The sequence below is a fragment of the Salmo salar genome, chromosome ssa06 (assembly GCF_905237065.1).
Source record: "Salmo salar chromosome ssa06, Ssal_v3.1, whole genome shotgun sequence".
Taxonomy (NCBI): domain Eukaryota; kingdom Metazoa; phylum Chordata; class Actinopteri; order Salmoniformes; family Salmonidae; genus Salmo; species Salmo salar.
Window position 1 is genome coordinate 41,992,145 of NC_059447.1, and position 123,201 is coordinate 42,115,345.

General features: G+C 45.0%; 6 protein-coding genes across 14 annotated transcripts; 5 read left to right on the forward strand and 1 right to left on the reverse strand.

The window, feature by feature from the left end:
• The first annotated feature begins 11,748 nt into the window (after positions 1–11,748).
• LOC106607262 (synaptic vesicle membrane protein VAT-1 homolog) lies at positions 11,749–51,866 on the forward strand. Its single transcript, XM_014204055.2, has 6 exons — positions 11,749–12,508; positions 19,505–19,712; positions 39,421–39,591; positions 41,036–41,125; positions 42,435–42,676; positions 45,875–51,866. Exons 1-6 carry the CDS (start codon positions 12,089–12,091, stop codon positions 46,148–46,150), a joined length of 1,407 nt encoding a protein of 468 aa, XP_014059530.1. The 5' UTR covers positions 11,749–12,088; the 3' UTR covers positions 46,151–51,866.
• Positions 51,529–58,461, reverse strand: LOC106607261 (uncharacterized). Of its 4 annotated transcripts, none has more exons than XM_014204054.2 (6): positions 58,233–58,461; positions 57,405–57,588; positions 56,844–56,947; positions 53,942–56,749; positions 52,812–53,020; positions 51,529–52,525 (listed from the first exon to the last, which is right to left on the reverse strand). In XM_014204054.2, exons 2-6 carry the CDS (start codon positions 57,586–57,588, stop codon positions 52,420–52,422), a joined length of 3,411 nt encoding a protein of 1,136 aa, XP_014059529.2. In that variant the 5' UTR covers positions 58,233–58,461; the 3' UTR covers positions 51,529–52,419. The 4 variants fall into 4 exon arrangements, with proteins under 4 accessions (XP_014059529.2, XP_014059528.2, XP_045576553.1 ...); XM_014204053.2 differs by having other exon boundaries at positions 58,238–58,351; XM_045720597.1 differs by having other exon boundaries at positions 57,405–57,609; positions 58,238–58,295.
• A 3,866-nt stretch (positions 58,462–62,327) lies between these two features.
• Positions 62,328–66,044, forward strand: LOC106607260 (prohibitin). Of its 2 annotated transcripts, none has more exons than XM_014204051.2 (7): positions 62,328–62,454; positions 63,050–63,144; positions 63,505–63,666; positions 63,851–63,993; positions 64,177–64,293; positions 64,516–64,611; positions 64,801–66,044. In XM_014204051.2, exons 2-7 carry the CDS (start codon positions 63,060–63,062, stop codon positions 65,011–65,013), a joined length of 816 nt encoding a protein of 271 aa, XP_014059526.1. In that variant the 5' UTR covers positions 62,328–62,454; positions 63,050–63,059; the 3' UTR covers positions 65,014–66,044. The 2 variants fall into 2 exon arrangements, with proteins under 2 accessions (XP_014059526.1, XP_014059527.1); XM_014204052.2 differs by having other exon boundaries at positions 62,332–62,450.
• Positions 66,045–66,968: 924 nt separating this feature from the next.
• LOC106607259 (zinc finger protein 652) lies at positions 66,969–91,108 on the forward strand. The gene is made up of 6 exons (XM_014204050.2): positions 66,969–67,328; positions 73,539–75,041; positions 75,577–75,724; positions 77,222–77,337; positions 85,605–85,749; positions 86,992–91,108. Exons 2-6 carry the CDS (start codon positions 73,848–73,850, stop codon positions 87,585–87,587), a joined length of 2,199 nt encoding a protein of 732 aa, XP_014059525.2. The 5' UTR covers positions 66,969–67,328; positions 73,539–73,847; the 3' UTR covers positions 87,588–91,108.
• Positions 91,109–96,436: 5,328 nt separating this feature from the next.
• LOC106607258 (probable phosphatase phospho1) lies at positions 96,437–102,363 on the forward strand. Of its 4 annotated transcripts, none has more exons than XM_045720599.1 (3): positions 96,437–97,016; positions 97,427–97,487; positions 98,423–102,363. In XM_045720599.1, the coding sequence occupies exon 3, from the start codon at positions 98,464–98,466 to the stop codon at positions 99,232–99,234; it is 771 nt and encodes a 256-aa protein (XP_045576555.1). In that variant the 5' UTR covers positions 96,437–97,016; positions 97,427–97,487; positions 98,423–98,463; the 3' UTR covers positions 99,235–102,363. The 4 variants fall into 4 exon arrangements, with proteins under 4 accessions (XP_045576555.1, XP_014059524.1, XP_014059523.1 ...); XM_014204049.2 differs by having other exon boundaries at positions 96,438–97,016; positions 97,397–97,487; XM_014204048.2 differs by having other exon boundaries at positions 96,445–97,016; positions 98,280–102,363.
• Positions 102,364–104,963: 2,600 nt separating this feature from the next.
• On the forward strand, positions 104,964–120,404 carry LOC106607257 (116 kDa U5 small nuclear ribonucleoprotein component). 2 transcript variants are annotated; one of them, XM_014204045.2, is made up of 26 exons: positions 104,975–105,116; positions 105,647–105,759; positions 105,892–106,054; positions 107,641–107,719; positions 107,835–107,910; positions 108,025–108,090; positions 108,246–108,281; positions 108,381–108,471; positions 108,692–108,774; positions 108,981–109,147; positions 109,405–109,529; positions 109,700–109,763; positions 109,845–109,935; positions 110,467–110,602; positions 110,935–111,062; positions 111,451–111,644; positions 112,259–112,613; positions 112,778–112,860; positions 113,152–113,238; positions 113,667–113,793; positions 114,325–114,412; positions 117,422–117,540; positions 117,895–117,989; positions 118,189–118,342; positions 119,476–119,583; positions 119,707–120,404. In XM_014204045.2, the coding sequence occupies exons 2-26, from the start codon at positions 105,658–105,660 to the stop codon at positions 119,800–119,802; spliced, it is 2,913 nt and encodes a 970-aa protein (XP_014059520.1). In that variant the 5' UTR covers positions 104,975–105,116; positions 105,647–105,657; the 3' UTR covers positions 119,803–120,404. The 2 variants fall into 2 exon arrangements, with proteins under 2 accessions (XP_045576556.1, XP_014059520.1); XM_045720600.1 differs by lacking the exon at positions 108,246–108,281 and having other exon boundaries at positions 104,964–105,116; positions 108,324–108,471.
• The last annotated feature ends 2,797 nt before the right edge of the window (positions 120,405–123,201 follow it).

Consider the following 123,201-nt stretch of genomic DNA (forward strand, 5'->3'; position numbering starts at 1 on the left):
TTTTAATAAGCATTTCTCTACGGCTGGCCATGCTTTCCTCCTGGCTACCCCAACCCCGGCCAACAGCTCCGCACCCCTCGTAGCTACTTGCCCGAGCCTCCCCAGCTTCTCCTTCACCCAAATCCAGATCACAGATGTTCTGAAAGAGCTGCAAGACCTGGACCCGTACAAATCAGCTGGGCTAGACAATCTGGACCCTCTCTTTCTAAATTTATCCGCCGCCATTGTTGAAACCCCTATTACCAGTCTGTTCAACCTCTCTTTTGTTTTGTCCAAGATCCCTAAAGATTGGAAAGCTGCCGCGGTCATCCCCCTCTTCAAAGGGGGTGACACTCCAGATCCAAACTGTTACAGACCTATATCCATCCTGCCCTGCCTTTCTAAAGTCTTTGAAAGCCAAGTTAATAAACAGATCACTGACCATTTCGAATCCTACCGTACCTTCTCCGCTGTGCAATCCGGTTTCCGAGCCGGTCACGGGTGCACCTCAGCCACGCTCAAGGTACTAAACGATATCATAACCGCCATCGATTAAATACAGTACTGTGCAGCCGTCTTCATCGACCTGGCCAAGGCTTTCGACTCTGTCAATCACCATATTCTTATCGGCAGACTCAATAGCCCTGGTTTCTCAAATGACTGCCTCGCCTGGTTCACCAACTACTTCGCAGACAGAGTTCAGTGTGTCAAATTGGAGGGCCTGTTGTCCGGACGTCTGGCAGTCTCTATGGGGGTACCACAGGGTTTAATTCTCAGACCGACTCTTTTCTCTGTATATATCAACGATGTCGCTCTTGCTGCGGGTGAGTCCCTGATCCACCTCTACGCAGACGACACCATTCTGTATACATCTGGCCCTTCTTTGGACACTGCTTCTGTGGCCTCCAACTGCTCTTAAACCCTAGCAAAACCAAATGCATGCTTTTCAACTGTTCGCTGCCCGCACCCGCCCGCCCGACTAGCATCACTACTCTGGACGGTTCTGACCTAGAATACGTGGACAACTACAAATACCTAGATGTCTGGCTAGACTGTAAACTCTCCTTCCAGACTCATATCAAACATCTCCAATCCAAAATCAAATCTAGAATCGGCTTTCTATTTCGCAACAAAGCATCATTCACTTACGCCGCCAAACTTACCCTAGTAAAACTGACTATCCTACCGATCCTCTACTTCGGCGATGTCATTTACAAAATAGCTTCCAACACTCTACTCAGCAAATTGGATGCAGTCTATCACAGTGCCATCCGTTTTGTTACCAAAGCGCCTTATACCACCCACCACTGCGACCTGTATGCTCTAGTTGGCTGGCCCTCGCTACATATTTGTCGCCAGACCCACTGGCTCCAGGTCATCTATAAGTCTATGTTAGGTATATCTCAGTCTTATCTCAGCTCACTGGTCACAATAACAACACCCACCAGTAGCACACGCTCCAGCAGGTATATCTCACTGGTCATCCCCAAATCTAACACCTCCTTTGGTCACCTTTCCTTCCAGTTCTCTGCTGCCAGTGACTGGAACGAGTTGCAAAAATCGCTGAAGCTGGAGACTTACATTTCCCTCACTAACTTTAAACATCAGCTATCTGAGCAGCTAACCGATCGCTGTACATAGTCCATCTGTAAATAGCCCACCCAATCTACCTACCTCATCCCCATGTTGTTTCTATTTACTTTGCTGCTCTTTTGCACACCAGTATCACTACTTACACACCCTCATCTGCTCATCATCATCTGCTCATCTATCACTCCAGTGTTAATCTGCTAAATTGTAATTACTTTGCTACTATGGCCTATTTATTGCCTTACCTCCTCATGCCATTTGCACACACTGTATATAGCCTTTTTTATTTGTGTAATTTTTTTCTATTGCGTTATTGACTGTACGCTTGTTTATTCCATGTCACGTCCTGACCATAGAAAGCTGTTATTTTCTATGGTAGAGTAGGTCAGGGCGTGACAGGGGGGTTTTCTATTTTAGTTTTTCTATGTTGTTATGTTCTAGTTTTGTATTTCTGTTGGGTTTTGTTTGGGATGATCTCCAATTAGAGGCAGCTGGTCATCGTTGTCTCTAATTGGAGATCATACTTAAGTAGGTGTTTTTCCCACCTGGGTTTGTGGGAGATTGTTTTTGAGTTAGTGTATGTTTAACCTCTGCGTCACGGTTTGTTGTTTTTTATTCTTTAGTTTGTGTATGTATTGCATAGTTTCACAGTTCAATAAAATATGTGGAACGATAATCACGCTGCATTTTGGTCCGCTTCATCCTACGACAACCGTGACATTCCATGTGTAACTCTGTGTTGTTGTTTCTGTTGCACTGCTTTGCTTTATCTTGGCCAGGTCGCAGTTGTAAATGAGAACTTGTTCTCAACTAGCTTACCTGGATAAATAAAGGTGAAATAAAAAATAAATAAAAATCCTCTGCAGCAGAGGTAACACTGGGTCTTCCTTTCCTGTCCTCATGAGAGCCAGTTTCATCATAGCGCTTGATGGTTTTTGCGACTTGAAATTTTCCGTATTGGCTGACCTTCATGTCTTTTATGTAATGATGGACTGTCATTTCTCTTTGATTATTTGAGCGGTTCTTGCCATAATATGGACTTGGTCTTTTACCAAATAGGGCTAACTTCTGTATACCACCCCTACCTTGTCACTACACAATTGATTGGCTCAAACGCATTAAGAAGGAAAGAAATTCCACAAATTAACTTCTAACAAGGCACACCTGTTAATTTAAATGCATTCCATGTGACTACCTCATGAAGCTGGTTGAGAGAATGCCAAGAGTGTGCAAATCTGTCATCAAGGCAAATGGTGGCAACTTTGTTTAACACTTTCTTGTAACACTTTTTTGGTTACTACATGATTCCATATGTGTTATTTCATAGTTTTGATGTCTTCACTATTATTCTACAATGTAGAAAATAGTAAAAATAAAGAAAAACCATTGATTGAGGTGTGTCCAAACTTTTGACTGGTACTGTAGGTAAAGCAATAGCATCTACTAGACATATGCTGTATACAGTGCATTTTACTAAACACAATTCATCATGTATTACAATAAAGGTCAATTTGACCTTGTGTATTTTAATTGTTTTACCAATGTTTATTCTCTTCTGAATCTCAGTCTCTTTAGCCCAGCTAGTGGGTTTATGAGCTGTTGTAACAAGTGACTCTGTCAATTCTAGTCCCTCTCCTCCCCTCCAGCGGTTGACGTCACCGGTATACTAACCATCGGTCCTGGGATCCATCATTACGCACACCTGGCATCAATCACTATGCCCACCTGCACGTCATCATGAGGCACATCTGGACTCCATTACCTCACGTATTACCTCCCCTATCTGGCGCTCCCTTAGGTTCTTTCCCCAGTCAGTATTGTTCCTGTGTTTATTATGCGTAGACGCTACTGTTATGTTGTCTCATTCCATGTTTGTTGTTTAATTAAAAGTTGCACCTGCTTCTCGACTCTCAGCGTCTCAGTTACATAAGTCTGACTCCAACAATGGAAGCAGCAGGAAAACAGAATATCTCCCAGGCGGTCGACGAGCAGGGATACCTTCTACGTCAACACAATGACCAGCTGGCACAACTGGAGACGGCTATGGAAGAAGTTCTTCGTAGTGTGCAAGGTCTCGAACATACCCAGGAGGTGTTGCCGTCAACTAGCGGAGGATACTCTACAGGCCAATCGACCCAGTGAGCCAGTACAACAGCCCATTCAGCAACCCGCTCAGGTCAGCAATGCCCATTTGACCCTCCTGGATAAATATGACGGCACCCAATCTAAATTCCATGGCTTTCTACTTCAGTGCTCCATCTACTTTACGCACCAGATGGGAGCCCCCATCACCGAGAGGTCCAAGGTTGCCACTGTTATTTCTCTGCTGACTGGGCGGGCGTTGGAATGGGCCAAGGACGCCTGGGAGAGGAGAAGCTAGATTCATATGAGGGGTTCATGGCTCTGTTCAAATGCATATTCGATCATCCCCCAGAGGGCAGAGAGGGGGAAGAGCGCCTACTCCAATTACGGCAAGGGGACCAGACGGCTGCTGAGTACGCTCTCACCTTCCGGAAAGTAGCAGCATCCAGCGAATGGAACGAGCCGGCACCTCGTACGCTATTCAGAAGAGGTCTGCGCGAGGAGGTCCAGACGGAATTGCCTGTCGAAATGACAACCTCTTCTTGGACGCACTCATTGCGAGGGCCATCCGTCTGGATAACCTACTTCGGGAACGTAGGTACTCTCATCGCTTCTCTCCCTCCCTCAGTGAACATTCTAGATTAGAGACTGAACCCATGGAGGTGGGGTCACATGCCTCCCCGCGGCGGAGCGACGGAGACGGAGACAGTTGGGGCTCTGTCTGTGTTGTGGTCATGGAGGGCACAAGCTCCAGCGGTATCCGGCACTTCCTAATCAGGGATCCACAAGAGCAGAGAGACGGTCACGTGATCTTCCACCTCCTGGGGCAGGAGTGAGTATTCTATTTTCATCACTTTCTGCTAAACTATTTTTATGTCTATCACACTAGTTAACTGTCCCTCTTGTACTGTGTCTACAGCGTTAGTGGATTCCGGTGCCGCAGGGAACTTTATTGACCAGAGCCTTGCCTCCTCTCCTAACATCATCTCATACCCGCTCTCCTCTCCTTTCCTGGTTAAAGCCCTCGATAATCGGCCACTAGGATCCGGAACCATCACACACATCGCCCAACCACTCACTCCCACCGTGGAGTCCATTCATCAGGAGAACATCCCCTTCTTCATCACCAGTGCACCAGTTCACAATATCATCCTCAGCCTCCCTTGGCTTCAATGCCATAACCTCACCATCTCGGTCGAGAATGAGAATCGGACTGGTCACCCAATTGCCGGAGGACCTGCTTCCCCATCCCCTGTGGGTGGCTGAAACCCAGGCCATGGACGATTACATCCAAGAGGCGCTCCAACAAGGTTTCATCCGCACGTCCACTTCTCCTGCGTCGGCTGGTTTCTTCTTCATGGTCAAGAAGGATGGAGGGTTACGTCCATGTATTGATTACAGAGGACTCAATGAAATCACCACAAAGTACCGTTAACCTCTCCCGTTGGTGCCGGTAGCCATCGGACAGCTCCGTGGGCCCGGTTCTTTACCAAACTGGACCTGCGGAGTGCATACAATCTCATCCGCATCCGGGAGGGGGATGAATGGAAGACTGCATTTAGCACAATGTCTGGCCACTACGAGTACTTGGTGATGCCATTTGGCTTAGCCAATGGTCCACCAGTGTTCCAGGCATTCGTTAATGAAGTGTTCAGGGACATGCTCGGATGCCAGGTGGTCGTGTATATTGATGACATCCTGGTCTACTCGGCTACCCTGGAGGATCACATCGCTCACGTTCAAGCAGTCCTGGAACGCCTCCTGGCTAACCACCTGTTGATCAAGGCTGAGAAGTGCCAATTTCATCAGAAGGCTGTCTCCTTCTTAGGCTACCAAATCAGCCCGCTGGGAGTGAGGATGCATGACAAGAAAGTAGATGCGGTCAGGTCATGGCCAGTCCCAACCACCAAAAAGGTGTTACAAGGATTTCTGGAGTTTGCCAACTTCTACCTCCGTTTCATCAGGAACTTCAGCTCTGTCACCACCACTCTCACCTCTCTCCTCAAGGGTGATCCCCGTAGGTTGGTGTGGAGCCCAGCAGCCGACGAGGCCTTCCAGTTAGTCAAGGGACGCTTCACCTGCGCCCCAGTGCTCAAACACCCAGATCCCATGATCTCCTTTGTGGTAGATGTGGACACTTCAGAGGTGGGTGTGGGGGCAGTTCTGTCTCAACGACAGAGTAATCCACAGAAATTGTATCCGTGTGCACATTACTCTAACACGGAACCCAAACCGGCTGCGTGTGTGCGCCATCGTGCACCATCGTGCATAAATGTATTTTGTCCCCCTACATCAAACGCGATCACGACACGCAGGTTAAAATATCAAAACAAACTCTGAACCAATGACATTAATTTGGGGACAGGTCGAAAAGCATTAAACATTTATGGCAATTTAGCTTGCACTTGCTGGCTAATTTGTCCTATTTAGCTAGCTTGCTGTTGCTAGCTAATTTGTCCTGGGATATAAACATTAGGTTGTTATTTTACCTGAAATGCACAAGGTAGATGCAACAATTAATCCATACATAAAAACGGTCAACCGAATCGTTTCTAGTCATCTCTCCTCCTTCCAGGCTTTTTCATTGTTTAACTTATATGGTGATTGGCATCTAAACTTTCATAGTATTACCACAACAATCGACAACAGTTCGTCTTTCAATCACTCACGTGGGTATAACCAATGAGGAGATGGCACGTGGGTACCTGTTTCTATAAACCAATGAGGAGATGGGAGAGGCAGGACTTGCAGCGCTATCTGCTTCAGAAATAGGAATGACTTCTATTTTAGCCCTTGGCAACGCAGACGCTTGTTGACGCACGCGAGCAGTGTGGGTGCAATAATTGAATAACAGATTTCTACATTTATTTTGCAATGCTCGCACACGCGTTGCGAGCGGTGTGGTCAGCCTTTTAGAAGCTGTCCCCTGCAGAGAGGTCTTACGATGTCGGTGATTGAGAGTTCCTGGCGGTGAAGTTGGCATTAGAGGAGTGGAGACACAGGCTGGAGGGCGCCAAGGAACCATTCGTCATCCTCACCAACCATCCTAACCTGGAGTACATACGGACAGCAAGGAGACTGAATCCGCGCCAAGAAAGGTTTGACTTCTGTCACAGGCCGGCTCATAGCCTGTGGCAAAAATGAGAGGACATCGACAACTGGTATAGGCCAATTCAAAACGTTCTTTATTATAAAACAAAACTATTAACTATAAACAAAGAAAAAGGAATGAGGTGTGGAAATGTCATAATGTAAGGTGCATGGATGCGTGAATATGTATGTGTAAACATGACTGAGTGGAAACTAAATACATCAACAAAGGAACAAACAAAACCGGATCATACCTGGAGGAGCAGGGAGAAAGAGAGAGCAAGTCCAGCGAGCCAGAAGCTCAGCGAGGAGCCAGACCAGCCAGACCAGCCAGACCCGACAGACCAGCCAGACCAGCCAGACCAGAGAGAGGTTAGTGGAGCAGTTGGTTAAATACCCTGAGCCCAGGTGGCTCCAATCACACCAGCTGCAATCACTAATGACCCTCCTCTGCCTGCAGGGGGAACCACCCCTGCACTGCAGAGGAGGAGCCGTGACACTTCACGCTGACCTATCACCCAGGCTAAAAACACACCAAAGCCGATGACCTGTCCCGTCTCTACGATTCGGGAGAGGGTCCTGTACAGAATGCAGCTATAATCCCATCCTCCTGAGTCGTAGCTCCTGTGGACTGGGACATAGATGTGGACATTCGCCAGGCTCTGGAGAGGTAGCCCGCACCCACTATCTGTCCTCCCGAGTACATCTACGTTCCCAAAGGGATAAGGGATTGGCTGCTGACCTGGGCACACACAGCCATTGTCGCTGGACATCCAGGTATTTCTCGCACTACCCAATCCATCTCTGAGAAGTACTGGTGGCCCACCTTGGCGCAGGATGTCACTCGCTATGTCAACTCCTGTCCGTATGTGCCCAAACCAAATCCCCCCGGAACGCTCCAGCTGGGAAGCTCCTTCCCCTTCCCGTGCCTCAGCGTCCCTGGTCCCATCTACCCATTGACTTTGCTACTGATCTCCCCTCTGACAGTTTCACCACCATTTTCGTGGTTGTGGATAGATTTTCAATATCCTGTTGTTTAATCCCTCTGTCTGGTCTCCCTACTGCTCTCCAGGTTGCTGAAGCACTATTCCAGCAGGTCTTCCGGCATTATGGCCTTCCGGAGGACATTGTCTCTGACCGTGGCCCCCAATTTACATCACGGGTATGGAGAGCCTTTATGGAGAAGCTATGTATCACGGTCAGCCTCACTTCTGGGTATAGGCCTTAGTCCAATGGGTAGGTGGAGAGGATGAACCAAGAGCTGGGGAGGTTCCTGAGGAGTCACTGTTAGGACTGGCAGGGAGGGTGGGCTCGATTCCTCCCATGGCCAGAGTACGTCCAGAATTTGCTACGTCACTCCTCCACTGGGTTGACCCCCTTCCAGTGTTCTAAGTTTTCAGCCGGCCCTGGCTCCGTGGACCCCAGGCCAGACCGAAGCTCCTGCGGTTGATGAGTGGTTCAGGCGCGCAGAAGAAGTGTGGAGCGACGCTCACGTGAGACTCCAGTGCACCGTCCATAGTCAAAAGGAGCAGGCATCCGCCAAAGCAGTGCGACCCCTGTGTACCACCCTTGGGAATGTGTCTGGCTCTCTACCAGGAACTTCCCACTCCGCCTGCCCTACAAGAAGTCGAGCCTCCGGTTTGTGGGGACGTTCAAAGTTCTCTGGAGGGTCAACGAGGTGGCGTATAGGTTATAGTTTCCCAATGACTACCGTATCTCACCTTCTTTTCATGTCTCCCTTCTCAGGCCGGTGGTTCCTGGTCCCATAGCTGATGCTGTCCCTCACGACACACATCCACCCCCCTGGACATCGAGGGAGGTCCGGCCTATGCCGTCAGATCTCTACTGGACTCCCGATGTCATGGGGGTCGGCTCCAGTACCTGGTGGACAGGGAGGGGTATGGCCCAGAGGGGGGGGGTTGTTGGGTTCTGATGGAGGACATTCTGGAACCCGATCATCATCCGCGATTTCCACCTTCGCCGCCCGGACCGGCCCGCTCCTCGTCCTAGGGGCCGTCCCTCTGGTTGGGGGCCGTCCCTCTGTTGGGGCTGTCCTAGGGGCCGTCCCTCTGTTGTCTAGTTCCATGTTTGTTGTTTTATTAAATGTTGCACTTACAGACTCTCATGTTGGATTACATTACATAGCCACTGCCACTGAAGGCTGGAAAGTCCCACCTATATCCCCCTTATTTCATTTGCTGAAAGGCCTGTCACTTCTTGGCAGAAATATACGCGCACGACACTGTCAAACGAAGCCCATCGCTGGAAATCTATCCGCATCCACATAAACTAGTCCCGGCATCGTTCTTTGACGAACACACAAGGTTGAATATTGAATTCAATAGAAGAAAACATAGAGAGAAGGAGACTGCCCGTTCCTTAATGTAGCCATTGGCTGTATTATACAATCAAAACATTAACAAACTGGCAGTCTCTCTCACTCTCTTTCTCTCTGTTTTCTTCTATTGAATTAAATGTAGCCTAATATTTAAACACGAAGCTAAGTCAGTAGGGGGGACACTCGACATGCTCTAATTTAAAATATTGTGTTAGGCTGTCATAAGGTATTCATTCACAACTATGATGGGTAACACTTCATTTTAAGGGTCCATAATAAACCATTTATTACCATTACCATTCTCACAAAAGATGGGCATGCCATTGGTAGACATTCCTGCAGTACCTGGTAAAATAACAAGCACACAACACAGGATGTTTAAGAAAATATATATTCATGTGCGAATAACAACCTTACTAGTATTTATAAGGGGGAAGTCATGATTAATAAATGGTGAGAAAACGTTTTGTTGATGCCTTATCAATGATTTTTTTATGGACTCTTAAAATAAAGTGTTACCCAGCACAGAACAGACAGCTCAGCTGCAGCAGTCAAGTGTAGTGGACATTGGGAGAAAAGAGAGAGAGAGCTGGAGACATGTACTGCCAGTTTATTGATGTTTTCGCTCTATATTATATGCATTATAATTATTCCGAAATGGATGAAATAGTTTTTTTTTTACCTCATCAATCTACACACAATATGCCATAATGACAAAGCAAAACAGGTTTTCAGAAATGTTTGCAAATGTATTAAAAATAAAAATAACTTAAATACGATATTTACATACGTATTGAGACCCTTTACTCAGTACTTTGTTGAAGCACCTTTGGCAATGATTACAGCCTCTTCTTGGGTATGACACTACAAGCTTGGCACACCTGTATTTGGGGTGTTTCCCCCATTCTTCTCTGCATATCCTCTCAAGCTCTGTCAGGTTGGATGGGGAGCGTTGCTACACAGCTATTTTCAGGTCTCTCCAGAGATGTTTGATTGGGTGTTCGACTCCAGCGTTGTCTTGGCTGTGTGCTTAGGGTCGTTGTGCTGTTGGAAGGTAAACGTTCCCCCGCAGTCTGAGGTCCTGAGCCCTCTGGAGCAGGTTTTAATCAAGGATCTCTCTGTACTTTGCTCCATTCATCTTTTCCTGACTAGTTTCCCAGTCCCTGCAGCAGAAAAACATCCCCACAGCATGATGCTGCCACAACCATGCTTCACCGTAGGGATGGTGCCAGGTTTCCTCCAGACGTGACGCTTGGCATTCAGGCCAAAGAGTTCAATCTTGGTTTCATCAGACCACATAATCTTGTTTCTCATGGTCTGAGAGTCATTTAAGTGCCTTTTGGCAAACTCCAAGCGAGTTGTCATGTGCCTTTTACTGAAGAGTGGCTTCTGTTTGGCCACTCTACAATAAAGGTTTGATCAGTGGAGTGCTGCAGAGGTAGTTGTCCATCTGGAAGGCTCTCCCATCACCACAGAGGAACTCTAGAGCTCTGTCAGAGTGACCATTGGGTTTTTGGTCATCTCCCTGACGAAGGCCCTTCTCTTCCGATTGCTCAGTTTTGATGGTTCTTGGGGACCTTCAATGCTGCAGAAATGTTTTGGTACCCTTCCCCAGATCTGCGCCTCAACACAATCCTGTCTCTGAGCTCTACGGACAATTCCTTCGACCTCATGGATAGTTTTCTTCTCTGACATGCACTGTCAACTGTGGGACCTTAGGTGTGTGTGCCCTTCCGAATCAGGTGTGTGCCCTTCCAAATCAAATCAAATCAAATCAAATTTATTTTTATATAGCCCTTCGTACATCAGCTGATATTCTCAAAGTGCTGTACAGAAACCCAGCCTAAAACCCCAAACAGCAAGCAAAGCATGTGAAAGAAGCACGGTGGCTAGGAAAAACTCCCTAGGAAAAACTCCCTAGAAAGGCCAAAAACCTAGGAAGAAACCTAGAGAGGAACCAGGCTATGAGGGGTGGCCAGTCCTCTTCTGGCTGTGCAGGGTGGATATTATAACAGAACATGGTCAAAATGTTAAAATGTTAAAATGTTCATAAATGACCAGCATGGTCAAATAATAATAATCATAGTAGTTGTCGAGGGTGCAACAAGCACGTCCGGTGAACATGTCCAATCAATTGAATTTACCACTGGTGGACTCCAATCAAGTTGTAGAAACATCTCAAGGATGATCAATGGAAACAGGATGCACCTAAGCTCAATTTCAAGTCTCATAGCAAAGGGTCTGAATACTTATGTGAATAAGGTATTAAAAAAAAAATATATATATATATATATATATATATATATATATATATATATATATATATATATATACACATTTGCAAACATTTATAAAAACTTCTTTGTGCTTTGTCATTATGGGTTATGGTGTGTAGATAAATGAGGAAAACAATGTACACAAGGAGAAGCAAAGACAGACAGTGACAACAGAGGAGAACAAGAAGCACATACACAGACAGACAGTAGAGTAAAGGTTGAGAAACGCTGTACTATAGTTGCTTATGTTATTTGACATTAGCAAATACTGCCTGTGGGGTGGGGGTGAAATGCCAGTGCTGAATTTTTGTCCCAGTCCGCCCCTGGCTATGCCGAAATGTGCATAGGCGGACACAGTCAGTTTCTCTATAAAATCCACTTGTCGTTCCACCTCCTCAGTAAATCCGCTCTCCGGGTTTTCTAGCTTGCCTCCTTCTCGTCCAACTCACTTACACTGTCAGAGCGCGGAGTTGACAACCTCTGTCCACTTTAGCCGTTGCGAGGCAGCCTGCTCTTTCCTCAGCTGAAGCTCTCATTGACTCGGGTCTGTGTCCTCAGGCAAGGCTGCTGAAGAAGCTCTGAGAATCCGTTTTTTTCTTCTCTCTTTGCTCCTGAATCACTCAGATCGGACTCATCAACGCTTCATTACAGCAAAGCTCCTAAAGACAAGAGGATAAACAAGAAGTGAACGTTTAATTTCAAGACTTGTCGCTGTCTACTAATACTCTTCACAATGTCTGGCGATGATGCACCTGCTCAGCAGCAAAACGCAGAGGAAAAAAAGCAAGAGAATAAACCCAGCGAGGAGCCGAAAGCTGAGTCCAAGCCGGAGTCACCGCCAGTCAGTTCCACCGAGGCGGCAGCCACACCGGCGGCGACCGAGAAGGTCCCCGAGGAAGAGCAGTTCACCTACCGCTCCCTGGTTCTTTCCGGCTACGGGGGCTATGATAAGGTGAAACTGCAGGTGAAGAAGGGGAAGCCGGCACTCAAGGCCGGAGAAGTCATGGTGCGGGTCAAGGCATGCGGGCTGAACTTTGCCGACCTGCTGGCCCGGCAGGGTCTGTACGACCGGCTGCCGTCCCCGCCTGTCACGCCGGGGATGGAGTGCTCCGGGGAAATCGAGGCTGTGGGAGAAGAGGTGACGGATAGAAAGGTAAGCGCGCCGCATCCTCTCCGCTATCTCCTCTCCATCTCTCTCATTTCACCTGCTTTTGAAGCCACTGTCCTAGAAATGATTTAGCCTACTCGTATGATTGCCTAGTAAACCTGACCATTTGACAATTTCCATGACCAATAATATGTTGTCGGCTACTTTGTTCCAAAGAAAGCACATTTCTAATTTCTTGAGATATTTGGGTTCATATCAGGAAGCTGTTTGATTTAGGGCGTGTCAGTCTTTGCTATTGATTTGAACTGACAATTCCGTCTCACATGTGTTCATGTTAGTCATCTATTACCAGCATCGCCATCATCATCACCACATTCAACACTAAAAGCCCAGACCAATACATTTGAATATTAATGTTGTCTGATTTCAAAATAAGACTGTCTATTTGTCCAAAGTCTCAAAACGACCAGAGAGTTGGAACAATGATAGCTTACAAGAATAATGTAGCCTAATTTCCCTCCTAATGCTTTGGAGGGTTATTGCAAGCCCAGTCACTGGTGCGTAAATGGAGAGCACTAGAGTACTCACTCAATCTTCTGAGTGGAAATTTACAAGCCGAGCAGTGCATTTCAAAAAAAATAAAAAATCTTCCAGCAAAGGACGAAATTGTTTAATTGGCAGTGAGTTCAATGAAGCCAGCGCCCCTCGTCTACCGACAATAAAAATCAGTTGCTTTGCGCACGGGAGATTGACAGCTTGAAATTGGGAGTCGCGCCAGCGGCTAGACAACTACCCTGCTGAATGGCATGTAGCACTCGGTTCTGTGGATTTGGAGAGATTACAATGCTATCTCTACGTTTAGGTGATAGAAACATCAAGGGGGGGGGCGACGCCACGCAGTAGTGATACCGTTGCCTTTGTTACGGAGAGCGACAGTGGCTCACGCACTAAGCGAACTGAAAGGGCGAGGCGCAAGACTATGAGAAGACGAAAATTGAAATGATTACTCGCGATTTTCGTCAACAGACATGTCTTTGGGGAAGTCACAAATCCCCAACCATTCAATCTTGTGATTTTTTTTATCGATTTAAAATTAATACTGCTATATTCTGCATACAACGCCCATTAAACAGCATCTGTTTTTAGGGTATACACGGAGCATACCAAACATTAGGAACAGCTTCCTAATATTGAGTTGCACCCTCCTTTTCCCTCAGCACAGCCTCAATTCGTGGAGGCATAGACAATGCAAGGTGTCGAAAGGGTTCCACAGGGATGCTGGCCCATGTTGACTCCTTTGCTTTCCACAGTTATGTCAAGGTGGCTGAATGTACTTTGGGTGGTGGACCATTCTTGATACACACGGGAAAATGTTGAGCATGAAATACACTGGAGAGTTGCAGTTCTTGACACAAACCAGTGTGCCTGGCCCAGACTATGATACTTTCATAGGCACTTAAATCTTTTGTCTTGCCTATTCACCCTCTGAATGTCACACATACACAATCCATGTCTCAATTGTCTCAAGGCTTAAAAATCCTTCTTTAACATGTCTCCTCCCCTTCATCTACACTGATTGAAGTGGATTTAACAGGTGACATCAATAAGGGATCATAGCTTTCACCTGGTCAGTCTGTGTCATGGAAAGAACAGTTGTTCTTAATGTTTTGTACACTCAGTGTATTTCTGTACTATGAATATTTTGAAAGGACTGTATTATTTTGCTTATCTGCTTATCTATCGTATAGCTTACATTTAAATTTTACATTTTAGTCATTTAGCAGACGCTCTTATCCAGAGTGACTTACAGTAGAGTGCATACATTTTTATTACATTTTTATATATTGGCCCCCCGTGGGAATCGAACCCACAACCCTGGCGTTGCAAGCGCCATGCTCTACCAACTGAGCTACAGTGGGACAGCTTCACAGAAATCCATTGTCATATAATCAGCATTACTTGTATGATAATAACATCGCCTATGCATTGATCATTCCAGGCTACCTCTCCTTGTTTGAATAGTGTGATGAGTCACGTTTCACTGCCAGTTACATTACTGACGGCATGGCAACACCAACCACATCCTTTCAATGGCGCTAATAGCAACATATTGTGCCTAATGACCCTTTAAATCTCTTACATTTATAACAAGATCACAATTTAGACATATAGTAGCCTAGAGATATTGTTGCTATATTATTTGAACCTGAGACCGCACACCATCACAGATAAACTCTATGACAAATCCATAAGGTTCACTAAGCACAAAGACTTGATGCATATGCATTGCTATTTTTACAACACCAATCATATGTTCTGATGTTATAACCCTGTTGTAAACCTTTATTGCTCTTAAACAATTTAGGAACCTTTTGTTACAAAACTCATTGACGCAAAGGCAAATTTACCCAAGTCTAGACTAATTAAAATAAGAACACTCTGCAATTGTTGTATTGGCACCATGTCAACAAGAGCCATTCAAGCACAAAAGAGAAGGTGCCAGATCAGTCTAAGTCTGCATCCCAATGGCACTGTATAATGCCCAGAGGCCCTGGTCAAAAGTAGTGCACTATATAGAGGATAGGGTGTCATTTGGGATCGTACACTAATAAGACCAGTGCACCTCTGTCTCAGCAGGGAGTGGTCGTGTCCCTGACATCCACTGGACCTGAAGATCCGTAGGGATAAGATGAGCATATAGAAGCATCTATATACCAGAGTTATTGGCTCTGTTTCGGTCTTTGACAGCACAGTGGTCCTAGACAGCATAATATAGGATATGACCCATGTTCTATTATATACTTCCCTGGCCTCACTGCACTTTGTTATTCATGCAGATTGGATTAAAAGGTCACACACACACACACACACACACACACACACACACACACACACACACACACGCACACACTGCAGTCCCCATACTGCCCCTACCTTCCCCCAACTCCCTAAATAAAGAGCCAATCTTCCTAATGGATAGAGATCTCTGTGTTTTGGCAGGAGGGAGCTCACAGGGAATGTGCTGACCTTAGTTGCAGTAACTGTTTTTGGGAGGCTTCTGCTCTCTCTCTCTCTCTCTCACACACACACACACACACACACACACACACACACACACACACACACACACACACACACACACACACACACACACACACACACACACACACACACACACACACACACACACACACACACAGACTCACAGACACATGCACACATACACACACTGTCACTGAGTCTGCAGTGACACAGTGACTGGAAGTAGGTTAATGCTACAGTGACATCACCCTGAATAACCGCACGAGCAGTGCAGGGAAAGGGGAAAGAGCGAGTAAGTGACAAAAAGAGGGAAATATCCCAAATTGCACTCTATTACCCATGACTGACAATCCTCAATCAGCACTTTTTGTTCACTAAACCCTTTCCTTTTTTGAGAGTATAAGCTTTAGCTGAGCTCTGGTAGGATCTGACCCATATGTTCTCAATTATCTCCCTCCGGCCCACATTGTCAGTCTGGTATTTCCTCCGTCCCTCCTACCTCGCTCCGTTCCGTCCCTCTTGTCCTCCTTTTCGCTACAGATGGGAAGCACACTCGTAGCATGCGTTTTGCACAGTCTGTCTTGATAGTCGGCCATAAACAGCAAAGAGAGGAGAGAATCAGACGCCTGGAAACTTGGAGACAAACAGACATCGTATTTCTAAGTTGTCGGTCTTGGTCCCTCTCGGTTCTGTTGAGGTTTTTTTGAGTGTGTGTGCTTTCGTCGGTGTTATAATTTAGCAATAAGGCCAGAGGGGGTGTGGTATATGGCCAATATACCACGGCTAAGGGCTGTTCTTCTGCATGAGTGCAGAGTGCCTGGACACAGCCCTTAGCCGTGGTATATTGGCCGTAATCCACAATCCCCCGAGGTGCCTTATTGCTATTATAAACTGGTTACCAGCTCTAATTACGCTGGTAACCAGTTTATAATAGCAATAAGGCACCTTGTCATAAAAAAGCTGGTTTGACATGTTTTGTCATATCCCTGGTACACGGTCTGATATACCACGGCTGTCAGCCAATCAGCATTCAGGGCTCAAACCACCCAGTTTATAACAACTATTATAACCTGGGTGGTTCGAGCCCTGAATGTTGATTGGATGACTGCCGTGGTATATCAGAGCAAAACGTGAATGACAAAACATTTATTTTTACTGCTCTAATTACATTGGTAACCAGTTTATAATAGCATAGCGTTGTGCGTTGCATCGTGCAGAAGAACAGCCCTTAGCCGTGGTATATTGGCCATATACCACACCCCCTCAGGCCTTATTGCATTAATTATAACACTGACGAAAGCACACACACTCAAAAAAAAACTCAACAAAACCGAGAGGGACCAAGACCGACAACTCCGAAATAATGTCTGTTTGTCTCCAAGTTTGTCACGGTGAACAGTTCTAGCCTATCAATAACTAGACTTGCTATTGTCGTACCGTAGTCATGGTAACAGCTGCAACGGTAGAAAGAGCAGGTAGAAAGCACAGATTATAGGTCAAACTCAAGGTAGGTTCGTTCCTTGAACAGGGCGGGGTCGTGATCCTGACACACAAAATGCTCCATGGATGACCCTCTCAGTCTCACGCAGTTCACACATCAGTAGACTAAAGGGCTTATCATAGTCCAAAACGTGTCGGCGTACGCACAGTGGGGTTCTAGAATATTGGACCGTTGGCCTTTCAGACTTTGGAAGTTTCAACACAGCTCAAGCAATTTCTCCAACCGTCGACACATTCAAATGAAAAGAGGAAGCGTGCCGGAGATGCGTTCGCTGGGAATCATGGGCTGTGTGTCAACCGTGGACGGCGGTCTCAGAGCCCTGTAACTATGTCACAATGGGACGCCTATAACATGCGCTTAACAACGTTAGACGACAACACTGCTGACGCAACACAGTAGGATGAATACATTGTCCTTTAATCTAATCTAGGCCCCATGAGAACATTAAGGTGCCATACAGAGTTCACAGCTACTCCTCCGGTTGAGACTAGAATCCATGATCTAACCAATTGCGGGCAAAAGTTGATGAGATCGTCAAACCACATAACCTCCGACTTGTGGCCCACATACCCCCAAACCAGAATCACTAGTTGATAAAGGCCAGTGGTGTATAGCAGCTGACTACAAGGCTCTTTGAGAAGCTTCCCCCTCATACACTGTCTGGTGACTTCATTAGAGGCTGGAGAGTCAAGGGGGGGTCACACAGTTACGAGTGCTGTGATAGACAAGTCACAAGGAGGACTTTGGCCAAGAGTGTGTTTGAGTGGGATTCTGTGTGTCTGTTGTTCTTCTGTTTGCGTGTGTGCATGTGTGTGTGTGTGTGTGTTCTTCTCGTGTGTGTGTGTGCGCATGTGTGTGTGTGTGTGACGGCCACTCACATGCCTTACATGGGCACACAATACTTCCCGATGTAGTTAAATGTGAGGGTTGAGTCATCAGTGTGTTTCCTGCTTGGCTCCAAAGCCTCCGCCTATTGATCCTACCTGCCATACTGGAGCTCCAATTAACAGACTGAGGGCAATGAGTTTCACCACAGACCCAGGGAGATGGAGAGAAGGGGACAGGCAGAGGGAAAGAGAGAGAGAGATTTAAAGATGTAGACTGATAGAAAAGGACCCGAAAGAGAGAAAGAGGAAGGACTCAAAACGCATCAGCTTGAGACGGGGGATATAAAGAGAGGGAGAGTGAATGAGAGGGAAGAGGGAGATCTCTCTAATTGGAGTGGATAGACAGACAGCGAGGCGCATCGCTCCCTCCAGACCATTAGAGAAGCCCGGGTGGGCGGGAGGATGGTGGGGAGGCTGGGGCGGGAGGAGTGGGTTTGTTCCTAGGAGGAGAGAGCTTGTCTTGTGCTCAACCATGGAGAAGAATCTGGCAGGGCCGCTGATGAGTGGAGAGCGGCCAGGGGAGAAGATGGGATCCATTGTCCTGTCTCACTGATGAGGAAGAGGGGAAACGGGCAACTCCTCGCACAGGGCCCATGGAGGGAGGAGGAGAGAGGGAGGGAGATAGAGAAAGGGAGACAGGAGGAGGGAAGGAGAAAAAAGAGGGGGTAGAGGAGATACTGTGCAAGACAGAGGGAGTGAGACAGAGGGTGATGGAGAGAGAGAGAGAGAGAGAGAGACAGAGAGAGAGAGACAATCAGAAGACATACTGAAGGAGTGAGGGACAGACAGCGAGGAAGAGTGACAGGTTGAGGGAAAGGGAGAGGAGTGGAGCGAGGGAAGGAGTCAGATGGATGCAGTGGTGGGGTGGAGGAGGGAGGAGGAAGAAAACAGGAAGAATGTTAGAATGCGGTGGTGGGCTCTGTTTCCTGTGTCCCTGGTGTTTCCCTCCCTGATTGGCCAGTCCCTCGGCAGGGGGGGAAGTTTACAATGGGGCTCTTCCTCCTGGACAGGCAGGAGAGGGTCGGAGGATCCTGCTGCTCTGATAAGCCCGAATGGGGACACGGCGCCCAAAATGACAAGCAGGGGAGAGGAGGGGAGGGGGGGTTGCGGTGATAAGGAGGGAGGAGATAATTGCCAGAGAGAGAGGAGTAGCAGTGGGGGCTAATGCCATATCATGTTATGTTGTTGACTGTTGTCACAGTGTGTGGTCAGAGTGAATGTGCTGACCTATATGACAAACAACTAATGACAAAATAACTAACCTGACCGCCACGTCATTTGCATTGTGAACCTTTGATTTGTAAAATTCCCCCGACACCAAACCACAAAACAGCTGATCCCTTGCTTTCCATAAACATATCCACTTGTAACTTGTGAACTAAATGACATGTCTACAGAAGATATACACTAGTTAGGGTTGCAAAATCCCACTAACTTTACCCACATTCCCAGGTTTTCCCCAAATCCTGTTTGGGTGCAGAATTTCCTGCCTATTCCCTCCTGATTCTGTGAATCTTCCAACCAGGATTCTTGGAAACCTTGGGAATTGTCAGAAATGTACTGGGATTTTGCAACCTTCTAGTAAACCATGACACTTTCCCGTCCATGCAGGTGGGTGACAAGGTGCTGGTGCTGAACCGCTGTGGGCTGTGGCAGGAGGTGGCCGTGGTGCCCGCTACCCACACGTTCCTCATCCCAGAGGGCATGACTTTTGAGGAGGCCGCCGCCCTCCCCGTCAACTACATCACCGCCTACATGATGCTGTTTGACTTTGGCAACCTGAGGCCCAACCAGAGCATCCTCATTCACTCTGCTGCAGGTAGGAACCAATCACCATAGACACCGTGTAGGTAGGAACCAATCGCCATCACTGTTATAGGGACAGAACACAAAACAAGGCACACACCCCATAAAATGTAATCATAAGGGACCTATAGAATTAGAGTAAGTACTATTGTAATTTTAATCCAGTGACACACTCATTTGTTATTATAAACTGGGTGGTTTGAGCCCTGAATTCTGATTGGCTGAAGCCATGGTACATCAGACAAAATGTTTAGTTTTACTGCTCTAATTACATTGGTAAGCAGTTTATAATAGCAGTAAGGCACCTTGGGGGTTTGTGGTATATGGCCAATATACCACACCCCCTCGGGCCTTATGCTTAAATATACACCCGCAGGCCAGCAGGCAGGTCTCTGCCATTCTAAGGAACATAAATGCATACAATGTGAATATGAATACATTCATTGGGAAAACACAGTGATAAGTCTTGAATGGTGTATAGTGCAAAACCCATAGTCCAGTCCATGTCAAGAATGTTGTGAACTATGAACACTAGGAAATGCATCAGTCGGATTGCCAATCAGTATTGTTCCATAGCTCCTGTCTATGATAGTTATAATACACAATGTGAATTATGAGAAGGAGTAGAATTGTAGCTACTATGTAAGAGTATTGTAAATACTACTTAAGATCCAACCCTGTGTGTGTCAGTACTGAGTAGAGCAGAGAAGTGGTGAGAGTTGGGGTTGGAGGAGCACCTGTCACCTGGCTTTGGTCAGAGTGCACCGTGTGGGGGTGGAGGAATGGGGGGAACGGGTGAGTGAGGGGGTGTAAGCACCTGGGTATGGGTGTGTTGAGGTTTTGAGTGTTTTTGAGCGTAAGAGAGTGAGTGTCTCAGTTGTGTGTCAAGGACAAGGCCAGCTGGTCAACATGGAAGGCAGTTTTTTTAAATTCTTCCTGTGTGTACAGTACATGCATGCAGCGTGCATCTGTGTATGTAATGTATGGGAACCAGAGAGGTATCGTGCTGTTTTGGTTGAGGGCTAGTGCATTTTTTTTGTTGAGGTAAGGGAGTGCAAAAAATATATTTAAATGACGTAATAATTTCCTCAATCAATGTTTGTACCGACAGATGTGGCCTATGGGATTTCATTGTACAATAGGCCTATGCATAAAATGCATCCTCCAATTGCAACTTCTGCCTACTGTATGCCCACACATATTGTCTCAAGAAAATGTTCTATTTGTAATATCCTCAAACACCAAGTTAGGCATACCTCATTTCAAAATAGGAATGATAAGGATAATTCTTCAGGTTTTACCTGGTGAAACATCCAAGCTGCATCTGCATCAGTAAAATGCTAATGAATCATCATCTTGCGAGACATTGATTCTGCTTTGATCCAACTTTACAAAACGAGCATCATTGTGAGAAGTGATAATATCTCATTTGTAATAATAACAAGTGATGACCACGACTAATAGACGTAGGCAACATTATCTTGATGAGTGGTATTTTAAGTGATTGGAGAGCCCTTCCTGGTGCGAAAGGACAGCGCCAGAATCGCGCAATGTTGTTAAAGAAGTTGAACCAACTTGTGTTTGCTGAAGGATAGCTCTGTCATTCGGCCAGTTCAGGAACAAACAGCAATCATTTGCAGTATAACCTAATAGGCCTATAACTACGTGGGATAGCTATTTGTAGGCTATAACCTAATCTAAATATAAATACATATAGCTTACTATCATTGCACTGATGGCGAAGAGAGCTTTCGTTGCGAGTAGGCATTTCATTGTATTGTGTATTACATTTACATTTACGTCATTTAGCAGACGCTCTTATCCAGAGCGACTTACAAATTGGTCTAGCGTACACTACGCTATATCATAAATCAACTTTGAATTGATTAGCTTGAACACATGGTTACAGTATACCATATTACAGAATAAAAGAAAACAGAGGTGAACTATCAATTCATGGAATTTATTTGCACAGATTAAACATGCTATCAAGTCAATTGACCAAGTAGTGAACAGAAATCATTAGTACGTGGAAATTCGTTTAAAAACAGCCATAAAAATCAAGCTTTTGGTGTAGTGTATTCATGCATCTCAATAAACTATAACCTAAATGCATTATTACCTCCAACTTGGCCCAATTCACATTTACAATTGCCCACCCTGACATACCAAGCTAGAGCTGCGTCGTTCTCAACCAATAGCCAATATCGTCTAAATATCCCAAGCAGGGCTACAGCAACTTCAAGAGAGAGTCAGGCTCCTTGGGCTTTGCGGTGGCAGCTCTGGTTTGGGTGTCCTCGGCAGAACGGTGTCGCAGACACTGTGAATTTGGAGTGATAAGGTTCATGTGGGTAAACCCTGCTCACACTCCGCCGAGCTGCAGGGAATGAGATATCTAATGTATGTTAAACTGATTGGCCAAAGAGGTCGAGCCAACAGGCACACACGTAGCCTACAGTTCTTCATCATTCTCGCCACCCTCAGAGAGAAGACAGAGAAGAAACACCATTTACCTACTCTATATATACAAAAGTATGTGGACACTCCTTCAAATGAGGGGATTTGGCTATTTCAGCCACACCGGTTGTTGACAGGTGTATAAAATCGAGCACACACCCATGCAATCTCCATAGACAAACATTGTCAGTAGAATGGCCTTACTGTAGAGCTCAGTGACTTTCAACGTAGCACCATCATAAAATGCCACCTTTCCAACAAGTCAGTTCGTCAAATGTCTGCCCTGCTAGAGCTTCCCCAGTCAACTGTAAGTGCTGTTATTGTGAAGTGGAAACGTCTAGGAGCAACAACGGCTCAGCCGCAAAGTGTTAGGCCACACAAGCTCACAGAACTGGACCGCCGAGTGCTGAAGCGCGTTGGGCGTAAAAATTGTCTGTCCTCGGTTGCAACACTTACTACAGAGTTCCAAACTGCCTCTGGAAGCAACGTCAGCACAATAACTGTTAGTCGGGAGCTTCATGAAATGGGATTCCATGGCTGAGCAGTGGCACATAAGCCTAAGATCACCATGAGCAATGTCAAGCATTGGCTGGAGTGGTGTAAAGCTCGCCGCCATTGGACTCTAGAGCAGTGGAAACGTGTTCTCTGGAGTGATGAATCATGTTTCACCATCTGGCTGTCCAACGGACTAATCTGGGTTTGGTGGATGCCAGGAGAACACTACCTGCCCCAATGTAAAGTGCAACCTGTAGAGTTTGGTGGAGGAGGATTAATGGTCTGGGGGCTGTTTTTCATGGTTTGGGCTAGGCCCCTTAATTCCAGTCAAGGGAAATCTTAATGCTACAGTCTACAATTACATTCTAGATGATTCTGTGCTTCCAACTTTGTGGAAACAGTTTGGGGAAGGCCCTTTCCTGTTTCAGCTTTACAATGCCCCCGTGCACAAAACAAGGTCCATATAGAAATGGTTTATCGAGATCGCTGTGGAAGAACTTGACTGCCCTGCACAGAGCTCTGACCTCAACCCCATCAACCAACTTTGGGATGAATTGGTACGCCAACTGCGAGCCAGGCCTAATCACACAACATCCGTGCCCGACCTTGCTAATGCTCTTGTGTCTGAATAGAAACAAATCCCAGCAGCAATGTTCCAACATATAGTGTAAAGCCTTCCCAGATGAGTGGAGGCTGTTATAGCAGCAAAGGGGGGGACCAACTCCATATTAATGCTCATGATTTTGGAATGAGATGTTTGACGAGCAGGTGTCCACATACTTTTGGCCATATACATGTTTACAGTGTTTGATTTGTCATTCCATTGTTATTAATGGCATTTTTGTGGTAATTCAATATAATAGATTTATAATTGATGAGAGTACATTTTATAGAAATAGTGTTACCACCTCCGTGTATTCTCAAATTGAAAAAAAGTGAGGTTGCGCAGCTCTCGCAACTCTCTGATTCAGAGGGGTTGGGTTAAATGCAGAAGACACATTTCGGTTGAATGCATTCAGTTGTGCAACTGACTAGGTATCCCCTTTCCCCTTTCCCTCCCTGTGCTCCAGCATCACTACACCCCTGTGTTTGGGACAGTATGTGGGTAGATATGGCTATGAGAAGCACAAATGAACTATCCATGTGTATGTTAGAGAGGAACCACCTCACTCTACTCTGAGTACCGACAGTCAGTGCAGGTGTGTGTGCCTCTTGACATGGAACACAATCATTACAAGATGGAGTATGAGAGTGATGTATTACTGTAATCTACACAAGTGTGTTTCAGAGCTAGCAGAGGCTAATGAGTCAGGCTAATCACTTAGTGAAAGGTCACCGTGGAATTCACAGGTGTTTGTTTTCATTACTATTATTTAGTTGATGCCATTCATCAACTTGGACCTTGGAGACTTGATGTGGAAGTGGAACTCAGTTGGCCTGGGATTTTGTGCACTGTAAGAGTGTATGGTTTCCGTCTATTGGTTACACAGACTTTTGGGCCTCCCATCCCATTCCCATTCTAACCACCTCATCGCCGGCTTCGTATTCATGTTACCGGATGAAATTGCTGTAAAATATGATCTTGTTGCCCTCTGATGCACATTCAGATGTCATAAATCAGCACTGCAGAGCTCTCCCTGTACTATGCCGTGCCTTGATTGTATTACTGTTGATGATATCTGGAAATGTGCATGTACACCCTGGCCCACCTACTGTTGCTAGCCACAATTCTGACTTGTGCTCTGATCTCTGCTTCAATGATTTCTGCTCTCGTAAAAGCCTGGGTTTTCTGCATGTTAACACTAGAAGCGTATTACCTAAAATGGATCAATTGAAAGTGTGGGTTCACAGCTGCAATCCAGATGTGTTGGTCATTACTGAGACATGGTTAAGGAAGAGTGTTTTGAATACTGACGTTAACCTTTCTGGTTATAACCTTTTTCGGCAAGACAGATCTTCCAAATGTGGGGGAGTGGCAATCTTTACCAAGGATCACCTTCAGTGCTCGGGTTGTCTCCACCAAGTCTGTCCCCAAACAATTTGATTTGCTGGTTTTAAGCATTAAACTTTCAAATAGCTCTTTGTTGACTGTTGCTGGGTGCTATTGTCCTCCATCAGCACCGGCCTGTACCCTACCTGCTCTAAGCTCTCTCCTGGCCCCTTATACTAAGTCTGAATTTGTCCTGCTAGGTGACCTAAACTGGGACATTAACCACCTGACCAAGTCCTAAAGCAATGGGACTTCCTAAATATTTATCAGATTATTACCAATCCCACAAGGTATGACTACAAACATCCAGAAAAGGTTACTCTTCTTGATGTTATCCTCACAAATAATCCTGATAGGTATCAGTCTGGTATTTTCTGTAATGACCTTAGTGATCACTGTTTTACATCCTGTGTTCGTAATGGCTGCTCAGTGAAATGACCTGACCTGATTTGTCATAGACGCTTGCTAAAATGAGCAAGCCTTCCTTCATGACCTGGCCTCTGTAAAATGGTATAGAATCAGCTTGATCCACTCTGTCGAAGATGCTTGGACCTTCTTTTTTTATATTTTCAGTGGTATAACAAAGAAAATGAGAATTAAAACCAGGTTCAGCCCCTGGTTCAACCATGACTCCACCTCAAGAATTCCATTTGGTGAAAGGCTTGGCAGACGCATACTCAGGCTGACTGGCTATCGTTCTGGCAAATTAGAAATAAGTGCACTCAGGCTATCCGGAAGACCCAAGTTAGTTACTTTAAGGAGCAGTTCTCTCTCTGTTGGTCTAACCTCAAGAAGTTCTGGAAAATGGTTAAAGACCTAGAGAATAAACCCTCCTCGTCACAGCTTCCCATGTCCCTTAAAGTTGATGATGTGGTTGTTAGTGACAAGAAGCACATGGCTGAGCTCTTTAATCACCACTTCATTAAGTCAGGATTCCTATTTGACTCAGCCATACCTCCTTGCCCGGCCAACATTTCCTCATCTCCCACCCCTTCTAATGCAACTATCCCCAATGCTTCTCCCTCTTTCTCCCCTGGCCCGCAACAAAGTTTGTTTCTGCAGGCAGTCACTGAGTCCGAGGTGCTAAAGGAGCTCCTGAAACGTGACCCAAAAAAAACATCTGGGTCAGACCCTTTCTTCTTTAAGGTTGCTGCCCCTATCATCGCCAAGCCTATCTCCGACCTTTTTAACCTGTCTCTCCTTTCTGGGGACGTTCCCATTGCTTGGAAGGCAGCCATGGTTCGTCCTTTATTTAACGGGGCAGATCAAGCTGATTCTAACTGTTATAGGTCTATTTCTATTTTGCCCTGCTTATGAAAAGTGTTGAAAAAACTTGTCAGTAATCAACTGACTGGCTTTCTTGATGTCTATAGTATTCTCTCTGGTATGCAATCTGGTTTCTTCTCAGGTTATGGATGTGTCACTGCAACCTTAAAGGTCCTCAATGATGTCATCATTGCACTTGATTCTAAGCAATGTTGTGCTGCTATTTTTATTGACTTGGCCATAGCTTTTGATACGGTAAACCATTCCATTCTTGTGGGCCAGCTTAGGAGTATTGGTGTCTCTGAGGGGTCTTTAGCCTGGTTTGCTAACAACCTCTCTCAAAGAGTGCAGTGTATAAAGTCAGAACATCTGCTGTCTCAGCCACTGCCTGTCACCAAGGGAGTACCCCAAGGCTCAATCCTAGGCCCCACACTCTTCTCAATTTACATCAACAACATAATTCAGGCAGTAGGAAGCTCTCTCATCAGTTTATATGTAAATGATACAGTCTTATACTCAGCTGGCCCCTTCCCAGATTTTGTGTTAAATGCTCTACAACAAAGCTTTCTTAGCATCCAACAAGCTTTCTCTATCCTTAACATTGTTCTGAACACCTCCAAAACAAAGGTCATGTGGTTTGGTAAGAAGAATGCCCTTTCCCCACAGTTGTGATTACTACTTCTGAGGGTTTATAGCTTGAGGTAGTATACCTCATACAAGTACTTGGGAGTATGGCTAGACGGTACACTGTCCTTCTCTCAGCACATATCAAAGCTGCAGGTTAAAGTTAAATCTAGACTTAGTTTCCTCTATCGTAATCACTCCTCATTCACCCCAGTTGCCAAACTAACCCTGATTCACATGACCATCCTACCCATGCTAGATTATGGAGACATCATTTATAGATCGGCAGGTAAGGGTGCTCTCGAGCGGCTAGATGTTCTTTACCATTCGGCCATCAGATTTGCCACCAATGCTCCTTATAGGACACATCATTGCACTCTGTACTCTGTAAACTGGTCATCTCTGTATAACGTCGCAAGACCCACTGGTTGATGCTTATTTATAAAACTCTCTTAGGCCTCACTCCCCCCTATCTGAGATATCTACTGCAGCCCTCAGCCTCCACATACAACACCCGTTCTGCCAGTCACATTCTGTTAAATGTCCCAAAAGCACACACATCCCTGGGTCGCTCGTCTTTTCAGTTCGCTGCAGCTAGCGACTGGAACGATCTGCAACAAACACTCAAACTGGACAGTTTTATCTCAATCTCTTCATTCAAAGACTCAATAATGGACACTCTTACTGACAGTTGTGGGTGCTTTGCGTGATGTATTGTTGTCTCTACCTTCTTGTCCTTTGTGCTGTTGTCTGTGCCCAATAATGTTTGTACCAGGTTTTGTGCTGCTACCATGTTATGTTGCTACCATGCTGTGTTGTCATGTGTTGCTGCCTTGCTATGTTGTTGTCTTAGGTCTCTCTTTATGTAGTGTTGTGTTTTCTCTCTTGTCATGATGTGTGTGTTTTGTCCTATATTTTTTATTTAATTTTTAATCCCAGCCCCCGTCCCCGCAAGAGGCCTTTTGCCTTTTGGTAGGCCGTTATTGTAAATAAGAATTTGTTCTTAACTGACTTGCCTAGATAATTAAAGGTTAAAAAAAAGAGGGGGCGTGCGACACTAAGTGTGGACTAGGTCTGGTAGAGTGTAGTGTTGTCCCAAATGGCACCCTAATCCCTATATAAATCAAATCAAATTGTATTAGTCACATGCGCCGAATACAACAGGTGTCTATAAATGATGTCTCCGTAATCTAGCATGGGTAGGATGGTCATGTGAATCAGGGTTAGTTATAACCTTACAGTGAAATGCTTACTTACGAGCCCCAAACCAACAATGCATTTTTTTTAAAATACGGATAAGAAATAAAAGTAACAAGTAATTAAAGAGCAGCAGTAAAATAACAATAGTGCACTACCCTTGATCAGAGCCTATATAGGGAATTATATTCCATTTCAGACAGAGTCTATTTAGGTCTGGACCTCTGGTTTCTCATGGCTCCCAGCCAGCTAGCCCTTGGCTCTCCAGCTGTCTGAAAGGACGTAAGGATTAGAACAAAGGATTACTGAATCCATAACAGAAACATTTGCCTAACAGCCTCTTTGCCTGAAGCATAATTCTTCTTAGCTCTTTCTTTATTTTTGAAATCTCTCATGATATTACACACACCCACTCAGGGTCATGAAACAATCTATGGATTTATATATTCGTCACTGCTTGTAGAGGCAATTTAGTTGAAAATGCAGTTATTGTGTTTGTAACAGTAGAGGCAGTAGGTACACTAGCTGCAGCAGCAGTGGTACTTTATATGCATTTCTTTTGAGTACACACATTTAGGCCCTATTCCCACTACGAGAGATGAAGGAGAGTCTGAGTGGTGAGATTTCTACTTTTCAATTCCCATCACATCCTTGCCTCACCTTTTGTTGTGGCTGGCAACGCAACATTCTTGGTCCGCAGCTCAAATTGACCGTAAATATCACAGTAGCCACTAGCCAGTAAGCAAAAAGTATTGAACAATCCACCAACTTTTCTTCTAAAACATATTACAATATTGAATAATGCAACCAAACCATATTACGCTCTTGAATAATGCAACAATCCACAAGCATGTGCAGACAATGAAAGGGTTTCATTTGTTGTCCGTATGGAACACAAGGGATATGAACAGGGTCTCCCACGTCTTAGACCTTTAGACCAAGAGGAAATTCCCTCTTGGACCGAGGGCAGACATTGGTTTGGAAGTTTGTCGGTGGGGCGACCTCATCACGGGACCATGCCTGACTCATGTCTGCTACATTTACCCCCCTTTGACCTCCCCTTTGAGAGCCCACCCCACGTTGGGCGCCATTGTGACACGCGGGATATAAACCTGGGTCCGGTATCCAAAAAGAATCTCAGAAAATATCCTAGGTATCCTGATAAAACCAGTTTTAAGTAAAAAAAATATATATAACTCCCAGCACAGTGTTTTAGGAGGATGTTAAGACACTGCTCAGACAAACTTTGAGCCAGGAGTAAAATCAACTCATAAAAGCTTATCTCAGCCGGTAATCACGACAGTTTGAAGAACCGCAAAGGAAAGATAGTGATGACGCTCATTGACATTGTTGCAAATGATGGGGAAGACGTAGTGATGGCGCCAGAGGGTAGGGCTGCCGTCTTATCGGCTCTCAGCCAATCATGCTATTTTGTTCGTTTTTTCGCGTTGTTCGTAACTTTTGTACATAATGTTGCTGCTACCATCTCTTATGACCGAAAATAACTTTTGGACATGAGAACTGGGATTACTCACCTCAAGTTGGACGAGGAGTTCTTCTTCAATGAGTCGGCCGCAAGGGATATACCGCAAATACTCGACCAGGCCCCGATCCCCGTGATTCGCTGGAGAAGGAAACTGAAATTTAGAGGAAAAAGATCCAGGTGCCTTGCGAGGATCAGGCAACGACTGGCTAATCTGCCCTTGCCTTCCATCCTGCTAGCTAATGTTCAATCGCTGGAAAATAAATAAAAAACTGTAATATCTTATGTTTCACCGAGTCGTGGCTAAACGACGACATTAAGAACATACAGCTGGCGGGTTATACACTCTATCAGCAAGACAGAACAGCAGCCTCTGGTAAGACACGGGGCGGGGGCCTATGCATTTATGTAAACAACAGATGGGGCACGATATCTAAGGAAGTCTCAAAGTTTTGCGCGCCTGAGGTAGAGTATCTCATGAGAAGCTGTATACCACACTATCTACCTAGAGAGTTTTCATCTGTATTTTTTTGTAGCTGTCTACATACCACCACAGAGCAAAGTTGCCACTAAAACCACACTCAATGAGCTGTATTCCGCCATAAGCAAACAGGAAAACGCTCACCCAGAGGCGGCGCTCCTGATGGCCGGTGACTTTAATGCAGGGAAACTTAAATCAGTTTTATGGAATTTCTATCAGCATGTTAAATGTGTAAAAAAATTCTAGACCACCTTTACTTCACACACAGGGACACGTACAAAGCTCTCCCTCGCCCTCCGTTTGGAAAATCTGACCATAACTCTATCCTCCTGATTCCTGCTTATAAGCAAAAATTAAAGCAGGAAGCACCAGTGACTCGGTCTATAAAAAAGTGGTCATATGAAGCAGATTCTAAATTACAGGACTGTTTTGCTAGCACAGACTGGAATATGTTCTGGGATTCTTCCGATGGCATTGAGGGGTACACCACATCAGTCACTGGCTTTATCAATAAGTGCATCAAGGACGTCATCCCCACAGTGACTGTATGTACATACCCCAACCAGAAGCCATGGATTACAGGCAACATTCGCACCGAGCTAAAGGGCAGAGCTGCTGCTTTCAATGGAGTGGGACTCTAACCCAAAAGATTATAAGAAATCCCACTATGCCCTCCGACGAACCATCAAAGAGGCAAAGCGTCAATACAGGACTAAGATCGAATCGTACTACACCGGCTCCGACACTCGTTGGATGTGGCAGGGCTTGCAAACTGTTACTGACTACAAAGGGAAGCACAACCGAGAGCTGCCCAGTGACACGAGCCTACCAGACGAGCTAAATAACTTCTATGCTTGCTTCGAGGCAAGTAACACTGAAACATGCATGAAAGCATCAGCTGGTCCAGATGACTGTGTGATCAACCTCTCCGCAGCCGATGTGAGTAAGACCTTTAAACAGGTCAACATTCACAAGGTCGCTGGGCCAGACGGATTGCTAGGACGTGTACTCTGAGCATGCGCTGACCAACTGGCAAGTATTTTCACTGAGATTTTCAACCTCTCCCTGTCTGAGTCTGTAATGCCAACATGTTTCAAGCAGACCACCATAGTGCCTGTGCCCAAGAACACTAAGTTAACCTGCCTAAATTACTACCGACCCGTAGCCTTCACGTCTGTAGCCATGAAGTGCTTTGAAAGGCTGGTCATGGCTCACATCAACACCATCATCCCAGAAACCCTAGACCCACTCCAATTTGCATACCGCCTCAACAGATCCACAGATGATGCAGTCTCTATTGCACTCCACACTGCCCTTTCCCACCTGGACAAAATAAACACATATGTGAGAATGCTATTCATTGACTACAACTCAGCGTTCAACACCATGGTGCCCTCAAAGCGCATCAGTAAGCTATGGACCCTGAGACTAAACACCTCCCTCTGCAACTGGATCCTGGACTTCCTGACGGGCCACCCCCAGGTGGTAAGGGTAGGTAACAACACATCTGCCACGCTGATCCTCAACACAGGGGCCCCTCAGGGGTGCGTGCTCAGCCCCTTCCTGTACTCCCTGTTCACTCATGACTGCACGGCCAGGCACGACTCCAACACCATCATTAAATTTGCTGATGACACAACACTGGTAGGCCTGATCACCGACAACAACGAGACAGCCTATAGGGAGGAGGTCAGAGACCTGGCCGTGTGGTGTCAGGACAACAACCTCTCCCTCAACGTGATCAAGACAAAGGAGATGATTGTGGACTACAGGAAAAAGAGGACCGAGCACGCCCCCATTCTCATCGATGGGGATGCAGTGGAGCAGGTTGAGAGCTTCAAGTTTCTTGGCGTCCACATCACCAACAAACTAACATGGTCCAAGCACACCATGACAGTCGTGAAGCGGGCACGACAAAACCTATTCCCCCTCAGGAGACTGAAAAGATTTGGCATGGGTCCTCAGATCCTCAAAAGGTTCTATAGCTGCACCATGGAGAGCATCCTGACTGGTTGAATCACAGCCTGGTATGGCAACTGCTCGGCCTCCGACCGCAAAGCACTACAGAGGGTAGTGCGAACGGCCCAGTACATCATTGGGGCCAAGCTTCCTGCCATCCAGGACCGCTATACCAGGCAGTGTCAGAGGAAGGCCCTAAAAATTGTCAAAGACTCCAGCCACCCTAGTCATAGACTGTTCTCTCTGCTACCACACGGCAAGCGATACCGGAGCGCCAAGTCTAGGTCCAAGAGGCTTCTAAACAGCTTCTACCCCCAAGCCATAAGACACCTGAACATCTAGTAAAATGGCTACCCAGACTATTTCCATTGCCCCCTCCCCTCTCCACACCACTGCCACTCTCTGTTGTCATCTATGCATAGTCACTTTAATTAACTCTACCTACATGTACATACTACCTCAACTAACCGGTGCCCCAGCACATTGACTCTGTACCGGCACCCCCCTGTATATATTGTTATTTTTTACTGCTGCTCTTTAAATTTGATTTGATTTGTTTAGACCAAGCCTGCAGTCCAAACACGTTCATTTTACCCCCTCAGCTCTTTCGCTAGCCATTTTCCCTCGGGGTAATCCCCGTCGAAACCAGATGCAGTTTGATTGCCATCTTAAGTGGAGGTCCAATGGCCCCCTAGGCCCTCGATTTAGCTTAAGGGAGCGAGTGGAGAACTTTGATCACTTGTGGGATTGATATGACCCACAATTCAATGAAAACTGTATTCATGTTTCAAACTCCGGTGGCCGCGAAATGTAAAATTTTATCAACATGGCTTCAGATATCAAACTGTGTGTGTGTGTGTTTGTGTGTGTGTGTGCACAACTGCAACCACACTAATGGTACGGTACGTGCGTGCTTTTCTATTAGGGTCGTTGTGTGTCAGTGGATGGCTGTCTTGCTCTTGCACCGGCGAGATTAAAAACAGAACCACCTATTTGAATCATATCTCTAACCTACAGTTTTACACGATGCATGTCTTTAATAGTGAACACAGACAGCTTTTTAATAAGATTCCGTGTCTCCGTTTGTACAGCTATAGTATATTAAAACAGTGGGTGGTACTGCATGAGGACACAAGGAGCCATTTCTCATATCCAGTCTCAGGGCATGGCCAGACAGATATTATTTTAATTGTCTGTCATTTTTTTTACTGGCAAAAAATCAATATATAGATCAACAGTCGGCTTCTTATCGTGGCGACCACAGAGTCATTGTTTGATGGTTTCTTGGTTTCTTCCCTCTTATCGGCCTGTGGTGCCGTAGAGCCATGCTGGTGAATGAGAGACTACTAGAGCTCTATGTGGCTCTATGGGGGTGCTGCTTGGCGCTGTCAACAGGCTGCTAACTTGTTGGCTCCCACTGTGAGGACCCAGGCAGAGAGGTGTCTAGCTCATTGCCTGCAGCAGCAGCACCACCCCCCACCCACCTCATGACAAGGAAAGATACTGTATGTCCTCTCCAAAATAATTACCACTGTCAGTGTTTTAGCTCTCTGGGGATTATTACATAGGCCTTCTCTGTCCTTGTACCCAAGAGAAGAGACTTCAGCTAAGGAGACCGAAGTCAAAGGTACACCTCAACCGTACCTCTGTCATAGCGTTTATTACAGGGACTCAGAGAGAGAGAGAGCTCTGTAGAGAGAGAGATAAAGAGGTTCCTCTGGTGTGTCAGTGTCATGGCTGTGTGTGAACCGTGAACCGTTGACTGACCCCAGCTGCCTCTCTCTCTCGTGGGCCTGTGGGCCGGCCGTTCCCGTCCCCTCTCCCCGAACAATGGCATGTTGTTCTACTACCATCCCGCCCTCTCTGTCCGCTGGGCTCGCACATCTGCATCCTCCCGTCCTCCACCTCCCCTCCTCCCCCCTCCACATGACTCCCACCGGGGAGGCTCCTCATGACCATGGCGTATCAGTGCTCGATACCACGTCATCGGAGAGCGTGCATACATTTCCTCCTTTGTTTTCTCCAGAGGGACAGGGCAAGGGAAGGAGTGCAGTGACATTTGGATGTGTTTGGGGGGGTGGGCGTCAACTGTGCCCGGCCAAGAGCCTTTTCCTGCGACCTCTCCCTGAACTGAACCCTGTGTTTATGGATTAGGTCTGGCCAGCAGCCCTGCATGCCACCACGCCCACTAACACACACACATACACACACATACATACACACTTGACTGGGCCTTGGCCTGAGTGGTTTGACTAGCACTACCCTGTATCAACATTAGGGAGAGGAGAGGAGAGGAGAGGAGAGGAGAGGAGAGGAGAGGAGAGGAGAGGAGAGGAGAGGAGAGGAGAGGAGAGGAGAGGAGAGGAGAGGAGAGGAGAGGAGATTGAGTGAAGACGATAATGGAAGAGAAGAGAAAGAGGTGACAGAGTATAGTGAAAAGTACAGAGATGTTGATGTTACCTGCTCACTCTACACTCTTAGAAAAGGGTTCCAAAAGAGTTATTCAGCTCTCCCCACAGGAGAACCCTTTTTGGTTCCAGGTAGAACCCTTTTTGAGTCCAGGTAGAACCCTCTGTGGAAAGGTTTCCACATGGAACCCAAAGGGGCTCTACCTGGAACCAAAATGGTTCTACCTGGAACCAAAAAAGGTTCTTCAAAGGGTTCTCCTATGGGGACAGCCAAAACCTTTTAGGTTCTAGATAGCACCTTTTTTTTCTAAGAATGGAAGATATCGCTCAATATGAGATACATACAGAATATCACTTTGTTAGTTTATCCTACAATTTCAGACAAATCACGTCTCTATTTCAGCATATCCTTTAGCAGTCTACAATGACTCCCCACTGTCTGACTACCCTGTGCTGTAGGTCTTACCCTAGTTCAGTCAATGCTAATAAGGGCTGTGTTGGAGAGGAGTCCTGGTTGTGTTTGTTTTCTGGGCCTAGCTGGCTGGCATCATACCCAGACGCCGATCAGCTGTACTGATAGCACAGGAAAACCAGGGCATGCAGCCTCCCCTCCGCAGCCTCCCCTCCACAGCCTCCCCTCTGCTCCAACCTCCAACCCACCCTCCAATTAGAATACACTCTCACTCACAACCGTTGCCTTATGACCCCATTCAACTTAAGCCCCTCCACCCACCCACCCACACACACACACACACACACACACACACACACACACACACACACACACACACACACAGGTGTGTCTGTCTGTACATTTGAGTTGGTATTTATTTTTCTACATTGTGAGTTTGTGTTAGGAAGAATGTGTTTGTTTGTGCATGGTTATCAGTGGGTTTTATGAGAACATGTCTGTTTGTGTTTGTGTGTACAATGAGTGTATGTGTGTGTTAGTGTCTCTGTGTGCGTTAGCATTGTGTGAATTCTCACTCAGGAAATCGCAGGTTCTGCCTTCTCACACAGGATGTGTTTTGAATTCACTCACCCAGTTCACAAAAAATGTGCATCCTATACGTGGTACAGAGTGGACGGTACCATACGAGAAAGCATATTAAAACACTTATCGAGTTCACAGCTACACAGAGCAAGGGAAAACACTGTGTTACGTAACACAGAGTCCTCTCTCCTTATAGCAGACACAGACACGCACCCGCTGCCGTTTTATGCTCATGGAAGAAGCCTCATGTAAGATTTGCACAATAACAGAGAAAGAAACGTTGCTCAATCATGTCCGACTTGTTAATCTTGTTCGCCGTCCCTTTGGTAACGAAGGATTCTTGGGTTTATGGTTTTATTCCATTCTTTGTGAGCCACAGGCACCACAGGCTAATGATAGGGTGTGGGATATGGTAAGCTTGGAGAGTGGAGACACAGAGAATGACATGGGGCAGACAGCATGGAACCCTGACGTGACATGAGCGGCCTCACATCTCTCCGTGATTAGCATTAGCACGTGTGCTAGCTAGTGTTAGCATTGCTAGCACCATAGGGCCCACACCTATAACCACAACCTAGCCTTTTTAGGTTAGAAGTGACAGTAAGCACGGTCTGAGGTGCGTTAGCTTCTCCGTTTGAGTTATGCTAAGAAACTAGCGCTCGATGAGGAAGTGGCCTAGCAAGCTTACCTCTTAAGCAGCGTTCAGACAGTGGTCAGTGTGTGGATGACTGTGAGAAAGGCCTGTGTGCACTGACTGTACTATGGTATGAGTATGTACAGTAGTAGGAGGTTTGAGTGTTCTCCTTCCCTTTGTGAAATCTCAACAACATTTAGTGGCCCCACCCTCTCCTCACGTTGAACTCTGGGTGTGGACAAACATCATACTGGACTAAATAGTAAAGTGAATTCCACAGTGTTTTGGACAAAATTCCTATTCACTCAAGAAGAGTGTGTTATTGAGACCCCAGAGTGTATTTGGTGCCAAAAAGTGTGTGTGTGTGTGTGTGTGTGTGTGTGTGTGTGTGTGTGTGTGTGTGTGTGCGTGCGGAGATAGACAGGAGTCCACTGTGTATGCTGTTCCTCCCTACACACCCTGGTCAGTAGACGAGAGACAGAGAGAGAAAACAACGCTTTTGACGGCCCGTAATCTTCTCAGTGAAACCAATTCAATTGAATCCCAAGCAGAACGAATGGAATTAGGCGCGGGAATTTGCTTAAGTTGCCATCTTGGCACAGACAATGGTTTAGTGTTCAGGCAATGGGTTAGTGTTTAGGGGACGACCTCACGTCACATTGCCAGGAGAATGAAGGGAAGAAAAAAAAAGGAAGACAAGGAATGGAAAGAGAGACAGATTGCCCTGGTCCACATATACAGCAGATGAGAGAGAGAGATGGAAAGGGGGCACTGACAGGGGAGAGAGGGAGAAGGTTTGCGAGAATCTAGTGAGAAATACCAACAGAACAATGTGAACCAAAACAATGGGTTAACGATGGGTTAACTGTTTAATCTGAGCACATACTTGTGAAGATTAGCAGATATGAACAGACTTTTCATCCAGGCTGTTCCTGTCTGCAGTCTCTCTCCTACCTCAGCTTATCTCTCTCTCTCTCTCTGTGTGTTGGGGGGGGGGGCTCTTGGCAGTGCTGGCCTGGGTCTTGTGATGGGGGATCGGTCACAAGACGGGCAGACAGGCCCTGGATCTCTGGTTCTCAGGGGGTTCCAGCCAGACACAGGTGCCCCCTCCTCCATTTCTAACACAGGTGGAAGAGTGGGACAGAGTGGTCAGAAGATATGGGCAGGCACCAACTCGAAATATCAAAACTCTGTCCTACACCGACAGCCTAAACACTTCATATTGACTATACACATTACTGGTTTGCAATACCAAAGTATATTTGTGAGCAGAAGTCCATGTGGCGAGGAAGCATATAAAAAGCCTCTCCTTTTTTGGCACCCTTCAGGTTAAGCAATTTCTCATCTCTCCACCTTCACACCCGCATACACACTCGTCTACTCTCAGCTGGCTCTAGGTAAGTCGTTATATGGTGATTGGGTGGGTGTTACTGGCTGATCTGTCTCATATTACCCCTGGATGAGCTTCTGATTGCCACCAAATGCCTCCTGTTTTGCCTGGAGGAAAAACAGCCAATGAATCAAAATGGCTCCTCTGCTCAGTCGTCGCCGCCAATTTGGCCTGGGTTTCCCTGGCAACGCAAACTTGGTTTCTCTCTGAGGACAGAACGACAGGGAGAGATAGTTCTAGCTGTTAGGAGGCAGGCTGACTCACTGACACGGCCATCCAACAGAAACACCGTTGCTCTTGTTATTTCATCAAGTTCTTGACTGCGTTCCAAATGATACCCTCTTCCCTACACAGTGCACTACTTTTGACCAAAGCCATGTTGGCCCTGATCAAAATTAGTGCGCTACGTCGGTGTCATTTGGGACGCCGACCTTCTCTCTTTTTCCTCGCCAGGCTTGAATACAGTGAGAAATGTCTATTGAGTTCCCATAGGCTCAAGGTCTCTTCTTTTCTTTGTAAGAGTCAAAGGGGAGAGGAGGTCTGCCTGTGCGACTTAGCAACCAGCGACTACAATAGATTAAAATATAACCTCTCCTTGGTTACCTTTGTCTCTGTCTACTCAAGCTTACGGTGTGTGAGTGAGTGTGACCAAGGCAGTGGACCACAACTCCCATCCCAACATGTTGCTGGTGATAACCACAGTCAACCACAGCAGTTTAAATATGCTTGAGACAGGCGTCTGTTTTGAATGTAAATGTCCATGTTGTGAAATCTCTGTTTGCGTTGCTCTATTGGCTCTGGCCTCAGATAAGTCGCGGCCTTTACTTGGTCAGGCATGAGTGACCTTTATGGACCACGTTCAGTTCACATCCTCCATCCAGTCAGTCTCCTTCTGTCCTCTCTGTTCTGCCCCACTACTGAACAGTAACCTATTGAGACCAGGCTTAAGACACACACAGTGACATACACACACACACATACAGTATGTTCAAAAACAGTGAATCATACACACACACACACCGATACTACATCAAACAGCCATGCTGATGTAAGTTACACCTACAGAAAGCAATGCTCTCACACAACTGCCACTTTGTCTACAAAGGTCATCATTGACAATACATTGTTTGTCGTTTCAAAGATGTATTCCCATATGAGAAGGTTTTGTTTCAACTGGCACAGTTACGAAACAATGTTTTCTTGTTTTCTTGACCCCATGTCACACATTGCTCCCATAGCCAAAACAAATACCCCAAATTACCCTAGATTCTTAGTCAGGTCATCTTGCATAGAGCTAAAGTCAACCATTGTCATTTGACGTACAATGGCTACTTTCTGTAGTTGTGGATGTTTGTGTGTCTCTACGTCTAGTTTTGGGTGTTCCTTTTTGCCCAGGGCGGCGGGTAGGAGGTAACGTGATGTGTGCTTAATGCTCTCCTTGCTTACCCCTGAGCCCCACACACACACACAGCCAGCCTCTTATTGACTGACCCGGCCTGTCCCAGTAAACAAAACAAATCCCATTTCCCTGCAATAGAATGGATGTATATAATGGAATTTATGGGTGCCTCAAGACATTTTTATATCAGCTGAGTTGAATTGAGTTGGAGGTGTCTCCCTGAGTGAGTATCTCTTGAGGTAATGATTGGTGAAGCTTGGATAGAAGTTATTCGGTATTATACTTCCTCCCCATAGTTACCCTGTTTAGAGAAACGACTAGGTAGAAAACTAAGGGATACATACACAAGTCTTAACCACCCGTCTTTGTCTCCCTATCCTCTCTCTCTGCTTTATTGGCATGACTGGGTGGTCGCCAAAGCAATGTATATATTAGTATTACACACTGTATTGCACACTGTATTACACACAATGTATATATTAGTATTACACACTGTATTGCACACTGTATTACACACAATGTGTATATATATTAGTATTACACACTGTATTACACACAATGTATATATTAGTATTACACACTCTATTACACACAATGTATATATTAGTATTACACACAATGTATATATTAGTATTACACACTGTATTACACACAATGTATATATTAGTATTACACACTGTATTACACACAATGTATATATTAGTATTACACACTGTAAATGAACAATATGTTTGAGCAACAATAATAATATATCAACAAAAACAATTCTACATGGAAAATAATACACAGAAAAAGCAACAATTGAGAAATGTAATCTACTAGGGGTTATGTGTATGACATGTTGGGAGCTTTTGTCTCTGTTGTATTATAACATGGCAGGACGTATAACCTGCAACAACATCTACCATCTCTACGTTTTCTCCTAACAACTTCTCTCTCTCCAGGTGGTGTGGGCATCGCGGCCACCCAGCTGTGCCAGACAGTGAAGGACGTGACCGTGTTCGGGACGGCGTCGGCCAGTAAGCACGAGACCATCAGCCAGGGCGGAGTCACGCACTGCATTGACTACCGTACACGGGACTACGTGGAGGAGGTCCGCAAGATCAGCCCCAAAGGTGAGAGGTCAGGGGTCATCTGACCTATCTTACAGCACGGAGATGGGCTGCGTCTCAATTGGAACCCTAATGCCTATATAGTGCACCCTATGGGCCCTAGTCGAAAGTAGTTCACTACATAGGGACTAGGGCGCCATTTGGGACATAAGCATGGTGTGACCCATACTTTCCACAATATGATCCGTGATATAAGTATACTGAGATGGGTAATGGGCCCTGAGTCATGCGACCGTTTGTCCTAAGGAATACTCTGTAGTTGCAGTGTTGTGTTTGTCTTCCATTTGCAGATAACAAACTGCTAGACGTTTCCATTTCGCTGTGTCACGACTCTCAGCCCTGATAGCTGGGGTGCATTTGAGACGGTCGGTGGTGTAATGGGCACTAGACAGAAAAGTGCTTTTCCGCTCAGACAAAGTATTTGAGAAGCCTGTGACTCAGTGTGGATCACATCCCCCAACGTATCCCCAAGGCCAGGGCTCTTAAGATCCCTCCCGCTTTCTGCCTTAGGAGACATTCAATTCATCGCTCATCACCGAAACAGAACGTCCTCCAATTCCTCACTCTTTACTCACTTACCTCTGGTTTCATAGAAGCAGGGTGGAGGATTTTATACCAGGAGCTCATTTGGTAGTACCCCTCGCAGCAGCGAGACAGAGAAAGAGCGAGAGAGACAGAGAGACACAGAGAGGGGGGGGGGATAACTGATATTCTGGACAGAAGAACATGTCAAATTAGCGGCAGGGATCGATGAAGAGTTTGTCGGTCTGTGTGACTGTGGCTCAGTTAGGGCAGGGTCCTCCTGAGAGCCTTGTGAATCAACGGGACTATCAGCTAATGGGGAGAGGAGAGGAGAGGAGAGGAGAGGAGAGGAGAGGAGAGGAGAGGAGAGGAGAGGAGAGGAGAGGAGAGGAGAGGAGAGGAGAGGAGAGGAGAGGAGAGGAGAGGAGAGGAGAGGAGAGGAGAGGAGAGGAGGACTAACCCACTTTAAGGAGACCCACATTCACAGAAAAAAAACCATCATTGGGAAAGATCGAGGCAGCATGAGCAAAGATATATAAAACGTTGCAGAGAAACTGAATGAGCCTGGGTCTCAAGCTTTAGTTTATTATTTATTCTCTCCAAGAAATCACTACCTGGGAATGGAATGGAACTCCAACAGACTAGGATAGGATAATGTTTATTCCTTGTCTTATCAGTGACATTAAAATGAGTAGAATTCCAGCGTTCTCTCCCCTCCCGTCATTTGGCATATGTATGAGCTGTTCTGCAAAAACATAGCAAGGCCTGCCCTCCTCCCTCTACACCACCGGCATTCTAATAGGATACCAACCAAGCAACATTGAGCTGTACTGACTACCTCTCTCTCTTTCCTCCTCTCCTCTCCTCTCCTCTCCTCTCCTCTCCTCTCCTCTCCTCTCCTCTCCTCTCCTCTCCTCTCCTCCAGGGCTGGATATTGTGCTGGATCCTCTGGGAGGCTCAGACACCCACAAGGCTTACAACCTGCTGAAGCCCATGGGCAAGCTCATCACCTACGGTGAGACAGGAAGGACAAAAGACCCCAATCATACTTTGCTTTATTTCAAGACATATCAATACCAGTGGTTTAGAACACAAATAGCACAGTGTGCACAAAACATACACAAAGGGTTGTGAATTATTAGGCACTTCCTGGGTGCACTGCTTCCCTACAGAGGTCCGTGTGTGTGTGTGTGTGTGTGTGTGTGTGTGTGTGTGTGTGTGTGTGTGTGTGTGTGTGTGTGTGTGTGTGTGTGTGTGTGTGTGTGTGTGTGTGTGTGTGTGTGTGTGTGTGTGTGGAAAGGCCTCTGTAGTCTCTCTCTGTGATGATGCCAATTTGCAGCGGGCATGGCATGCATGGGACAGTGGGCTTGGGAGGCATGCCTGGAGAACAGGGCCTTGCCTTCTGCATGTTGCAAAGAAGACTAACCACCCTGATCCTTTCAGCCGCTCAACCCTTCTCTAACCCCCCCACCCCAACACTCCCTCCCCCTCCCTCCCTGCTGCTCCCTTACCAGTTTATCAGAAGTATGCATGGCGGAACAATGGGCGTTCTATCCACACGGAACCTGGAATGTCTGAATTGTAGCAGACTGAATACCTCTCCAGCTCCCTCTCCTCTCTCTAAGCACGCTTTTGTGTCCCATCCACAGGAGAGAGGGAGATGGTGAAAGAGAGAGGATGAGACAGAGCGAGAAAGAGAGAGAGGAGGGCAGAGAGGGTTATGAGAACAGAGATTGAGAGAGAAAAGGGGATGTGTGGAAAGTGAGGCTGGGAGGGAGAAACGAGGACAGAGAGAGGGAACAGGAAAGAGACTGAGAGCATAAAGGAAGAGAGGCAGAACGGGGGAAAGAAAAGAGGAAGAGAGGAGGGGTGAGTGAGTGGGTGGGTGGGTGAGGATTGTAGGCTATGTGGTACCTGCCAGGACCTCAGCCTGGTAATAGAACTGTCCATCGGGAAAATGGCACTGAAATGGGACATACTGAAAAGATAATGTTAAAGAGAGATAAAAGAGGGGGACCTGGCGACAAAAAGTTGAGGGCAGAGAGGGTAAGGCCAGAGCAAGGGAGGTAGAGGGAGAAAGAGGGAGTTGGGGTAGATGAGACTGAAGTGGACTGAAGTGGGCTGAAGTGGACTGGGGAACAATGGCTGATCAGTCAATCAATTATACACAGACCCAAACTGACCCTACACTGAGAATAAAACCGACACCAGGACCCCTGCCCCATTCTCTCACACACACACACACACACACACACACACTATTAGAGGCAACCCGTTTTAACGCATTAACACCCTTTAACCCTTTGCGCTCTCTCCCCTTGCAGGCGCAGCTAACATGCTAGCAGGCCAGAAGAAGAACCTTCTGGCGGTGGCTAAGACCTGGTACCACCAGTTCTCCATCCACACACTCAGCCTGATCCAGAACAACAAGTCAGTGTGTGGCTTCCACCTGGGCTACCTGGACGGAGAGGTGGAGGTCATCCTGCAGGCCATGACCACCATCCTGGACCTCTATAGGCAGGGCAAGATCAAACCACGCATCGACTCCACCTATCACCTCGAACAGGTGTGTGGGTGTGCGTTTGTGTTTATGCGTGTTTGTGTGTGTGCATGTGTGGGTGTATGGTTGGGCGTGGCTCTATGAGACTGGATGGGATTAGGCACATGTGTCTGTGAATAAAAGTCTCTCCCTCCATCAGATGTCTCTTTGAGTGAAAGACAGAATCAGATTGACAGAGAGAGGGATAGAGAGAGGGTGAGAGAAGGGGAGAGAGGGGGAAGAAAGAGGGGACTGATATGTTCATTGGTTAATGCTAGGGCCAGTCAATGGTTAGGCCTGTGATACTGACCAGAGAGAAGTGTTTCTCTCTCTCTCTGTCTCACTCTCTCTCTGTCTCACTCTCTCTCTCTCTGTCTGCCTCTCTCTCTCTCTGTCTCGCGCTCTCTCTGTCTCGCTCTCTCTCTCTCTCTGTCTCTCTGTCTCGCTCTCTCTCTCTCGGTCTCTCTCTCTCTCTCTCTGTCTGTCTGTATCCACAGCTTATTCACTTACTCTCTGAACTCTCTCTTTCTCCGCCTCACACCCTCCCTTTCTCTCTGTGTATCTTTTTCTCATTTTCTCTCCTGTTGCCATGGTAACTCCCCGTTGGTCTGCCAGCGCTTCTGTCTTAGGGAGGGGCCCCGGGTATGACAACGAGAGACAGAATGGGATGAAGGAGTGGAGGATGGAAGAGGGTAGATGAGAGAAGGATAGAGAAATGCGGTGGATAGAGTTCAAGGAAAGATGATTGTAACAGGAAGTGGCATGTAGTAATAGCTGTTACAATTCCTCTTGGTGTGAATTCTATTACATATCATCAGCATAAAACAGCTCTTAAACTTGAATTAATAAGATGGTCTATCGATTAATGTGCCCCGGGGATCCCAGACACCACACCCTGACTCCATCTATCACCCCCCCCCTCTGATCTATCCTGTCCTGCTCCATGTCTGCACTATATTAAACATGTTAACTCATATTGAGCAACTCCGTCAGGGCTTTGTACTGTAGAGCATATCAAATCAAATTATATTAGTCACGTGCGCCGAATACAACAGGTGTAGACCTTACAGTGAAAAGCTTACTTACGAGCCCCTAACCGACAGTGCAGTTGAAAAAAATACGGATGAGAATAAGAGATAAAAGTAACAAGTAATTAAAGAGGAGCAGTAAAAAAAGAACAATATATACAGGGGGGTGCCGGTTCGTCAGCTCTGATGTCTAGAGGGTCTTACCGTTCTCAGACTGACAGACTGACAGACACAGACAGACACACACAGACAGACAGACAGACAGACAGACAGACAGACAGACAGACAGACAGACAGACAGACAGACAGACAGACAGACAGACAGACAGACAGACAGACTGACAGTGCTTCTAGTTGTGATTATTAGTGCATACACTGCAGGGAGGTAGGGAGCCACTCACTGTGAGAACACTCAGTTAGACGGCTGAGGCAGACTTTCAGAGAGAGAGAGAGCGGAGCAGTGAGTGACTGAAGGCTGGATGCTTGAGTACGAACAACAATTACAGTGCTGCTTCAGTAATTGGGCTCGTTGTGGTTTCATTCACACAAGCTACACTTATAAATCCCTGGCGTCCCCGCCCCTGATTACCGCACCTCCAGAGTCTCAGTCCTCTCCTCCTCCACCTCCTCCTCCCCTTCATAGGTTTTTCATTAAAGTGGTGTTCCAGAGCTTTTGTATAATGTCAGCCAGTAATTTTGAAAGTAGTGTTCACAAGTCAAAATGGGTCCCCGGAAATTGTGCACAATTGTGTACTACCATTTATCATGGCATGTTACGTCCTGAAAAATAAAAAATATATTAAAAAATATATATATATTTTTTTATATATAGCATTTTTGGGCAATTCGTATGATATGTTAATAATTCTAATTCATACAATATGTTACAAATTTGTAAGTGCTTAAGATCCCGGACTGCATCTTTAAGCATTCTGTCCATCTGAATATCACCTGAATATCACCTCTCCCTCCTTAACTCCGACATGACTCCCCCTCTTCCATGCCTGTGTGTGTGTGTGTGTGTCTCAGGGCCAAGCTTTGACAAGGCTTTGGGTTGCTAGGAGATGGCCCTCTGTTGCCGTGGCATTGGTCTTTCGGTGGTCTGCCTGCCTGCCTGTGCGGGCTGGCGTGGGTGGGGGGTAGAAGGGAGGGGTGGAGTGCAGAGGAAGCTGGTAGGATGATCTATAAGAGGACGGGCTCATTGTAATGGCTGGAATGGATTAAATGAAACGGTATCAAACACATCAAACATACGGAAACCACGTTTGACTCCGTTCCATGAATTCCATTCCAGCCATTACACAGAGCCCGTCCTCCTATTGCTCCTCCCACCAGCCTCCTCTGATGGAGAGACAGACGCAGACATTAGGCAGAGACGAGCGGGTCGATATAGGGTGGGGCTGGCCTGTCTAGGATCCGCCCCTTTGTCACTATGACTGACAAGTAGGCAAGAAACCTATGGGTCAATCAACCCGGGCTGTGGCACAACCCTGGGGACCGGCCTCTGACGTGACGCTGTGACAGGCACCTAGGAACCTGTCAGTCAATGATGGTAATGTGACATGATCAATAAATTGTCCAGCTCTCAATGAGTCCCCTACGCGTTATCTATCCTGTGGTTTAATGAAACATACGGGGACGACATAGACAGTTTTAAACTGTAGCACTTTCACATGGAAATAAACGTCGAATTTAGCAGTGCATTTGAATTTTTAAACACAGAATACTGATTCATAATCCCACCAGTTTTTCTTTGTTCTTTCTCTCGATCTACATGATTCTCCATCTACAGCTTTTGCCCTTGCTTTCTCTCCGTCAAGCACTGACTCAGGCTCACGTTTACTCCATCCTTCTCCATCTCTCTCAGTTATTAATACATCCTCCCACTAAAGTTTGTACAAACTTCACTCTCCCATGTTCTGATACTTGCCTCTAGTTTGTTTAAGGAGTGATAGACTGGGCAATTTATGCGTGTGGTGCCTGGCCTCATCTCCTTCTAAGGGTTTGGTGAGCAATTTTAGTGTGTGTGTGTGGGGGGGGGGGGGTTTATGTGGCTATGTATGCATATTTGTGTGAAAGACAAACCAGCAGTCCTGGACACATGATGATAGACGGATATCTACTCTCCCTCCCCCTCTCCCACTGTCCATCATTAATTTGTTCATGTCTGTCTCTCTGCCTCTGCTTCTCTATCCAGGTGGGCGATGCCATGCGGAGAATGCAGGAGAGAAACAACATCGGCAAGGTGATCCTCATCACCGAGCCCATGCCAGAGGAGGAGAAGAAAGAGGAGAAGAAGGAGGACAAGAAAAAGGAGGACAAGAAGAAAGACGACAAGAAGAAGGATGACTCCAAGAAGGAGGACAAGAAAGAAGAGAAGAAGGAAGAGCCGAAGAAGGAGGAGAAAAACGAGGAGAAAAACGAGGTGAAGAAAGAGGAGAAGAAGGAGGAGCCCAAGAAAGAGGAGAAGTGAGAGTGAGGGATTGGTGGATGGATGGATAGTCAGGCAGGCAGACCATCGGGGAGCTCTTGTCCTGGGAGCAGGGGTTTGGTTTGGGAGGGGGTGACAGGGCAGGGGAAATGTGGTGGGGGAGGGAAAGGGAGGTGTGGTGTGTGTGGGTTGGACTTGGGAGAGCGGGGGATGGGGGTGGGCTTTATAGACTCATTGCACAGCAGTCAATCTGTCATCCCTACCATCTTCTCTCAGACCCCTCCCCAGTCCACTCTGACAGCGAATGCTCAGGCCTGGGCCTATACCCAGCCCTCCCCCTCTTCCCCTCTCTCTCCTCCCCCACTCAAGCAAGGGTCACTTTATTTCTGAATCCCTCACCCTCCCTCATCCCCAGTGCACCTTAATGATAGCCGGGCTCACAAAACAGTTCCCGCCCTCACCTCGCCACCATGGGAAAATGACCACTACTATATGCTCTCCTATGACTCATGTCATAACAGTCTGAAGGTGTTGCCTGTTGAGACCCCAGAGAGAGAGTCAGAGAGAGAGAGACACAGAGGGACAGTGTGGGTATAATGCCCAGGCCTGGGGCGCATCACTGTTGCCTAGACAATGATAATTCGACCCATTCCAACTCACACAGTGCCCCTCCTCCCTCCATGTCCCTCTCCATGTCAACTCCCACTATGCTAGATTGCCCTGCGCTGACTTCCACCTGCCACCTCTCCTTCCTCTCCCTCTACTGAGTTCCCCCTACCTTCCCCCTCTCCCTGTGGTATAAACCCACAGACAGACAGACAGAACCACACCCACCCACCATCTCACATACGGTCCAGTGTTGTGTTATGTCACTGTGCATGAGTCAGTCAGTGTTTGCTTGTCTGTGATTGGCTATCAGCTCCCCTGGAGATGTTTGCATGGCTGTGTGATGCTTGACTCCAAAGCCAGTGGTTACAGAACTCCCCTGTCAATCCCCACTACCCACTCTTTATTTAAGTATATGAAGAAAGGTTAGTGGCACATCCCTTAAATGCCATGGCACTTCTAGTATCACACAGCTCCACCTCACAGCTGAGCCCACACTACATGTCCCATAATCCTAGAGGTGACACACTAGAGACCAGACAATAGCGTGTGACAGGATGAAGCTCCAGACAGAGAATTAATGAGCCATTTGGTCCAGTACTAAATAGGGAGGGAGAAATCAGGGCTTAGTTTTGGTGCTCTGTACACACACTGATGTTTCTAATGAACCAACTGTTGGCAAGCAGCGCACAGTGCCAATTAGGAGAGAAAATAGTTTCTCTTCAAACAAGGGGCACACACACACACACACACACACACACACACACACACACAGGACGATGTGTTCAAAGAGGCAGTGTTGTGTAGAGACACTAAGACATTTGAATGGAGTAAGATAGAGTGAATGCCGCCCAGTTCCTTGATATCAGACCCTGTTCCTCCCCTGACATTCCACTCCTTTCACAGTGACCGCTCGCCTGTCGTTTGCCCTGATCTGGAACAGGCGGGTTTAGAAGGGTAAAAAACTCCTGCTGGTGTGCATTCTCACCCATCCCTCCCCCTTCTCCTTTCTCTCCATCGCTCTCTCTCTCTCTGGTCGGCATAGCAACAGGCAACAGGCTCGTCAGAGATGGCGCTGTGGTCTATTTCTCAGTCTATCTGAGTGAGCGAGTGAGTGAGTGAGCAGTATTACAGAGCAGTAAAGTGGCTAATGAAACCCCCGGCTTTAGTATTAAAGCTGTAGTACAGAGCAGTAAAATCAGGCTAACATCCTAGTTACTACACTCTGGAAATATTTCTCTTTGTATCACTATATTATGAGGACATTCAAATCCCATATAGTCTGTGTGGGGGTGGCACACCTCGGGCCACAATCAATAGTTGGCCTCTCCCATACGAATGCACTGCTGCCCCTTGTGGACATAATTTAGAACAGCAAGACTGGTTTTCAGAAGTTGATTATAGGGGACCCCTTTGTATCAATGAAGCAGGGTTTTGTTTTCGACCTCCTCTAAATTATATTGAATGAATCTGATACTCGTTCTCACGTCAGAGATGAATTGTCTATAATACAATATGGACGGAAGCTAAACCTGTTATGAGCAGGAGTCCTGCAGTACGGACTTCAAAAACACCCCACTACTCTCCCATTTGGAAAGATGTGAGAATCCATGCCCTTCACACACTTGCCTGTCTGCCTGCCAGTCTGTCTGTGAAGAGTCTCAAATGGTGACTAGTGACTTTGTCAAGAGGTTGTTGTGTTAGCATGAGTGGCCTCCCTCATGTTGTGTGTCAGTCATTGTGTGTGAAGATGTGTGTGTCCTCAGGTCGTTTGTCAGGTTACGAAAAAAGACTCCCACCTGCCCCTCCTCAACCCCATTACAACCTCCCCTTCCTTACACTCTTTATCTTCACAGCTGTCTAGCTCTAATCCTCTCTTTCTCTCGCTCCTCCCCTTCTCTGATGAGGCCAATGTTAACAGGACAGTTGGTATAGGTATTTTGCACTCTGCTCGCTGATCTTAATGCACTTCCAGGCGTGGCAGTCCCACTCCAGTCCCGCTGGCTCTGAATCCGCTCCGTTCTTTCCCCACTCAAAGAGACCATACTGTATCTGCTGAAACTCACTGGAAGTACAGCGGAAGTGACACTTTTGCATGCACGCGAAACACAAGCACACATCTCCTCCTCTACCCTCTGCCAGCTTCTCCTGGGTGGCAGCTCAAGTCATACCATTCATTCATCCGGGGCTGTGAAAGGGACGACCCGGTGTAGCGGGGACAGCAGTGGGCCTGGGACTGAGTGTGAGTGCCATGCCGGTGTGGGGAGTGACTGTGTTCTGTCAGGCTCTGGTTAGTGTTCTTTTCTGATCTGCTGGGCTCCTTCTGTGAACCTGTGGACGGTGTTTCTGTTTTCTGAATGCCATGTGAGAAGCTAATGCTTCAGTAAAAGGATGTTTTACTTAATATGTTCTTTTTTTTTGGTTTGACCTATGTTTTTTTTTGTTTTGTTTTCCAAGGGGTTTAAAGTTCAAAGTTCATACTCTTTACGGTGGGACCTGCCTAACTACATTCCTTTTCAATGTGATGAGCCTTTCTGTTGGGCCTGACCATTTGTGCCAAAACTGTATGTACTCCTCTGTCAATGCCTTGACTACAACGGTGCATTCAATGAAAAGGAGAAGGAAAAAAAATGTTTTGGGGTACTTTTCCTATGACCTTGTAGAAAAACAAAAACAATCTGTGTATGATTTCTGTCGCAAATGCTTATGGGTGCTGATAGAATTTTGCTACAGTTTACAAAAGGTTTTAGTCATTTCTGATTGGTTGGGGTCTTGCTCTCATGACTCGATCCTAACACACACATACACAGACACACAGACACACTACCTTGTTGAGAGGCACCTCCCTCCATATCCAAACTCCTCACAGTCCTCGCTGATCTCAGATCAGTGAAATGTGTCAATAGAGTATTATCAGGCCTCAGACGTCTACAACAACAAACTGACGCCCACATCAGTCGACAGGCCTATGCGTTAACAACCACACCATGTAATCTCCATAACAGGGATGAGTGCATGGACAAGGTGCATGGACGATTAGGCTGCACAGCAAAGCACACAAACTACAATCTTCTTAGAATTGCAACCAAAAAACCCTAAAAAGATAAATAAAACATCCATTCAAAAATATACATAACCAGGTGAATCATGGACCATTTCTTTCATCCACCTCTCTAGTTTAGCTTTGTGAACACCACCATACTTCGGTTTCCTGTTTCTCTTAGCCTGACTCCAAATGGTTTGTATGGGATGAGAGAGAGTGAGGTAGCAGATGTGTAGCGGATGTCATAGCGAGGCCATATTTCACAGCTGCACAGATAGAAACGCAGCTCTAGATCTGTCCCAGACGCAACATATCCGCCCGAAAGCCGATCCCAGTTCACATACAGCCTGTTGGTCTCAGACATTCCACTATCCTCTATTGCACCTCGAGAGCTCTTTGGTTCTAGTCAATTATCAGTTAGCCAAAGCCCCGCCCTCTCCCCTCTCCATACACACACTCATCACACCATACGCACACATCACATTAACATCTGGAATTAAATTGCATGCATCCAATGGCATGTGGTGCAGAGATTATATGTCATTTGATTCAATGTTTTTCTTCCTGTTTGATAAAACCAAAAGGTCTCTTAGATGAACTCAGCTGCAGCACACGGGTGGGTGGGTGGGTGGGTGTAGTGAGTGGCTAGGGCGTGGGGTGTAACTGGGTGTCAGAGAGGACAGGATGAATCTGATGTTGGCTGTGCCTGAGCCCTAACCCACTCCTCCCAACCCCTAGTGCCCGATTGCTTTTCCAGCTTGGTGAATTTACGTTGTGTGTCAGCTTGAATTGCTTTTCCAGCCAGACACACATTCTTATGCAAGAGCTCTAAAACCAGCGATGATCCTTCAAGAAACTAGGGCATTTCATGCATCGGAAAACATCACAGCTCCCAGCTGTATTGTTCTAGATAACAGGGTTCCTTTGATTGGCAGGTCTTAATGTCACTGTTTCACATGGTTTCTCACAGGTCATTCCAAACAGCTTCCCTTACTCTTGATCAGAAATGACTACATTTGAGTACATCTGTTCTTCGTTTTTCTCTCTCTCACACACACTATATCGTCCTCCTTTCCAGTCTTATGTCAATCGCAGTGCTTGGTGGAGTGTATTCCTAGTTAGAAAGAGAATCCCAGTCTGACGGTTGTTACCACATCCAGAGCCGTACAGCCCCCACCCATCCTCCCCACACACACCCCCCCCCCCCTTCCCTAAAAGAAAACCACCCAACCATTTCTGGCTGTCTCTGGCTCTTCATTAGCAATCACTAAAAACTGTTGCCATGTGCCAACTACCAACATATTCCACGACTCTATAGAAATGCTGTGAGTGTCTGGTGCATTTGGCTAGGTTTGTTACGATATGTATAGTACACTAGGATCTGTGTGTAGGTGACCTGGAAAAAAGGCACGTGTGTGTGTATAGTTCATTATTCCTTCCACTGTATAGTTCAGTAGTGGCTCTGTGCAGAGGGAGTCCCTTTCCACCCTCATCATCACGGTGCCAACAGCAGCCAAATCCCTGCACCTATACCTGCTCCCCCCCCCTCTCCTCACTGCACCCACTCCCATTCCCCCTCCTCTTCCCCCATCTGACACTGTCAAGTCAGCCTCATAACGAGATGCACATGAACCCGTCTATGGGAAAGCTTCAGAAAAACAGGTCCATTGTCACTTTCCCGTCCAGACAGCTCAGTTTCCACACACGGTTTACTGTGAGACAGCTATTCTACCTACACGTTGATTTGTTTGCTAGGTTTTCATTCCTTCTCTCTTTCTGTCTATAGTGTTGTTTTCGTTCCTTCTGTCTATAGTGTTGTTTTCGTTCCTTCTGTCTATAGTGTTGTTTTTGTTCCTTCTGTCTATAGTGTTGTTTTCGTTCCTTCTGTCTATAGTGTTCTATTCCTTCTATTAAGTTGTCCCCACTTTGTTTTTTAAACCCTTTGAATTGATGCTGCTTCTGTGCTTGACTGGGTTTTACTGCGTACGTGGTGCCATGCTGTCCACAGTATGGGCTCTAGAGCTTGTAATGCTTCAATGTGTAATGTTACCATATGCCTTACATGTTTTCCAGGACTAATAAAAATGCATAACGGGAAGAAAAAAAAAAGACGACCTGGAGCTGTGGCTTTGTTACTGTGTTATTAGGATGTTACTGTGAGGAAACAATATGGAACTGCAATTCCTTGATATTTCATGGCTCATGTTTTGAGTGTGTTTACATAATGAATGGGAATGCTATCAGCTGTGGGAGTACAGAAAAGATATGGACGGTACGCGGTTACAGTAAGATAAAGACGGGAATGTTCACTGTCAGAAATCTCTGGAGATCCAAAACACGGTACAGCTCAAATAAACAATAGCTGCCAGGACTAATATTGGTCCAATAACAATAGTTGCTCAAACACTTTTGTGTCACTATCATCCATAAAATATCTGTGTAAATCAACTGGTCCTGATTAAGCATGAACAACAGTACAACTATAAAACTCTTAAGAACCAAAAGGACTTCTCTCGTTGGCTTATTACTATACAGACTCACACAAGCGTTCCACATTTCTTGGGAGTCTAGGGACACAGTGCAAAATACATACAGATTCAATTCTTACAACACCGGATAGAAACAAACACCTTGATTAAAAACATGGATAAGACTATCCTTGTCAGGTTTTGTTTTGGTCTTGAGACTTGGCAGGGGCCTCCTCAATCCCATGAGCCCTCAGTACCTCAGACAGTCGACTCAGATAGGTGGAGTCTGGATAACCATTCCTGTGTGGACACAAAATTACATTATAGCGTATATCTCAAATGGCACCCTAATTCTATAGTGCACTGCTTTTGACCAGAGCTCAATAGGGCTTTTCTTACATAGGTTACATCCTAAATGGCACCATACTCCCAAAAGTAGTGACCTATAAAGGGAATAGGGTGGCATTTGGGACACACACTAGGTAATAAAATGACCAGCACATAACACTGACCCCTGACTTTCTGCTCTTTACTGTTGCTATTTCAGTCGAGAGCCACTAATGGGTACTGTGACTCCAGTACTCACCCAGACTTGCCCCCCTGCAGGCTGGTCTTGTGGGGGATGCTGTCCCAGCTGACCCTGGCCCCTGGCTCCCTGCCCGTCACAGTGAAGGTGAGGCCTAGCCTGAAGGCTTTCTCCAGCCGCGGTAGGAGTTTCCTGGTCCTCTCACATAGGGGAAGGTAGGCCTCAAATACTCCCCCCCGAAATGCAGAGCCAGGCGAGGGGTGGCCCCTCTACAACAAGAGAGGGACATGTGGCAGATAGTGGGGTGTGTTCCAGATTGTAAAAGCCACCAGACAGTGTTAGGAGAAACATGACAGAACTTAGAAATGCAAAGCAAGCAATTACTGACAAGGAATACTTAAGACTTAACATTTTGATATACCGTAATTCCGGACTATAAGCCGCAACTTTTTCCCCAGCTTTGAACCTCGCGGCTTAAACAATGACGCGGCTAAAAAAAAACATTCTGTGACGTGCTCAGTTTTTTGGCGGCATGAAGCTTTCATTAGACCAGTGAAATTGCCGAACGGGTTAAGGTCAAACTACTTTTTTGTTTACTGATTAGATTAAATCGAGCGCTCTCAAACTTCCCATCATTCTGATTACGGTAGTCATTTTGTCACCCTCATCATGGCAAAGACACGGAGAAATGCATATGATGCAGCTTTCAAGTTGAAGGCGATTGATCTGGCTGTTGGAAAAGGAAATAGAGCTGCTGCATGGGAGCTTGGTCTTAATGAGTCGATGATAAGACGTTGGAAACAGCAGAGTGAGGAATTGACTCAGTGCAAAAAGACAACTAAAGCTTACTGCAAATTTTTTATTTTTTGTTACAAGCCGTGTTTCGTTAAAGCCTATTTATTTTTGTTACAAGCCGTGTTTCGTTAAAGCCTGTGTAAAGTTCATTTGTTTCAATGTACCGGTAGGCACCTGCGGCTTATAGACATGTGCGGCTTATTTATGTTCAAAATAATATATATTTTTTAAATTCAGTGGGTGCGGCTTATATTCAGGTGCGCTTAATAGTCCGAAAATTACGGTAAGCTGATTTAATAATGCCAAGAGTGCATTTGGACAGTTGACATGACACGTTTAAAATGTCAACTGTAATTGGCTCATCAGATAGCCTGGTAGAGAAGTCTTGCCCTTACCCCCTGAATGCCATCTGGGATGCAGTAGGTGATCTTAACGACAGGGTCTCTGCCATGGCCTGGCAGGGTGAAGGGCATCTCAGAGTAGCTCATGTTACCCTGGACGCCTTGTGGAACTGCCACCTCAGCCTTGGGGCAAACCCTACATTGGACGTGGACTTTGAGAAGGCACTGTGGGCACAGGGTCACCCCACACCCTGTCCTCTTCACTGACGCCCCACTCTCCCCACACACACAGATCTGTGTCCGTGCCCCAGACAGACTAGACCTTCCCGGGCCGTGACGTGTTAGAGCTCCCCCTGATCCTGACCTCTCCTGGTTCTCTGCCCCACTAGACTGTCTGTTGTTGTCCTTCTGGGTCACTCTGGATCTCAGGTTGCTTTCGTTTGGGGGCGTGACCATGTCTTGATTGGTACCGCCGCCATTCACCGCTCCCGGGCTTCCTCCGTTGCCTATCGCTGAATGGCTTAGAAATGTGTCAGTCTTGCGCCCGTCTGCCTCCGTGGTCCCTCCCCTCTCCACTTTCTCCTTTATGACAGGGTCTTTCCTCACTGGTGATTGGCTAACAACTGTGTTCTTGTGTTCTGATTCGCTGTTCCTCGTCCTCTTGGAAGAATCACTCCTCTGGATGTTTTTCTTCTCCCTGTTGGCACCAGGCCCCTCCTCTCCCCCTCTCTGAGTCTCAGACATCCGCTGAGGGCTATTGGTCTGAAACTGTGTGGAGTTCTGGAACCCCTTCATCTGAAATGAACTGGACTGATTCAAAGTGGAGGTAGAGGGGACAGAGAAGTCCTCTTCTCCCCCCCTCTGGCCTGTCTCTCCAGGGAACACCTCCCTCAGTGCTGCCCCCACTTGAGAGCACAGCTGTTTGGGGCCAATCAGAAACACGCTATCTCTCATTGTCTGGATGGAGACCTTCTTGAACCGTTGCCTGACCTCAGCACAGCACACCTCTAACGTCTCATCTGCTGGGTCAGACACGCCTAACTCAGCCAGAGGCAACTCCTGCAAACAGAAGTCTGTCTTCACCATGGCAACCAGTTTCTGCATCTCCAACTGACAGGTGCTCACCACAGATGACTCCGCCCCCATAAGGATAACAGTGATGTCACTGCTTTTGTCTGATTGGCTCTCCCTCATATGCAGGTCAGAGGTTATGTCCTGTATACGGGTGGCGTAGGCCTCCTTCATGTAATTCCATATCACCATGGAAATGGTTAACTCTGCACTGTAGGCATTTCTCCTGTCCAAGCTATTGGACCGCCTGGCTCTGGTTGTAGCCTTCTCAGCCTCACTCTGTCCTGGGTCCTGGACCTTGGACCTGGCCCGACCCGAGAAACTACTGGCCCGCTTTAGGGTGGATCCTGACCCGGATGTTGAGATGGTGGTGGGGATGGTGCTGCCCCCTGACAAGGTGTTCAGAGTTGAGGTGAATGGGGCTGTCTCACCCTGCTGCCCAACGTGTGTTGGTATTGAGCTCAGGAAGAGTCCATTCTCCATAGAGGAGGGGGTGAACAGGGGTTCACCTCTCTTGAACAGTATATCCTCTCCACTACTCTGTGTACCTGGCCTGGAGAGTCCCCCAACACCTGACCCTGCTCTGTCTAAGCCAAACAGGTCATGGCCTAACATGGGTCCAAGGCCCGGTCGTATACTTGGAGATGTGTCCCCTACCGTCACTGTGTCCCTAGGTCTGGTTCCTAGCCCAGCCGGCCCTAATGCCTTGAAGCGGGGGGCAAACTTATACCCTCGGGCACCCTCTGTCCTCCTCTCCGTCTCATATTGCTTTAGCAGCTTATCTACCCTGGCATCCAGGGGTGTTCCTGCTGTGGAGGAGAGAGTGGGTTTGAGTCTCTCCTCTTCCCCTGGCTTGGAGGAACCAGATGTGGATGAGGGAGATCGTAACAAGCTGGCTACATCCTCCACCGCCTCCTCTCTCTCCCCCAGGAGGAGGAACTGTTTAGCTTCGGACACATCGCTGCTGTTGCCAACTATGTAGATGTTCCGATCATCCTCACTGAGCAGCAGCTTGGGCAGCCTGACCCGCAGGACCTCCATGGCCCTGGACAGGCCTCCCCTGGGCGAGAGGACGCTCTTGGGCAGCTGGGCTCGCCGGAGCCTGGCCTCGTTCTCCTGGTAGAGCCGGCTCAGGTCCCCACGAGCCCCCCTCAGACGCTCCAGCTCCTGCCCAATGTCCCCCACCCCGGGGACTCTCTGTAGGAACAGGGTGGTCACCCCCTCTGCGGTCACGTCCACCACCTCTACCCCATGCTGGGTGAGGATCTCCTGGTACTCCTCTCCACACTGCCTCTGCAGGTACTGGAACAAGTCTGCATCCATGATCAGGGAGAGGTCCTCTTCCACCATGGGGGGTTCCTCAGACAGACACAGACCCACAGCACCCACCTCTGCCTGGGATGTCCCCTCCCCCTCCCAGCCCTGACCTCCAGACGTAAAGTCCCTATGTGGGCCTGAGCCTAGATCACTCTGCTCATCACCTCTCCTGTGATAGTCTGTCGCCTCCTGGGTATGAGTCCTCTTCGCTTGGCCCCTAGTGCCTCTAGTAAGGACTCCCAGAACATCATTGGCCCCAGGTGGGGGTGTGTCTGTGGAGGCCAGGGCCACAGGGAGCCCCAGGATTTGGACCAGTGCAGCCAGGACCTGGGAGTAGAGGCCCTGCAAGGTGCAGAGCTGCTCTGGGTTGTTATAGTGGATCTGGACATCATGACTCCTGTCAAGGCTGGTCAATGCTGCCTTTCCTCCAGGTAGCTGGCTGTAGTCCACAGTAACAGACATGCTCAAGATGACCTGAACGGGAGAGGGAGAGGGGGAGAAAGAGGGAGAACATGTAAGTCTAAACAAAACGTGTCGCCTTATTCCAAATATCGTGTCAACAACATACCTTATTTGGGTCCAGGTCTTTGTGAGGTTCACTCAAGGTGAGTTCATACTTCTTCCCGTCCACCTTCAGAATGTGTCGGCCATGTTGAAGCACGCGCCTTGCCACTATGCAGGGTCACCAGAGTACAAGAGCTAAATCAATCTCAGTCAGAGAAACACCCTTACTAAGCACTCCTGCCCCTGGCCTCTCCTTGAAATGTATGCCAACACCCGAGCTCACAGTTAATCGATGGTGACAGGCCATGAAGCATAATACCTTGCATTTCATAGTTCATTTGCAAATGGATGCAAAATGAAGTTTAAAAAGAGTGGCTATGGTCAACGAGCCAGATGGAAATCTACTGCTAAGGAACTTAGCAGTGGCAACGACATACTGTAGTTGTTACTTTATGACTCTACGTTATGGTGAAATAGTCCATTTATCACCATCAAGTCTCCAATCTCCTGATCTCTTCTCTCTACCAATTCATCATTCACATTCTATCCCCGATGCACCTCACCCCTCCCCTCCCTGGAGCCTCAGACACATTATATGCACGTGCACACACACACACCTACTGACCTCCAATGTCCTCAAAGGTGATGAGGGCAGAGCCGGGTGTTGCCTTGACAATGGTGACAGATGCTATTTCCCCTCCTCCATTCCTGGCCCTCAGGAAGTAGATGTACAGCTTGTCTGTCAGCCGGTCCTCCTTTAAATCAGTGGGCAGGCCACTCACCCTCACTGTCCTGCACAGTTCCGCCATCTGCTGGGCAAAACCGGGTTACTGACATACAGGAGGAATACATAGGTGGGTATACCAAGCCAAGTCTCCCTTCAACCAAAACCACTGATCGTAAATTGTCAATACATTTGTCATTGCCATGTAATAGGCCAACATAACCATTTTTTTGTGGGGGTTATCGGGATATTTAATGAAATGACACCCTATACTGGACGTTGCCACGAAACTTCATCAACATAATCAACAGAAACGTTGTTTTATTCAACTGCTGTGTCAACGGAGGTCATTGCTATGGAAACAGCTTGAGATACCGTTGATGTTGATAGTATACTGTAAAGAGAGATGTGCGAACTGACTGCTTGAGGTTCAAGTAGGGTCCACAAAGAGCAATCGAGCAGTAGGCACAGTATGCCTCAAATCACTTTCATCCACTGTTTCAGAAATAAATTCCCTTCCCGCTCTATAAAAGAGACCATCACTTTTACCATCAGATCACAACATCTGTGAAAATCAAAGGAATGGGTAAGTGTGACCACGGAGACTGAGAAAATGAAACTTCAAGGAAGTGCATAAATCCAACTACACAATTTAAAATGACCTCAAAAAGTAGAGCTCTTCAAAGGCATTGCTTTTTTTCACAACGATATCAACGCAAATATCCTTACCTTACCTTTTTAGAAGCCTCTCATGTCTCTCGTTTAGCACCAAAGACGTGGACGTACTTCACTTGCATGTTGTTGAAAACATGGATGGAAAGTGAAACTGTATGACGTAGGAACTTGAGAGTTAAGCTTGTTGTTGTTCTTCATTGCAAACGCCAGGGGGCGAACAGAAGGCCAGGTTCACAGGTCCAAAAATGAATCAATGCATTGGTCAATTGAAAACCTAGATTATAATTGTCTAGTAATGAGATACATTTGTTTTTCAACAAAGTGTGTGTGTGTGTGTGTGTGTGTGTGTGTGTGTGTGTGTGTGTGTGTGTGTGTGTGTGGACATGGACGTGTTTAACTACACTTGTGAGGACCAGAAGTCTCGACAAGAATACTAAATGAACAAACATTTGACCAACTGGGGACATTTTGTTGTTCCCCACAAGGTCAAATGCTATTTCTAGGGGGTTTAGGGCTAAGGTTAGAATTAGTGTTAGAATTAGGTTAAGGGTTAGAGTTAGGAGTTAGGGTTAGTTTTAGGGCTAGGGTTAGGAGCTAGGGTTACGGTTAAGGTTAGGTTTTCGGGTTAAGGCTAGGGTTAGGGCGGCACACAATTGGCCCAGCCTCATCCGGGTTAGGGAAGGGTTTGGCCGGGGTAGGCCATCATTGTAAATAACAATTTGTTCTTAATTTGCTCTTAACTGACTTGCCTAGTTAAATAAAGGTTAAATAAAAAAATAAAAAGGATAAGGGTACAGGTTAGGCTTAGAATTTTAAATAGGACTGAATTATGTGTCCCCACAAGGTTAGTTATACAAATCAAATCAAATTGTATTTGTCACATGCACCGAATGCTTACTTACAAGCCCTTAACCAACAATGCAGTTCAATAAATACTATGTACTAAATAAACTTAAGTAAAACGTTTTTTTTTAAGTAACACAAGAAAATTACATAACAATAATGAGTCTATATACAGGGGATACCGGTACCGAGTCGATATGAAGGGGGTACAGATTAGTCGAGGTCATTTGTAAAGTGACTATGCATAGATAATAAACAGTGAGTAGCAGGAGGGTAAAATCAAAGGGGGGGCTCAATGTAAATAGTCCGGGTGGCCATTTGATTAATTGTTGAGCAGTCTTATGGCTTGAGGGTAGAAGCTGCTAAGGAGCCTTTTGGTCCTAGACTAGCCGCTCCAGTAATGCTTGCCATGCGGTAGCAGAGAGAACAGTCTCGGACTAGGGTGTCTGGAGTCTTTAACTATTGTTTTGGCCTTCCTCTGACACCGCCTAGTATATACAGTTGAAGTTGGAGTTTGGCGTAATTAAAACTCATTTTTCAACCACTACACAAATTTCTTGTTAACAAACTATAGTTTTGGCAAGTCGGTTAGGACATCTACTTTGCGCATGACACAAGTAATGTTTTCAACAATTGTTTACAGACAGATTATTTCACTTATAATTAACTGTATCACAATTCCAGTGGGTCAGAAGTTTACATACACTAAGTTGACTGTGCCTTTTAACAGCTTGGAAAATTCCATAAAATGATGTCATGGCTTTAGAAGCTTCTGATAGGCTAATTGACATCATTTGAGTCAATCGGAGGTGTACCTGTGAATGTATTTCAAGGCCTACCTTTAAACTCAGTGCCTCTTTGCTTGACATCATGGGACAATCAAAAGAAATCAGCCAAAAATTGTAGACCTCCACAAGTCTGGTTCATCCTTGGGAGCAATTTCCAAACGCCTGAAGGTACCACGTTCATCTGTACAAATAATAGTACGCAAGTATTAACACCATGGGACCTTTCAGCCAACATACCACTCAGGAAGGAGACCCGTTCTGTCTCCTAGAGATGAACGTACTTTGGTGTGAAAAGTTCAAATCAATCCCAGAACAACAGCAGAGGACCTTGTAAAGATGCTGGAGGAAACAGGTACAAAAGTTTCTATATCCACAGTAAACGAGTCCTATATCGACATAACCTGAAAGGCCGCTCAGCAAGGAAGAAGCCACTGCTCCAAATCCGCCATAGAAAAGCCAGACTACGGTTTGCAACTGCACATGGGGACAAAGATCATACTTTTTGGAGAAATGTCCTCTGGTCTGATGAAACAAAAATAGAACTGTTTGGCCATAATGACCATCGTTATGTTTGGAGGAAAAAGGGGGAGGCTTGCAAGCCGAAGAACAGTATCCCAACCGTGAAGCACGGGGGTGACAGCGTCATGTTGTGGGAGTGCTTTGCTGCAGGAGGGACAGGTGTACTTCACAAAATAGATGGCATCATGAGGTAGGGAAAATTATGTGGATACATTGAAGCAACATCTCAAGACATCAGTCAGGAAGTTAAAGCTTGGTCGCAAATGGGTCTTCCAAATGGATAATGACCCCAAGCATACTTCCAAAGTTGTGGCAAAATGGCTCAATGACAACAAAGTCAATGTATTGGAGTGGCCATCACAAAGCCCTGACCTCAATCCTATAGAAAATGTGTGGGCAGAACTGACAAAGTGTGTGCGAGCAAGGAGGCCTACAAACCTGACTCAGTTACACCAGCTCTGTCAGGAGGAATGGGCCAAAATTTACCCAACTTATTGTGGGAAGCTTGTGGAAGGCAACCTGAAACGTTTGACCCAAGTTAAACAATTTAAAGGCAATGCAACCAAATACTAATTGAGTGTATGTAAACTTCTGACCCACTGGGAATGTGATAAAATAAATAAAATCTTAAATCATTCTCTCTACTATTATTCTTACATTTCACATTCTTAAAATAAAGTGGTGATCCTAACTGTCCTAAAACAGGGCATTTTTACTAGGATTAAATGTCAGGAATTGTGAAAACTGAGTTTAAATGTATTTGACTGAGGTGTATGTGAAACTTCTGACTTCAACTGTAAATGTAAATGTAACTGTATGTCCTGGATGTCAGAAAGCTTGGCCCCAGTGATGTACTGGGCTGTACGCACTATTCTCTGTAGCGCCTAGATGCTAAGCAGTTGCCAAACCAGGCGGCGATGCAACCGGTCAGGATGACTTTTTGAGGATCTGGGGACCCATGCAAATCTTTTCAGTCTCCTGAGGGGGAAATGGTGTTGTCGTGCCCCCTTCACAAGACTCTGTGTGTGTGTGTGTGAAACCAGCCACTGAACGTTCTGAAATGATACACAGTAAGTTCAACTTTATTTTCATAATATGTCTCACTAACTGAAGAAGAAACAGTCAAACATATGGCATTATTATGGCCTATGCATTATTCTCGCCAAAGAGATGATTAATTCAACCAAAGACAGTACAGTATGAAGATGAAACTGCTGAAACTGCTTCTCCAATATAAATCCCCGATCACACTTGTAGGCGATGTCATGGCGACAATGGCCTACAAGCTCATGCGCAGAAACACGTCATCGCGTCTAACGGGTTGTTTAGCGCTGAACTGCACTTGTGTAGACCGTCAGATCAAAGGCACTCCTTCGATATAATTTTTTTTTGACGAACATAAAAACGTGTCAGTTTGTCAGTTTCACGATGTTGGAGTAATAAGATTTTGGTTCAAATATAGATTGTACCTTTAGATTTTGGGAAAATTAACAACTAACGAAGAATTTTTCACTTCTCCAAACCCAAATCCTTGCCCGGTCTGTATGGTCTATTTCTCAATCGTTCCTGGAAGTCTTTCGATGTTGCACCTCAGTGTTTAGAAACTCTGTGATTCAATCCTTTTCAAATGACAGAAATATCTAATTGTCATTATAAACTGGGTGGTTCGAGCCCTGAATGCTGATTGGATGACGTATACCACGGGTATGACAAAACGTATTTTTACCGCTCTAAATTAAGTTGGTGACCAGTTCATAATAGCAACAAGGCACCTCGGGAGTTTGTGGTATATGGCCAATACAATACGCCTAAGGACTGTATCCAGGCACTCCACGATGCAACTAAGAACGTCCCATAGCCGTGGTATATTGGCTATATACACCACACCCCCTCGTGCATTATTGCTTAATTATATCATAATAGTACTATTATCATAGTTGGTGAACTTCAGCAACCAGAATGCTCAGCGATATACTCACTAGCCAATGAATTGCATCAATAAATATGTCCCGAAGCACTACTTAACCAATCAGAGAGGAGTTTGTTAGAAGTTGATGCCCATGCTGTGTAGAAAAAATAACGTCGGCTCCGGTGGAGGTCATAGACAGAACTGAAAAAAATAGTAGGTGAGTGCTAATTTAATTCGTTCTGACTAGATACATGTAGAAATATATAATTTACAAAGCTCCCTAACAGTCAGATATTGCTATTGTAATGCTGTGTGACTAGTTATGTGGGTAACTATTCAGTAAACCGGGAAGGTAGGCATTGAGTAACATGGACACGAGCGACCGATTTGCAAGTTCATGTCGCTGCGTGAGCATGTAGCTACAGATCGTCATGATAGTGTTTGTTACCTTGATCTAGAGCTATCGCTTGGCATGACATGTCCAGGTGTGACATTCCGTGACAAATGTTTGAATTCACATAACTAGTTAAATGGTGTTAGTCGTTTTTGTTGCAAAGTCTGCTTGCTTGGCTAGCTAGTGTGGCTAATGTAGCTTTGTCACCATTGACAGACCAAGGCCATCGCGTCAGAAGGGACTAAGTCAGAGTTCTGGAAAAACGAACAACACTTTTATTTGGATAGCTTTAGGAGCTACTTACCTACATGTAGATGTATTATACCACCACATTCTCAATTATATAATTAAGATCTAGAGTTATCTGGTGAGCTCCAATAGAAATTATAGTAAATGTATCGCTTTAATATTTTTTCAGGGCTACGGACATGGCGAAACTATTTGAATCCATCGGGAAGTTGGGGCTGGCCCTCGCCGTTGGTGGAGGTGTTGTGAACTCGGCCCTCTTCAATGGTGAGACATTGAGTTCTGTAAATGGATCAGTTGATGTGGAACTTTTTACTTAACTAGGCAAGTCAGTTAAGAAAAAAATCTTATTTACAATGACTGCCTGTCTGTGGGTTAACTGCCTTGTTCAGGGGCAGAACGACAGATTTTTACCTTGTCAGCTCTGGGATTCGATCCAGCAACCTTTTGGTTACCGGCCCAATGCCCTAACCACTAGGCTACCTGCCGCCCAAAGGGGATCTTGGGCGGCAGGTAGCACTTGGATGCAATACTAGAAATTACGAATGACACATCTGAGGCTTTAAAGTTGTGAGTTCCATAACACTATCAACCTGAATTGACCTAATATTTCTTCACATGTCTCAGTTGACGCAGGTCATCGGGCAGTTATATTTGACAGGTTCCGGGGAGTGCAAGACGCCGTAGTTGGCGAGGGAACCCACTTCCTCATTCCGTGGGTACAGAAGCCTATCATCTTTGACTGCCGTTCTCGTCCGCGCAATGTGCCTGTCATCACAGGCAGCAAAGGTAACTAACATGAGTCACGGACCAGCACAATAGCTTTCACACTTCAGTGGCATACTAAAAGCTTTTACCTACCTATCCTTCTGTCGTTTCATTTCAAGCTCTATCCAAGAGTGTTTTCCTTTTTACGTCAACTGTCCTCTTGCAGTTTTATTTTTTTTGTAATGTTTTAATTCTCCCCCCACAGATCTGCAGAATGTGAACATCACACTGCGTATCCTCTTCCGGCCGGTGACTAGCCAGCTCCCACGCATCTTCACCAGCATCGGAGAGGACTACGACGAGAGGGTACTGCCATCCATCACCACAGAGGTCCTCAAGTCCGTGGTGGTGAGTGTTAGACTAATGCCACATTTCCTTTAAGGTTTTACCCTGGTGTTTGGGGTAAAAACAGACTCCACCTCTTAAAAAAAAAAAACTAAGTCTGAGTGGCATTTGGTTGCAGTGAAGTCTACGCTATCCTGTTTTTTCCTTGCGTGGATATTTATATAGGTGTGTTTGTGTACCGCACAGGCCCGGTTTGATGCCGGTGAGCTCATCACCCAGAGGGAGCTGGTGTCTCGGCAGGTCAGTGATGACCTGACAGAAAGAGCCAACACCTTCGGCCTCATCCTGGATGACGTCTCACTGGTAAGCTGTTGTTTAAAGGGATAACACACTCAAAACGACTAATTCCTATGATTTACTATGTTGAATAACGCTACCTTGTGAGAAGAATACTTTTCTGCGCAAATGTTTCATTTCGCCATTTTAATGAGTAAGGAAGCAACAGCGTTTTACTCAGTGGGTCTGGTCATCACTTGTACATGTTCTGTGTTTTTAATTGAAGACATCATGTTCCTTCTTCCTCAGACACACTTGACGTTCGGTAAGGAGTTCACAGAGGCTGTTGAGATGAAACAGGTGGCTCAGCAGGAGGCCGAGAGGGCCAGGTTTGTCGTGGAGAAGGTAAGAAGGAGAAAGGGTTTGTTTGAAACATTGACAGAGATTTATTCTGTAAGGTGATAAGAATGATAAACGTGCATTTTTAATACACTTTAAGCTGGAAGTGACCCTAAACAACAAAGTGATTCTGCCCTTGCACACCTTCATAAAGGATGAATAGAAGTAAACAGTGTTTCTTCTCTACTTTCCCAGGCCGAGCAACAGAAACAGGCAGCCATCATCTCAGCAGAGGGTGACTCCCAGGCTGCCCTGCTCATTGCTAACTCTCTGCAGGAGGCTGGAGATGGCCTGGTAGAGCTGCGTAAGCTGGAGGCTGCCGAGGACATCGCCTTCCAGCTGTCCCGCTCCCGCAACGTCACCTACCTGCCTGCCGGCCAGGGCACACTCCTCCAGCTGCCCCAGTGAGAACCACACACCCTGACCTAACCGCCCCTCCCTGTGACCAGCCAATGCATGGGCCATGGAGGGGATGTGGGGTGAGGGGAATGGGCGTCCACCTTCACACACTCTCCTCCCACCAACTATGGACTGGTGAAATAATTTCAGCTTGGGAGTGTGGTAAAGTTCTGAATTTTGGCCGTGTGTGGGGGAGGAGGGAGGAGCCTGAGGCTTGATCTATGGTAAACTACATATAGTAAGTTCTGTCAAAAATACAAAATTCGTGATGCAGTAAATTATATTGGATTTGTCTAGCAAATTCAGCGCAGTGACCGAGGGGCCTGTGATATGACAAAGTTGTAATTGTGTTAATTTAGGGAAAGAGCTGTTTGGAATGTCATGAGAAAGATGGAACATTTTTAGCCCTATTATAACCACCACAGCAATCACAATACTGGGGATTTATTGATCTGAGAGGACAAGCTATTTAATCAACTGGATTTACATTCATCTTAGCCCATCACAAACTTCCCTGGGTGAATAAGATCCTGCTACTATACACCAAAGCACCCTTGTTTTCCCACTCATAACTTTAAATTACCTCGTACAAACAAATGATCTGAAGTAATCTATCCAGAGCCATATATTCTAAATATGGCTCTGACTCTACCCATCCCTTTGACTGTCTATTGTGTAGAGATGGCCTGTCAAATGTCCTCTCACAGCTAGCTCTCCTAAAATACTCCCAGTTTGATTGCCATGGAGTCCCAGTGCTGGAGTCCCAGTGCTGCACTCCCCTCTACTTGATTGGATCCTCTACAGAATCATCTTTGGTTTACTAGCACGTTGTCCACATCACCTCATCCATGGTCCTCAGTGACATGGCCTTCCTAGCCCAGTGGTATGAAACGTGCCTGTAAGATGGTCACGGGTCGCAACCTTCCCTCGTTCTTTAAAGTATGTCGCTGTGTCTTTATTTTGGAGGGAGGATATGCAAGCCACCGCATTCCACTAAATGTCTCAACTTAACAATAAAATTGTCTTATTTCTACAGCAAAGTGACAGCTCTTTTTTTGTGTGTGTACCAAGTCTGACACGGTTTTCTCATTTATAGCCACAAGAGGGCCCCGTAAATGTATTGTGAGTTTTGCATCCAATTTCTGAATACCTGTACTTGAGTGCATAAATATAAAATGTAGACCAGATTTAACTTCTGTCTGCCATTGTGTCAATTCTGTATAGAGGTTGAAAGTCCTCCCTAAGCATCTGATTTTGAGGTATACATTGAGGCAGAGAACAAACATTGTTAGGCTACCATTGCATAAATACGTACAATGTAGTTTATACACTGATAAAACTAAAGTAGTGGTAGCCAGTTTTAGGTTTATATTTCTGTTTCATATCAGATGTTTTTGTTCTATTGCCTTTCACCTCCTAGCCCAACAGCCTGATATAGGTTGTAGACATTTTAGCACATTTGCATAAAGGAGTTTTTTTTTTTTTTCTGTCTCGTTTACACGATGTAAGTATGATTTCCTGTTCGTTTTACACACAGTCATAGTTATGGGCACTACAGTAAATATTAAAATATAATTAACTTATTTGCATGTCCATAATTGGCATACTTCAAATGACAATTACACATTTCAGTACCTAGGTGAGAGGGGAAAGTTGCTAAATATACAGTTGCACATTAAACATTTCGTTTTAAAAGAGTGGTTACAGACGTGAAGAACAGAGCAGTCAATCTACTGTGTTTGGTTAGTACAGATATCCATCCTTATAGGCTTCTATGTTCAGGAAATGGGCAATGAAAAAAAAAATGTATAAGGTGAAATACTGTCTCCAACAGAGATCTCCAACATCTGGGCATTGACATTTAGCTGTACATTTCATGCAGTAGTTCGTTTTTTCCAGTAACCGATTCCGTGTGAAATCCAGCTCTGGTTTTCTTATAATTTCCCGGCTAAAGATGGGGACAGACGAGTGCGCGCATCGTGCCCTGTCTGGTTTGGAGGGGAGACGAAAAAATTGTGGCGCGCCTACCCAACCCAGACAGCGGCCTGCCTGTCAGTGCCTGGGATGAGCGAGGTCGGTAACGTTAGTGCGCGCGAGACCTTGTCTGGGCCACGTAGCGATTGATCTACAGTAGCACTGCTAACATATCAGTGTCATACATTCTAAAAATGCATTAGTAAACGCATTTGCAATCAAGCATGCAATAGGATTATCAAACAGTGGTGAACCGCAAGAGTAGCTGGCTCTTTTTGTGCGTCTGCAGCACTCAAGAATCCCTGCAACTCTGATTGCACGAAATGAGAAAGAGGGCGCTCTCACCGAAGGTAAGGTATAATTTATCTACAAGTTATTGTAGATTTTTTAATGTATTTACAAACATGACATTTGTCTACAATGCAAAACAAATGAAGGATTTTCTTGTTTTGGTTATTATCAAGCTAGACTGCTGACAATAAACCGTCATTGAGTATGTAACGAGCTGTGCGCTATCATGCTAGGTTTTTCATCGGGAATAGGATTTTCTTAAAAAAAATATTGTAGCTATGATTGTTGAACAATTTTATTAACAAATAATGACATGTTTAACCTTGTATAAGATTTGATACTGCAAGATTGTATACTGGTGTAAAATATCGGTTTAGCCGATTTATATCTGGGAGGTTTTGGGTTAAAAAAAGTGAAAGTCGTCTGTGATTAGCTAGGATTTGCTAGCTAACGTTAGCCGTGTGCCATGGTAATTCACATTTGCGCTAGCTATGTTGGCTAGTATTATTTCTGGTGAAATGGACAGTGCGTAGCGAGCTTGATTAGCTAGGTAGATATAGTCAAATTGTTTCTGTCTTTTGTTAGTATGTCGATTTCCAACCAATGTAAAATGATAGCTACTGTAAGCTGAATCTACCTTGCTAGTTGTTTGTAACCTAATAAATTAGCTAGCCGAACGGCCTTCCGTCCGACGGTCTTGACCAACCAATGTTTCCTTTTTGTTTAACCCTTTCTTTGCACTTATTTTTTTAAGTTGGTTGTTACCAACAAAACTGCATTCAACCGTGTAACAGTTGTTAATATGCGTTGTTTTGGAGTTTGTAGGGTTCAACTAATATAGCCATGCGTATTTTATCAATTGTTAGTATTTGGAAAATATATCGCGGGTTGGTAAAGTTAGCGCCAAATTGACGTAGCTAGCAAGTTAACCTAGCCAGCCAGCTGGCGAAATGGCTAGCTAGGCCAGATTGATTGCAAGCGAAGCCGAGTTAGCATTCGTGATAGATAGTCTGTTATGTTTGAGAAGGGGGCAAAGGATTGCTTTGCAGTGTGTCAGCCGTGATTTAGGCCCAGCTGCAGCCGTGCCAATTCTTGCGAAACAAAATGTCAACTTTTATTACAGCACAATATGTCGGTTGTGCAGACGCTTTTATGAGGCGTCTTTTGCCATGTACACGTTCGCTGTGTTGAATATAGCCTAATTTCTAAAACAACAATTAGCTTCCAGTTCCTTCATATCACATTGTCAGACCCAACTTGATAGATAAATGTGTTTGTCAATAGTAGCTAAATGGCAAGCTCTCACGAATGACGGAGACATGTATTTTAAGAGCTTTCAGTATTAGTGTTTTTACTTTAAGGTTGACAGACTTCTCACCTGTCAAAACTGAGACTCACCATGGACCGTCTCATTAGCCTATGTTGTTGCATTTCATCATCCGATCCTTCCCCCTCTTCCTTTCCTGTGTTGTCACAGAGGGCAGTGGTGGAAAAAGTACAACATTCTCATACTTGAGTAAAAGTAAAAATGTCTTAATAGAAAATTACTCAAGTAAAAGTGGAAGTCAACCAGTAAAATACTACTTGAGTAAAAGTTTTTGGTTTGAAATATACTTAAGTATCAAAAGTAAATGTAATTGCTGAAATATACTTCAAGTAAAAGTGTAAATCATTTCAAATTCCTTATATTAAGCGAACCAGGTTGCATCATTTTCTGGTTTATTTTAATTTACTGATAGCCGGGGGGCACACTCCAACATTCAGACATCATTTACAAACGAAGCATGTGTTTAGTGAGTCCACCAGATCAAAGACATTAGGGATGATAAGTGTGTGAATGTTGATAATTTTCCTGTCCTGCTAAGCATTCAAAAGTACTTTTGGGTATCAGGGAAAATGTATGGAGTAAACAGTATATTGTTTTCTTTAGGGATGTAGTGAATTACAGATACCACAAAAAAAGACTTAAGTAAAAATACTTGAAATAACTACTTAATTACTTTACAGAGCGAAAAAGAAAAGTAGGCCATGCATTTGGATAGAGTTTAGGACAGAGCAGAGGCTTGTGGAGGTTTAAAGCATGATCGCCTACCGCTGCTGCCCTTCTATCTATACATATAGAAAGCTTAGGCACAAATACCTACAAGGGCATGGGGCTCTCCTCCTGTGCGCAACACAGTAAGCTGGTCTTATGAGTTTGGAGTCAGGAATGTGAACCCTCACACATTTGCCTCAAAGAGAAAGCTCATTAAGTCCACAGACAGAGGGAGGGTGGAATTCAATGATGCAGAATAATGCATTGAAACTAAACCTATGCGAAGGATTCACCTGACACACTTTGATGCATACCCTCGACATGTCACTATATACATGCAATTTACCAACATGAAGTTGCGATTACCAACTGCACAGGATTTGAGCCCATCTTGCAGACACTTTAGATCATTTTTTAAAAACAACTAATTGACCAATGTCAGTTCAAATATTTGAATTCCATTTTTTTTTCTGAGAGGTCATTGCAGACATTGCGCAGTTTCTCTAGAGACAAATCAGATCAAGCCCGAACTGTGCGATGTAGTATGGAGTTGTAGTTTCCAACGGGCCTATATTCTACAAAGTGAGGGATAGAGAGCGGTTGCTTTGCAAGGTATCTCTAACTGAAAATACATGATCTAAGTGATTGACAGTTGGTATTCAGCAGTCATAACAGTATGCCGTATTTACTTTGAAGAACTACTGAAATAGTGATTTTTGTCAAACTGCATAGGCAGCAGCTCTATAGAGATGAGATGACTTGGGATGAAATAATAGTCATCAATTAAAACAAATGTAATATACACAACATAAGTATTTGATTAAAGTAATGTGAATAAATTATGGTTAATAAGTGATAAGCAGTAATGGGTAGTCAATACCTCACAGCAGATTGTATTCATTGTTTTATTCTGTGTTACAGCATTCAACTCACATAATACACAGTGCATTTAATGTATAAAGAAATCATCAAGAAAACGGTTTATTTTTAATAATCAAGCTGAAACAGGACCACCCTCAAAAAGCATGAATCGCTCAGCACTACCAAACTGGAAAAAGCGGAGTCATATACGACCGAATTTACACTGAATTTAACCTCGACATCTGACAAGGTAATCGTACAATTACCACTGATATTGTGAAGTCTGCTCTCTTCCTGCTCACCACATCAAAGGGCTGTGCTCTCTCATTGTGAGTGAAACTCTACTGTGACTCATCTAACTAAGGATTTTTACTAAATACGAGTTGCAGAACCTCAGCTGTCCTGTGTGTGGTTGTGGAACGTTTGCACATGCTCTCTTGGCCCCCCTCCACTCTCTGTTTGATCATGTTAATGACCGGAACAGCACTAAGTTTGTGCAAAGTTGTCATAAGTTCTGGTCCAGTAATTTCTTTGCAAATCTTCACTGAGCAGAACGAATCCTCATTCTTCGGTGTAAGGCACGTGTCAAACTCATTCCACGGAGGGTCGAGTGTCTGCGGGTTTTCACTCCACCCTTGTACTTTATTGAATTAAGGTCACTAATTAGTAAGGAAGTCCCCGCACCTGGTTATGTAGGTCTTAATTGAAAGGAAAAACCAAAAACCTGCAGACGCTCGGCCCTCCGAATGAGTTTGAAACCCTTGGTGTAAGGGTAGGCCTACATCTGCCTGCACTACACATCAGGAAAGCCGTGACTCATTTGACACGCACTCCACTCAGAGGGATCATCAATGCACGGGCCTCTTGTCTTCTTGACCCTACTACATTCCTGTGCATAAGCAGCTGTTAAGAGAGTACAGGGCCTATTGAATTGGTTCTGGCAGATCTAACATCACGTCTGCACATGGGGCAGGAGAGCATCTGAGGGAGTTTTTAATGCTCCGGTAGGTGAGATGAGGTGCTGTATGGCGCACAGTGCTCTCCACTCCCTCTTCTTGTGGTTGTAATGCACCTAAAGCGGTCCAATTCTCAGAAAGTCAACATGCACCGGAAGAAAGGTGGTGGGTGGGGGTGTATTGTTTTGCTTTTGTCTAAATGCCTATGCATGTCTGTCCTCTGATTTAAAAAAAATATATATATATAATAATAATAATAATAATAATTTGTCAACACATAGCAGTAGGCATTTTGTTTGAGTGCTTGCATGTGTGTATTTGAGTCGGTCTGTTCCAGAATTGTACTTCTCGCAACGTAAGTGTAGTGGATAGAGGAGGGGGTGGGCCCAGAGAGTTTGGGACTGTGTGGGGAGCTCAGCCTCAGACACAGTCCAGCGGGCTAGAGTCTGCTGTTAAAGGGCCTCCTTGACTTGATCAGAATCACACTCCACATCATCGGAACAGACTGCTTTTAGACCAGGGCTGGGAGTTGCCAGGGACCTGAAGATACCATATTGTCCCGATACTTAGATACCGATATGTATTGGGATTCTCACGATTCAATATGCATTCCGATTCGGTACTGCAAATGTATTTAAAAAAAAAAAAAATCAATTTGATGTTCCAAACATGTTGCTCACTATATGTCTTCTGCAGAGAGACAAGAGAGCAAGAGAAAATTAGTTTTGATCAGTCATGGAAATAGAAGAGCTGAAAACATGTTCGCTCACTGTTTAAAAAGAAGATGGGGGAACAAACTATAGGATGAAAAATACCAGCGTTTTGGCACAGGTTTCTAGGAGTGTGTGTGTGTGTGTATGTATGTGTATAGATATAGATCTCTATCTATCTATCTATCTATCTATCTCTATCTATCTATCTATCTATCTCAAATCATTACTTGGAGTCAAAGTATCAGTAATATAGTGATATGTAACTGTACATTTTTCCCCCCATCACTATTGTAGACTGTCTGTAGCAGAATAGTTATGAAATCATTGCTGGTGTGTTCTCTAATATTACTATCTGTCTTGATTATTGCATTGATTTGAAAGCAGCTGTGGACTCTCCCTGTTTTGAGTTGGAGGGGGGTGGGGTGGGTTTGCTAATACTTGAGGTGGGTTGTGACGGTTAGACTATATTGGGCCGTTGAGCAGGGGATGTTTGTTGTTTATGAGAAAGGAAATGTTTTTTTCTAGTAGCTCTCGAAGTCGTTGCAAGTCAAGAAACCAACTCCAGTGCTGAGTCAGCGTCCGTGCCCAAGGTCATTTGGGGTCAAACGTACATGTGGAAATAACAAAAAGCTTACATTTGTAGCTATGTCTGACTTACTAGTGTCATATCCTCGAGCGCTGTGCCTCGAAGGTCACTGCCATGACAGTGTTATAGGGGCAGGCAGTAAAAGACCCCTCAAAAGCCAAGTAACAAGAATAAATGCAAGAGCTTCGTTTACATTTCCAAACACTGTCATATACACAAAGTATATTTGGTCTTGGATCACATGCGCTGTGCAGGCTCGCTCAATCACTCACTCACACAGAGAAGCTGATGTACAGTTTCCTGTGGTTGAGCTCGTTTACAACTCCCATACTGTGGTTATTTGGTGCTCTGTAACTGCCACAATAGGTGTGTGTGGGGGTGGGTGACATTTATAGGCGTTAAGGTACGAGTGCAAATCATACATGCATTGACGTTTCACACACCTTCATCAGAGTTCAAGGAGCCAATTGAAATGAGCAAATTGCTTACTTTTTTCAATAAGTTTGTGGAAAGATAGGCCTACATAATTGCCAATTATCATTGCTCCGTCATTTAATCGTTATTGTAAAAGAGACTGTGTTCTCAGTGACTTACCTGGTTAAATAAAGGCAAAGTAAATAAAGCAAAATTGTATATTTCATACCAGCTTACGAATATTGTTATATATGGCAGTGTATTAACTGCTATTGAAATGTGAACGCTGAGATTTAAGTATGGTGGAACTGGTGTTTTGAAAGCCGACATGGAAGATGGGGTTTTCTGATTTAAATGTGACGGTATCATTTAAAAAAAAAATGACTTAAGATGGCATATATCAAGTCTGGTTAACAAGATGGTGAGATTGATGAAAGATGATTTTGACCTGAAAGCATAAATAGATTGTGAGGAACAGGAGGAGTGTGTTTTGGGGTTAAGTCCTCTCTCACAGAGCTCTGATGCGTGTGGTTTGGATGTTCACACATGCCAGTGAAACAGTTGCGGTGGAACATGTCTCAGTTCACAACGCCTTCCCCCAGGTTTTAGTTTCACATCAGACACACTCACTCTGAGGCAGCACCGCACGCTTGTCACAAAATTCAGCCTAATCTCTTGTTCTCTGTTTTCGCTTGCTCTCCCAGGCGGCAGATTGCAGATGGCTCCTGAAACGAGGCACAGAAGTTCTGACTGCGGCTCAAAGTCCGGCGTGAAGCTCCCCCTCAAGACGGAAGCTTAAAGACTGAAGCCCTAACACACAATATAACGTTGACAGCCTCGAGTGAAGAGACTAACCTGAGAGGCTTCATCTGCGGAGAGACCGACACCTCAGAGGTTGAAGAGCAGACACCCCCAGCTTCCAGAGAAGCTTTGAGAGTCAAGCTCAACAGAAGCCTATGGAACAAAGCTGTAGCAGAATGGCACTCACGGTCTGTCCTCAGTCTTAAGCATGGATGCCCTGTTTGAATCTGGGTGACGCTTTCTTCCCTTCCTCCTTCCTGTCTCCTCAGTGGCGGGAGGGGTGGGGGATTGCTTCCGTTCCCCCTGCCCCTCCTTACAACATAGCGAGGGTACTCTCACAGTTTAAGAATACCAACACTGCTAACAAATCTCTGGCTGTGCTTCAACTAGCACTACTACAGTCTCCCCCTCCCCCACACATGAAATCCTGCCAGAGCCTGAAGGGAGAGGTGTCCAGCCCAGGTGGGATGTCACAGGAGGGGCGCAGAACGCAGCAGGTGGCCCAGTCCTACTACCACTCCCCCACCCCAGACCTGGACCTAGCGGGCAAGCTGTACAAGCGGGAGGGCGGGGGCAAGCCATACTCTGTGCTAGTGGACAACAAGATGGCAGCCAAGACCCCCATGGGTGACCAGACCCCCAGTCAGATGTCCCCGCAGCATGTCACCTCCTCCCAGCAGCAGTTCTACAGAGAGGGGACAGTAGGGCAGGAGGGAGGCGCGCAGGGGCCCCAGGCAGGCAATGGGGGCACCTCCGAGGACTCTGAGGAAGAAGAGGAGGAGGAGGAGTCCTTCAAGCGGGAGCAGATCATCGTGGAGGTCAACCTGAACAATCAGACACTTAATGTATCAAAGGGGGACAAGTCCGCCCCCCAAACCGATGCCTCAGAGAGACACTGCAGCGAAGAAGAAGAAGAAGAGGAGGAGGAGGAGGAGGAGGAGGAAGAAGAAGAGGAAGAGGAGGAAGATCTGGAGGAAGAGGAAGAGGAGGAAGAAATAGAGAGCCGCAGAACGAGAGCCAAGAGGGCCCGGCGTGGGGTGGCCCCCGCTACCAGCCAGCCCCGGAGGAAGACCCAGTGCACCGCTCTGAGCACCACCGGCATGACCACCAGGGGCCGACGGAAGAAGACCACCCAGCCGCCCAAGAGGACGCGCCGGACTGCCAGGGAGGGCAAGGGGACCCCCTCCTCAGCTGGCTCTGCCACGGGGGATAAAGCGGATGGGGACGAGCGGGAGACGCTGGCGTGTGAAAAGTGCCCACGCGTCTTCAACACCCGCTGGTACCTGGAGAAGCACATGAACGTCACACACAGACGCATGCAAATCTGTGACAAGTGTGGCAAGAAGTTTGTCCTGGAGAGTGAGCTGGCCTTACACCAGCAGACTGACTGTGAAAAGAACATCCAGGTAAGGAGGAGAGCTGGCGTTTGTCCCAAATGACCCCCTATTCCCTATACAGTGTACTACTTTTGACCAGAGCCATGTGGGGGCCCTGGTCAAAAGTAGTGCGCTGTGTAGGGAAAAGGGGGCCATTTGGGACGCAACCCTGGTCTCTGCTTTTTTAATTAGATGTACAATGTGTTTTTGACCTGAGCAATCAAAACGAGTCCATTGATTAGGTACTTTGGCTACAGTTACGTACCAGGTACAGTGAAACTAAAATCTCAGTTTGTCATCAAGGCCAGATTTCTGGGGTTTGAAGGATGTAAGAAACGATTTGTCCAGCAGAGGGAATCGGAGCGTTAGGAACCAGCCTAGACAGATACTGTTACAGCAGTGTGGGAAATACCATCTGCAGCTCCATACACTGGGATTGTCTCAGCTGCTTCCTCCTGTTCTTGGATTCTGTCAGGGTGTATCGGGGTAAATCACTGTCACAAAACAACAACAATCATCACCTGTTTCATAATGCATTATCTGTGTGTGGTGTTCTGCTGCTCAGTGCGTCTCCTGCAACAAGTCTTTCAAGAAGCTGTGGTCGCTGCACGAGCACATCAAGATTGTGCACGGCTACGCAGAGAAGAAGTTTGCCTGTGAGATCTGTGACAAGAAGTTCTACACAATGGCTCATGTCCGCAAGCACATGGTTGGTAGGTGGACTCCAGTTTGTCTGTTCCTGCATTTTGGTAACTCCCAAATGTCCCTAATAGGATATACAGTGCCTTGCAAAAGTATTCATACCCCTTGGATTTCTTCACATTTTATTGTTACAAAGTGGGATTAAAATTGATTTAATTTCAATTTGTCAACAATTTACACAAAATACTCTGTCAAAGTGGAAGAAAATGTGTAATATTTTTTTTTAAACATTTTTATGTATAAGTAAAAAAATATTGTTGTTGCATAAGTATTCAGCTCCCTGAGTCAATACATGTTACAAACACCTTTGGCAGCGATTACAGCTGTGAGTTTTCTTGGCTAAGTCTCTAAGAGCTTTACACACCTTTATTGTGCAATATTAGCCCATTATTCTTCTCATAATTCTTCAAGCTCTGTCAACAGCCATTATCTTGAAAACCAGTATTTGCAGATGTCAAGCATACCCATACCATGATGCAGCCACCACCATGCTTGAAAATAAAGAGGCAGTTACTCAGTGATGTGTTGAATTTGCCCCAAACAAAACAAAGGTTTTGCATTTAGGCCAAAAAGTGTATTCATTTGCAGGATTTCGTTACTGTCCTGTTGCATACAATGGAATATTTGTATTCTTCTTTTCACTGTCATTTAAGTCATTGTTGTGGAGTCACTACAATGTTGTTGAGCCATCTTCAGTTTTCTCCCATCACAGCCATTTTCTCACACCACAGCCATCTCTAACTGTTTTAAAATCACCATGGTAACATCCCTGAGCAGTTTCATTCCTGTCCTGCAGCTCAGTTTAGAAGGACGACTGTATCTGTCTGGGTGGTTTAATACATCATCCACAGCATAATTATTAACTTAGCCATGCTTAAAGAGATATTCAATGTTTGATTTGTTATTGTTACCCATCTACCAATCACTGCCCTTCTTTATGAGGCTTTAGAAAAACTCCCTGGTCTTTGTAGTTGAATCTGTGCTTGAAATGCAAAACTTGACTGAGGGACCTTACATATGTGGTATGTATGGGGGACAGAGGAAGGGTTAGTCATTTTAAAAATCATGTCAACCCCTATTATTTCACACAGAGTGAGTCCATGTAACTTTTATATGATTTTGTTAAGCCACATTTTACTCCTGAACTCATTTAGGCTTGCCTAAACAAAGGGGCTGAATACACGGAATTATTCTTCCACTTTGACATTAGAGTATGTTGAGTCGATTTTTGACAATTAAATCCCACTTTGTAACATTAAAATGTGAAGAAATCCAAGGGGTAGGCATACTTTTGCAGGGCTCTGTACATCATCTCAATTGGAAGTAACTCACTCGCTTGCCTTTCTTGCTCTTTCGTGGAGCTACATTCAGATCTCTCTTTTATTGAGAGAGAAAATAAATACTCTTCGCTTTTGAGCACCATCAAACACTGTTTTAACACCCCAATATCTGTCCCCTGTCCCTCTCTGGTAGTTGTCCTCCTTTAACCTGTTCCTTTCTCTCTGCAGCTCACACTAAGGACATGCCGTTCACCTGTGAGACCTGTGGCAAGTCGTTCAAGCGCAGCATGTCCCTGAAGGTTCACTCGCTGCAGCACTCTGGGGAGAAGCCCTTCCGCTGTGAGGTGAGCTGTTTAGACTTGCAGTCACACTGTCCCTCCCACACTCAAACACAAACAGACTGAAACAGAAGTTTTATTTCACTTTATAGAGTATTGGAAGAGATGGAGACACTGTCAAAAACATAAAGAAAATAAATCCAAAACTGAGGCTTGAAAGCAAAATAAAGATGTTTATTAAAACCATCATGGTGCCCTTCAAAATCATAAATGAAAGGTGACAACAAAACACAAATGTTTCTGCCTCAGGTCATCATTTGGAATCGTCGGCACGCACGTCTGGCTTCTGTTTCAAGAATAATTGCATGTCACATGATCCAGCAAGAAAACACATCAGAACGTCTATGAATCAGTACCTAGTACAATAGAATGCATGATCTAGATTATATACAAAAGCAAACAGAGAAATATCATCAAATATTGATTTTACATATACCACCTGATGATTTCCTCAGAATATATAACACAGGATTGTAATAGAGTAGGGTGCTAGAGAGACCACTAGATGGGGGTAGGAAACACCGATAAGTGACAATATACCAGTTACAGAAACCCTTCAATAACAATTCTTCATTCATGCATGATGGATGGAGAGTTTTTAAATAGAACATCCACCTGCATTCTGTCTGGAGAAGACTAAGTTCAAGATTACTTTATAGAGTGTATACACTTCTTTTTTTTCTCATGAATATTCGTTTTATAAGGACAGTGTTTAACAGAGAATGAATAGTGTTCATGTCCAATGTATTCATATTCGTTTTAGAATCCTTAAATATTGACTTCTAGCTGGTGAGGTTTGAATTGCTAACTCAGACAAATTGGGCAGGATTCAGACAACTATGGGTTGCTTGAACAGAGGAATATGGCCTGCTGTACTGTGACTGCTCCAAAATGGTGATTACTATTGAACCAAGGCACACTTGACTACATATAAACTATCCCTAAATGTTTATGGTCACAGTTGTAGCAACGGCTAGCTGGTGTAAGCAACCAGGTCTAGATGCAACATGTCCATGTCAAACATTAGCAGACCATGAAAACACATGGTGTACAGAATAACTGGAATAAAAATACAGATGGGTGAAGTTGGATTTTTGGACTGTTGACTTTTTTTTGAAGAACCAGTGCAGTCAAAACTGTTTATTCTGTGTTTTGTGCAATATTGTTGAATGACAGCTGATGAAACTAACACTGTAAAAGTGTGAAAACATTTGATAGGTGTTAATTCCTCCGGGTTTTTTTTTTTTCAACCAGCAACTATCTACATAGGACCTTCTAATCAGTGGAGCCCTATACAACAAATCAGGTTTGAGCAGTTAGAGAGGTAACTCTGGTCAACTCTGAGTTCAACTCGGGATAACCAGTACAGCGAGGCTCACCGTTTAGCAAGGCACATTTCTATGGCAAGGAATCCTTCATAACTACCTGCCCCGGGTCAAGTAACTCCATTTATACTGAATGTCTGAGCTGCGAGTTGAGGACCAATAAATTCAGATTCCTTCCCTCTCGCATCATCCCGTTCATGTGAGGAAGATGACTGAATATTCAATTGTAATGTTAAAATACCTATCACATTACACATTTTAGTAACGACAGAATGCATTTGAAACTTCACACGCAGTAAAACTTTTTGTATTACTTAATACAATTATTATAACGTTTGGAGTGGGAGGTGCTTATGCTTTGAAAGGCACAGCAAAGCCGGCATTAAAGATAAAAACAGCACTTTTAAAAGCCCATTTCAGACCATAGTCTGCTAAATTTGCAGTACAACATTTCTTTCAATTAGATTTTGGCACAAATTAAAATGTGGTACCGACTCGCCCATGGATTGATGTTTCAGCATGGTCTCAATGAAGAGTTCGGCATTTACTAGCCATGTGTGACATTTACACGCAGTTATAAGCCTGCTAGAGTTAGTGGCAGGCGGACGAGCAATATCCACCATCATAGTATGGATTAAGCCTGAGCTTGAATGTGAAGCTAACTGAAGCTGGCTAGCCTTAGAAAACCCTGAGTAGATCTAGTTTCCTTCGTAGTATACCCCTCAAGTTTTGCATGGATGGAGTTTTGGTTTGCCTGGTGACATCACTAGGTGGTATAAGTTAATAGACCAATAACAGAGTTCCAACGTTTGCTAATATACAAGATGGCGCCGAGGAACATGGCTGACGTTTTACATTCTCCCAACCAATTGTGCTATTTTGTTAGTTTTTTTGTGTTTTGTGTAACTTATTTTTTAAAGTTGCTGCTACTGTCTCTTATGACGGAAAATAACTTCTGGACATCAGAACAACGATTACTCAACGCGGACTGGAAGAAATGTTTTCCTTTCACGAGTTCTTCGAGAGGGATGTCCTGCATTCACTGGAACAGGCCTTCTGAGAATCCGTAGACGAGCGAGTGGGCTCCCACTGCCATCCGTTCTTCTTGCTAGCGTGCAATCATTGGAGGGTGGAATTGATGACCTACGATTGGGATTGTCCTACCAACGGGACGTCGGGGACAGTGCCATCTTGTGTTTCGCCGAGACGTGGCTGAACAATGATACGGACAATATAGACCTAGCAGGATTTTCCATGCACCTGCAGAACAGAGACGCTACCTCTGATAGACGAGGGGTGGGGGGGTGTCTATTTGTCAATAACAGCTGGTGTGCAATGTCTAATATTAAAGAAGTCTCGAGGTATTGCTCGCCTGAGGTAGAGTACCTTACGATAAGCTGTAGACCACACTATCTACCAAGAGAGTTCTCATCTATATTATTCGTAGCCGTCTATTTACCACCACAGAACGAGGCTGGCACTAAGACCGCTCTCAACCAACTCTATAACGCCATGGGCAAGGGAGAGGGTGCTCACCCAGAAGCAGCACTCCTGGTGGCCGGGGACTTTGATGTGGTTAAACGTATACGTTTTACAATTTTCTTTTTACTAGCATGTCACATGTGCAACCAGAGACAAAAAAATCCTAGACCGCCTTTACTCCACACACAGAGATGCATACAATGCTCTCCCTTGCCCTCCATTTGTCAAATCTGACAATAATTCTATCCTCCTGATTCCTGCTTACAAGCAAAAACTATAGCTGGAAGTTCCAGTAACTCGTTTAGAACAGTCTGACTGAGCGGTGATAGGCAACAGCAGGCTCATAAGTATTCATTCTAACTTTACTGCATTTGCCAGCAACTCTTAGCAATGCTTGAATCACAGCGCTGTTTATGACTTCAAGCCTATCAACTCATGAGATTAGGCTGGCAATACTAAAGTGCCTATTAGAACATCCAATAGTCAACGGTATATGAAATACAATTGGTATAGAAATAGTCGACGCTTCATAATACCTATAATAACTACAACGTAAAACTTCTTAACTGGGAATATTGAACCACCATCATATGTTCTGAGCAAGGAACTTAAATGTTAGCTTTTTTTGCATGGCACATTGCACTTTTACTTTCTTCTCCAACACTGTGTTTTTGCATTATTTAAACCAAATTGAGCATGTTTCATTATTTATTTGCGACTAAATAGATGTTATTTATGCATTATATTAAGTTAAAATAAAAGTGTTCATTCAGTATTGTTGTAATGGTCATTATTACAAATATATATGCACATGGGGGCAAAGATTGTACTTTTTTGGATAAATATCCTCTGGTCTGATGAAACAAAAAATAGAACTGTTTGACCATAATGACCATCGTTATGTTTGGAGGAAAAAGGGGGAGGCTTGCAAGCCGAAGAACACCATCCCAACCATGAAGCACAGGGGCGGTAGCATCATGTTGTGGGGGTGCTTTGCTGCAGGAGGGACTGGTGCCCTTCACAAAATAGATGGCACCATGAGGATGGAAAATTATGTGGATATATTCAACCAACATCTCAAGACATCAGTCAGGAAGTTAAAGCTCAAATGGTCTTCCAAATGGACAATGGAAGCATACTTCCAAAGTTGTGGCAAAATGGCTCAAGGACAACAAAGTCAAGGTATTGGTGTGGCCATCACAAAGCCCTGACCCCAATCCTATAGAAAATTTGTGGCAGGACTGAAAAAGCATGTGTGAGCAAGGAGGCCTACGAACTTGACTCAGTTACACCAGCTCTGTCAGGAGGAATGGGCCAAAATTCACCCAACTTATTGGGTGAAGCTTGTGGAAGGCTACCCGAAACGTTTGACCCAAGTTAAATAATTTAAAGGCAATGCTACCAAATACTAATTGAGTGTATGTAAACTTCTGACCCACTGGGAATGTGATGAAAGAAATATATCATGAAATAAATAATACTCTGCTATTATTCTGACATTTCACATTCTTAAAATAAAGTGGTGATCCTAACTGACCTAAGACAGGGAATTTTTACCAGGATTAAATGTCAGGAATTGTGAGTTTAAATGTATTTGGCTAAGGTGTATGTAAACTTCTGTCTTCAACTGTGTGTGTATGTATAATCTGAATCGGCCGATTAATCGGTATCGGCTTTTTTTGGTCCTCCAATAATTGGTATCGGCGTTGAAAAATCATAGTCGGTCAACCTCTAGTTCCAATATATCCAATAACAACAGTATTTGTTTTAAGCTGTTTTCTAGTGACAATTATTTGGACACATCCATAACAATGAGGTAATGTGGCGCAATTTCGCCTGGCATAGAAAATTTGCTCTCTCGTCAGGAAACTATTGTTCAGAGAAGCTAGTCAACAACACAGCTAACACAATCACTTCAAACTGAAGCAGGAAAGACTGCAAACTAGCTGCACTTTGTGTCTTTTTACCTTTTCTCAATTTACATTTCTTTGTATATATCCATAAAATGATACCAACCGATTTCGACTGACTGAGAAACGCTGCCGTCCTGACTCCTGACATGTTCTTTACTATGAGACACCTGTGGTGGCCATGCTGGTTAAGTGTGCCTTGAATCAGTGTCACCAGCAAAGCACCCCCACCTCCTCCATGCTTTACGGCGGGAAATACACATGCGGAGATCATCCGTTCACCCACACCGCGTCTCACAGACATGGCGATTGGAACCAAAAATCTCCAATTTGGACTCCAGACCAAAGGAGACATTTCCACCGGTCTAATGTCCATTGCTCGTGTTTCTTGGCCCCAGCAAGTCACATCTTCTTATTGGTGTCCTTTAGTAGTGGTTTCTTTTAGAGGTCGACCGATTATGATTTTTCGATACCGACTATTGGAGGACCAAAAAAAGCCGATACCGATTTTAATCGGCCGATTTAAAAAAAAAATATATATATATATATATATATATAATTTTTTTTTAAATAAAAAAAAAAAACTTCTATTTTTTATCGTACTTATTATTTATTTATTTTATTTTTTCTAATAATTACAATTACAACAATACTGAATGAACACTTATTTTAACTTAAGATGATACATAAATAAAATCAATTTAGCCTCAAATAAATAATGAAACATGTTCAATTTGGTTTAAATAATGCAAAACAATGTGTTGAAGAAAGTAAAAGTGCAATATGTTCCATGTAAAAACCTAAGGTTTAAGTTCCTTGCTCAGAACATGAGAACATATGAAAGCTGGTGGTTCCTTTTAACATCAGTCTTCAATATTCCCAGGTAAGAAGTTTTAGGTTGTAGTTATTATAGGAATTATAGGACTATTTCTCTCTATACGATTTGTATTTCATATACCTTTGACTATTGGATGTTCTTATAGGCACTTTAGTATTGCCAGTGTAACAGTATAGCTTCCGTCCCTGTCCTCGCTCCTACCTGGGCTTGAACCAGGAACACATCGACAAAAGCCACCCTCGAAGCAGTGTTACCCATGCAGAGCAAGGGGAAACAACTACTCCAAGTCTGAGCGAGTGACGTTTGAAACGCTATTAGCGCGCACCCCGCTAACTAGCTAGCCATTTCACATCGGTTACACCAGTCTAATCTTGGGAGTTGATAGGCTTGAAGGGGTGGGTATAATTTGTGGAACGTTCCAACAGGAATCTGTTCCAAAAAAACGTAAAGTAAAAGGTTGCCAACCAACAACGCATACAAAGTAGCAACGCATACAAACCTAGCTAACTAGCTGCCGAATAGGCATCAACTCACCACGTAGCTTATTCTTAATGTTTGTCCATAGGCAACCAGAGTGAGGACAGACATTTTTCGGAATAAACGTGATGAGTGAAAAACGCAATGAAATAGACCACTCACTACCCAGTATCTTATTCTGCCGCTATACAACTTTGTATGCATTGTTTTTTGGCAACCTTGTTATTTACGAAGTTTTTGGAATAGATTCCTGTTGGAACGTTCCACAAATTATACCCACCCGGCTTGAAGTCATAAACAGCTTGAAACACAGCGAAGAGCTGCTGGCAAAACGCACGAAAGTGCTGTCTGAATGAATGCTTACGAGCCTGCTGGTGCCTACCATCGCTCAGACTGCTCTATCAAATCATAGACTTAATTATAACATAATAACACACAGAAATACGAGCCTTTAGTTTCCGGATTCGACCATATTAATGACCTATCATCTCATCTCGTGGAGTGCAATGTAAGGCAGGCGGTTAGAGCGTTGGACTAGTAACCAAGGTTGCAAAAAACGAATCCCCCCTGAACAAGGCAGTTAACCCCCGTTCCTAGGCCGTCATTGAAAATAAGAATGTGTTCTTAATCTGACTTGCCTAGTTAAATAAAGGTGTAAACAAAACAAAAAAAAAACGATTACCGATTGTTATGAAAACTTGACGTCTAGTTTCTTTGCAGCAATTCGACCATGAAGGCCTGATTCACACAGTCTCCTTTGAAGAGTTGGTGTTGAGATGTGTCTGTTACTTGAACTCTGAAGTATTTATTTGGGCTGCAATTTCGGAGGCTTGTAACTAATGAACTTACCCTCTGCAGCAGAGGTAACTCTGCGTCTTCCTTTTCTGTGGCAGTCCTCATGAGAGCCAGTTTCATCATAGAACTTGATGGTTTTTGCGACTGCACTTGAAGAAACATTCAAAGTTCTTGAAATGTTCCGGATTGACTGACCTTCATGTCTTAAAGTAATGATGGACTGTTGTTTCTCTTTGCTTATTTGAGCTGTTCTTGTCATAATATGGACTTGGTCTTTTATCAAATAGGGCTAACTTCTGTATACCACCCTTAACTTGTCACAACACAACTGATTGGCTCAAATGCATTAAGAAGGAAAGAAATTTCACAAATGAACTTTTAACAAAGCACACCTGTTAATTGAAATGCATTCCAAGTGACTACCTCATAAAGCTGGTTGAGAGAATGCCAAGAGTTTGCAAAGCTGTCATCAAGGCAAAGGGTGGCTACTTTGAAGAATATAAAATATGTTTGACACTTTTGGTTACTACATGATTCCGTATGTGTTATTTCATAGTTTTTATGTCTTCACTATTATTCTACAATGTAGAAAAGAGTCAAAGTAAATAAAAACCCTTGAATGAGTAGGTGTTCTAAAACTTTTGACCGGAAGTGTACGTGCCTGTGTCGGGTCTAAACTGCCACTACAAATAATGAAGTGGCCATTTAGGTGTTCAATTACATGTAGTAGTAGTAGTAGTATTAAGAGCAAAGTCATTTTCAGTTTGAATATTGCCTCTTAAAAAGCCACGGTATTCCTTACAAAAAGGAGCCGTTTGCGGCTTCATTGTAACGTTTTGGAATGTTTATTCAAATTGTTCCACTAAAATTGATACTAAATAACATGTTCGGGGGAAACAAAACCCTTGTTGAACTCACCTCAGGTGTTCGTCTGCATACCCAGCATTCTGGTTTATAGGACATTTCTGTAGGAAGCAGGTACCACCTCCCCCAGGGGGGGCTTCTGTGTGGCCAACCACAAAGGGAGGAAGGTTGTCTGGGAACATGTGGTTGGTTGGATTGGTGGTGCTGTGGGGGGCTCCATGTGGTTAAATAAAGCAACTCCACTAACGTGTCATTACATTGTTATTAAAGAGTATTGCAGACCCAGTACTGCGTAGTGGGCTCCTTCTTCCACTGCATCTGTGTTAGGTATATATTATGTGTGTTTATGTAAGTATTATGTGTATATTATTATATAGTAGCCTTTATGAATTTCCATTCCAGGCATGATTTGTGTATGTGCTATGTAGTCTAAATGGCTACGTCTCAAACGCCACCATATTTCCATATATAGTGCACTACTACCCCCTATGGGTCCTGGTCAAAAAGTAGTGCAGTTACTAGGGAATGGGGTGCTGTTTGGGACACCCTAAATGTCTTTCTCTCCTCCCTGTCTCCCTATAGAACTGTGCTGAGAGGTTCCAGTATAAGTACCAGCTACGCTCCCACATGAGCGTCCACATCGGACACAAGCAGTTCATGTGTCAGTGGTGTGGCAAGGACTTCAACATGAAGCAGTACTTTGACGAGCACATGAAAACGCACACCGGTGAGACAGTGAACACACACAGCTGTTTACACTCACACACTCACTGAGGAATTTGTTTGACACAAACGTGCAATTACAAAGCACACCCTCAAGGACCTATTCCTATAAAAGCCTTTTTAACTTTTTCCGGTCATCAAAATGTTTTGAAACCAAATATTCAGACACTAGTCTTCCAATAATGTTAGAAGCCAGACCTCTTCAGTCTTCAACATTCGGAAATGCTCCCTGACCAAAGCCATCCCAATTACTGGAGAGTCTGCATGGCCTTCAGTCTTGATCCCTAGTCAGCCAGTGAGTCTCCGTAGATGCTCTATAAACAGGGCGTCCCAAGACAAGCGGTACTGAGACCTTGCCCGGTCTACATAATGAGAGGGTGGCAAAACATCAGTGGTGCGTCTCCTCCATGTCTACTTATAATGACTACCCTGACTCATTCTATATTACATCTTGCGTTTTCTCCCCTGCCGCAGGCCTGTTCTTTTTCAGTCTTTATGTAATCTCTCCCTCCCTAGTGTGGCTGGATTCCCTGCACTCTGCCCTGGTGGTTATTTTTGTATGGTGTAATAATTTGACCCTCTCTCCCGGGCCACCGCTGACCAATTTGGCCTCGTGGTCGGAGACACACCCAGTGACGCCTTGTAATGCACGCTCTTCTCCTTCTTCGTCCTTCTTTCTTCTTCCCCCAAGGTTTATCCTTTCCTCTGGAACTTACCTACTTCACAGAAGTTGCAGGACATTAACACAAGGCTCCAGTATAATTTGTCACAATTAAATGATCCACTGTCATACCGTAAATGGTTTACCGGAGCCTCTCAGGAATAAAAACTGCAGCTCAGATTAAAGCTGAGAGTTGCTTTGAGTATGCTGTGTATGCTGTGTATGCTGTGTATGGGGGCGGTAACGGGTACACTGAATGAAAGGGTAATGAGAGCAGCTCTCGAATGGACAGCCATTGTTCATTTTCACATCTCATCCCAAAGTGTAAACTGGCATCGCTGAGTGGGTGGTTAGACAGCAATGACCCCTAGTACTCTCCTACAGGGACCCTGTCTGATTGCAAAGTTAACTTGTTCATGAAGTTCAGAGAGCTTTAATCAGCACAGGACCAAAAAGGGTTGCCAGGTTGTATATTATTCTTCTCATGCGTGAAGTTCTGTGACGTGTGAAAGTGAAACTAATTGGGGTGATTTAGTCCCTGACTCTCCTCTCTCTCGCTCTCTCCTTTCTCTCCGTCCCCTGCAGGAGAGAAGCCGTTCATCTGTGAGATCTGTGGGAAGAGCTTCACCAGCCGGCCCAACATGAAGCGCCACCGCCGCACCCACACAGGAGAGAAGCCCTACCCCTGCGAGTTGTGTAGCCAGCGCTTCCGCTTCTCCAACATGCTCAAGGCCCACAAGGAGAAGTGCTTCCGGGTCACCAGCCCTGTGACTCTGCAGGCCAGCAGCCTGCCTCTCCACCTCTCTGCCCCCTCCTCCTCTGGCCCCGGCCCGGCCCTCGCCCCCTCAGCTGCCGCCACCTCCGCCCCTCTGGGCCTCAGCCCGGCAGGAGGGGCTCTTCCCCCACGCGCCCCCGTGGGACACGCCACCTTCTCCCACCTGCACATGACCCCCTCTCACCATCTCCCTCACCACCACACGTCGCAACAGCAGCAGCACCACCCCGGCACGCCCCTGCCACCACCCCCTCTCCCCCACCACCACCTGCCTGTGCCCCCTGTCTCCCCTCCCCCCGCCCTCTTCAAGAGCGAGCCCCTCACCCACTGTGGGCAGGAGGACAGCAGCTACCTGCGTTACATGGCACCGCAGGACAAAGGGCCTGGGGCCCCCCAGCATCACTGAACCCTATGTGGGCCCTGGGTTCCAGGCCTGCCTGCCACGCCTCGATTACCCCCACCCCAACTCTCCCTGGCCCCTGGTGTGGAACGGCCCCTCGAAGACTGATAGGAACAAGACACTCAGTACACACCAGTGTGTGTGTGGGAGAGGGTGAGGGATACAGGCAGGTACACTTTCAGTCTACACTTTAGATAAGTGAGTGACCCACTTAGCTAGAGACCCAAGTCAACTGACACAGATTTTACAACCTCTTTGCTCATATCTTTTCTTGTGAAAATATTCTTCAAAAATCCTGTGTTCTTAGACAGCCTGCCTCCCATGGTAGAAGGCTGTGTGTGTGTGTGTGTGCCGGTATGTGAGTTATCCCTTGTTTGTGTACATTTTATCCTCTCCACTGACAGCTGCTAATGTCATTATTCTACTAGTGTTTCCTTATCCAGGTAGCGGGTCAGAACAGATCCATTTCATCAACTTAGTCCTTCACGTCGACTGACTTAAACAACGGTTGCACAATTCGGGGGAGTTGTAAGTCCTGGTCCTAAGGCTGACCCGTAGGATCATGGGGTCACCAAGGTATTGTTGAATGTTTACCATCCTGGTGCCAACTGGGTCTCCCACTGTCTCCCTAAGGAATTCCACACTGGCTCTACCAGCAGTAGGCCAGGAATCACTGCCATAGGTCACAGTGGGGAGGTTAGAAAATGCCTGTTAGTGCTACTACTAGTCTGTTGCAACAGAGATTCTGCTTAATTGGTGCTTTCCATTGCAGTACTACACACAGTTCTATACATAGGCTAGGTCTCGTAACATCTGGAGTGTAATGTAACAGTGTGGGATTGGTTGTGTTGTTGTGATGCAGTTCTGGGATTTGTCTTCTTGACTGACATGCAGCCTTAGAGCTGACACGGTCAGACGTTCCCAACAGAACCAAACTGACGAACCTGAACGTGCCGTCATGTATACACACACGCTTCAAAAAGCAGTATGTCATCACTGGTCTCACTTCACACAAAATGCTTGTCAAGAGATTCTTTTTTATTTTTTTGTCTTCTGTAATCAAAACAGTTAAATACCGCCACTGTGACGGGTTATCACATACGACCCAACCTGGACCTCGCATGTCTCTCTCTTTCTGTCTCTCGCTCGCTTTCTCTTTCTCTCTTTCTTTCTCTGTCTCTCGCTCCTCTGTCTCTCTCGCTTTCTTTTTCTCTCTTTCTTTCTCTGTCTCTCGCTCCTCTGTCTCTCGCTCGCTTTCTCTTTCTCTCTTTCTTTCTCTGTCTCTCGCTCCTCTGTCTCTCTCGCTTTCTTTCTGTCTCTCGCTACTCTGTCTCTCCCGCTGCTGCTGCTGAGATAATACGGGTCACCCTGTAAAAGGTCATTAAAACACAAGGTTCTGACTTTTTCAGCACAACTCTTAACTGAAAAATCTGTGTTTTTCCAACCAGCCTATCTTCCACAGCTTGGTGTGGAGCAGGACACTTTTTGTTGTTGTAATGTAACGGTTTGTTCTCTTTAGTGTTACATATACTGTATAAGGTTACACAAACATTGAGGCCCTGTCACACACATGGGCAAATAATGATGAATCAAAACATGTTGAATGTTGCCTAGATGTAGTGATATGGGCTAACGGTTTAGCAATCAAATGTGTTATTTTCGAGTAATATTTTCTGGAAATATGCTACATTCAGTTTCAGACTGAAGAATTGTTCTCATCTCGCTCTGAACATACTGTTGAGTGATAGTCATAGGAAAGGTCAGAGGGTATGTCTAACATGCGTTTCAATTTCTGGTGTAGATACATTTACTCAAGTTGTACATTTACTCAAAGAAATCACATTTGGATATGTAACCTTTTTATTGTGTGAATGTTCCGCTGTCCCATTGTATGATATTCTGACAGTCCGGTTGTTGTTAGTATTGATGAATGACCGAGAGAGATTCTGTCTTGTCAGATTGTTGGTAGTGGGTTGTAGGGTGAAGGAGGGCGGACAACATCCTGTCTGGGACTGTTATCAGATAAGTCTCAGTGTTTAGGAGCAACATTAAGGTGTGTGTTTGTCTCAGTAATGGCAAAATGGAAACCCTCTGGTGCCATTGTAACAAAAGCTGCTTTTACATAGTCTGGCCCTGGCCATGTTCTTTCTGTCGTTCAACTCTCTGGGTCTCTCCCTCTGTGCACTTCCCTGCTAATGCCGTGCCATCTGTTGAAGGGGGTTCTGAGGGTGATTTTTGTACACACACAGACAAGAATATGTCTGACATGTTTCTGTGGATTGACACAATGGGTATAGCGTAGTGGTTCAGGCTGAGTGGTGGATCAGGTTACTGTTTGTATATTGGGAGAAACTGAAGAGGAACAGTAGCAGTCTATTAGCAAGTCCCTGTACCACCTTGAGTTGCGGGTATTTGGCCCATTGGATTTGGTTTAACAGATGCCCCCCGTCCAGAGAGCTACAACCATTCTGCCATTACTGTGGGTCTGTTAGTTGGGCCTCTGTATCAGCTTAACCATGAGTTACTTACTGTTTTTCATGGCGTTTCAATATGAGGCTTTTTATTTCAGCTTTTTTTTACGTTCGTTTTAAAAAGCTTTTCCATTTGTGTGTATCCTCTGCACTTTACTTCTGCGTGAGCGAGTCGATGTGAAGGGAGGGACTGACGATGCATTGTGTGAGTGAAGTGATGTGTTGGGTCATGGAGGAGGGAGGTGGTTGGTTTGGTGAGTGGCTGTTTGAGTAAGGAAAAGGAGGAGAATCAATCTGGAGGTGGATAGCGTGGAAGGGACCATGGCATAAGGAAATGTTTTGTTTAGTTCATATATTTGTTGAATTTTTTTTCCTGTAAGTCAATAGACTGGCTCTAATATGGACTCCCAAAGAGTGATCGAGTAGTGTTGCTCCTCCTGCTTTGGCGATTTTTACACTAGCCCCTCCCTGCTTCATCTGATCTGAAATACATTGAGGTGTTTGTCTGCCTCATATCCAGAGGTTCCTCTTTGTTGCATAACATTTTCTCTTCCGATTTACTGTATGATTCTCCTCCTTTCGTATTTGTTATATAGAATGCACTTTTGACTAAAATCCTGGCTAGTTAAGAAAAATAACAATGTATATTCTTTAAAGATGTTTAAAAAAAAAAAAAAAAAACTATATACTTTTTCCCCTCATGTATTTTTAACCACTTAATGTAGCATTGCATATTTTATTATTGTGAGTATCTGGTACAAAATTGTGCAGCTTTATACTGTCCTGGGGGGGGGGGGGGGTTTATGTTTGTTTTTGGAGATTGAGGAGAAGTTGTAATGTTGGGCCTTTTTTAATAATGTACATTTAACAGACTCTGCTAACTTTCAGAAGTAAAAAACGAGTAGCCATAATTATCACATATTTGTGTGCTGTCGTGTGTTCTTCTCTGTCAGATCCTATGTGGTATTGGTAGCTTCATGTGCATTTGACAACTAATCTTTGCATTAATGGTATCCTGTTCTCACAGCTAATGGAATAAAATTTCAGTCTCAGCTAGGGCTGCACAATTATTCGAGTTATTATAGAAATTGCAATATTGACATGTGCAATAGGCTGCAATTTATTCTTAAATGCCATGAATGTAACGTTCAAATGTAATGAGGGTCCCCTGGGAAACTGACCAACACTGGTTCCTAACCTGTCACAACAACTTCTACATTTTACATTACATTTTAGTCATTTAGCAGACGCTCTTATCCAGAGCAACTTACAGTAGTGAATGCATACATTTAATTTCATGATTTTTTTTTCGTACTGGCCCCCCGTGGGAATCGAACCCACAACCCTGGCGTTGCAAACACCATGCTCTACCAACTGAGCCACATGGAAGGCTACTGTACCTTGCTTGTTCTTTAGTTGTCATGCCAAACTACACTAAGCATAGAATCGGAATACTATTTTTATTTCTCTGATTCCAACAGTTTACCAAAGTGTTTTGATCTAAATTGCAAGTTAAATCATAATCGCAATATTTGTTAAATATTGTGCAGCCCTAGTTTCAGCCCTACATCACATTGTCTTTTGCAACGGTGACCACAGGAGTCTTGTATACAGACAGGTCACAACTGAGGAAGTGCATCATGTTCACTAAGAATGTGGCAAAAAAATAAATATTTTACCCCCCCAATTGAATGGATGGTTTAACCAGCCATTTTGAGTCAGACTGATAATATTTAAAAACAAAATACTGTACAATCAGTCCTGCACTAAACAAATCCATCACCAAGGTGGAAAGCTGTGGTTGAAGTTGTGCACCATGTTGAGAACCAAAAGTGGGTTTGCCGCCAAGCCTTTATTTTATTTTTAAAATTTTATTTAACCAGGTAGGCCAGTTGAGAACAAGTTCTCATTTACAACTGCGACCTGGCCAAGATAAAGCAAAGCAGTGTGACAAAAACAACAGCGTTACACATAAACAAATGTACAGTCAAAAACACAACAGAAAAATCAATGTACAGTGTATGCAAATGTAGAAGATTAGGGAGGTAAGGCAGTAAAGGCCATAGAGGTGAAATAATTACAATTTAGCATTAACACTGGAGTGATAGATGTGAAGATGATAATGTGCAAGTAGAGGTACTGGGGTGCAAAAGAGCAAGAGGGTAAGTAATAATATGGGGATGAGGTAGTTGGGTGTGCTATTTACATATTGGCTGTGTACAGGTATAGTGATCAGTAAGCTGCTCTGATAGCTGATGCTTAAAGTTAGAGGGGGAGATATAAGACTCCAGCTTCAGTGATTTTTTTTATTTTTTTATTAATTTTTTATTTTTATTTTTTGCAATTTGTTCAAGTCACTGGCAGCAGAGAACTGTAAGGAAAGGCGACCAAAGGAAGTGTTGGCTTTGGGGATGACCTGTGAAATATACCTGCTGGGGTGCGTGCTACGGGTGGGTGTTGCTATGGTGATCAGTGAGCTGAGATAAGGTGGGGCTTTACCTAGCAAAGACTTATAGATGACCTGGAGCCAGTGGGTTTGGTAACAAATATGTAGTGAGGGCCAGCCAACGAGAGCATACAGGTTGCAGTGGTGGGTAGTATATGGGGCTTTGGTGACAAAACGGATGGCACTGTGATAGACTACATCCGGTTTGCTGAGTAGAGTGTTGGAGGCTATTTTGTAAATGACATCGCCAAAGTCAAGGATCGGTAGGATAGTCAGTTTTACGAGGGTATGTTTGGCAGCGTGAGTGAAGGAGGCTTTGTTGCGAAATAGGAAGCCGATTCTAGATTTAATTTTGGATTGGAGATGCTTAATGTGAGTGGAAGGAGAGTTTACAGTCTATCCAGACACCTAGGTATTTGTAGTTGTCCACATATTCTAGGTCAGAACCGTCCAGAGTAGTGATGCTAGTCGGGTGGGAGGGTGCGGGCAGCAATCAGTTGAAGAGCATGCATTTAGTTTTACTAGCATTTAAAAGCAGTTGGAGGCCATGGAAAAAGTGTTGTATGGCGTTGAAGCTCATTTGGAGGTTTGTTAGCACAGTGTCCAAAGAAGGGCCAGATGTATACAGAATGGTGTCGTCTGCGCAGAGGTGGGTCAGAGAATCATCAGCAGCAAGAGCGACATCATTGATGTATACAGAGAGAAAAGAGTCGGCCTGAGATTTGAACCCTGTGGCACACCCCATAGACTGCCAGAGGTCCGGACAACTCTATCTGAAAAGTAGTTGGTGAACCAGGTGAGGCAGTCATTTGAGAAGCCAAGGCAATTGAGTCTGCTGATAAGAATGCGGTGATTGACCGAGTCGACAGCCTTGGCCAGGTCGATGAAGACGGCTGCACAGTACTGTCTTTTATTGATGGCGGTTATGATATCGTTTAGGACCTTGAGCGTGGCTGAGGTGCACCCATGACCAGCTCGGAAACCAGATTTCTTAGTGGAGAAGGTACGGTGGGATTCGAAATGGTCGGTGATCTGTTTGTTAACTTAGCTTTCTAAGATTTTAGAAAGGCAGGGCAGGATGGATATAGGTCTATAACAGTTTGGGTCCGCTTGTCAGCTTTTGCTTTATGAAACAGGGCTGTTGCCCAGAGTTAATCCTAGGTGGCTGTATTATTCATTACTACATTGATTTAATCAACAGGGTTTTGTGTTCTAATTGCTTAGTCATGTTTTTCGATACAGGCTCCAGACGTCTACAGCTCTGATTCTGGTCGTTCCTGTTACACAGGGTGCTGCAACTCACTGACCTCTTTCACTCCTTTTGCAAGCTGGCTCATTCTGTATATTTTGTTCCCTTTTTCTATTTTCTTCTGATTGTTCCATCTCTGGTTGCAGTCAGTTTTGTGTTTGTCTGGTGACGTTTTAGGATCACTTGACAAGCTCGACTCTGTTGATCTCTGCGAGTGTTGTGAGTGGATGCGATTGTATCAACAGAAGGACGCTGATACTGATCAAACGGCTGAAATCACTGCATTACCAAACAGGCTTTCCTTTATTTCTCACAAATTGAACTGTGTGGCAATTCCTTGTCTGTGGCTACAGTGGGTAGTTACGACCTGGGTCTGTGGTAAGTGTGTAGTAATGGCCTTGTGTTCCAATCCAAATACTGTAGGTCAAGTCTTCTACACCCCTGACCTTTTAGATGACCTGACTTACTCCGTTGTTACCTGGCCTCACAGCATTAGAAGCCGTAATGGCACAATGTCCGGGGGGGATTTTCCTCAAGGAACCATTCTAGGGATGAATAAAGGAAAGGCTTGCAACAAACGCAGCTTGACGGTTTCCAAAAATGTGCTTTAATTTGAAGCACCACAAGACCACCGCTAATAAGCCTTGTCGTAAGCACTGCAAGAACACGTAGAGCAGTCTTTGTGCATAACTAGACAATATTATGCACCCGTTTTATTTATTTATTAATAGAACTGGGTTTGCCTGGCAGGAAGGAAGCGGGCGTGAAGGTTGACATTGTCATGGAGGACGCCACATAAATCATATGAAAACACGTGATCTTGGATACAATCAAGCTATTTTAAGTAGCTTTCAATGGGAACAGCAAGTCTTCTAACAGCAGTGTGTTTGGCTACAAGGTTTGTGTGTATGGATATGAAATGTATGTTAGCCTTCAGGAAAGGGGAAGTGAAGATCATAAAGTGCACATGCCAAGAGGTGGGTCCACGCCACATCAACCAGGTTAAAGGACACCCCGCCCATTAGTCCCTAGAGTGCGTGTCTAGCTGTCTGTTTCGTGTTTTTTTTTTGTTTTTTTGTCTTCATCAGTGTCTGTGTGTTCAAGTGCTTGCAGATGTTTACTTGTAATCCTGTAGAGACCCTGTAGCCAGAGCAGACTATTAGAGCAAAACCTACCAAAGTTTATTTTCAAAAACTTGATGAGAGATAGTGTATTACTGATACTGAAATATCGTATCTCAGTTCCTTGTTGACATCACAGGGTTAGATGAGAGGAAGTGAGTCTGTGTTTGTGTTCTATGCAGATGAGAGTGAGAAAGAGACAGCACACAGCTAGCACATTTGGGTCCTTGGAGGTTGTGGGAATGCGCATTTTTGGTTTCCCAATTGGTTTTGGGAACAAAGCCATACGTTTTCTAAACGTTTAAACTGAATGTTTTTTTTGATGTTCTGAGAACGGAAGTTAACATTTTAGCCTATTCTGGGAACATTTCTAGGTTGCAGGGAGGTTTCTGGGAGTGTTTTACTCTGGTTCCTTCAACGTTTTTTCTTTACACCTTGACCAAACAGTCTTCTGCGCATGTTGAGTTGAACTATCCCCACCAGATGCGTTCATGATATGCAGGTTAAAATACCAATTCATTTGACAGGTCAAAACACAAATGAAACATTCATGGACATTTTAGATAGCTTGCTGTTGCTAGCTAATTTGTCCTGGGAGATGAAATGCTTATGGTCCTTTTCTTTTGCCCATTTTGAGTCCTACAAAAAAAAAAGGGTTTTCTACTCTGACAATTAATCCACCCATAAGTTGGGAAACCTAGTTCGATTTGAGTAAGATTTCTCTCATTGAAGCTTTCTTTTTCTTCTCAAGATTTTAAATGGTGTTTGGCAACCAACTTTAAGTTGTGTTACTTCCAACTGGACTGGAACGTGGACCTTGTTCGTCTTTCAATCACCCACGTGGGTGAGGTGGCGCGTTAAGCGTCTAAAATAGAGCCAAGTTCTGTTTTAGCGCCTGGCTACGCAGACGCACGTGAGCAGTTGGGATGAAATGATTGAATAACATGTATATGTACACTTATTTAGCACGCAACACGGCTGGTGTAGTCTCCATCGTAAACTTTTTATTTTTTATTTTTACAGATAGGACACATGGAAATTAATTTCCTTGGGCTTCAATCATGCAAACACTTATTTTTTATTATGACACGGCATCTGTGAGATTCAAAGTTATAATCGAATGTTCTCTATCCATGGAATTAGTCCACTACTCTACCAGGTGGGAGCTAGCGTTCCATATTTTTTTACATGTACAAAGCAACATTCCCAGAAAGTTGTGGGAAGGTTGTATGCAAAATAACCATTGGACAACCGACAGCAGTGGAAAGTGTGAGTGAGTGACTGACTCACCACCGCACTGATGCTGTTTGTGAATATGTGAGTGGGTGGTCAGGTTCATTCTCTTGCACTGTGAGTGGGAGAGGGCCGGGTGATAACACAGCACCAGATAAGTCTGGACTCCCATCTGCGTTCAGAAATAGTCACCTCCCAACTGCTAGGCATTATTGGCTCGTGGAGGAGAAGCAGGGAGGCTGTGTGTCTGAGAGGAGATGGAGACATGAGGGAGGGGTTGGGGGAGGGTGGCCTGCTGTGTCGAAGTGGCTGAGCATTCAGAGGTGCAAATGTCTTGCTTTCACCTTTTTCTAAACCACTTGTAAACCATTCAGTTTATTTTACCATAAATTTGAACATTGCGTTCTTTGGTGTCACCCCTGGGTCAATTAGGGATGTGTGGTTTGCACACACAGCAAAAAAGGCTGTAAATGATCTCACATAACAGGCTTATCATGTGTACATACCACCTAAGCAGTTTTGTTAAGCATACATTGAGAGAACACAACAAACGGAATCTCTCCATGTTCTCTCTGGAGGCTGTGCTGAGTGATATTCAAGCCAGAATCAACCAACCTGTCTGCTGCTTCTATGGGTTCACTTACACAGGATCTTGGAGGCGGGCGCCAAATGGGTCGATGTTGTGTAGCCTATGACGTCATAACCGTAGCAAGCTCAGTGGTTTTGACAGCCAATAAAACGAGCTGAAAGCACTCTATTCCTCGACAATCAAACCCGTACATAACCAAGTAATGTTCAAGACTGGACAAAGTACAGCATGTCGGTGACCAATTCAAGAACATAGGCGACTTTATAGAGACCGCGAGGGACAAGAATGCCGTCGGGTATACTGTTTGTGGACATACATTCTTACTGGTACATTTTTGCTATGGTTCATTCGCTCTGCAAATAAGATGAATTATTTAGTAAACAAACCTTCAGGACGTTTTCCAGTGCGTAAATACAGCGCGTTCACTCGTGAATTAGGAAACATTTGCATGAAGGATAATTTATATATTAGATGTTCATCAGTCTACTCCGTTTTTGGAACAAATTGTTATAGCATAAGTAATTGATATTCCTGTGAAATGGCATCATTTAATGCGGTACTGTACTATATTCATTGTATGTAGCCTAACATTGTATGACGACGGTTACATTATTAGCCTACAGTAAGTGCTGCAGAGCGCGCTGCATTTTCTGGCATTGTAGATAATTACAACATTGAAGTGTCCGTCTCTTGGGTTTGTTTACAGGCTTGTACCCGAATTATCCTCACTTTACAGATCCCATGTATTGGGTGATAGTGTTCTAGGAACCCTCTGTTGACAGCACGGAACATTGAAGGTCAGTACAGTATGTTCCTTTCCTTCACTTTTAACTGATTCCTTGCAGCTTCAAACATATCAGCATCGCATGACTTTTAGGCTGACGTTGAAACTGTCCTGATATTAAGATATCAGTTTATTTTGTATGCTGTTGACTCATCGTGTGTGTTACTTGCTCTTTATTACATTTCCCAATGCAATGTCCTGCAGCTGCACAGGTACAGAACATCGCCCCTAATCACTTACACGATAATGTGACTTTAGATTATGGCATTTCAAATGGTAAAAAAATCAGTGTTGTAGTACTCTAGTCCAGGACCGGACGTGACTCGGAGTCGACCAGTAGTGTCTGAAAATCTCTCTTTGTTGCATAATTTAACATACTAGCAACAACAGCAAATGTTAGAGAGCTAAATTATCAAGATATCCTTACAATGTAACAACATTTAGTATATTAAAACAATTATTGGATGGCAGCTTAGCATTGCAAGCACTGACTCGTGACTATAAAGGACTCGGACTTCAAGACTTGGGACTTACTCAGACTTAATGTGATTTCAGGGGTATAAATGTGTTTGATGTTTTAGTACACATGTTGGCTGGCTACCAAGCAGAAATGCAACCCATGCTGATATTGGCACAATTATTTTTTCTCATTCCACCTCTAATCTTTCTAATTCAGGTCCATTGAAAAAAAACGTTTCTCTAAATGTTTGTATTTTGTTTGTCTTTTCCTCTTCAATCTGTACTTTTTTTACTCTGCTTCCATCCTCTCCTCCTCCCTGGCCTATTATACACAAATTCTTCCCAGAACCCCTACCTTGTGTGTTTTCCAACCTGCCTCATCGTGAACGAGGGACCAAAAGGTGCAAAAGAGGGATTTTGGTGCCACTCATCTCAGTAAGAGGCTGTGTCAAAGCCAGCCAGTCATGAACTGCTTTGGCTCTCCCCCAGGCGAGGACGTTCCCCCACGTTCCAGACGCTCCGCAAACAACATGGCCGCCAACTCAGCAACACCCCCCTCTGACAGGCGCTTCCTCATCTTCTTCGACTTTGACGAGACCATTGTAAATGAGAGCAGTGATGATGTGGTGGTGCAGGCGGCCCCAGGGCAGAACCTCCCTGCCTGGCTGAAGGACACCTACCGACCGGGCCACTACAACGAGTACATGCAGCGGGTGCTGGCCTACATGGCAGAGAAGGGCGTGACAGAGAGCGCCATCCGCTCCGTCATCGAGAAGATCCCTGCCTCTCCCGGCATGCAGGCCCTGTTCCAGTTCCTCCGCAACCGCCCCCCGCAGGACTTTGAGGTGGTTCTGGTGTCTGATGCCAACACCTTCTTCATCGAGTCCTGGCTCCGCCGCGTTGGGGCCCGCCAACTCTTCGTCAAGATCTTCACCAACCCTGCCACCTTCGACAAGGATGGCCGGCTGGTGCTGCGCCCCTTCCACTCCCACAGCTGCCTGCGCTGCCCGGAGAACATGTGCAAGCAGGTGATCTTGAGGGACTATGTGATGCGGCGGACGCAGGAGCGTGGGCGGCCGTTCCAGAGGGTATTCTATGTGGGCGATGGAGCCAACGACTTCTGCCCGTCTCTGATCCTAGGCCCCCGGGACACGGCGTTTGCCCGGCGGGACTACCCCATGCACCGGCTGATCACTGAGATCCACGAGGCAAGGCCGGGGGAGTTCAAGGCTGTTACTGTGCCCTGGGCCAGTGGGGATGATGTGGTGGAGCGACTCAGGAAGCACGCAGAGGAGAAATGATGAAGCTAGGGGGCGGGGAGAGTACACCGCCTGCTCACACACATACACAAATACTCAGACACACACACACACACGGCAAATCACATTCCCAGATCAAATACCCACAAAACCACATACTGACACACAGTGAAAAACCACTCTACTCTCAAGAATAGAGCATGCCAATTGAACAGGCTTTTGATATATTGCCTGCACCAGTGTCACACTTCCGCTCAGTCCATCTGTCTTACTCGGACGCAGCCATAGAGCTAGAGATACTGTAGTCTTTCAGTCCACCTCCTTACACTCTAGGCTTAAAGTCAATCAGAAACACCAACCCAGGAAAAGCATCCACTCTGTCAGTTATTACAGAGACCTATGCCTTAGTTGATATCCTACCAATCAGGGCAGTATTGTCAATCTTTTAGAGGGATTGATCCTCTTACGCTGGACTGAGAGGGAAAAGGAACAAACATACATCATTGACTGAATAGGGTGTTCTGCAGTGATACATTTAGGACTGATGTATTACCTATATTCCTTTGTTGACACTAAGCTTTATTGGTTTAATACAGTTTTCTTCAATTGCTAATAAGCATCGGTCAATACTGAAGCCACTTTTTCAAAACTCTTCACACAGTCTGCATTACCAACATGCATCTTGGCCAAACAGTTAATCTCACCTCAAACAAAATAATCTTGTTTGACCATAACGCTGGCAACAATTGTCACTCATAACACACTGACAGGGAGCATTACATAAATGAACTTCTCTTTGAAGTTAAATGATTTTCCACAATCAGTATTTCATTATATAATAACACCTTACTTTATTGACTGTACTAAAGTATATTTAACAAGAATGAATCAGAAATGCAGCAATTTGCTTCAATAGCCTTTTTTTCCCTATGTCTTCACATATAGTAATTTACTTGTGAAAAATAAAGTTGAAGCAAAAAACAAGTTCCTGAAATTCCAGGGCTGCAATAATAATAATACATTTTAAGAAGTATAGTATAATCACTCATACTGTACAGTACTGTGAGGGTTCTAGTTCTCCCTCTCTCCTGCATTTGGCCACAAGTTCTCAACATCACATCTTATGTCTTCTCTGGCAATGCATCTTGGAAAGTATCTTCTGGAATGTCTAATCCAACCCTTGCAGTCTTCAGGAGAAGAGTCTCCACACCCCGCGTTCATGGCATCCAGTAAGGACATCTGGTCATGTGGATGGTGGTCATAAACCTTCCACCTCCACACAGAGGAAAACTCCTCTATGGGGTTTAGGAAGGGGGAGTATGGAGGTAGGAATAGTAATAGATTCATCCAGAAAATAAATGAGCCTCTGTATTGTAGGGGCCAATGAGTGGTTTGTGTAACAGCAAACCATCATTGGGCAGTGCTGCACACATTGATGTTAGCTCCTCTCTGGCCTGGAACATCCACGGTTGCTGTCTGTCCAATCACATTTCTTCCCCCTGCGGCATGCTTTTGCCAGATTGAATCCAGCTTCATCCACAAAGATTAATGTATGTGCAGTTTGCCTGGCTTCCATCTCCATTAATCTTAACTACAGTAAATCCACAGTTTTACAGTACTTTACATTATGCATAGCTGTGCATGTACCCTGTTTGGTTATTGAACAGACATCTTACCTGGACATACTGATACCGGAGTTCTTTCACATGTTCACAGTTTCTCTCAAAGGGTACAGTGTACAACTGCTTCATCCTTATTTTATGTTTCTCTTGGACTCCGGCAATTGTCGTTGTGCTGACCGTATTCACATTCCCAAAAGTAATATTGTCTGCCAGCACTCTGTCCCAAATTTCCCACAGTTTTATTGCATTGTTGCCAATCACCATGTCAACAATGGCAATTTCCTGCACATCTGAAAATATTCTGCCTCTCCCTCCTGTGGGAGGCAACCTTTTGGATCCTACTGAAAAACAAAACAAGTCAATATATGTAAAAATGTCAGTACATGTAAAAATGTGAACATACTGTTTTACGTAGTTCAATTATCATTGAAGGATGCACATCTCACCTGTTGTTTTGCCGGAAAATTCGTACTATTGATGCAACTGTTGAACGCTGCAGATTTGGTTGCACCCTTAAACCGGCCTCTCTCAAAGAGAGACCAGGGTTTACAACATAGTCAACAATTGTGGCCCTTATCTAATCAGAGACCACTGCTCTTGGTCTTCCTCTCCTTTGTCCTCCACGCATTCTCCCTCTCCCTGCCACTCTTCTTTCCCCACCAACCTGTCTTCCTTCATCCATGTTTCCAAACTAAACCATTCCGAAGCCGTCCTCTTTTGTCTGTTTAGTAACGAGACTAAAAACAGGACACTTGGGTAGGCTTTCAGTTGAAATTGCAATCAGCTGTGTTGGGAATGATTAAATATTCTGCTGAGATGTTCTATGTTTCAATCTGGTTCCTGCAGAAATGCATAACATTTGCCATCATTCTGTTTTGAATGTGTTTTAACAGTTTTGGAAACTGTGTTAGCATTTGAAAACATGCTGCAAATATATAGTTTTGCAGGTGGTGGAGTATGAATGAATGCATTTTGTGTGAAAGCAATGAAAAATTATTCACAGTTTGGTCCACATACACTTCTGTTTTGCTGACTGTGTGAAGAGTTTTGACAATGCATGTCAGCAATTGAAAAAAACTGTAACAGTCAAACTGGGTCAGTAGGGAAGCAGATCCGGTTAGTTAGTGTCCCGTTCTCTGACTATAGCCCTCTCCAGTCCACCCAATGGCATTGTCGATGCTAAATGAATGGGTGGCTATTCCAGTGTAATTCTTAAATCTCATATTATCAATAATAAATTGTGTTGTTTACTCATTAACAGTGCTCTTTGTGAAATAGAGAATTGACGACTGATCAGGGAAAATGTAATGTGATAACATTGCCATCTACTGGCAGACTTACAGATTTCAAATGGAGACCAGTTTTAAAGGAAAATAAATTGAAATGGAACCGAAAATGTACTGTACCATATGACATAGCTATATAACTAAATATTGTCGTTTTTAAAACATATGTATTATTATTATTTGTGCATGTCTGTTTTTAAATGTACCCCGTACTTGTACCTACATGTTCCACCACCAGCAGGAATATAAAGCCATGAACTAAACTTCTGAGTCTGTACTTTGTCTTATCCCAACACACTGTAATTGCACCCCGCTATATTTCTCTCTACACATAAATTCCACTGGAAACCATGTTCCTTGAGTAAGGCAGCAGCACAATAGGCTTGAACACCATTTAGATACATGCCCACTGCAATGCAACAACCCTCCCTCTCTCAAAACATTAGACCACGGAGGATAATTAGCTGTGAGATAGGTTTTGGCCTATGTGATAAAGGAAAGGTCTAAATAATGTCTCCAAAGTGGGTGAAAAATAGTAGACCATAACACCAAAGAGATTATGAATTTAATCTGTGCAATCGCTGATAAAATGCATACTTTCTTTCAACATATCACAAGGCCTACTGAATTACAGAGGCACATTTGTCCCTCATGCCAGTCATCTGACACCCCAGAACTATGCAATTATCAATGAACAATTATCAATTTCTACAACAAGCACTGAAATAATTATAATTGTGCCAACACTGCTTGAGTCCCTGAGAATGTATCCATTGTTTGTATTATAAGCAGGCCTAGCCCATCTAGAATATATATATGACACTAGCCTATCTAAAAGATATGTATGGCATTATACAGAATTTGAGAACAAGAACAGTCACTTGTATTGTTTCACATAATGACTGTAAGCACTTAAACTGTCTACCAACAGCGGTCTATTAGAGAAAGCTAGTTGAACAATTTATATAGTGTGATAATGGTTGCAATATATCTGCATTTGGCAAATAAATGACTGCCATCTCCACATTAAAGGCCCAATGCAGACGTTTTTATATCAACATCAAATCATTTAAGTCCCTTACTGTAATTCTTTTCCATTAAAATGATCAAGAATAAACAAAAATAGCTTTATAGCAAAAACCTATTTCTCAAACAAGAATTTAGCTAGGATCGTCTGGGAATGGTCTGAGTGCGGTGGGGAAAACTGAAAACTAGCTGTTATTGGCAGACAAGTTTGAAACGCTCTTTGTTATTAGTCTATTAACTTATTTGCTGCCTTGTGATGTCACCAGTGAAGCTGAAACTCCACCCATGCAAAAACCTGATTAGATGATCCTGTGTAGATTGCATTTTCAACCAGCAACTATTAGGAAGTAGCCTAACTGTAACCACGTTTCCATCCAACCATTTCATGTGGATCAATGACCTGATGTATGAAAAAAGTCACGACCAGGCTAATGGAAACATGAAATTCCGGTAAAATTGTATAGATGCTGACAGACAGTTAGTTCGTTCGACATGGTGGGATCTTTCTGTGTCGGTGAAATTAATTATGCGGGAAATGGCGGTGGAATGCCTTGATGTGCAAATATTGATATAATAACCATCATATTGAAGTACACTTGGAGTCACGCGATTATATTTTGTGTGGTCCTCCCATGACAACTCAGGAAAGCTTGCAGTTTATTGGGCTACAGATTGGGCTCCCGAGTGGCCCAGCGGTCTAAGGCACTGCATCTCAGTGCTAGGGGCATCACTACAGACCCTGGTTTGATTCCAGTCTGAATCACTGAGTCCCATAGGGCGGCGCACAATTGGCCCAGCGTTGTCCAAGGGTTGGCCGGGGTAGGCCGTCATTGTAAATATGAATTTGTTCTTAACTGACTTGCCTAGTTCAATAAAATAAATATTAAATAAGTTACGATTAACTTAACAGGGTGGCGAACGTGCAAGGTGATGAGCTTTATGCTCCTTTCCAATAAATATCAAGGGTCTTATTCTTGTGACATGATAATCGATGCTGGGCTGCCGTTTGACAAATACAAATAATATCTATTTTATAATAAGAATCTCATAATGTAGGTAGCATATCTGTGATCTGTTGGCTAGAGTGCATGTACCAAGACCATAGTGGACACATTTGCTATATAACGAAACAGTTTTTGTGACAAAACCATAAGTAGAGTTGAAAATGCGATGGAAACCCATTTAACTTGTATTTGTCATTCGGTACATGTGCATTTAACAGCAAAAGTTATTTTTATGTGCACTATGTCATCAGGCACAGCCTTTTATCGGCAAAAAGTCAGTTTGATGGAAACATTTCTGATGGAAACAGTTTGAAGGAAACATTTCTGGTGGGAAAATGCTCATATTGTTTTATGCAGATTAAAAAAAATATTTGCATGAAAATCTGTCTCATTGTTTGGAAACCTAGCTACGGATAAAATATGTTTTACTGATAAAATGCTTTTTTTTACAGTGTTAGTTTCATTAGCAGTTGTACAATAGGATCGAAAATATAAGAAAACATACATTTGAGTGCACTGGGCCTTTTTAAAATAAACCTACAAATCCATCAGACAGACATTGCCTTTCAGTACACAAATATCGATCCTGGGTCATCTCGCTTGTTGTTCATGTAAAATATGCGCCTGCACAAAAAAATGTCGCCTAGACTCCAGACTCCGCGCGCATGAACATTTTATTCCAAATATATTAGCAAATAAAATATCTGTGGACTGTAAATGCTATATTATTTTCCTAAAACAAATCACCATATATATTGTTTTTATATAATTTTCTTTTATGCATTTGTACTTTTACAATAATATACAATCAGGCAATGTGAAGATAGTCTACATTTGTGCGTCACCTACGCTCGACGTGCGTTTGCATTGAGGGGTCCCTTATGTACATGGTTTGGAAAAAAGGAGAGAAAAACATTGTGATTAGTTCAAATAATTAGGAAAATAGCGATACAAATTTGAAACTACCGCACGTTTTGCACATAAAGGTAACGTTAAGTGTTTTTGTGCTGATATATTCTCCAGAACAAGGTATCTACTTTATTGTAGAAAAGCGAAACATCCACCACAACGCAGCATGGACGTTGGTTAGGGATGTCATTCATTCCCTATGTAACCGCTATGGCTAACTAGCTAGCGATCCCACCAAAACATAGCTAACTAGCTAAGAAATTATTGTAACTACTAGATATCTGTATTACAAAGTTGCACATTTTAGGCATTTTTAAAGTGAACCATTGTTTTTGAGGTGTGAGTTTGATGGGTTTCTTTTTCATTCTTTTCTCAACTTACCCGCCAGTGCATGTAGTATCTAGCTAACATTAACGTGTAGGTGTGTGCGTATGTACCTGAAACGTTATACATGAACATCTGAACCAATAACACAGCGAACTAATTGCAGAGTTAAAGTAGACCACATTCATTGGTTTGTAGCAGGTACTCTTTGCAGAAGGATAAATCATGTGGGTGTGTGTGATGCAATTTTAATGCGAATCCATTATGTTTTCATCTTACCCAGTCCCTTTCACAATGGAGACGGACCTGTATGACGAGTTTGGGAACTACATTGGGCCAGAACTAGACTCTGACGAGGATGATGATCTGGAGGCAGATGACAGAGATGCGGATGAGGTTTGATTACTGAAATCATCAGACAGCGTAGATGTTAATGCACATTACAATGCAGTCTAACAAAAATGAAGTAGGTGTGTTTATAATGTCTGGTCAATTCATGACATGCTTGTGTCCCTCTGCTTTGTGAAGGCTGACGAGGATGATGAGGATGAGCCGGCTGATGCTGATGAAGATGTCCCAGGAATGGAGGTAGTTCTGCACGAGGATAAGAAATACTATCCTACAGCAGAGGAAGTGTACGGGCCGGAGGTGGAAACTTTAGTCCAGGAAGAGGACGCACAGCCCCTCACAGGTCAGACACCACACACACACACACACAGATACAGTTTCACTAATACACACTTAAACACATGGATGCATTAACCTCTATGGGACCGGCGGGACGAATTCGTCCCACCTACGTAACAGCCACTGCCAGCCTGTGGCGCGATTTTCAAAATCTTCAAAATCCTATTACTTCAATTTCTCAAACATATGACTATTTTACAGCCATTTAAAGATAAGACTCTCGTTAATCTAACCACACTGTCCGATTTCAAAAAGGCTTTACAACGAAAGCAAAACATTAGATTATGTCAGCAGAGTACCAAGCCAGAAATAATCAGACACCCATTTTTCAAGCCAGCATATAATGTCACCAAAACCCAGAAGACAGCTAAATGCAGCACTCACCTTTGATGATCTTCATCAGATGACAACCCTAGGACATTATGTTATACAATACATGCATGTTTTGTTCAATCAAGTTCATATTTATATCAAAAACCAGCTTTTTACATTAGCATGTGACGTTCAGAACTAGCATACCCCCGCAAACTTACGGGGAATTCGCTAACATTTTACTAAATTACTCACGATAAACGTTCACAAAAAGCATAACAATTATTTTAAGAATTATAGATACAGACCTCCTCTATGCACTCGATATGTCCGATTTTAAAATAGCTTTTTGGTGAAAGCACATTTTGCAATATTCTAAGTACATAGCCCAGGCATCACGGGCTCGCTTATCTAGACACCCGGCAAGTTTAGCACTCACCATAATCATATTTACTATTATAAAAATGTCATTACCTTTTGTTGTCTTCGTCAGAATGCACACCCAGGACGTCTACTTCAATAACAAATGTTGGTTTGGTCCAAAATAATCCATCGTTATATCCGAATAGCGGCGTTTTGTTCGTATGCGTTCCAGACACTATCCGAAATAGTAAAGAAGTGTCGCGCTTGGCGCAATTCCTGACAATAAAATTCAAAGTATTCCATTGCCGTACGTCGAAGCATGTCAACCGCTGTTTAAAATCAATTTTTACGTCATTTTTCTCGTAGAAAAGCGATAATATTCCGACAGGGAATCTCCTTTTCGGCAAACAGAGGAAAAAATCCCAAAGGCGGGGCGGTCGGGGTCACGCGCATAAGCTAGTGTCTCTTGATGGGCCACTTGAGAAAGGCGATTATGTGTTTCAGCCTGGGGCTGGAATGACGACATTCTCTTTTTCCCGGGCTATGAGAGCCTATGGAAGACGTGGGAAGTGTCACGTTAGAGCAGAGATCCTTAGTAAATGATAGAGATGGCAAAGAAGTTCCAGAAATGGTCAGACAGGCCACTTCCTGTAAAGGAATCTCTCAGGTTTTGACCTGCCATTTGAGTTCTGTTATACTCACAGACACCATTCAAACAGTTTTAGAAAATTTAGGGTGTTTTCTATCCATATGTAATAAGTATATGCATATTCTAGTTACTGAGTAGGAGTGGTAACCAGATTAAATCGGGTATGTTTTTTATCCAGCCGTGTCAATGCTGCCCCCTAGCCCTAACAGGTTAATTCAGATACGATAGTGATAAACTGATTCACATTTTCTCTCCATCCCCATCAGAACCCATCATCAAGCCTGTAAGGAACAAGCAGTTCACTCTGATGGAACAAGAGCTGCCTTCCACTGTTTATGACATGGAGTACGTAATTAACCGGTCACCAGTTTGACTGTTGTAAACTAGACCTGCGTCTGTCTGTCTCTGTCTATACTCACAAAAGGTCGATGTTTAACCCCACCTCTCCTCCTCTGCGCAGGTTTCTGGCTGACCTAATGGACAGTCCCGAGCTGATCCGTAACGTCACACTGTGTGGCCACCTGCATCACGGCAAGGTCAAACACTCAGCAATTGACCCGCTTTAGAGCCACACCTGGCTGGATCATGGATGTCAGTAGCTAGGTTGTTCCCGCTATTGTGATTTTAACGGATTTGTTTCTTGTCTGCAGACGTGTTTCGTGGACTGCCTGATTGAACAGACACACCCAGAGATCAGGAAGAGAGACGACATGGATGTGAGTTTACTCTCCAGCTAGACTAAACTGCCCCAAAGTTGTTGCTCTCCTTTCATCCGAATTTGGAGAAATCCTCTAACCAGTTGTAATCTGAAATACTCTGTGTATACTGTAAGTGAGCCATTGACTCACAGCATTTTCCCGTGGTATTTCAGCTCCGTTACACAGATATCCTCTTCACTGAGCAGGAGGTAAGTTTTTATTGTATTCAGAGCTATGTCAATTTCTTGCAGAATTTTGCCTCTCCCGTAAAAGTGCATTGTATCGACTCCTATGTGGTGCCTCCACAGCGAGGGGTTGGTATCAAGAGCACCCCCGTCACAATGGTTCTTCCAGACTCCAGAGGCAAATCCTTCCTCTTCAACATCATGGACACACCAGGTATGCAAATCAAATCCAATGTAATTGGTCACGTACACATTTTCAGCAGATGTTATTGCGGGTGTAGCGAAGTGCTTGTGTTCCTAGGAAACGTAGGGGAGATTAAAAGAGTAATCAAGGGCGGTTGATTGATATAATTTCCCGCCTCACGGCGTGTGACGTTAGGTCAGCTGCTTTAGAAAGGCAGAGCGGGACCTCATACCCTTTGCCACCCCTGCAGGCCACGTCAACTTTTCGGATGAGGTGACATCAGGCATCCGACTCTCCGACGGCATCGTGCTTTTCATCGACGCGGCAGAAGGAGTGAGTCCTCTTGTTTTTTTTCTTCTTTTTAGCTCAAATCCCCATTCACCGCGGCGCATCTCCATCTTGTCGCACTTCTAGTATCAGACTTTGCTTCTGTTTGGCCTAAAGACGCAGGCTTTTGTGTTTCCACCTCTGAGGCCTGGCCCCAAAAAGTCAAATGTACCATTCCTAACCCAGGCCTCTGCTCCCCTGTCTGTCTTTAGGTGATGTTGAACACCGAGCGTCTGATCAAGCACGCAGTCCAGGAGCGTCTGGCCATCACCATCTGCATCAACAAGGTGGACCGCCTCATCGTGGAGCTCAAGCTGCCCCCTACAGACGCCTACTACAAACTACGCCACATAGTGGACGAGGTCAACGCCATGCTCAGGTACTGACGTGGGGAGGGCCTGGTAACCATGGCTACGGGGCTGACACTGAGGGGTGTGGAGGAAAGGAAATATCGACCGATTTCAGATGAGATTGCGACGAGTAGCAAGCAGAGCACAGAGCATTTGTAAAGAAGATTCCAGTGCAGAGTGAAACCATGAATGTGAAAACAAACTGCTAGCATTGAGATTAGCCTGTTGTGGTATAGTGTTCCAGTGTGTGTCATTGACTGTGGCTCCACTCTCCCCTTTCCGTCAGCACCTACTCTACAGACGAGAATCTGGTGGTGTCTCCTCTCCTGGGGAACGTGTGTTTTGCCAGCTCTCAGTACTGCGTTTGCTTCACACTGGGCTCCTTCGCCAAGATCTACTCTGACACCTACGGTGAGAGACCCCCCCCCCCAGTTCCACACACTGGTCACTTTCTCCCACACCTCTTGATATCTGTAACTGTAAACACATTTCTGACATGACCAGACCTGGTAGGTTCTCGTTTTAACCCTAAGAGCAACTGTTAAAAATGACGCTGTTAACCCTTCTCTCTGGTGTTGCAGGTGACATCAACTACACAGAGTTTGCCAAGAGGCTGTGGGGAGACATTTACTTCAACCCCAAAACGTAAGTGGTTTTCATTTAGGGTCATTTAGGCTTTTTATCTGTAATGCACGGCAAGAACCCTGTCTTGCCTTCTCTTCTCAGGCGCAAGTTCACTAAGAAAGCCCCCACCAGTAACTCCCAGCGTAGCTTTGTGGAGTTTGTGCTGGAGCCTCTGTACAAGATCCTATCCCAGGTAAGACCCCTCTAACACAGTCATCTCCTAGATAGAAAACAAATCGTATACGCTACAAAGCACAGATGAGCACTTTAGGGTAGACATGTCTGTTCCCTGAAAAACACACTATTCCTGAGAGTCCAAAAAGGAAAAGGTGATTGCATCTCCCCTAAAAGACATACTGTTTTTTTTCAGATCACCGTGCTCTTACTTAAAAGCTGACGCATTGCGACCCTGATCGGTCTTTGTCACAGAAAGGAAGCTTTGAGAAAGACCGAGCGAAACACGTCAGCTTATGAGATCAATCGGAGCACCATGAATTGAAAAGTGTTGTTGCAGCCTTTCATGGGAGATGCCGTCACATTTTCTTGTTTGAACTGAATGACTTTACCCAGATGACCACCCCATTCCATAGAAGCCTTTTAAGTAGCGCTAGCACATTTAGAAATTACACTACCCCCTTCTCTCGCTCTCTCTTGCTCTCTCTCCCTCTCTCTCTCTCTCTCTCCCTCTTTTCTCCCTCTCTCTCTCCCTCTCTCTCGCTCCCAGGTGGTTGGTGACTGTGACACATCTCTGCCTCGGGTGCTAGATGAGCTGGGCATCCACCTGGTCAAAGAGGAGCTGAAGCTCAACATCAGGCCTCTACTCAGGCTGGTCTGTAAGCGCTTCTTTGGAGAGTTCACCGGTACGCACGCCATCCGCCGCCCCCGTTTCCTCTCTGACCTCCACTGCCTACTTATATACCACTCAGTAACTGTATCTCATGTTTAATCTTATTCACAGAGGTCATTTACAGTTGAGCCATGTTTATCTTCTGCCTTTTAGAGAAGCTTAATTCTGTTGGACGCGTTCTCATTATCGACTCACTGTACGTGGTTACCGCGCTAGCCAGTGTATCTGCCTACAGCCTTGGATAATCAGGGGTATAATTGCACACAATGTTATGTTTCTGGTGAATGTGACAAACACGTTCATGTGAAGCCGAGCATGACCTCCCTCCCTCCCTCCCTCCTGCAGGCTTTGTGGACATGTGTGTGCAGCACATCCCTTCACCACAGGGGGGCGCCAAGAACAAGATAGAGCACAGCTACACTGGAGGACTGGATTCAGACCTGGGGGAGGCCATGGCAGAATGCGACCCAGATGTGAGTGTGACAGAGTGGGGGGAAACACAGGGTGTGTGTGTGTGTGTGTGTGTGTGTGTGTGTGTGTGTGAGAGAGAGAGACGGGTGGTGGTAGTTTTCTAATAGGTGGAATCTGTTTTCAGTGTTAATCAATAGCCTCATTGCAATTAAGCAAGCAAGCGGGCGATTGTAATTGACTGGGAGTGAAGAAATAAATCGATCACAAACATTCCAAATGCCCTTCAGAGATCCTCTAGCCAATAATGAAGGGAGAGGCTTGAGATGTAACAAATAGTTGCTCTGTTAGACAAGGTTAACTAAGTTTATCTATTTCCTTTTACCCTCTTTCCTCTCCCTTTATCCCTTCTTGTTGCTTGTTCTCTTTCCCCTCTTCTCTCCTCCCATCCAGGGTCCGCTGATGTGCCACACAACTAAGATGTACAGTACTGAGGACGGGGTGCAGTTCCATGCGTTCGGCCGGGTGCTGAGCGGTACCATCCAGGCGGGCCAGCCAGTCAAGGTGCTGGGAGAGAACTACACTCTGGAGGACGAGGAGGACTCGCAGGTCTGCACGGTGGGACGTCTCTGGATCAACGTCGCCAGGTAATGAGTCATTGTTAATGTGCCACCTCGCGGACACATCACTTGACCTGCGTTCCAAATGGCACTCTATTCCATACATGGTGTACTAATTTGGACCAGAGCTTAATGGGCCCTAGTCAAAAGTAACAAGCTGAACAGACCCGACACGTCGCGTGCATGAGTGTTGCAAAATAAATTTAGAAATCCATGTTACTCAATTATTGCACCCACACTGCTCGCGCGCGTCAACGAGCATCTGCACGATGGCGCACGTGCACAGCCAGTTTAGGTTCCGTGTAACGTGCTATATAGGGAATAGGGGGCCATTTGGGTGTTCAAGCATGAGTGTTCATTATAGCAAGTTGTCAGTTATGTGTTCATTAGTCTAACCACTCTTTGTGTTTCTTCCCTAGTCTCTGGTCCTCAATATTATAGTAATTTGGTGGATGCTGATAATTGTCCTATTTCACATGTACAAGTGTGTATTATACACATGTGAATTAGAGATGTTTTTTTTGCCTATCCCAACTCCCCCTGAGATGTCATTATATGTCATCTCTGTGTTCAGTATGAGATGTTGTTTGTCATTTACCCCAGCAGTTGTAGCTCAAACCCCTTCATGTTCTAAACCACAGGTACCAGATAGAGGTGAACCGTGTGCCTGCTGGCAACTGGGTTCTCATTGAGGGCTGCGACCAGCCCATCGTCAAGACGGCCACCATCACCGAGCCCAGAGGGAACGAGGAAGCCCAGATCTTCCGGCCGCTCAAGTTCAACACGGCGTCTGTCATCAAGATCGCTGTGGAGCCAGTCAACCCGTCAGAGCTGCCCAAGATGTTGGACGGACTGCGGAAGGTCAATAAGAGCTACCCCTCTCTCACCACCAAGGTGGAGGAGTCAGGGGAACATGTTATCCTGGGTACTGGGGAACTCTACCTGGACTGTGTCATGCACGACCTGCGGAAGATGTACTCTGAGATCGACATCAAGGTCAGTTCTCGCTCTCTCACATGTCTCTTCACCCAATTGGAACAACAAACTAATCTTCCTGTATCGGGATTGTAACGTCTTAAACAAAATACCCTTCATGTCTAGTGTTATTCCTTGATTGGTTTTCCAGTACTGAATGTCTCCCTTTCTCCTCTTTCTCCCAGGTGGCTGACCCCGTGGTGACCTTCTGTGAGACGGTAGTGGAGACGTCGTCTCTCAAGTGCTTTGCCGAGACGCCGAACAAGAAGTAAGCATCCACCATCATCTCCCATTGGGTCACCAGTGACCTAGCCTACAGTACCACTAAACGACTAGTGTAGACTGTGTGCATCCCAAATGGCACCCTATTTCCTTCTGTGGTGCACTACTTTTGACTCTGGTTGGAAGTAGTGCACTATATAGGGAATAGGGTGTCCTATGGGGACGTATTCAGTTTCATGTTGAGGTTAGTGTGACGTGTCTAGACCAGCTGTATGGGTGACCTGAGTGCTGTGGCTGTTTGCCTGTGTGATTGACGGCTGTGTGTTTTGATTGACAGGAATAAGATCACCATGATTGCCGAGCCGCTGGAAAAGGGCCTGGCTGAGGACATAGAGAACGAGGTGGTGCAGATCACGTGGAACAGGTACGGGACACACACACACACACACACACACACACACAACTGCACACTGCCTATTCATACGAAGAGTTCACCTGCTGTATCCTCCTACCTGTCCACATGTCAGTGTCTCAACCCAGACAGACACCTGCCAATACAGAACACCTGTCTTGACCATACCTTGAGGCCTATCCTCCTATCCGCAGCTGTAGCCCAGTGTGTGTGTGTGTTTTGGAAGTGGGCAGTGTCCGGCCAGCTGTATGCTGCTCATCTGTGAACCCATCTGGGCCTGGCATTGCCAACATGAGCCACGGTGCCAAAGCAGTGACACACTTTAACTTGACTTGATTAAACAAACTCTGTTCCTCTTCCTGTCACCCCCCCCCCCCATCCCCATCCCCATCCCCATGGACGCCACTCACTAATCCATCCTGTTTAATCTCTGGTTCCAGGAAGAAGCTGGGAGAGTTTTTCCAGACCAAGTATGACTGGGATCTACTGGCTGCCAGGTCTATCTGGGCCTTTGGGCCCGACACCACCGGGCCTAACATCCTGGTAGATGACACCCTGCCTTCTGAGGTGAGACCAGGGCTCTGGGGTTGGGATGGGTAAGGCTGGGCTATGGGTGGTGTGGAGGGCTGGTGGTCTTGGTGTCATCCTGGGCTGAGGTGGGTTGGGCAGGCTAGGGCTCTGGGGTCAGCCTGCCTGTCTCTAGGCCAAACTGTAAACAGACGGAGTGCGTGTTAAAGTGATTCAGAATGACTGCTCTCCAGCAGACGTGTGAAAATGCATCGATGGATGTGTCAGTGTGTTTGGCCCTCTGACACCGGTGTGACCGTGGTGACATTGACCCATTGAGTGGCACGGACAGCAGTGCCCGGTCGTCGGGCGCAACCACCTCTGTATTTCTTAGTGTTATGCCACCTGGAGTCAAGGAAATATGTTCTCGTTGATGATAAATCAATCTCTCCATAGTGATCTTTGATTATGTCACTGAATCACACTGTAGGGTGTATTGAAGGCAATTTTGTGTCCACTTGTATTCAGACGTGTGAAGCTTTGCGTGAGGGATATGTCTCCAGATAGTTGACGGTGTGTTGTTGTGTGCAGGTGGACAAGGCTCTGCTGGGCTCGGTTAAGGACAGCATCGTCCAGGGCTTCCAATGGGGCACCAGGGAGGGGCCTCTGTGTGACGAACGTAAGTGTCTTACCACTCTTTTCACTCACGCACAATCACCTAACAGCTAAACTCAGCAAAAAAAGAAACGTCCCTTTTTTCAGGACCCTGTCTTTCAGAGATAATTTGTAAAAATCCAAATAACTTCACAGATCTTCATTTGTAAAGGGTTTAAACACTGTTTCCCATGCTTGTTCAATGAACCGTAAACAATTAATGAACATGCACCTATGGAACGGTCGTTAAGACACTAACCGCTTACAGACAGTAGGCAATTAAGGTCACAGTTATGAAAACTTAGGACACTAAAGAGGCCTTTCTACTGACTCTGAAAAACACCAAAAGAAAGACGCCCAGGGTCCCTGCTCAGGCATGCTGCAAGGAGGCATGAGGGCAATAAATTGCAATGTCTGTACTGTGAGACGCCCAAGACAGAGCTACAGGGAGACAGGACAGACAGCTGATCGTCCTCGCAGTGGCAGACCACGTGTAACAACACCTGCACAGGATCGGTACATCCGAACATCACACCTGCGGGACAGGTACAGGATGGCAACAACAACTGCCTGAGTTACACCAGGAACGGACAATCCCTCCATCAGTGCTCAGACTGTCCGCAATAGGCTGAGAGAGGCTGGACTGAGGGCTTGTAGGCCTGTTGTAAGGCAGGTCCTCACCAGACATCACCGGCAACAATGTTGCCTATGGGCGCAAACCCACCGTTGCTAGACCAGTCAGGACTGGCAAAAAGTGCTCTTCACTGACGAGTCGCGGTTTTGTCTCACCAGGGGTGATGGTCGGATTTGCGTTTATCGTCAAAGGAATGAGCGTTACACTGATACCTGTATTCTGGAGCGGGATCAATTTGGAGGTGGAGGGTCCGTCATGGTCTGGGGCGATGTGTCACAGCATTATCGGACTGAGCTTGTTGTCATTGCAGGCAATCTCAATGCTGTGCGTTACAGGGAAGACATCCTCCTCCCTCATGTGGTACCCTTCCTGCAGGCTCATCCTGACATGACCCTCCAGCATGACAATGCCACCACGCACAGAAGGAGCAGTATGGCTGATTACCTGCAAGACAGGAATGTCAGTGTACTGCCATGGCCAGCGAAGAGCCCGGATTGAACACCTGGGACCTGTTGGATCGGAGGGTGAGGGCTAAGTCCATTCCCCCTAGAAATGTCTGGGAACTTGCGGGTGCTTTGGTGGAAGAGTGGGCTAACATCTCACAGCAAGAACTGGCAAATCTGGTGCAGTCCATGAGAAGGAGATGCACTGCAGTACTTAATGCAGCTGGTGGCCACATCAGATACTGTTACTTTGAGAACTTGTTCAGTTTATGTCTTATGTTCATACTAGAGTTCGACCGATTAATCGGAATGGCCGATTAATTAGGGCCAATTTCAGGTTTTCATAATAATCGGTAATCTGCCATTTAAAAAAAAAAAATTACACTGATTATGGCCGATTGCACTCCACGGGGAGACTGCGTGGCAGGCTGACTACCTGTTATGCGAGTGCAGCAAGGAGCCATGGTAAGGTGCTAGCTAGCATTAAACTTCATCTTATAAAAAAACAATTAATCTTAACATAATCACTAGTTAACTACACATGGTTGATGATATTACTAGTTTATGTAGCTTGCCCTGCGGTGCATACAATCGATGCGGTGCCTGTTAATTTATCATTGAATTACAGCCTACTTCGCCAAACGGGTGATATAACAAGCGCATTCGCGAAAAAAGCACTGTCGTTGCACCAATGTGTACCTAACCATAAACATCAATCTCTCTCTTAAAATCAATACACAAGTATATATTTTTAAACCTGCATATTTAGTTAATATTGCCTGCTAACATGAATTTCTTTTAACAAGGGAAATTGTGTCACTTCTCTTGCGTTCTGTGCAAGCAGAGTCAGGGTATATGCAGCAGTTTGGGCCGCCTGGCTCGTTGCGAACTGTGTGAAGACCATTTCTTCCTAACAAAGACCGTAATTCATTTGCCAGAATTGTACATAAATATGACTTAACATTGAAGGTTGTGCAATGTAAGAGCAATATTTAGACTTATGGATGCCACCTGTTAGATAAAATACGGAATGATTCCGTATTTCACTGATTTTAACTGACCGTATTTTGTTTTCCAAATGATCGTTTCCGGATTTGACCATATTAATGACCTACGGCTTGTATTTCTGTGTGTTATTATATTAAAATGAATGATTTGATAGAGCAGTCTGACTGAGCGGTGGTAGGCAGCAGCAGGCTCGTAAGCATTCATTCAAATAGCACTTTCCTGCATTTGCCAGTTCTTAGCAATGCTTGAATCACAGCGCTGTTTATGACTTCAAGCCTATCAACTCCCGAGATTAGGCTGGCAATACTAAAGTACCTATTACAACATCCAATAGTCAAAGGTATATGAAATACAAATGGTATAGAGAGAAATAGTCCTTTAATAACTACAACCTAAAACTTCTTACCTGGGAATATTGAAGACTCATGTTAAAAGGAACCACCAGCTTTCATATGTTCTCATGTTCTGAGCAAGGAACTTAAACGTTAGCTTTTTTACATGGCACATATTGCACTTTTACTTTCTTCTCCAACACTTTGTTTTTGCATTATTTAAACCGAATTGAACTTGTTTCATTAATTATTTGAGACTAAATTGATTATTGATGTATTATATTAAGTTAAAATAGGTGTTCATTCAGTATTGTTGTAATTGTCATTATTACAAACAAAAAAAAAAAAATATATATATATATATATATATATATATATATATATATATATATATATATATATACATATATATATAAATAAATAAAATGGGTCGATTTAATCGGTATCAGCTTTTTTTGGTCCTCCAATAATCGGGATCGGCGTTGAAAAAATCATAATTGGTCGACCTCTAGTTCATACAAATATTTCCACATGTTAAGTTTGCTGAAAATAAACGCAATTGACAGTGAGAGGAAACATTTTTTTTTTGCTGCTGAGTTTCTATATCCCCTCCCTAGCTATCAGAAACGTGAAGTTTAAGATCCTGGATGCGGTCATAGCACAGGAACCTCTACACAGAGGAGGAGGACAGGTCATCCCCACAGCCAGGAGAGTGGTGTACTCTGCCTTCCTCATGGTGAGATCATCCCCCTCTCTCTCTACCTCCTTCTCCTTTCTTCCACCTTTCATTAACTCTCGCTCCCTCTTGTTTCCTATCCTTTTTCTCCTGAGTTTCATTACCGTGATTGAAGTGCAGATTTCATCTGACTTTCTCTTTTTTTGAATTGAAGTGTGATAGCTTCCCTCTTTCAAGGGTTTTCTCCTTTTTTGTTGGTTCCTTGCATCCCTCCATCATTGCCCGCCTCTCGACTTCGACTTTCTCCGCTGTTCTTTCCTCCCCTGTCCTCTATCTTCTTTGGCTCTCCCTCCTGCCCTCCTCTGGTTCTCCTAATGGCTGTCCCAATTACTGTCCCTCTCCTGTCCCTCCCAGGCCACCCCCAGGTTGATGGAGCCCTATTACTTTGTCGAGGTCCAGGCCCCAGCTGACTGTGTGTCTGCTGTGTACACAGTACTGGCCAGACGGAGGTGAGGCCCGCAAACCACTAAATAACAATGTCTCCTCTGTACCATCCCAATTACCCCACCCATAACTTCTTGACTGACATTTTTAAACCTTCACCTGGAAAGCTGAACGTGGAAATATTGTTCTGATTGCTCAGATGTGTTTTTTGTGTTATTTTCTTTGTTACAATTCTATCTGCTGTGTTTTGGTGTTGTGCCCCAGAGGTCATGTGACCCAGGACGCCCCCATCCCCGGGTCTCCCCTCTACACCATCAAGGCCTTCATCCCAGCCATCGACTCGTTTGGCTTCGAGACTGACCTGAGAACACACACACAGGGACAGGCCTTCTCCCTGTCTGTCTTCCACCACTGGCAGGTAGGATCACACGGACGTGCCCTCTTTATTTATGCCCACCAGCTGTGCTAACATGCACATGCACACACGCTCGGACACAATGATGCCAGCCACTGAGTGAATTAGTTTGGATGCTGACTAGAAGGGTGTTGAGTCAGCAACTATTGTGTACACTACAGTTGTCTCTCTCTCTCTCTCTCTCTCTCCTCCTCTTTGGCTGTGTCAGGCAAAATGAATTTGCTCCCGTCGCCCTCATTTGCCCCAGCCTGCTTCTCTCCTCTAGTCTTCCCTCTTCTGTAAAGTGAAACGCAGGCTATTCCTCCTCTGTAGCGTGATCATGATCATCACCCCCTCCCAGTGTGTGGAGAAACAGTGTGGTGTGACGGCGTTTAGCGGCCCTGCTCCATCTGTTCGTTGGGCTGCAGACGCTCCATTGATTTTCCTCCCGTTCAATCTTTCCCCCCGCAGGCCTGGGGTTTTGTTACAGCACAGTCCTCGGGATTTGTCCCAAATGGCACCCTACTCCCTATTTAGGCTAGTGCGCTAATATTGACCTGGGCCCATAGGGCTAAATAGGGAATATGGTGCCATTTGGGATTGGAACGCAGCCCCACACGGAGGAGGGAGTGAGAGATTGCAGAGTTGGCGAAACAACCTCTTGCCTGATTTGGGGCCAAGAGACTCCCTTGCTCTCCCTCCAACAGCCATGTAACATTTCCACATGAAAACGGGATTGAGGTGTCGGTGAAGATGACAGGTTTAAGTCATCATTTTAAAACGCCATTCTACTCAGAACTAGATGTGCTAACGTCGCGGCGATGAAGAGTGACGTGACGTGACAGAGTGACGTGTTAGTTTTGGCTGGCTGTAGGTTGACGGTAAATCCCCCTGACTCAGTGACATTGGGAACGCCGGCTGACTAGTAGAGAATGAATCACGTGTTTGAGTGGCGAAACGTTTTAAGGACAGTGGTGGTGACTATTATACGAGGCCTCTACTCAGGTTTCAGCTTCTGTATGTCTGGTTGTCTGTTTGTTCCATAATGTGACGCCGTAGACTAGATGTGGAATTTCTCAAACTGAAATTGTCCTTTGCACCCCTTCTCTTTTCAACCCTCTCCTGACCCCTGTTTCTTCTCTCTCCTCTCCCCCCAGATTGTCCCTGGTGACCCCCTGGACAAGAGTATCGTGATCAGGCCGCTGGAGCCCCAGCCTGCCCCTCACCTGGCCAGAGAGTTCATGATCAAGACCCGCCGGCGCAAGGTACATATACGGCCCACCCCCTTCACCATGTCTGAGGGAAGGTGTGCCTTAAGTATGTACTGTTACCTATTGACCCTGCACATCACGACCATGTGACTGACTGACTCCCTGGTTTCCATGCAGGGTCTGAGTGAGGATGTGAGCATCAGCAAGTTCTTCGACGACCCTATGTTGTTGGAGCTGGCCAAGCAGGACGTGGTGCTCAACTACCCCATGTGAGGCGTCAGGAGACGGGGAGAGAACGACCGGGGGTGCTACCCTCCTCCACCAGCACCACAACCAACATCCCCGCACCACACCGTATGGGACTCAAAACCCCACTGAGGTGGGTGGACATTGTCACAGAGGGATGCAGGGTCTGCCAGTTTTGTTTCCTGCCTTCATATTTTGGCGATTTATGTGGACTTTGTTAACCAGGTGAAGTCACTTACCCTCATCAATGACTTAAGTTAATCAATGAAGCACTGATATGGAACCCGACAGACCCTGCAACCTCCTGTTAAGACTTTGCCCACCCGTGCTCTCCTTGTAGGAGGGACTTTTTATTATGATACAACTGCATCTAAGGTTGTAGGGGTTGGCGTGATGTGGGATAGCAACATCTCTGACGCCTCTCGTCATCAGCGCAATGAATAATACTGCTGAGGTGTTTCCCCTCTCATCAATGTCTTGTTTATTTTTTTACATGTATAAATTCCCAAATATTTTGTAGATGTAAGATGACTTGAAAGCAGGCTTGTGTGTTTGATGTTTTTTTTAATTATGAAATTGGATGTCTTAAGGCTGTTTTGAGTAAAAAAAATAAAAATATGCCTGTGAAATTAGTTTTATTTGGATCCATAACCAACTCAGGTAACTTTAGGTTCTTCACTTCCTTCCAGGCGTTTAGTTTGGTTCACATTCAGGGTCCTTTTCTGTAGTTACTGTATGTACCTCATGACCTTGGTGTGTTGCACTGTATGTATATGGGCGGTGGTGTCGGGCAGAAGTGGGCGTGTACAGTGCGGAGTGCCATGTTGGAGCACAGGCGTCCGTGTGAATGATTGGCATGTCTGTTTGGGGTGCTGTGTGGGCCGTGACTGATGGACAGGCCTCTGGATTGGGATAGGCAGGCACGGAAGATGGACGTCGGGACCAGGGTCACACACGCTGGAGCACAAAGCCTCTATCTTAGACTTTCTGTGATTCATCACATTCTATCTCTTCAACTGTAGTTGGAGGTGAAGGTCCAAGGTCCCTCCCCGTAGGACCTTCTTCTCCAGTGGGTTTTGAGAAGGAATCGAGCACAGATTGAGAAAGGTAGCATGATGGGAGAAAGAAGTTAAAACAAATGGACGGGCTGATGGTTTTATTGCTGACTGCGCCTCTTGGTGCCCTGATGATAAATGTTAAAGTAAGTATGAAGTCAATGATTCCCAATGCTTTTCCCACTGTGACCCAACTAAAGTCTTGAGTGCACAAGGAATTGGCTCTGAGATACAACATTTGGCAAAAACTTGTGACATATTTGCATAATAGCGTAAATATAACCACTATGTGAGTGTTAGGAAGCAGGCCTTGTTTCAGTACACTTGACTAATAATGGGTTATTCCCTTGTTTTGATGACTTGGTGTGTGGTTAACTCTGGCGGTCACACCTAGAGAGCTCTGACATCTCAGCTGTATGCCCATCACGGTGACTAGAATGGGCAGGGAGACGCAGGGTGGGGACGGGACTGGACCTGGAGGGTTAAAAAAAGGTCTCGGGTAGCTTTGACATTTTGACTGAATGTCAATCGTGAGAACTCTGTGGGTCTGGTTTTCATTGGCGGAGACACTGGTACATTGAGATATGGGTATTGCGATATCTTCTGTGTATAGTCATGTAAAACATAAAATGTATCCAGGTCCCACACAGTTGAATGTTCCAGCAGGTTATTAAAAGTCCAATGCAGCCATTTTTTATCTAAGATATCAAATCATTTCTGGGTAACAAGTGATTGTGTTAAATTAAAATGGTAAAAAAAATAAGCAAATAGCTTCTTACCAAAGAGCAATTTCTCAAGCAAGAATTTGGCTAGGACTGTCTTGGATGGGAACATTTTTAAATAGCTGTTATTGGCAGAGAGGTTTGGACCCCTCTTACTTATTAGCCTATTAACTAATTTACTAATGTCACCAGGCAGGTCAGAATTCCATCCCACCAAACAGGCTGAAATTTCAGCCGTTCTTTTCAAACAGCATTATCATAATTTTCACAATTTCACAGTATTATTCCAAACTCATAGTGTGGAAATAGATATAGAACACGAGGAAATCATGTTTTTGACTGCACTGGGCTTTTAAATGCGTTTATAAATGTTTTATGACTTTACTTTTTGTATCTTGCACATGTAGACCATCCAATGACATCAGTGTCGTCAGTGTCAAACACGGCATTTACAAGAGTCAGTGTGTTGCTATATAACCAAGTCCCCTCCCCTCCTTCGATGGCGTCAAATCCCTCTTCCACACTGCTGGTATGTACTGTACAGTGTGTGAATGTGTCTTTTAACCCTCTGCAGTGGTCCCATCTCTCTCCATACCCCATGCTGGCTGGCGTGAGTTGTGATTGTACGTGGCCCTGGGCAGCTGGACGGATGGCAGTGGTTCCTGCCCGTCTGAATGCACGTCCCCTGAGCGCTCGCTGCAATCTGTGGTCTCTGTTGCTAAGTATAGACGAGCGACGCTAGAGACTGCTCTCTGCTATGGCCTGGCTGAGGGCCCCCTCCCCAGCAAGGCCTTCCCTCTCTCCTCTCATCCACTCTCATCTGTCTCTTTTCATCTGCTCGATCCCTCCGCTTTTCCTCTCCTCTTTCATTTCCTCGGTCTGTCTTTTCCACCTCTGGTTCTGTCATCTGCCTCTCTCTCTTTCAGTCTCACCTCTCCATCACAAGCAGTCGCATACATTCCTCTCACATCCACCCAGCAGAAAACATATGTCTATTGTGATAAGAAATGTAATAATATATCATATTATTTACATTAGTTTATTAGTGCTACCAACCACAGTACCCGTAGACTGAGCAGTGACTGGTGGCTAAATGCTAAATCTATTTCTCCCTTGATCAGCAGATGACTAGAGAGTGGTAGACAGTAGGTGGCTTGATGACAGAGCTGTATGTATAAGTAGAGGTTATTACCTAATCCTTTAATGGGGTGGAGGGTTTGTGGCTGCCTTGACCTCCCCTCCATCCTTCCCTTCCTGAAGTCGCACATGTCCTAAAGACACACGGGGGCGCCATTGCTGCCTGGCCGGCCGGTCCGTGGCAAGTGGTGGTCCGGCAAGGTCGGGAATACTGAACAAACAAAGGGAAAGAAGAAAAAAAAAAACACATGACTGTGTGACTCCCTCACCCCTAGGGCACCTGAAGGACCCAAAACACTGAATCATCATCCTCCGATGATGAGAGATCACAGGATCTGTAGAGGTCAGGCTACACTGCAGAACACAGCCAGCTAGGCAGGGCTACACAGACACGTCTGCCCGAAAAAGCGAGACAGGGTGGAGTATATTGGAACCACACTGAAGAATTAGGCCTCAAACTTAACTAGCCTTGTTTCAATTAGCCAAATTAGCCATGTGTTCCCTGGCTTGAG

Excerpts from the sequence above, each read along its gene's own strand:
- LOC106607262 (XM_014204055.2), top strand. The coding sequence starts at position 12,089 with ATGTCTGGCGATGATGCACCTGCTCAGCAGCAAAACGCAGAGGAAAAA. Across the intron at positions 39,592-41,035 it reads CCGCAAGATCAGCCCCAAAG|GGCTGGATATTGTGCTGGAT; the intron begins GTGAGAGGTCAG and ends CCTCTCCTCCAG. Across the intron at positions 42,677-45,874 it reads CCACCTATCACCTCGAACAG|GTGGGCGATGCCATGCGGAG; the intron begins GTGTGTGGGTGT and ends TTCTCTATCCAG.
- LOC106607261 (XM_014204054.2), bottom strand. The coding sequence starts at position 57,588 with ATGGCGGAACTGTGCAGGACAGTGAGGGTGAGTGGCCTGCCCACTGAT. Across the intron at positions 56,948-57,404 it reads CACCTTTGAGGACATTGGAG|TGGCAAGGCGCGTGCTTCAA; the intron begins GTCAGTAGGTGT and ends GACCCTGCATAG. Across the intron at positions 52,526-52,811 it reads CTGCAGGGGGGCAAGTCTGG|GAATGGTTATCCAGACTCCA; the intron begins GTGAGTACTGGA and ends GTGTCCACACAG.
- LOC106607260 (XM_014204051.2), top strand. The coding sequence starts at position 63,060 with ATGGCGAAACTATTTGAATCCATCGGGAAGTTGGGGCTGGCCCTCGCC. Across the intron at positions 63,145-63,504 it reads GAACTCGGCCCTCTTCAATG|TTGACGCAGGTCATCGGGCA; the intron begins GTGAGACATTGA and ends CACATGTCTCAG. Across the intron at positions 64,294-64,515 it reads TCCTGGATGACGTCTCACTG|ACACACTTGACGTTCGGTAA; the intron begins GTAAGCTGTTGT and ends CTTCTTCCTCAG.
- LOC106607259 (XM_014204050.2), top strand. The coding sequence starts at position 73,848 with ATGCCCTGTTTGAATCTGGGTGACGCTTTCTTCCCTTCCTCCTTCCTG. Across the intron at positions 75,725-77,221 it reads TGTCCGCAAGCACATGGTTG|CTCACACTAAGGACATGCCG; the intron begins GTAGGTGGACTC and ends TTCTCTCTGCAG. Across the intron at positions 77,338-85,604 it reads AGAAGCCCTTCCGCTGTGAG|AACTGTGCTGAGAGGTTCCA; the intron begins GTGAGCTGTTTA and ends GTCTCCCTATAG.
- LOC106607258 (XM_014204048.2), top strand. The coding sequence starts at position 98,398 with ATGAACTGCTTTGGCTCTCCCCCAGGCGAGGACGTTCCCCCACGTTCC.
- LOC106607257 (XM_045720600.1), top strand. The coding sequence starts at position 105,658 with ATGGAGACGGACCTGTATGACGAGTTTGGGAACTACATTGGGCCAGAA. Across the intron at positions 107,911-108,024 it reads GCCACCTGCATCACGGCAAG|ACGTGTTTCGTGGACTGCCT; the intron begins GTCAAACACTCA and ends TCTTGTCTGCAG. Across the intron at positions 113,239-113,666 it reads GTGCAGATCACGTGGAACAG|GAAGAAGCTGGGAGAGTTTT; the intron begins GTACGGGACACA and ends CTCTGGTTCCAG.